We start from the raw sequence: 126,775 nt of genomic DNA, 5'->3' as shown, positions 1-126,775 counted from the left end.
GGATTCCAGCCGGGAATTCCCACTTGGAATCAGCTGTGCCAGTCGGGAATTCTACGTGGAATCAGCTGTGCCAGTCAGTAATTCCAGCCTGGAATCAGCTGTGCCAACCTGGAATTGCAACCTGGATTCGGGGCTGTGCCAGCCAAGAATTCTTTTCTGGATTTGGGGCTGTGCCCGCCGAGAATTCCAGCCCAGAATCAGCTGTGCCAACCGGGAATTGCGACCTGGAATCAGCTGTGCCAGCCAGGAATTCTGATCTGGAATCAGCTCTGCCAGCCGGGGATTCCTACCTGCAATTGGCTGTGCCAGCCAGGAATTCCAGCCGGGAATCAGGGCTGTGCCCACCTGGAATAGGGGTTGTGATGGATCCTAGGATTACCCTCCCAAAACGCTGGCATGGATCCTTGGATCTGCTCCCCAGAATTCTGGGGTGAGTCCTGGGATCTGCTCCCAAAACCCTAGGAAGAATTCTGGACATAGCTCCCCTAAAATGTTGGGATGGATATTGGGATTTCCCCCCCAAAATTTCCCTGGAGTGAATCCAGGGATCAGCCTCCCAGCTTCCCGTGGCCTCTCCTGGTGGATCCCACAGGGATGGGAAGGGTTTCAAGGCGCCCAGGTGTCACCTCCTCTGGGAAAAGAGGGGAGAAAAATGGGAAAAAAGGGGGTAAAAACCTGGGAAGAAAAGTGAGCGGAAGCCGGGAAGAAAATAATGGAAAAACTGAGAAGAAAGGGAGGAAAAAACCTGGGAGAGACAGGGGAGAATTCGGGAGAGAGTGGGGGGAAAACTGGGGGAAAATAAAAAAACTGGGAGAGGGGAGGAGAAAACAGGGAATGTTTCATCCCAGGGAGCGAGTGCAGCTGGATGCAGATCTGGGAATGACATCAGCCATTCCCAAAGGGAAGATCCCGTGTTTTTCCCAGATTAAAATCCTTGGATGACTCCTCAGAAACCCTGGAGGAGGAGGAGGCTGCTCCGGCCGTGTGCTCCCAGCTGACCCCTGGATTCTGGAAAAACCTCTGGATAGCAGGAATTCCTCATGGAATCATGGAGTGGGGAGGTCATCCAATTCCAATCCCTCTCCATGGGCGGGAATGGCACCCACAAATCCCTGGATCCAAATCCCAGCTCCTCCAAATCCCACAGGACTTTGTGCTTCCATCCTGACCTTCCTTCCCTGTTTTTTGGGATCATCCCAGGAGGTTTTCCAGATTTTTCCAGGCTCCAGCTGTTCCCGCAGCAGCTCCTTGATCCCGACCTGTGGGAGGCATCTGGCCTTGGATGCGGCTGCCTCGGGAGTTTGGGAAGAACCAGCCTGGAAACCAGGAATGTAAACACAGGCTGGGAATGACAACAAGTCCCCAAATTCCCAGATTTCAGCGCAGGAGGAGCTGGGGAGGGGGGGGGGGGGGGGGGGAATGCAGGGATTTTATCCCGTTCCAGAGGATTTTCCCACTACCCAGGGAAAGATGGATGCTCAGGAACAGCAAACCCCACTCCAGAGCTGGATTTGGGATTGGGATTTGTCCCTCTGGATACCTGGGAGCAGCTCCAAGCTGGAGCACGTGGATCCCTCATTCCTGATCCAGCAGCTCCGCTGAGCTCAGAGCTCCGGAGAATTGCTCCAAAAAAAAAAGTTGGAAGCAGAATTCCAGCCTCTCCCACAGCATCAGCTCTTCCCAGAGCCAGGAAAACAGGGAAGAAGAATTCCAGTCTCTTCCACACAGAAAAACAGGGATCAGCCCCACCCCAGATACTGGGATGGATCCTTGGATTATCCTCCGAAAATTCTGGGATGGATCCTTGGATCTGCTCCCCAAAATTCTGGGCTGAGTCCTGGGATCTGCTCCCCAAAATTCTGGGAAGGATTCTGGGTGTAGCTCCCCTAAAATGTTGGGATGGATCTCAGGATTCCACCCTCAAAATGCGGGGGTGAATCCAGGGATCAGCCTTCCAAATTCTGGGATGGATCCTGGGATCAGCTTCCTAAAACTTGTGGTGTGGATCCTGGATTCAGAGTTCCCAAAATTCTGGGATGGATCCTGGGATCTTCTCCCAAATTCTGGGATGGATCCTGGGATCTGCCCCAAAATGCTGTGGTGATCTCTGGGATCAGCCTCCAGAATTCCAGGATAGCTCCTGGAAAATTGGGCAGGACTGGATGATAGGGGCTGGAAATCTTGGGAATTCTGGTGGGAATGAGGAGCTCCCATCACGGCCCTTTCCAAGCCCTGCTCCCATTCCTGGGAACTGTGGGAATCCTTGGCTCAGTGGGGGGCACTGGGGGGTCCTGATCCCCTCCCTGTCATCCCAAGGAAATTTGGGAATGCTCCTGGAGCGAGGGGAAAACCAGGAGCCGAGCCAAAGGTGTCGGGTTTGCCTTTAAAATTCCCGGTGGAGCCAAGTGCCAAACTCATCCATCAAACATCGGATCCAGGCATGGAAAACGCTCCTTCAGTTCCCTGGGCTGGCTTCCAACAGGATTCCTGCCAGGAGCCTTTTCCATGCTCCCCTCCGGCTGTTTTCCGAGCTGCCACCAGATCCCAGAGTTTCCAAGTCCAGCTTTTCCTCGGCAGACGGGAATGGGGCAGCCGTGAATTCCCTTTTCGTGGAATTCCATATCCATGCAGGAGCCTGGGAAGCCCCAGGATGGGGAAGGGTGGGAAAGGAACCTCCAGTGGAATTCCAGAGGTTCAGGTTGGATTCCCACCAGGAGACTCTGTGCTCCCCTCATTCCCATTCCAGGGACACCGTTCCCTATAGATGAATTATGGAATTACTCTGGAAAACTCTGGGAATTTCCTGGAAGCTCCCACAGCTCAGGGAGTCTATGGGATCCAAGCACTGTTGTGTTGGGAATATCCCCCATAAACCTGAATGCTGGCGCAGGATTTATCCCAAATTTTTTTCCCACTTTCCCCCCTCTGATTCTTTGAGATTTATCCATTGGCATTGGAGAAAGAGAGGAATTGTGTCGGATAATTCCAGGGGGTCACCACAATTCTCAGTCCATGAAGGATGTTGGGAAAATGTTGGATTTGGGAATGGGGACGGAGCAGAGTCACCCACACAGGGAGATTCCCACCCGAGTCCACCTGGATTCCATAGAATTTTTGTAATCTCCTTGGATTTTCCCATTAATCCCTCATTTAACCCTCTCCTGCCGAGGTTTCCTGGGGTCCCACATCTTCCTCTTCCTCCATCCCACTGCTTTTTCCACTTACAAATAAATCCGGATGGGCAGAAAATAAGGAAGCTGGGATAGCCACTAAATATAGATACACAAAAATTATGGAATCCTGGAATGGTTTGGGTGGGAATGAACCTTAAACCCATCCCATTCCATGGCCAGGGACAATTCCCACTATCCCAGGTGGCTCCAAGCCTCATCCAACCTGTTCTTGGACACTCAGATTCCCCAAATTCCTCTCTTTTCTTCCAAAATCTCTTCCCTGGATCTCTTGCCTTTCTCCCTTTCCATCACCCTCTCCCAAACTTTTCCCATCCCAGGGAATCCACACTCCATCCCCAGGAATTCCCAATCCTGGTGGTCTCCAGAGGATTGGAAGCTGAGGGCACCACTTGGAATTGGGAATTTCAGCTCCCACTTCCCTCTCCTGTTCCTTTGGAAGTGATTTTCCATTGGGAAGAGCTTCTCCCCCAAATCCACACTTCCCAGTAATTCCCAGTCCTGGTGATCTCCAGAGGATTGGAAGCTGAGGGCACCACTTGGAATTGGGAATTTCATCTCCCACTGGGAGGAGCTGCCTCGTCTCCGATCCTTTCACCCCTTGGAATTTTCGTTTGTGCTCCACATTCACTTCATACTTGGAATGAGTCAAGGCGGCTCCAGATTCCCCTCCCAGTGAAAAATTGGGATCTTTTCCAGGGATAATGGGAACCAGCTGCCGGCGGCGGAGCAGACAGAGCTGTTTGTTCCCGCTCCCGGCGGAACAAATGGAATCATCTCCCTTTCAAATCCCGGGATCTGCGTTATCCCAGCGCCAGGTATTGTTATTCCAGAGGAGCTTCCATCCAAAGGGACGAGCGCCCGGCCCTGGACTTCTCCATAAATTATCCACTCTGGAATCCAAACATCGGCCTCCGGATAATTGGCGGCCGTGGATATTCCAGGGCTCTCCGGGTGCTGTGTCCGTGGTTTTCCCGTTCCTCTGTAATTGTGGGCAGAGCCAGGGACGTGCCGGGATTCGGCCACGCGGCTCCGGAATGTCCCGGGGCCGGAATCCATGGAAGGGCCACGGCGGCAGCTCCGGGGCTTTTCCCCTAAGGATCGGGTTTTGCCAAGGAGGATCGTCCATCCTTCATTTCACAGGGAACGGTGGCGCTGAGGAGGAGCTGGAAAAGCTGGAATTGTCCCACCTGTCCCTGGGGGGGGTCTGGATTGTGGGGGTAACAGAACTCCATGAAAAGTTGGGATCAGCAATCCTAGGGGAAGATGGGGATCATGACATCCTATGGAAAGATTGGGATCACCATGTCCCATGGAAAGATTGGGATCACCAATCCGATGGAAAAATTGGGATCAGCAATCCAATGGAAAGATTGGGATCGCCAGTCTGATGGAAAGATTGGGATCACCAATCCGACGGAAATATTGGGATCCCCAACCCCGCTTCTCTCTTCCCACATTCCCAGCCAGCCAGGTGGGAATTTTCCCCCGAGGATTTTTTTGAATTGCTTGCATCCAGCCCAGCAGCACCAGGAAATGGAATTCTGGGATAACCCCAGGGGTGGGATGAGGAAAGATGGAAAATTATCCATGGTGGGCTGTGGATGCTGCCAGGGGGAAAACGGGAAATTTTGGGAATGGTTTCATTCCTTATCCCAGCTCAGATCCCTGACCCTGAATTTCTGTGGAATTCCGCTCATCCCAAGGGTGGTCCCTTGTCCCTGCGGTGACCACACCCGTGCTCCCAAGATTTCCGAGATTCCCAAGATTTCCGCAGCGATTCCCTCACGGCAGCGCCAGGAGAGGGAGCCCGAGGCGCTCCCGCATCCAGGAATTCTCCGCTCCACGAGGCCGCATCCAGCGGGATCCGCTCTTCCCGTTCCCGCGGCTCGGGAATTCCAGCCGGGATTCTGCTCCAGAGCTCTGGGAACGGCGTGCCTGGATCCAGCCCCGCTGGGACAATTCCCCTTGGACTTCCCTTGGGAATGCTCCTGGACTGGGGGAGACACATTCCGGAGGGAACAGGCACCAACCTGGATCTCTGCTCCTGATGGGAATTCAGAAATCCTTGGTCCTGATGGGGATTCAGGAATTTCTGGTCCTGATGGGAATTCAGGGGTGATCGTGGATAATTCAGGGATCTCTAGTCCTGCTGGGAATTTAGGGATGCTGGTGGGAATTCAGGAATGCCGATGGAAAATCCGGAATCTCCGGTGCTGATGGAGAAACTGCTGCACCTGGAAGAGACCGGGACACAGCGCCCGGATCTTGCTCGGTGCCAGCAGGAGATTGGAATCCTTGGAATTCTTTCCAGGTGCTGAGCATCTCCCTTTCCCGGGATCCGCAGCAGGATGATGGATGTTCTCCGGGAAAACAAATCCGGCTGGGAGCTGGAATGGGATCCCACCAAACATTCCAAGCCAAACCTGAGGCACAAAATCCCTGGGATGTTTCCCTGCCCTCCCCAACATTCCCAAAGCTGGGATTTGGGATTGCAGGGCTGTCCTGGTGGAGCCTGAGCTGTTTTCCTGACCACGCCAGAGGAATTCCCTCTGGGAAGGGAACTGTCCCATCCTTGGCAGTGCTGCAAATTCCCAAATTCCCGCCCCATTCCCAGCATTCCCGCTACTCCCAGCTCGGATGAGGGGCTCCCCTGGCTTTCCCAGCTTTCCCAACTCCCAGCCCCCTGCCCAACATTTCTGGGCTCATCCCAAGCTGCATTTGGGATTTGGGAGATGCTGGGATTTCCCCAAATGTGGAAAATCGGGATCCATCCATCACCAGATTCCCAGAATCCTCCCAGCTCCAGGCACCTTCCCTTCCCATCCTACCTTTCCCAGCTATCCCAGCTCGGCTCCCAGTTTGTTTCCAAGTTTTCCGAGTTTTTCCAAGCAGTCCATTGGGATAATCAATTCTCCCTGTGGGATGAGGCAGCCGAGACACGGAGCTGCTCCAAGGCTTTGGGAAAATTGGGATTCTCCTCCTCCGGCTTTTCCAGGCCTGGATATTCCCTGTCCTGAGCTCTGCTTCATTCCAAGCATCCTCTCAGACCCTTCAGATCCTGGGAAAACGGAGGATTTTTGGGAAAAGGTCACGGCTGGGTGGGTCGGGATTTAGCGGTGGCTGATGTCATTAATTCCCTGTTAATTGCATTAACCTTTCCCACACTTTGCAGCCCAGCTCACGTGGTTCATCCTTAAAAATAGTTGATTTTCAAGGAAAATTTGGGATTTTTCCTCCTCCTGTTATCAGATCCATTGGTTTTTGACAGGGATGCTTGGAATAAAACTCATCTTCCATCGGATTCTTGGTGAAATAATCTCCTTATAAGAGGGAAATCCTTGCTTTTGGGGCTGTGCTTTTCTGCCAGGAGGATTGGGAATGCCTTTGGAATTGGCCTGGAGTTGTTTGAAAGAAATAAAATTAAGTGGAAGAAAAAAGAAATTAAAAATAAAATGTAAAAACCCTGAAAAATGAATCCTGGATAATTCCAGGACTTGGCTGTATCCTGGTTCCATTCCCTGGAAACAAGGAGATAATTCCCCCCCCCCCCCCCCCCCAATATATTTATCTCCAGTATTCATCTGTCATCCCAGAGATTTTGAAATATGGGAAAAAATTCCCAGATTTGGAGCCTGCAAGGTGGCACAGCCAGGGGTGGCAGGGATGCTCCTAAATTCCTTTATTCCATTTTAGAATTCCCCAAATTCCCCCAGATTTCTTTGGAATCGATGCCACAGGGAGTGGGATTTCCTTGGTGGAGAGTGCAGGAGCTGGGATAAAATTCTCCAGGCTTTTTTCCCTTTGGGGCCTGGATTTTGGGGTTATTTGGACACACTAATGTCCTAAATTATTCTGAGCGTCACTTCCAGCTGGGCCTGGAAAACGGAGCTGCCAGCCCTGCTGGTGTCACTGTCGACAATACAAACAGGGTAGAAAAATGTCCTTTTCCATGCGGATGGATCCTTCTGGATGCTGCAGCAGCCTGGAATAGCCAGGAATATCGAAATATCCACGGATTCTTTAATTTCCATGGAGCATCCATCCCCCTGGGTGGCTGGAAGCAGCCGAGGCCGGGCCTGGCATGGGATGGGCTCTCAGCTCATTCCCAGCTCAGCATTCCAGGATTTCCTGGCGCTGTCGGGATGGGAGGGAGCCCGGCCATGTCGCGATAGCGGGGAACCCTCGCCGACACCGACACCGCGCGTTTGTCGCGACCCCTCCCAGCACGGCCGCACCGGGCCGGCCGCGCATCCCGGCTCGCAAAGGGTTAAAACGGAACCGGGGCTGGACCGGGGCACGCAAAGGGTTAAATTTGAACCGGGGCAGGAGCGGGGGTTCCCAAAGGGTTAAAGCGGAGGTGGCACCGGGGCTGCCGAAGGGTTAAATCGGAACCGGGTCCGGACCCGAACCGGGGCTGCCACAGGGTTAAATCGGCACCGGGGCCCCGAAGGGTTAACGCGGCCCCGGGGCCCCGAAGGGTTCAATCCGAAGCGGGGCTCGGAAGGGTTAACGCGGCTCGGGCCCCCCCGGCCGGGCCGGCCGCTCCCCCCGGGGGGCGGTGCGGGGCTGACATCACGGCCCCGCCGCGCCGAGCACCGGCCGAGCTGAGCTGCGGGCAGCGCTCGGCAGCGGGCACACCCCACCCTCCTCCTCCTCCTCCTCCTCCTCTCCTCCTCCTCCTCTCCTCGCTTCTCCTCCTCCGGCCGCTCTCGGCGTCCCCGGCGCTCCCCCGCTCCGCATGCCCGTGCCGAGGTAAGCGCTGCCCGCGGTGCCCGCAAGGTGCCGGGCCCGGCCCCGCCGCCTCCCCCGCCCGGCCGAGCCTCCGCCGCCCGCCGGGCTCCGAGCGCGGCCGAGCCCCTCCCGCGGCCGCGGCCGCTCCGGCCCCGCAGCTCTGCTGCAGTTTTTAACCCTTGGAGGGGGCGGCGGTGCGGGGCGGGCACCCCCGGGGGACGGGACAGCCGCGGAGCCGCTCCGAGCGGGGCTGGCACCGCGAACCGCGCAGCGTCCGAACCGGGCGTCCTCCCCGACACCGAGCATCCCCCGCAAACCGCGCATCCGCCGGGCCGAGCGTCTCCCCTAAACCGCGCATCCCCCCTTAAACCGCGCATCCCCCCTTAAACCGCGCATCCCACAAATCGAGCATCCCCCAAATCGAGCATCCCCCGGACCGCGCATCTCCCGGACCGCGCATCTCCCGGACCGAGCATCATCCGAACCGAGCATTACCCCCAAACCGCGCATCCCCCCAAACCGCGTATCCCCCAAATCGCGCATCCCCCCCAAATCGCGCATCCCCCCGGCCCGCGGTCCAGCCCTCGCGGGGGTCGCGCATCCCCGGACCCCTCCCTAGGCCGCTGCTTCCCGGACCCCTACAGGTGGCTGGAAGGGCGTGGAAAACCTCGGGAATGGCTCCGGGAGCTCGGAGGAGAGGGTGGGAGGGGGGCCAAATCCATCCTGGAGCAGCTCCCGGATTCCTGTGGGGAAGGTTTTGCTTCCTGGGGGTTGGTCCCGTCTCTCCCCATCCCAAATCCCTGGGAACTGACCCTGCTCTCCCATCCCTGATCCCACTCTCCTATCCCGTGGCCTTGGCTCTGGCCCTGGAACGATCCCGAGCCCCTGGATCCTGCTGGATTTGGGATTAGGGAGCAAAGGGGCCAATTCCAGAGGAGCCGTGGGATTTGGGATCAGGGACCTCCAAGCCTGGGCCAATTCCAGACTGTGGGATCCTTGGGATTTGGGGTCAGGGAGCTCCAAGTCTGTCCCAGCCCGAGGCTGTGGCACAGCCGTGACTTTGGGAGGTCACCAGACAATCCTGGGAATCAGCCCTGGGAAAGGTCATGGGGTGGGAAGGGTCTGGAATGACCTCAGTGAGCTCTGGGAATGGGATTGATGATCCCATAAAAGCCCTGGGCTGTGACCCAGCCTGGGAAAGGCTGGAATATTGGGAATGGCACTGGGCTGGTGCAGTGGGAATGGGAGGCAGCAGGACTGGAGCTGATCCCTCTCCAAATCCTGGACTGGGATGTGGGAATGTCCAAATAACCCCAGAGAGAACAGGGACAATCCCTCCTTCCCTTTTCTTTTTCCTTAGGAAAAAACTTGTGGGATGTCACCAGCGCTGCCTTTGGGGTTGGCTATTCCCAGGTGCCATTCCCAACCCATGCCAGAATCCCTGGAAAAGTGTGTTCCCAGCAATTCCAGAGAGAGATCGATGAGCAGGCCGGAATTTGGGATATAAATCCACAACTGGGATTAAAGACCCCCAAATTCTCAGATATCCAGGGGTGCAGTTGGAAGCCAGGCTGGGAATTTGGAGCGCTCATTCCCAGGGATTTTTTTGGGATGGGAACGGATTTATCCCAGAAAAAGGCCCCAGAGACAGCACCTGCAGCAGGATGGGGAATTTTCTGTTGATTTTCAGGGAATGGATGAGCAAATGGAAAAGTTTTCTGTCTTCTGTCCCAAAAAATTCCTCTGTTCGAGCCAAGCTATCCCTATGGATTTTATCTCCTGCAATGTGGATTGATGAAATCCTAAGAAATTCCAGGAGCAGCTTCCTCACCGGGCTCAGCACCGATTCCAGGGCTTTTCCAGGCAAAACTGGGACACAGATCCGGGGAATGTCAGTCCCTGAATGTCAGTCCCTGTACATTCCCTGGATGTGCAGAGGGAAAAGGGAAGTGGGACAAGGAGCTGTGAGAGGATTTTCCAGGATGGATTTGGCTCTCTGGATTCAGCATGGATCCGGGAAAAGCTCCAGTGATCCAAAGCTGCGGGGAAGGGTGGGATGTGGGGATGGGAATTGTTCCCACAGAAAGGCAGGAAAAGGGGGAGCCCCAGGGAATGTCTGGATCTGCATCCTGCCCCAGCTGCCGGCCTTATCCGGGACAGGAATTTGGGATTCTCCTGCAGCAACTCCTCCCACGCCGGGGCCGCTTCCCAGAGGAGCTGCAAACCTTGGATAAGCTTTTCCAAAGTTTGTAAATATTCCAGAGCAATTTGGCCTGGGAGGAAAATCCAGCTGAAATTTGGGAGCAGGGCCCTAAAGCCAACACCAAGAACTTTTCCTGGGATTTGGAGGGCTGGGAAAAGGCTTGGAGGGGGCTGGAATATTTCCTGGATCCATCCCTGTCCCGAGCCACCCCCTCCCTTCCCACGGGAAGGAGCAGACGGAGCTGCAGCTCCTGGGGGAGTTTGGGACCCGGGTATTAAAAATAGGATGGAGCTGGATCCATGGGAATGCTGGGAGAGCCCACGCCTCGCTCCGGGAGCTGCCCAAATTCCCTGGAATCGTGGCATGGATACCATGGAATGGCCACTCCAGCTTTTTATTCCCAGCTTCCAGAAGATCTGTAGGAATCCGGGATAATTCCTCTGTGCCATGGAGTCCTGTTTGGTCTCCGTGCCTTGGCAAGGGAAAAGCATCCCAAATTTTGGGAATTGTTATCCCTCAGCCTGGATGACTCTTCCAGGAAGCTGAGGGAAGCGGGATTTGTGGGAGAAGGGATGGGAGTCAGGATGGGAACAGAAAGGGCAAGAAAGAGATTCCTTTGCCATGAAAATGGGAATCCTTGGGAACAGCCAGGTGGGAATTCTGGTCAGGGAGGGGCTGGAGAATTTAACCTTGGATCAGGAGCTCCCAATTCCCACCCATTCCAGAGGCTGCATTCCAAGTCCCAAATTAATGAATTACTGGGATCTGGGAGCGTGGTTTTTTTTGGGAAGAGGGATTTGAAACTGTTGGAATTTTTCCCCGAAAAACAATGTTGAAAGGAGGATGGTCCTGGGATGATCCCATGGCAAAATCATGGAGCTGGGATCTAAAGGAATGGGAGCATCCAAAGGAATGGGAACATGTAAAGGAATGGGAACATCCAAAGGAATGGGAACATCCAAAGGAAATGGAGCCAAACCCAGATTCCAGAGAGGAAATTCCAACTGCTCCCTGTCAGGATTAAATAAATGGTGCCCTACAGAAGTTCTCCATGGCCGGGAGGTTGGAACGCTGGGATATTCCCGGTGGGAATTCTCGGTGTCCTCTGCCGCCTTGGAAGGGCAGATGTGGTGGCTGGAACAAATGCTGATCCATGGAAAAGCTGATACCGGATCAATCCGGGGGGAGCTCGATGGAGGGGCTGGGCTGTGCTAGCAGGGAATTGGGATTTGGAGAGCACGGATTGGTTTCCTGGGAATACGGGATGAAGGCTTCTCCAGGGGGTTGCTAAAAATGGATTTGATGGAGAATCTGTCCTTGAGAATTCCAGATATTCCAAAGGGGCTCCAGGAGAGCTGGAGAGGGATTTGGGATAAGGCATGGAGGGACAGGATATAGGGAATGGATCCCACTGCCAGGGGTAGGGATGGATGGGATATTGGGAAGGAATTCCTGGCTGGAAGGGGCTGGGCTGGAAATCCCAGAAAAGCTGTGGCTGGATCCATGAAAGTGTCCAAGGCCAGGGCTTGGAGCACCCTGGGATAGTGACAGAGAATCCATGGAATGTGGAAGTGGGACATTCCCTGCCTCATTATTCAAAATCCCCTTTCCTTTCCTTTCCTTTCCTTTCCTTTCCTTTCCTTTCCTTTCCTTTCCTTTCCTTTCCTTTCCTTTCCTTTCCTTTCCTTTCCTTTCCTTTCCTTTCCTTTCCTTTCCTTTCCTTTCCTTCTTTCCTTTCCTTTCCCTTTCCTTTCCTTTCCTTTCCTTTCCTTTCCTTTCCTTTCCTTTCCTTTCCTTCCTTTCCTTTCCCTTTCCTTTCCTTTCCTTTCCTTTCCTTTCCTTCCTTTCCTTTCCTTTCCTTTCCTTTCCTTTCCTTCTTTCCTTTCCTTTCCTTTCCTTTCCTTTCCTTTCCTTTCCTTTCCCTCATTCCCTAATTCTCCATAAAACCAGGGAAAAGCCCAGGTGGGGTCACCAAACTTTGGGATTGCTCTAGGTTGGGAATAGGGATAAGGAGCCGTTGAAATCTGGGAAATGGAAAATCCCTGCTCCAGGACAAATTCCCCTCATCCAAGGCAACTCCAGCCCTTGGCTTTTTAATGAGTTTTAATTGGGATTCCGTGCAATTAATTGGGATTCCGTGCAATTAATTGGGATTCAAAGGAATTAATTGGGGTTGTTAGCGGGGCCTGGCGGCATCGCCGGGATCCGTAACTCAAACCCGGCCGGGCAGGCTCGTTCCCAACCCCCTTCCCGCTCTTTTCCATGGAATTTTATCAAACCATGAATGGCTCCATTCATCCCGGATTCCTATCTCCCGAGTCATTCCCTAAATCCGGCAGCTGGGGGGGGAAAACCATCTCCGGATGGAGGGAGGCAGCTGCTCCGGTGCCCCCCAAATCCAGGGATTCCGGCGCTCCCGGAGCCGTGCCAAGGCCGCTCCCAGAAATCCCGCGCTCCTTTGTTCACGGCAGAGCCGCTGGCACGGGCTCCAGCCACGGATCTCCGGCTGGAATGGGGCTGGGAAAAAGCTCCGGGAGCAGAAAGGCCATGCCGGGGAAAGGCTGGAGTGCTCAAGGTGTTGTTGGAGAGCAGAAAAATTGGGATAAAACAGGATAAATTGGATAAATGAACTAGGATATGAGCCCAGATTGGGGTCTGGCTGTGGGAGATGCGGTTTAATGAAATGTGGGAAATGTGGGAATGCTTGGAATGGTGGCAGCCACATCCCTGTATCCAAAGCTTTTCCAACCTCATCTTTTCCAAGCTCATCTAAAATACAAGGATGTGTGTCCATCCTCCCTATGGATCCAGAATTCTCATGGATGAGCCCCCAGCTCAGTCCTGCTCATTCCAATGGGAAAAGGGACTTTCCCCCCCTCTCTGACTTCCCTAAAACCCCCTCAAGTTAGGAAAAATCCTAGAATATTTTTTCCCCTCAAGGAACAGAATTCCACAGAGCTCAGCCCCATCCTGGTGGAATTCCAGCTGGGAATCTTCCCCTCTGGAAGTGGTGGTTTCTCCCAGCAACTCCTGCTGCGCAAATCCCAACAAAGTATGCAAAATAATGATGGAAAAATTATGGAAAACATCCTCCTGCGCCAAAAGCTTGGGAAGAGCCATGCTCCAGCAAAATTCCCTGTGGTGCATCCTGGGAAGCTGCAGGGATGTTTGGGATAGGGCGGTGCCAGGAGCAGGGATCGTTTGGATTTGGGAATGGGAATGACCTGAAAGGCTGAGCCGCATTCTGGGAATCTTTTCAAGGAAAGCTTGGATGGGGCTTGGAGCAATCTGGGATAGGGGAAGTGTCCCTGCCCATGGAATGGGATAGGGTTTGGGGTCATTCCCATCCATTCTAGAATTCCAGGATTCCATGATCTCCAGGGATGCTGCTTGGCAAAGCATGACCCATTTGTGATGCCAGATCCCTGTTGATCCCAACCCTTGGAATGCCACCAGGCACTGGAGTTAATCCCCAAATCCTCCAGATCATTATCTGTGTTCCCTAGTTTTGGCAGCCCTGCGGTTGGGGATTGATCCCAGATGGAAGTTGGGATCCAAAGGGTTTCCTTCTTTTCCAGGCTCCTGGAGCAGCCCTGATTCCCTGAGCTCCGCGTCCATCCCGGGCGATCCGGAGGCACCCGAGCAGCCCCGGGGCCGAGCAGGGCAGGTGAGGATCCCGAGGGACCCGGAGAGGGATGGGAACATTCCCGGGGTTCAGCGGGAATCTCCCATCCCATCCCATCCCATCCCATCCCATCCCATCCCATCCCATCCCATCCCATCCCAATTTCTCCACTGGAAGCTGGGAATGGGCTTCTATGGTTTTTTATCCATAGGATTGTAGCATCTCCCATGGAGTTCCTTCGAGCACTTGACCCCTTATCCAAAAAATCTCTGAGGATCAAATCCGTGGAATGTTTGGTCTTTGTGGGAATGAGGACGAAGGAAATTAATCAAGGAAATGATGCAAAATGGATGGAAAATTGGCCAGGGATGAGAATTCCATGCAAGCTCATCCAGAGGGATCCTGGTGGGATCATCCCAACCTCTGGAAAAGAGAGTCTCGGGTGAAGAGCAGGGAGCCCCGATTCCCAAAAAATCCAAGGAAAACCTGGGAAAAAGGGGGATTTGAGGCACATCCCGGGGCAGGGGAGGGACGTCGCGGCTGCTGCTCCCAGAATAACGAGGAGAACAAGGGAAACAAGGGAAAAAGGAAAACAAGGCTCCCTTGCCTTTCTCCGGAGGGTTCCGCTCATGCCGGGAGCCGGAGCACAAGGAAAGGCTTGTCCAGGATTCCCGAGGGCTGGCAAGGGGGGTCGGTGCCATCCCGTGACCTTCAGCCTCCTCCGGAGCTTCCCGGGAAACGGGAATGTGCAGCCTGGAATACTGACTGGATCCTGCTTGCTCTCCTTCCTCTTTCATTGGCGGATTCGGCCGTTCCTCGATTTCTGCTGGATTTCTGAATTCTGAAAAGTCTGGGAGGAACTTCCCAAAAAATCCTTTGGGGATTTTGGGTTTGGAGCCACCCCAGGGTGCTCATTCCTGGGAATATTTGGAATTTTTTACGTGGAAAGGGAGACCTGTCAGAGCTGCTTCCCAGAGCTTTGGAAAAATCCCAGGAAAAAGAAATTTCTCAGGATAAATAAATTTCCTTTTCCCATGCAGAGCTGGGGCTTGGAAAGGGATTTTTCCCGGGCTATCCCAATGTTTCTGCTCCCAGTGGATTTTTTCCAGCAGTTTTTTGATCCTCTCCCACCTGGCACCTCCCTAAGGACTTTTTTCCCTGTGGGGTCCCTTTTCCCTGACAATTCCATCCCTTTAATTCCCACTTTAAAGTGGCTTTCCCCGCTTTTTCCCATTAAAAAGCTGACTTTGGGAAAGGTTGGATTGATGGGATCTTCCCACTGGAGCCTTTTCTTGGGATAGATCCAAACTGCTGGATCCCGGCTGGAAATTCCTGTTGGATCCAAGGATTTATGATGGGATGTGAAATAATTCTGATGGATGAATCCCTGGCTCATGCTCATTCCAATGGGAAAAGCGACTTTTCCCCCTCTCCAACTTCCCAAAAAGTCGGGAAAAAACCCTGGGATATTTTTTCCCCTCAAGAAAATGGAATTCCAAGGAGCTGGAGGAGGGAAAATTCCCGGGGGTGGTGCCCCAGGGCAGCTCCGGGGGCTGGGAATGTTTTGTTCTCCATCCGGAGCTTCCTGAGGTGGGAAGGACTCGGAAAACAGAGTGGGAAGCAAACTGGGCTTGCTTCCGGAATTTTTGCCGGAGGAGGAATTTCAGGATTGTTCTCGGCACGTGGGGCCTGGGAAAGTTTGGTTTTCCTCCTCCGGAAGTTTTCCCAGATGGAAAGTGATCCAAACTCTGCTCCCTGAGGGTGCCAGGGGTGGGTTTTGCGCCTTTCCGAGAATTCCATGAGATCCATTGGAAACTTGGGAAGCAGCTCCAGGATCCAGGAGGGATGAGGATTCCTGGGAGTAGCTCAGCTCTGTCCAGCCTCACTTGGAGCTTTTTCCCAGCGTTTGGGAAGAGGAGAGGCCATTCCCAGGATTTCTAGGCAGTCGAAATCCTTGAAAAGTCGAACTCCATGGAAATCCCAGGCTGGAAAAACCTCAGCTGGGAGATTCCCAGCCGGAATTGTCCCACCTCCCTCATTCCATGGATTCTGTCGCTGCCCCAGGCTGCTCCAAGCCCCATCCAACCTCACCTTGAACATTCCAAGGATCCAGGGGCAGCCCTGGCTTCTCTGGGAATTCCAGCCCAGCCCCTCCCCACTTTCCTAGGGAAGAATTCCTTCCCAAATCCCATAATCCCACTTTTTTGAATCATAAATCCATGATTTTGATGGAATTCCTTTGTCCTCTAGAAGGACTTTGGCTGCCACGTGGAATTCTCCAGAAGTGGGAGGAGGAAACGGGATTGGAACCACCAAAAATTCCCTGCTGGGGGTCAGATCCCGGCCCTCCGGAGCAGCAGGAAGGGCTGGGGTGTTTTCCCTGGAATTCCCGGGAAATGAATGGAATTTTTTCCTTTCCCTCTCTGCACAGAGCTCCATGAGGGACCTGCACAAGTCTGAGGTGCTGGGGAGCAAGCGCGGCCTGGTGAGTGTCCCGAGCCGGGAATTCCCACCTGGCTGCGACAAAGTCCATGGAAAACTCATCCCGAGCCAGTCCAGAGCCCCCCAGGGGCTGGCTCTGCTCTGGAGATCCCTTGGAACAAAGGGAATTCATGGCATTCCCACCCAACAGCCCGAATTTCTTTGGGGTTTCTCTCTTGGGATGGAGCATCGATCCTGTGGTGAGGTGGGATGGGGAATTCCAAACCCAGGGCCGGGCTGGATTGGGAATTCCAAACCCATGGCAAAGTCAGGTCGGGAATTTCAACCCTGCAGTGAGGTTGGATCAGGAATCCCAGCCCCATGGCCGGGCTGGATTGGGAATTCCAGCCAGCTCCTGCTCCTGAGTTTTCCCCTCCCATCCCGGATTGGGATGGGGAGGTGGCTTTGGAGGGGCTCTCCCAGCATGTTTTGAGGTATTCCAGCCTGGATTTCAATCCCAAAAAATTCTAGGATAACAACCCCAAAATATCCCCTGGCTCCAGCCGGGCGGGATCTGGGATCACCCCAAATCCATTCCCAAACAGACCAAATCCTTTGGGATTTAATCCCTGAGGCTCCCACATCCCTTGGTCCCGATGCTCCCAGGTGCAGATTCTGTGTGGAATCCACCAGAAATTTGGGATTGCGAGTCTATCCCAGGAATCCCTCCAGGAATGGGGCACAGCAGCGAGTTCAGAGGGGATTTTTCCCTAAAAAAATCCAAATTTTAACTTTTTTCCCCCATTTTCTGCACATAGAAATTGAGAGATGTCCATGGGGTAGGATTGGGCAGCTCCAGCTCCTTCCTGGTGATTCCAGATCCTTGATTTTCCTCCAGAAAAGCGGCTTCTGTTTGTGCCCAGCCTTAATGAACCATTGATGCTGGAAATGTCAAACTCCAGCATTCCTGACCTTTCCCATGGAAAAAACTTCCAGGGATGTGCCGGATCTGGAAGGAGGGAGGGAAAACAACTCCACACCCGAGCCTGGGATCGGCTTGGATTTGGGATTTCTACAAAATCCCCAAATTCCTACAAAACTCAGCCTTGATTTTATCCAGAAAATCCCAGATAGGGAATTTTTGTCACAACCTCTGTGCCGGGAGAGAGGCAGGAAAACCAGGAATAACGGGATTTGGGAAAGGCTCTGTCTCCTTCCTGAAAACCCTGGGGTTTTTTGCACTGGATTTCCTTTTCCTGATGATTTTTCCAAGCAAATCATTCCCTTTTCCCCCCCCCCCCTGCTACTCAACCAAATCCGTTGGAAGAATGAGGGAAAATCTCTTTATTCCCATTAAAAATCCTCAGGGCATGGGAAGTGCCATGGTGACAACACAAAAGGGCAGGGGCACAATTCCAAGGGAAAAAAAAAGGCTGGCAGGGAGGAATTTTTCTTCCCAAAAATTCCAGGTGAAGGCAGGGATGAATTTCTCCGTGAGCTCGGACGCTCGGGGCAGATTACTGGGAGCTATTTTTAGGATATCCAGGTTTTTTCGGGATTAGGGCCGGGGCTCTGCCTGTTGTTGTGGCCACAGCTCCTTTCCCGATTTTTCCCTCGCTCCCGCTGTTTCCAAGACTCCCGAGGGATGAAAGGATCCTTTGAAAAGCCAAACACATGGAGACAAGAGCTGCTCCTGCTGCCGCTCCGGGAAAGGCCGGAGCTGCCAGAAAAGTGGGAAAACGTCCAAGCACGGCTGGGGGGCTGTTCCTGGGTTCTTTTCCCTGTTTTCCAGGCATTGCTATTCTCAGGGAATGAGGGCAGAATCAACAGAATTTTACTCCTGAGTCCTTTTCCTGGTTTCTAGGCATTGCTATTCCCAGGGAATGAGGCAAGAGCTGCTGGGGGGTTCTTTTCCCTGTTTTCCAGGCATTGCTATTCCCATGGAATAATGAGGGTAAAGCTGACACAATTTTACTCCTGGGATCTTTTCCCTGTTTTCCAGGCATTGCTATTCCCAAGGAATGAGGGCAGAGCTGGGGATTTACTCCTGGGTCCTTTTCCACCAGGATCAGCTTGTGGATCCTTGGGATCCCTGCTGGATCCTGGGCTGCTCCATGCAGGAAAACCTGCGGAAAACACAGAATATTCCCAAAGCTCCCTCCATCCCCCTCCCGCCCCAATTCCTGCTCTCCCGCCATCCATTTCCAACCCATCACATTCCAAGCTGGAATTCCTTTGTCACGTGCACCCAGGCATGTCCTGGATGAACATTCCCGCTCCAAAGGGGAGCAGCTGGAATTCTGTGGCTTTCTGAGCCTTTGGGAGCCTCTCCAGCAATGGTGCTGTAGGTTTTTCGGGAATGTTCGCGTTGGAATGGGTCCATCCCAATGCTTCCATGTCTGTGGTAAAAACAGGAGAGCAACCGGGAATGCTTTTATGGGAATGGGTTTTTTTGGGAATGCTGAGCTTTCTTTTTGAGTCTTTTGGGAGCCATTCCAACACCGGGAGAACGCTTTTGATTTTTTGGGAATTCTCATGTTGGCATGGGCCCATCCCAATACTTCCATGTCCATGGTAAAAGTAGGAGAGCAGCCAGGAATGGTGTTTTGGGAATGGTTGTTTTGGGAATGCTGAGCATTCTTTTTGAGCCTGTTAGGAACTATTCCTTCTCCGGGGGATGCTTTCAATTTTTTGGGAATGCTTATGTTGGAATGGGTCCATCCCGATGCTTCCACGTCCATGGCAAAACGCAAGAACAACCGGGAACATGGAATTTTTTTTGGGAATGCCGATCCCTGCGTTTCCCCGCAGGGGATGTCATGGCGGCCGCAGTACCGCAGCTCCAAGTTCCGGAATGTTTACGGGAAGGCGGCGAGCCGGGAGCACTGCTTCGACGGAATTCCCATCACCAAGAACGTCCACGACAACCATTTCTGCGCCGTCAACGCGCGATTCCTGGCCATTGTCACCGAGAGCGCTGGCGGCGGCTCCTTCCTCGTCATCCCGCTGGAGCAGGTGAGATTCCCAACGGGAATTCCCAAAAAAGTGTCCAGATCTCCTTTTCCTGGGGTTTCCTTGTGATCCCGCTTGAGCAGGTGAAATTCCCAGCAGGAATTCCCAAAAAAGTGTCCAAATCTCCTTTTCCTGGGGTTTCCTTGTCGTCCTGCTGGAGCAGGTGAGATTCCCGACGGGAATTTCCTAAAAAGGAATCAGCTCCTTGGAATCTCATTCCACTGCTCCTTCCCTTTCTTTGGGTTTTCCAAAGAGTGGCTGGAGGCACACCAGGGATTTAAGGTTGGACTTTTTGGGAAGAATTCCTCATCCAAAGGGTGGTTGGGCACTAGAACAGAGCCTTTCCATGTGAAAAGCAGGAATTTTGCGAGGGATTTATCCCTCTCATCCCTGATCCAGGCGGGATCTTTCCCCTCCTCCTTTTTCCATCTCCATCCCAGATTCCCCTCACTTTTCCCAGGAATTCCCCTGGGATCTGCCCATCTCAAGCTGAAATTCCCATTAATCCAGCGGCTCTTCCAGCCGATCCCGTGGGATCCGCAGCTCCCAGGAAAAGAGGCAGCAGCGACTTTGAGCCTGGAATTTACCTCAGATAGGGAAAGGGGAGTGTTTTGATGGGAAGAGAATCCGTTAAAATGAGATCAAAGGAATTTTTCCAGGGACGGAGGCCCTGGCACAATTCCCAGGAAAGTTGTTGCTTCCCTATCCCTGGGATATTGGAATGGGATAAAATCCTTTCCCATGCAACCCATTCCTGGATCCTGGGATTCTTGGATTGCTCCCAAAATTTGGGCACTCACTTGGGCTATTCCTGTATTCCGAGCAGGAATCCACATCCCATCCCTGGGCACCTGCAGCTCTGGGATGCTCCCAGCCTCAGTCCCCGGAGGAATTTTGCCATGGCTGAGCTGCATTCCCAAATTTCCAGATCCCAAATTCCAGCTGGGAAGGGAAGCTGGGAAAAGGAGGAGCTGTCCCTGGTTTTCTTTCCCTCCATCCCATCATTCCTTCACCCCTTTCCCTGTGCAGCATTCCCGCCTCTCCTGAATTCCTCGTTCATTCCGGAGGCAGCTCCAGATGGAAGGAATTCTAATCAGGATTTAATTGCAGAGCACAGCTTGAGCCTCATTAATATTCCCAGAAATAAAACCCGGGAGCTTTGTCTGAGCACCCGGAGCGCTCCAGCTCTGGCCTCATCCCGGCTCCTTCCTCACGGATCCCAGCTGGAATCACCATCCACACCCCCTCGATCCCGAATGCTGAGGAACAGCCCCACATTCCCAGCAAATCCCACTTTTTTCCTGGCAAAATCCTGGTGGGATAAAAGCAGGGATGGCGTTCCAAAGGGATCCTCAGAAATCCTGGGATATCCAGCTGGTCAATCCCGCCTGGAGCGGCCCTGGATGCTGGAGGAGTTAATAAATTCCTGATTTTTTATTTTTTTTTTATCTGGAGCCTGATTAGCTCATTAAGGAGAAACTAATTTTCCTTGGAAATCAGCAGCTCCCTAATTAATTGTGATCCATAATTAGAAGCTAATGAAGGTAACCCGGATACCGTGGAGCCGCTCCGTGGATTTGCTGCCGTATTTTTGGATCTTTTCCCTGGATTTTGCCCTCAGCAAAGCTCCCGGAATCTGGGCCGGGCCATCTGCTCATCCCAAATCCACACCCCGGGGTTTTCATGGAGCGATCCAAGGGATGTGTGGGTTGGGAAGAGGGAGCTTTGCTCCTCCCAGATTCCGGAGCCTCGGGATTGGGAATGAGCCTGTCCCCAGCACCAGGATAAAAATATCCCAAGGGAGTGGGCAAAGGATCAGGAGGAGCAGGATTGGCTCCCTAGGAATGGGAGAATCCCAGATTGGTTTGGGTTGGAAAGGACCTTAAAGCTCATCCCATTCCATGAACAGGACAGGGCTTTATTTGGGATGGGAAAAAGGCTGGATTTGGGATGGGACAGGGACAATTCCCACTATTCCAGAATGCTCCAAGGTGGCCTTGAGGATTTGGTCCTGGAGACCTCTTGGAAAATATTCCTTTCTTCTGAGTCAGGGAACAAAATCCTTGGACGCTGCAATTCCATCAGGAAGCAGCTGGGTGCCTTCGCATCCCATCCTTCTGGAGCTCATCCCGTTCTCCTGGAGCCAGGCTGGGAATGCTGGGAATGTTCCCCGGGAGAAGGGAAGGATCCAGGGAATCTTTAGAGCCCCTTGCAGGGCCTAAAGGAGCTCCGGGAAAGCTGGAGAGGGATTTGGGATAAGGATTTTGTTGGGATCCCCACGGATCCCTTTGCAGAGAACCACTTCCATGGAAACAGAGGGATTTTTGTTCCCGCCAGGAACGAGGAGTTGTTTTCCAGAGGCAGCCAATGTTCTCTCCAGACGGGAGTGGCAGCGGGAAGGGGCAGCCTCTGTTTATCCGGAGGAAGCTGAAATCCAAACTCCTGCTCCCGTCACTGCCGGGACTGTGGGAATGGCTGCGTTTGGGATGGGGGAAAGGCTGGAATTGGGATAGGATAGAGTATGGAATTCCCAAACCTCCCCGAGTTCCCTTCCGTGTTTCCTTGGGGTTTTCCATCCAGGAATGGGATCCAGAGGTGCTGCCGGATGGATGCTGCATCCATCCCTGAGGTTTTCCACGTGGGATTGAAGGATGGAGTGGAACGAAGGGATTTTTCCACGTTTGTGGAGCTTTTCATGGAATATGAGGGTTTGGAAGTGCTCCTGGTTTGCGTTTTCCAAGGGAAAAGCAGATTTGGAGAATTTCAGATATTGAAATAATTTATCTAAGATTTCCTGCTGGATGGATTTCTGGGAAAAGTGGAATTCAGCCATTGCCAGAATGGAGCTGTGCTGCTCCAAGGATGGGAATTGAGGATTTTTCCCACCCCTTGGATTTGGTGCTGATGGATCTGAAGGAAAATTCATCCCGGATTTCTATCAGGGAGCAAAATTCCATCCCTCCCATCCCAGGGATGGCTCTGAGTCCACTGGAATCCCCGGGATTCTCTACACAGATTCCTCAATCCCATTCCCTGATTCCAGAATCCAGAGGGTTTCCATCCCTCTCCCTGCTGCTATTCCAGCCATTCCCAGCGAAAAATTCCCTCTCCACCCCGCAATCCCCAAAATTCACAATTTTTCCAAATAATTTTCCCTTTATCCAACGTAAGCCAAAGGATTTTCACTTTTCCAAGCGCTTCAGCAAAGGGAGGGGTGGGAGCTGCTGGAAGATTTCCTCTTTACAGCCTTTTCCGTGGAAAACCTCGGAGCTGCCGGAGCCAGGAGAGCTCCAGGCTGTCCCTGCGGGGCTGGAATCTGGGTCACTGAGCTTCCCTCAGCCGGGGATCAGGGATCCAGGGATTAGGATTCACCTTGGATTAACTCAGGCTGTCGGCAAGGTCCCACTGAAAAACGGGATAAGCGCAGCCGGAATCCTGGATTTTTTTAGGGATTTTTTCCCTTTTATTGCCTTTATTTTTCCTTTGCCTTTTCCAGGTGCCCTGGAATGGCACATTCCTTGTCTTTTTCTCAGTGTGTGCAAACAGTATGAATCAAAATTCTGGATTTCTTGGGAAGAAATGAACCCTAATAATGAAACTCAGTGTTGTCCTCTTAACATCCTGATAAATTTTGGGAAAATCCATCAAATCTTATGGTAAAAAGGCGTTCACTCGGCTGATTCCTCAGAATAAAAAAGGTGGAATTTGAATTTGTGCTGTTAAAAATTCCATCCACCTGGAATTCCACAGTTTCTGTGGGAATTTCTGCTGTGGCCAGGGTGTGAATAAAGTCCTGTCAATGCAAATCAGACATTTGGGAAAAGCAAGATAAGCCGATCCTTTGGATAAGTGATGGGGGCTGGAATATTTCATATAACAAAGATAAAACCAGGAATTGCATCCTAGGAATTCACTGGGAGGCAGAACTAAGGAATCACTGACATCCCCCCGTTTCCTTTTCCTTCTCTGTCTCATCTTTGTGAATTTTTCCTTCCCAAATTCCTCCCTGCAGCTCGAGGGAGGAAATGAATCCCAAGAAACCTTGGGAGCGACAGCTCTGGAGCCCTTCCTGGCCCTGATCCGACTTCCTGGAGCTGCCGAGGGCAGAATTCCCAGCACGTTCCTTTGTTCCCAATAAACGGAGCCGGGAGCTCAGCACAGGAAAAGTCGGGAAGGAAAATCCATGAAATATTCAGCGGCTGTGCCGAGCTGACCCAGTTATTCCGCACGCTCCGAGCGCCGCTCCGGCACGGAGCCAGAACGGATCAGGGAAGGACACCGGGGTGGCATCCGGACACGGAGCTTCCTTGGGACTGGAAAAGGTTCCCATCCCGGTGGGAATCTTCCCGGGAGGCTCCGTAAAAGCTTTGGAAATTCCGCATGGAAAGATCCCAGCCTGTGGGATTGGGGATTAGCGGGAGTTGTGTCGTCACAGAATTTGGGGTTTGTTCCCATGGAGTAGAACCTTGGAAAATGGTGGTTCCGAAGTTTGGGAAGGAAATCCAAAATTTGGGAGGGAAATTCCAAATGCTCCAACTCCAGGCTGGGTTGGATGAGCTTGGAGCAACCTGGGACCAGGAAAGGGATCCTGGGCGATGGCAGAGATTGGCAATGGATCTCCTGGAAGATCTTCCCACACAAACTGTTCTGAAATTCTGGGATTCGCGCAGGATCCAATGGCTGAGGCGATTTGGAGCCTCTGGAATCTCTTCCAGTCCTTTTGCCCATGGATTTGGATCCTGGAAGGAGAGGTTTGGATATTGGGAAGACTTCCTCACGGAAAGGGTTTTCCAGCCCTGTCCCCACTCCCAGAGGGATTGAAAATCCCTGTGGATGTGGCCCTTAGGGACATGGATCAGTGCTGGGAATGGTTGAACTCCACAACCTTGGAGTGCTTTTCCAACCCCCATATTCCATGATTCCATGAGTTCCCACTGAGCTCTCAGCTGTCCTTTCCCTGCTCCATGGAGTCTGGAGAAACCCCTTCCCATCCATTGATCAGCTGGGAGTACTGGGAATATTGGATAAACCAAATCCCTGGCTTGGCCCATACCGGGCTGAGCTGGATCTCCCTTCTCCAACAATTTCCCATCCCTGGAAACACCAATTTCTCCCAAAATTTGATATTTTTCCTGATGTTTTCCTTGCTTTTCCACTCCAGACCGGCCGGATCGAGCCAAACTATCCCAAAGTTTGTGGTCACCAGGGAAATGTGCTGGACATCAAGTGGAACCCCTTCATTGAGAACATCATTGCCTCCTGCTCCGAGGACACGTCGGTGAGCCGGAATTCCGGGATGCAATTCCCAGATCCATCCATCCTCCCCATCCCATTGATTTCCTATTTTGATATTTGCATGGATTTGTTTTGGTAATGCTGAGGGATAGGAGATCAAAGTCAATCCCAAATTATGCCCAGCCTGGCTCCTGAGCCAGAATTCCCTCCCGTTTTTTATTTTCTGGACACAAATCCAGAGGATCCAGAGAGTAATTCCCATGAGGAGCAGCTGAGGGAGCCGTGAATGCTCAGCCTGGAGAAAAATGGAATCCAGAGGGAATTCCAGGCTCTCCACAAGTCCCTGACAGGAGGGGGCAGCTGGGAGAGGTCCCAGGGAAGGTTCAGGTTGGAAACCCCCATGGAGACAATGGCAAAGAGGAGCTAAATCCTGGGAAAATCCCTGGTGGTTTTTAGAGCAACTAACCTGGAAAATCTGGGAGCCTTTATCCCAAAGGATCCCAAAATGTGGAGTCTGTAGGGTCAGGTTTGGGGTCTCAGGACAAGGAAGGGCTGGGAATCTGGGAATTCAGGATGAGGATTCCAATGTCCTGCCTGGATAACGCCATCTGTCCTGGCTGGATTTTCCCTAAGGGATCCCAAGGATTCCTTATTTGTCCTTGAGGGACAATCAGAAGCAGGGCTGATCCTGGAATTCCCGAAAGCTTTGTTTTTGGGAATTCCAGGATTTTGGATGTTTTTGGGAAGGAGCTTTCAAGGCCAGGAGTTGGGATGGTCCAAACCCCATTCCGGGTGTGGATCCACCCTGGCTGTATTTTTCCCCAAGAGATCCCAAGGATTCCTTATTTATCCTTGAGGGACAATCAGCAGGATCAGCAGCAGGGCTGATCCTGGAATTCCTGGGCAAGGCAGGAATTCCAGGGCGGGAGTTGGGACGCTCCAAACCCCGTTCCAGGTGCGGATTTGGGAGATTCCAGAGGGAGGACTGAAGCGGAACATGACGGAGGCGGTGCTGGAGCTGTATGGACACAGCCGCCGCGTGGGGCTCGTGGAGTGGCACCCCACCACCAACAACATCCTCTTCAGTGCCGGCTACGACTACAAGGTCAGCCTTCCTGGGAATGCCATTCCAAAGGGCTTTCCCGGATCCTGGCACCGCTGGGAGTCGCCTGTGGATGGCCAGAGTGGGATCGTGGAACGCTGGAATGGTTCCAATGGGTTGGAGGGAGCTTAAAGCTCATCTCATTCCGTGGTTTCCATAGGGCAGGGAGAGCTTCCATAGGCCAGGGAGACATTCCATGGATCAGGGGGACATTCCATGGACCAGGAACACCTTCCACAGGTCAGGGAGAGCTTCCATAGGTCAGGGAGACATTCCATGGACTAGGGAGACATTCTGTAGATCAGGGAGACATTCCATGGATCAGGAACAGCTGCCATGACCAGAGAGATATTCCATGGACCAGGAACAGCTTCCAAAAGCCAGGAACAGCTTCCACAGATCAGGAACAGCTTCCATGACCAGGGAGACATTCCATGGATCAGGGAGACATTCTGTTGATCAAGGAGACATTCTATGGACCAGGAGCAGCTTCCACAGATCAGGGAGACATTCCATGGATCAGAGAGACATTCCATAGACAAGGAACAGCTTCCAAAACAACAGGAACAGCTTCCATAGACCAGGAACAGCTTCCACATACCAGGGAGAGCTTCCATAGACCAGGAACAACTTCCACAGACCAAGAACAGTTTCCATAGATCAGAAACATCTTCCATATACCAGGGAGCGCTTCCATAGATCAGGAACAGCTTCCATAGGCCAGGGAGACGTTCCGTGGACCAGGAGCAGCTTCAGCAGAGCAGGAAGAGTTCCCACCATCCCAGGTTGCTCCAGAGGCTGTTCCCGCAGGTGCTGATCTGGAACCTGGACATCGGCGAGCCGGTGAAGATGATCGACTGCCACACGGACGTGATCCTCTGCATGTCCTTCAACACCGACGGCAGCCTCCTGGCCACCACCTGCAAGGACAAGAAGCTGCGCGTGGTGGAGCCCCGCTCCGGGAGGGTCCTGCAGGTGGGATGGGCGCTTGGAGTGAGATTTTTAGGGAAGAGTCCTATGGAATGTCGTGAAAGTACCCGTCAAGTGCCATAGGTGCTCCCCGCGGGAGGTTTTCCGTGTGGTGGAATCCAATTGCCAGCCTGATTGTGGAGATGGTGGGAAGGGCTTGGCCTCATCCCAAGCGGAGGAGTTGGAAGCTTTGATTCCGTTGTTAATTAAGGATTTAATTTGTGGAAAACGGTGGGAGTAAAAGGGAAGGTGCAGGGGAAGGTCCAGAGTTGGAGGCTTTGATTCTGTTGTTAAGGATTTGGGGAAAACAGTGGGAGTAAAGGGGAAGGTGCTGGAGGTTTGGAGGAGGATGATGGGTTCTCCCTGATACCCGGGAAAATGGGAATTTTGGCTTGCCCTGGGGTAGGTGCCGAAGGACAGAGCTGGAATTTCCCCAGGATGAGGCTGGGGGAGCAGGGAAAGGGCTTTCCTGGGATGAGAGCTGGATCCAAGGGGAATTCCAGAGCTCATTCCTGTCTTGCAGGAGGCCAGCTGCAAGAACCACCGCGTCAACCGCGTGGTTTTCCTGGGAAGCACCAAACGGCTTCTGACCACGGGAGTGTCCCGCTGGAACACCCGGCAGATCGCCCTCTGGGACCAGGTGGGTGCTGGGATCCCCCTCTGTTCCTGCTGAAATTGCTGCTCCATCCCTGCCAGGATCCTGCTCCGTTCCTACTGGAGTTCCTGCTCCAACACCACCAGGATCCCTCTCCATTCCTGCCCAGATCCCTGCTCCATCCCTGCCGGAATTCTTTCTCCATGCCCCCGCCATCAGGACACGGCTAACACCAGGATTTTCCTGTTTTCCAGGAAGATTTATCCATGCCTTTGATTGAGGAGGAGATCGATGGGCTCTCGGGGCTCCTCTTCCCATTCTACGATGCCGACACCCACATGCTGTACCTGGCTGGGAAGGTAGGGATGTATGGAGCATCCAGATGTGCCATTCCCAGAAAAATCCCCCAGCATTGCCCAAGGGACTGGGGCTGGAATTTGGATCCTGGAATGGTTTGTATGGAAAGGGAGCTTCAAACTCATCCAGTCCCATGGATGTCCCTGCCATGGGACACATTCGATCATCCCAGGCTGCTCCAAGTTCTGTTCAACCCAGGATACTCCAGGGATCCAGAGGCAGCCACAGCTTCTCTGGGAATTCCAGCCCAGCCCCATCCCACCCTCCCAGGGAATGATTCCTCCGCAATGTCCCATCCATTTCTGCCTTCTAAGTGCGCCTAATCCTGTTTTTTTCCACCTTCTCATTTCCAAATCCATTCCCATCCCTCTTCCCTGCTGCTCCAGGGTGACGGCAACATCCGGTACTACGAGATAGGCTCGGAAAAGCCCTACCTGAGTTATCTCATGGAATTCCGCTCGCCAGCTCCGCAGAAAGGACTGGGTAAGTGTGGTGGTGCTGCTGCTCTGCTTCCCAGAGCACGGAAAAGGTGGATGGGAAAGGTGCTGGATTGAATGACACAAGGAAAAGGGTTTGGATTGGGTTTGGTTTGGATTGGATTGGTTTGGAATGGGTTTGGGTTGGGTTTGGGTTGGGTTTGGGTTGGGTTTGGAATGGGTTTGGGATTGGGATTTTCCATGCTGGAATTGTGTGGATGGGTGATCCCAGTGCTTCTCCGGTTTGGGATTTTCCATGCTGGGAATTTCATGGATGCCTGATCCCGGTGCTCTCCGCAGGGGTGATGCCGAAGCACGGCCTGGACGTCTCTGCCTGCGAAGTTTTCCGTTTCTACAAACTCATCACCCTCAAGGGGCTCATCGAGCCCATCTCCATGATCGTCCCGAGGCGGGTGAGTCCTGGAATGTGGGAATGAGCGGGATCCGGAATGTCTGGGCGGCTCCACAGCCATGGACATGCCCCACTTTGGCCAATCCCATGCATGGCTCTGTTCCCACCATCCCTGCTCCTCTCCATCCATACTCATGCCATGGAATTTCAACAACAAAACAGGAATGTTTTTAAGGAATGTTTCTCCTAGGGGTTGGTCTCACTTGAGTTTTGGGAATTTTGGGGAAAATATCTCGTGGCTTGGGGTTTTCTGGGAAGCAAATCCAGCTGCTGGCCAGGCTCTCTGCTCCAGCCAGCACTTCCCAAATTTCCTCCCTGTGCCTGGAGTTTCCCAACTATCCGGGTGTTTATTCCTTCTGTGTGGGAGGGAATTTTTCCTCAATTCCCAGGGAGCAGATTCCCAGATCCATTGCTCTTTTCTTCCCATTTTCCCAGTCGGAGACGTACCAGGAGGACATTTATCCCATGACTCCAGGGACGGAGCCAGCCCTGACCCCGGACGAGTGGCTCAGTGGGGTCAACAGAGGTAAACCCACCAGGGGGGTATCCCAAAAATATCTGGGATGTGGGAAAGGACCACCACATCCTGCTGATCCACCAGCTCTCCCACAGATCCCATCCTGGTGTCGCTGAAGGAGGGATACAAGAGGAATTCCAAGATTGTCTTCAAGGCGCCGGTGAGGGAGAAGAAAAGCGTGGTGGTCAACGGGATCGACCTCCTGGAGAATGTCCCGCCCCGCACGGAGAACGAGGTGGGGCAGCCCTGGAGTGGGAATGGGAATGGGATCTGGGGGTGAATCTGGAAAGGCACCGTGCTGCCAGTTTCCATCCCAACAGAGGCAGGAATGTGGGATCCCTCCAGGGATGGGAGCCCGGGATCTAGCCCATGACCCTTTCCCATGGTGGGAATGTGGGATCCGTTCCATAAGCCTTTCCCATGGTGGACACCTTTTCCAGGGACACCATCCACTATCCCAGGCTGCTCTAATTTGGCTTTGTGCACTTCCAGGCCAGCCACAGCTTCTCCGGGAATTCTTTCCCAAAATCCCATCAAAATTTCCCATCCTTCAGTTCAAATCCATCCCTTGTCCCCAAAACCAGCCAAGTTATGGCCCAGCATGGATCTGGCAAAATCCTGGGATGAGCTGATGTGATCCCATCAGCTCCATCCCTTCATCTCCGTCCTTGTTTTTCAGCTGCTCCGGATGTTCTTCCGGCAGCAGGACGAGATCCGGCGGCTGAAGGACGAGCTCTCGCAGAAGGACATTCGGATCCGGCAGCTGCAGCTGGAATTAAAGAACTTCCGGAACAGCCCCAAGAACAATTGACTCCAGGGATGTTTTCTAAAGAAATTCCTTTGTTTCTACTCCTGAATTCCTTGGATCCACTCACCCAGAACACAATTCCGGAGTCTGCGGCTTCCGAGAGCCTGGAATCATGTCCTGCGTGTCTTGTCCGGCACTAATCCCGCTCTAACCTGATTCCTGGGAAAGCCTGGAGGCTCCCAGTAAGTCGGAGCCATGTCCTGTCCGCTGGGATGAGCCAGCCCGGGGCAGATTCCCGGGAAAGCGCGACGCTTCCTTGCTATTAATTTTTTTTCCTATGCAAAAATGTGACAGTGGGAGCGGAACTGGAAAAGGGGCGGGAAGTGGGAAGGGCTTGATCGTCAAAGGGAGTTTCCATGTGGGAATCCGGGATCCTTCCCGTGCTGGGAAACTGGGATCATTCCCATGGGAGCAGGACGGGATCCTTGCTGTGGTGGGAAACTGGGATCATTTCCACAGTGGGAAATTTCCACATGGGATCCTTTTCATGATCCTTTCCCATGCTGGGTGCCCTGGACTCTTCCCACGGTGGGATCCCGGGATCTTTGCTGGGTTGGGAAACTGGGATCATTCCCATGGTGGGAGCCTAGGGTCCTTCCCATGGGAGCAGGATGGGATCCTGTAGTGGGAACTTGGGATTCTTCCCGCAGCTGGAGCCTGGGATCTGTCCCAGGATCCTTTCCCATGGTGGGGAACTGGGATCCTTCCCATGGTGAAAATTTGGGATCCTTCCTGTGGTGGGATCCTGGGATATTCCTGGGGGTGCTGCCCCATGGATGGAGCCCAAGGGACGGATCCTGAGGATGGATCCCGAGGGATGCACCTGGAGCTCGCCAGGCTCAGCACTTTGGACAATCCCAGGATTGACAGGATTTGCCTGGAGCGCAGGGAATGACACCAAATCCCGTTGGTTTTTCCTGGAGATCCCAATTCCCATTCAATCCGAGCTGCTGAAGTTCCCGGCGTTCCCAGCGCGGGTCTGTCCCGTCCGTGTCCTGCGTTCCCGGCGTTCCCTGCTGCGTTCCACGTGCTGTCGTTCCTGATTATTTATGCTCCCACGGGATAGTGATGGAATAAAATCTTTTCAGAATACCAGAACCGCGTTCCCGCCTTTCCTTCTCCATCCAGGGGCTGGGGGGGATCCCAAGGAAAATTCTTGGATGCATTTCCCCAGACCAGGGAGGGGGGAGAAGCCGAAGATGGATCTTGGAATCCAGCACGGATCCTCATTCCAGCATTCCCAGCTCATCCCAGCATTTCCAGGGAGGAAAACACAGAGTGCTGGCTCTTACCTGGGATCCAGGAGCTCCTTGTTCCCAGCAAAGCCAGGAGAGGATTTTCCAGGAGAAAGGCTCCAGTTTTCCTGGGATAACCCCCCCAGAACCCCCCATTCCCGAGGGAAAACATTCCAGGAGCTTCACTCAACGCCAGCCTCTCCCTGGGCTTCGTGCAAAGGATTTTCGGGAGACAAAGGTGCTAAAAACACCAGGAATTCCCATTTTTCTAGAGCTGCAATTCCTTCTTTCAAGGGTGCTAAAAAAGATCTGGGAATCCCCACTTTTCCAGGGCTGCCATTCCTTGTTCTCCCAGAAAGAATTCCAGAGGCGGGATTTGTATAAAAAGCTTTATTGAAATTCCTCAAAGCCAAACAGACAAAAACTCCAAAGGTGGCTCTGCCGGGCCCCCAAATTCCCAAAAAAACCTGGAGCCGCTGGATTTCTACACACAGAAGCTTTCCTAGGAAATCCAAGTCACTTCCAAAGGGATTTTTCCCGCAGGATCTGTACATTCCCCAAGGATTTTCCTTGTTTCTTGCCTCCCACAAGGTAAGAAAATACAATTTTCAGGAATTTCCATGGAATTTCAGGTATTTCTCTCCTGGAATTCCTGGCTTTCTGGGTGAAAAAATTGGGATTTTCCAAGTGTTTTTTCCTGGATTGGGGCAGAAATTCCAGAAGGAGCTGATTGGGAAATGGGGGAGGAGTTGGTTTATTCCAAGGTCGGGAAATTTGGGAATTTGGGATATTTTTTGTAGGGATTCCCATTTTTTTTTCATGCCTGCCATTTCCAGGGATTTGGCTGCACTGGAGCCACGAAAATCCCCTAAATTCCCCTAAAAACCCCCAAAATAAAAAAAAAACTTCCTTAAAAAACCTAAAATTCCCTCCCAAATTAAAGGAAAACTGGGAACACACAACACACAGGGATCGCAAAATCACCAGCTCTGAACCCATCCCAAAAAATCCAACATTCCCAAAAAAATCAATGCTTGATCACTATTTACAAAGAGGGAATTCCCACGGTTGGGAAAAGGGGCTGGAAATAGCAGCAATCCCAAAAAAACCCCCCATGGAGCAAGGCACCATTGCCACCCCAGGGAGGAGGCCTGGCTGCCATTCCCAAAAAAATGTGGATTTGGGAATGGCAGAGGTGGGAAAATCCTGGCTCATCCATGGATTTCAAGTCGGTTCTCTCCTTGCTTTGCTTCCGAGATGTCCAAGCTCCGCTCCGAGAATTCCCAACTCGGTTCCTACTCAACTCTTGCAGTTCCAGGGATTCAAGGAAAAGGATCCAAGGAAAAAATTCCCAAAGAAATCGGAGGAGGAGCGGCAGTAAAAATAGGATTTTATTCCCTTCCCACCCTCGCTGCTCCCGCTCGGTTCCCACAGCAACGTTACAATCCGGAAAAAAAAAAACCAAAAAAAAAAAAAAAAAAAACCAGGAAAAGAAAAGGAAATCCAAAGGGTCGGGAGTGGGAAAAGGGGGAATTCCGGGATAAAAACAGTCAAATCACAAGAGGGAATTTTTTCCAGGGAAAAGCTGCTCAGTCGTCCTCATCCCCATCATCCTCAGGCTCTCGTTTCCTCTTCTGGCCCCGCTCTTCCTCTGGAAAAAAGAAAGAATTCCCATTATTCCTGGAGCCACATTCCTGCTTTTCCGGGAATTCCATTTTCCACGGAACTGAGGTGGTTTTTCCTTAGGAAGAGCGGGATTGGTTCCGTACCAGGCTCCTCCTCATCCTCCTCATCGTCCACCTCGCCGTCGTTGTAGCCTTCCTCATCCTCCTGGAATTCCGGGAAAAAACGGGATGTAAAGCTTGGGATCAGCCCAGGTGCTTCCCCAGTATCCCATCTTCCAAGGGAAAGTCCTTGGAATGACCTCAGCAAGGAGCTGAGGTATTCCCATTTTTTTATGGAACAGCAGGAGCTGGCACCGAAATCCCAGGGAATCAATCCCTGAGCTGGAGCTGGGAAGGTGGGAATGTGCCATTCCCAAGTTTAGGAAAATTGCAGTGGTATTTATGGGAATGGGAAAAGCTGGATTGATCCAGAGGCTCCAAGCAGAATTGAGGAGGCTCAGGAACATTCCAGAGGGGCAGGAGAGGATTCAGGGCTGGAGGAGAGGGAAAACAAATTCCTGGAATTCTGTTTTCCCCTTTCCCATCCCACTTTCTCTGATCCAATCCCATTTTCCTTCCTCCCATCCCACTTTCCCCTTGCCCTTTTTTTTCCTCCCTCAATTCCATTTTCCCCCCCAAAATCCCATTTTCCTTCCTCCAACCACATTTCCCCCCCATAACCCCATTTTTCCTCCTATCCCATTTTCCCCTCCAATCCCACTTTTCTCCCCATCCCATCCTTCATCCGCCCCAGCACAAAGTGAATCCTGAAATTCCTCAAATCCCGGATTTCCTGCCCAGCCCCTCCCAGCCGGATCCCGCGGATTCCCGAGATGGAATTCCAGGGCTCACCTCCTCCTCTCCGCTCACATCCTCCTCCTCCCCTTCCTCCTCCTCCTCCTCGTCCTCTTCATCCTCCACTACCTGAGCGTCGTCGTCGTATTCCTCCTCTGGAAAAACAAAATCCACGGAAAAAGTCGAGGTTTTTGGAATAATTCCACCCAAAATCTGGGAATGCAAGCAGGGAATTCCTTAGGGGTAGCACAGAATTGTCAGGGAATGCAGGGTTGGAGTTGCTCCAGCTGCTCCACTTCCCACTATTCCCAAGGATTTGGGAGCTGGGGTATCCCAGCTTTTCCAGGAATGGATGGAGCAGAACTTTCCCATCATCCACGAGGAGCCTTCCCATGGACACAAAATTCCAGCCTTTTAGGTGATTCCCAAAATTCCCAGCAGAAAACCAGGAAGTGCCGAGCCCCTGGAGTGTTTTCCATGTGTTTGGGAGCTTTTGGGAACCTTCCCAGAGTTCCCACTCAGCATTCCCGGGAAAAGTGCACATCCAGCTTTTCTGCTGTGCTGCTGGGATGGGAGAATCCAGCAAATTCCCTGGGATCAGCCAGATCCTCATCCTGGGATGGCTCCAGGGGCAGCCAGGGAAAGGTGGTGCCTACAGCACTGGGATTCCCTGGAATCCCAGGCTGTTCCTTCCTCAGTTTCTGGCACAGATTCACTGGAGCTTCCTGGTGTTTTCCGTGCACTTCCCTCATGGAGCAACTCCCTAATTCCTGCTTTTTTCCATGCCCATGGAAACCCTTTTCCATGAGGAATTCCAGAGTTCCAGGACATTCCTTCTTATCCATGCTCACCCCTGTTCCTGTAATTCCTTCAGACCCTTCCCGATCCCACCCCTCCATTCCCAGATGGAGGAATGGGATTTTCCAGGCCCTGCCACCTCCTCCCCTCATTCCCTTGGGATGCAGGAATCCCATGGAGCACATCCCACGTACCATCCTCATCCTCCTCCTCGTCATCCAGCCCTTCCACGTATCCCTCGGCGTCGGAATCCGGCGCTTCCTTGTCGTCCCGGTCTTTCACTAGGGATAAAACTGAGGAAGTTGCTCCTTCAGGCCATGCCCAGCTCCTTCCCACCATTCCCTCAGGACACCCAGATCCTTCCCACCATTCCTTCAGGTCCTTTCCCTCATTTCCTCATTCCTTTAGGACACTGAGGTCCTTTCCCTCATCTCTTCCCTCATTTCCTCACTCCTTTCCTCAATTGCCTCACTCATTCCTTCCCCTCCTTCCTTCATTCCTTTGGGACATGCAGTTCCTTTCCCTGATTCCTCCCCCTCATTCCCTCAGGACACCCAGCTCCTTCTCCCACCATTTTTTTGGGACACCAAGGTCTTCCTCTCCTTCCCTCATTGCTTCAGGTGCTTCCCTCAAACCCTCAGGACACGGAGATCCTTCTCCCACCACTCCTTCAGGACAATAAGGTCCTTTCCCTCATTCCCTCAATTTCATTTCCCTCACTCCTTCCCCTAATTCCCTCATCCTCCCCCTCCATTCCCTCAGAACACGGAGGTCCTTTCCCTCATTCCTTTGGGACACAAAGATCCTTCCTCTCATTCCCTCAGGACACAGAGGTACTTTCCTTCATTCCCTCATCCCTTTCCCTGATTTCTTCCCTCATCACCTCATTCCTTCCCCTCAATTCCTTCCCTTCGTTCCCTCAGGACACTGAAGTCCTTTCCCTCATTCCTCCCCTCAATTTCCTCATCCCTTCCCCTCATTCATTTCCTCATTCCCTCCTCTCAATTTCCTCAACCCCTTTCCCCTCAATTCTCTGAACTCCTTCCCCTCAACTCCCTGATTCCCTCAACTCCTTTCCCTCAATTCCCTCAGGTCCCCTCCCTGATTCCCTCAGGACAGTGAGATCTTTTCCCTCATTCCTCCCCTCAATTCCCTCATCCCCTCCCTGATTCCCTCAGGACAGTGAGATCTTTTCCCTCATTCCTCCCCTCAATTCCCTCATCCCCTCCCCTCATTCCTTCCCTTCAACTCCCTCACTCCTTGTCATTCCCTATCCCTCTCCTCATCCCTTCCCCTCATTCCCTCAACTCCTTCCTCTCAATTCCCTCATTCCCTCAGGTCCCTTCCCTGATTCCCTCAGGACACCGAGGTCTTTTCCCTCATTCCTTCCCTCAATTCCCTCCTCTCAATTTCCCTAAATCCTTCCCCTCAATTCCCTGAACTCCTTCCCCTCACTCCTTCTCCTCATTCCCTATCCCTCCCCTTATACTTTCCCTTCATTCCCTTATCCCTCCCCTCATCCCTCCCGGTGCCAGTTCCTCTTCCCGTACCATCCTCATCCTCCTCCTCGTCATCCAGCCCCTCCACGTATCCCTCGGCGTCGGAGTCGGGCGCCTCCTTGTCGTCCTGGTCGTAGCCGTCCAGGTACGTCAGCTGCGGCAGCAGCTTGAACACGTTTTCTCTGTAGTCGTTCAAGTTGGTCACCTCACAGTTGAACAGGTCTAAGCTCTTCAGGTTTTCCAACTTTTTCTGGGAAAACAAAGCAATTTGGAAGGTTTGCTGGTGTGGGAATTCTCCCCAAAGGCAAGGATGCCATGGGGAATGTTCTCAAGGGATTCCCGGCGGTGTTTTGGGCTCCCTGGAGATGGCAGGCACGGAAAAAAATTGGGGATCTTTATAAAAAAATACCCCAAACTGCCTGACCTTGCAATAAACCAACTCCTCCCCCTTTCCCAATCAGCTCCCTCTAGAATTTCCACCCCTAATCCAGGAAAAACCACTTGGAAAATCCCAATTTCATTTGGCATTTGGGATGGGAAAGCCTCTCCCTGGAGTCCTGCAGCTCCCAAATCCAAAGGAATAACTGAATGCAGGGAATTATCCCAAATGAGCCAGATCCAGGAATAGCTGAGGTCCAGGGAATTATCCCAAATGAATTCTTGCAGATGGAAGCAGGAATGCAACACTTGGACACAAGAACTTTGATAAGAGAGGTTTGAAAAATGCAATTATTTTTCCTTAGACTATGGAAAATGAAAAAACACATAGAAATGGAACAGGAATTCAATTCCTGGGGGGTTTGTGCAATTCTTTTTTGGGAAGTCTGCACTGCTCACAGAACTTGGAAATCCTAAAAATAAAACCCAAAGGAATTGAGTATTTGTATCAAGGGTTATCCATGGATAAGAAATATCAACTCTAAGGGAATATCCCCTTTCCCTTTATGTGGAAAGCACTTGGGGAAAAGGCCTGGCCATGGGCAAACTGGGAGAGCTGGGAGCACTTCCAGGCTTCTCCATGAGTTTAGCACTCTGCCTTTTCCCTGTGGCGCAGGAAAGGAGCTGCAGGAAGGAGCTGCTCCTGGAAGGATTTCCATGGGAATTGTAGTGCCTGGAGATGGATGCAGAGCCTGCGGAATCCTGGGAAGCTGCGGCGGCTCCCGCCGGGAACGGGGGAGCCCGGCCCGGCAGCCACTAGAGGGAAGCAGCGGCTCACCGGGAACAGGGACTGGGGATGCGGCCTGGATCCCGGGATTCGCTGCGATTTTGGGAAGGAAACGTGGGGGAGGATCTGGCACAGATTCCCGGAGCGACATTCCCTGGAAGCGCCCAAGGCCGGGCTTGGAGCAGCCTGGGATTCATGAGGGTTTGGAACGGGATGAATCCCATTCCTTAGAGCAAAACCAACTCCCCAGGATTTGGGATGAAGGAATAACTGGGATTTTGGGAAGGAATGAGGGGGGAAAGGCCCTGGCACACGTTCCAGGAGTGACATTCCCTGGAAGCACCCAAGGCCGGGCCTGGGGCAACCTGGGATTCATGAAGGAATTCCAAGATGAATCCCATTCCCAGGAGCAATCCCGACTCACCAGAGGTTCTATTGTCCCGAGATCTTTAATTTTGTTGCCGCTTAGGTTTAGGTGCGTGAGGTTCGGACACTTCTCTGCCAACACTTCCAGGCCTCCTGAGATTCTGTTGTCGCTCAGCTCGAGCTGCAAAGGCCCAAAAACATCCTCAAAAATCCCATCTGATCCCATTTCCAGCCACTTTTCCAAACATGAAGAAGGGGAAAAGGAGGGATTTGGCTCAGGGAGGTGGGATTTACCTTCTTAAGTTTGTTTAACTTTGGTAAGTTTGCAACTGAGGTTAAGCCGACGTTGATTGTGCTGAGGAATTCCAGCTCCTCAAACTCATCCGTGAGGCCCTCGATTTTCCCTTCGAACGACCTGCAGTTGTCCAGAACGAGCTCTTTCACCTGCAAAGGGAAGAAATCAAGGAAAAATAGAAGGAATTCCAGGAAATTGGCAAGAATCAGGAGGCTTTCAGCAGAGAAATGCAAGAGTTTTGAGACTGTGTTGAGAAGAAAGCCAAGATCGAGGTAGCGCTCCTGATCCCACACACTGAGGGTAAAAACAATCCCAAAATTCCCAAAATAAACTCTCAAACCACTAATTGGGATGAAATTTAGATAGAAAACCCCCCAAAACAAGGAAAGTAAGTTGATCTTTTCCCTCAATGGTGTTTAATTATCAGGATTCTCCAGAGGATCCATTTGGGCATAAATGACCTTTTTCCCCTCATGTGAGGGAAAAAGGTCTCAAAATTCTCAAAATAAGTTCCCAAATTACTCATTGGGTTGAAATTTGGGTAGAAAATTCATGGATTTCATCCCTCAATGGTGTTTAATTATGAGGATTCTTCAGAAGATCCATTTGGGATAAACAGTTTTTTCCCATTCTTAATACACACCCAGAGTTCCCGCCAAAAAAAAAAAGGCGGGAAAAGTGCAATGGAGGTGAATCCTCCTTATCTGTGTCCCTGCTCCGTTATCTCATCCCAGCACCCCCAGACACGGAGCCAGAAGGGCTTGGGATCCTCACCAAGAAGCCCCAGACGGGTTTTGCCTCAGAGGAATTTGGGAATTCCTCACAGGAATTTCGGGAGCTGAGGGGCGCGGGAATGGAGGGAAGGGAATGAGCCCAGAGCTCACACTGAGGGACAAACAGCTCCAGCCCTGATCCAGGAGGTGGGATATCCATCCCTCCCTCCTCCCTCAGCATGGGAACCAGGGAATTGCACAGAAAACCAGGGAATTAGACAACAATTCCCTCAGGTGTAGAGTGGAGATTTAAGGAAGAGCTGGAAATAGTCTTGGATACAAAGGAAAATCCCTTAGCATGAAGGCCAATTGACCCAACAGCCTTTTTTTTTCCCTTTTAATTTGTATTTTTTTACAATCTTGGAATGTTTTGGGTTGGAAGGGACTTAAAGACCATCCCATTCCCACCTCTCAATGGAATCATTTACAGAAGGCTGTTTCCTCCCTGCTTTTCAGGAAGTTTGGTTCACAAATGCCACATTCCCCTCTTCCTGTTTCTAGCACTGGGCAAAGGCACAAATCCAACAAATCCATGGAGAATCCAAGAGGCCATGTTTGGAAAGCTTGGATCAATTCAGAGACGGTTTGGGAAGAGCAGAGCACATTCCCAACCTTTCCCAAGAGCAACATCGTGTCAGCATTAACTCCCTGAATCCCTGGAAACAACAGCATTCCAAACAAAATTCCAGGATGGCTCCATGCCCTAAGAATCCCCAAGGAAATCCAGGAGGATTCCCCAAGGAAAGGAGGAAGAACTGGATTTGTGGGATTTTTCCCAACACTCCACAGGCATCTCTGCCTCCCATGGCACATTCCCTCTCCATAAAATCTCAGAATTTCAAGGAGAAGAAGCCTTGGGAGAGGCCATCACTTCCCACAGCATCTCTAACAGGGAACTTGTCCAAGGATTTGTCTCCCACAAAATTCCAACCGGAGGCGAGAAATTCTCTAGATTTCCCATTCCAATCCCACCTGGAATGCAACCAGACCAACAAAAGCTTGGATGAGCTTCCTACTCAATCCCAGGATTACCGGAGCTGCTCCGAAGGCTCTGATGAGCCAATCCCTGCTCCAAGATCATTCCAAAACACCCAAACTCAAGAACTCAATTAAAATAATTAATTAATTAGATTCCAGGTGCAATTCCAAGCTCTCCGTGATCCAAGCCCACGGCAGCTCAGAGCGGTCCCATTCCCGGTGGGAAACAGGGAAGGATTCCACAGAATATCCCCCAGCAGCTGCTCTGTGTCCGCTTGGCCACCTCACCGGAGCTCTTCCAGGTTTTCCAGAGCCCTTGGAATTTTGCCCAGGGCAGGGAGGGCAGCAGGTGCCATGGCCCGTGGCCACTGGGGATTCCCATTCCATGGGATTCCCATCCCAGGGGGATCCTCAGCTGCTGCTCAGGAGTGAGGAGGAGCTGACCTGGAGCAGGATCCCGTTCCACAGGGAAGGGAGAATTCCCAAGGTTTTCCACCCTTTTCCTGCCCCGGGATAAACAGTGGATGGAATTCGTTCCCCAAACCCCATGGGATTTGGGATATGGATACAGCCCTCCAGGGCTTTTTTTGGGAATATCCCAGATGGGATAAACTGATTCCTGAGGAAAGTCAGGATCCTTGGGATTGCTCCTTTCGCACCAGCTCATCCCAATGGGAATTCCAACCTGGAATCAGAGAATCCTTGGAAAACACCACTAAGCCATGGAATCCAGCCACCAATCCAATCCCACCACTTCTCCAGATTAAACCTTTCCTGGGAATACCAAATTCCCATTGGGAATATCTGAGATGGGATAAATTGATTTCCAACCAGTTATCCATGAGCATCTCCTGGCTGGGAATGTGCTGGGAAGAGAATCCCAAAAATCTTGGGGCAGGGAGAGACGGTGCTGGAAAACAGCCATGGAACAGAACCCAATTCCTGGGAAATCCAGCATCCCAATTCCATGGGAATCCCGGGAATCATCCAGCCTGGAGAATCCCACAGCAGAGGCACGGATGGGACAGGAGGGGATTAACACGGATACTGGGATTGGGAGCAGAATCCCATCGGCACCTCTACGGATGGAAGCAGCACCATGGCTGCTGGGGCTTCCCAGGAATTTTCTGGGATTTCTCCAAGCTCCAGTTTATGGGAATTCCCCCTAGCCAAGAAACCCTGTTCCCTTCAGCAGTTCCCAGGTGGATCTGACGAATCCAGGATTCCTGAGGAAAGCCAGGATCCTTGGGAACACGCTCCATTCCTGCCCCATTCACACCAGCTCATCCAGCTGGAATTCCAACCCGGAATCAGAGAATCCTTGGAAAAGACTTGGAAGAATCAACAGAATGCAGCCATCAATCCAACCTTTCTGGACTAAACCTTTCCTGAGAACACCAAATTCCCATCCCAGCAAGTTCCAGCTGGACTCCAAACTCATCCTGGCTTTCCCAAAATTCCCACTGGAATTCCTGCTCTGCTGCAATTTCCTTGGAAAACCCCACCTGAGCCTCCCCTGGCATTCAGAAGGAATTTTAGGAAGATTCTTTGCTAATCTTCCCTTTTTTCCAGGAAAAACCAGGAAAAAAGCTGAAGTCTCTCCTTCCCTCCAATCCATGGGGATTCCATCAGGGATCAATTAGTAAGAGAAATAAAGCCACATTTTTGCTGTGATTCATAAATTTAACAGGACAAAAAGTGGGAATATCTGGGAAAAGAACTGCCTGAACATCTAAAAATTCCCAATTTTCCAGGAGTAAAATCCACTGTTTTCCTGACTCTGAATTAATATAGTTAAAAAAGGGAAAATTAAAAAAATTAAACAATAAAAATGAGACTGAGGAAGGAATTTCTCCACAGAATCCACCTGAGCATATTTTTAGGATGTTTTATTAATCAGGATGTAACTTTCTGGGATTATCCAATGGAGAAGCCCAGAATTCCATGGAAAAATATGAGATCCAGGTGGAAAATATCCCAAAGAAGTTCAGGAAAAAGCACAAAGCCCCATCCACGTCCAAAGATTTAATTCTGATTTTCAGGATTTAAATCAAAAAGTAGTACAGAATTCAAGGAGATTCCCAAAACTCAGGGAGATTTTCCCACGATTTCTTGCTATTCCACATGAAATTGGGAAATAATAAGGACAAACACTCAAAATTAAGGTAGACAAGTCCCAAACTCATCTTGCCCACCTAAAACTTCCTAAAATCCAGGAATAAATGACTTGGGCATCAATGTTCCTGCCAAATCCCAATTCCAGGGGGTGGAATTCGCAGGATTTCCCTTTAATATTTTAAAGGAACAAAATCCATCCCACAAACTTCATTCCCTAAAACACACGTGCACAGCTAAGAACACAACAACATTCCCAACAGGAATTTCCATCTCTCTGCCTAAAAAACTGGAAAACCGGGATTTAGAACACTTTGAGGGGAGCAAGGCACCAATTTATGAAATTTACAAGGAAATTTACTGAAATTTACAAGGAAAACCAAGCGGTGAAAGGTGAAATTATCCCGATTTTCCAGCTCCCTGCTGCCCATTCCCAGCCCTGAGGAGCAGGAACTTCCTCCAGCTCCGAGTTTTCCCAACTTTTTTTTTTGCGTTAGACAAAAGTGAGCGGAAAGAGCACAAAATGCAAGCATGGAAAAGAGGAGAAAATTGAGTTTATCCCTTTGGAGGCTCGTTTTAAACAGCGTTTAAAATGGGGAAGAAACCTCCAGCGATGAGGGTGGTGAGTCGAAATGGGAGGCAAAAATAGAAAACTCTTTAAAAATTAGGGGAAGACTCATGAAAAAACCAGAGAAAAATAAGAAAAAACAGGATGAAAAGGAGCAAAACACTTCCCAAGCCCAATGCCGCCTCCCCACAGGGCCCTGCCCAGGAAGGAGGCGGATTCCCCCGCTCCGCGCTCCTCACCCAGGGGAAACGCGGGGCTCCTCCCGGTGCTCCCCCGGCCCCGTTCGGACCTCCCGGTGCCCCAAATTGTCAAGAAAACCCAATTTTTTAAAAGCTGGGTTTTAAAAATTTTTTATTTTTACCCCCAACGCGGCCCTCATGAATCTCCTCCCGCCCCGCGGCCGGCGACAAAATGGCAGCGCTGCCCGTCATGTCGGGAGGGCCCCGCCGCAGCCTCCGCAGCGCCTCAGCCCCGGCGCCAGCGGGGCTCCCTCACGGCCCCGCGGGGCCGCCCGCGGCCGAGGCAGCGGCAGCGGCGGGAGGAGGAGGAGGAGGCGGCGGCCGTGAGGGGAAGGCGGGGGGGCAGCACAGAACATGGCGCCGCGTCCTACTTGCGCTGCGGTCGCCTCACGGAGCCCCCCGGCCATGGCGGCTGTACCGCGGGGTTTGCCGTTGAGTCGTCTCCCCCCCCCCCCTCCTCTCTCGCCGTCCTCCTCCTCTTCCTCCTCCTGCTCGCCCAGGAGTTTTTAAACTTTAAAGCGCAGCTTCCGCCGCCCCGCGCCCGCCTTTGTCCCCCCCCTCCCCGGAGCACACCGCGCTCGGTTCGGCCGCCGCGTCCCGCCGCACTGCCCCGGGCGCTGCCCGCTGAGGTACGTTCGCCCCCCGCTCTCCCCTTCCCGCAGCCCCCGGCGGCTCAGGGGACGCGGCGGGGCCCGGGCTCGGTGAAGCCTCCCCGGGCAGCGCCGAAGGCCCGGCGGGGCGGGGGGGAATGAGGGGAAGGGGCTTCCCCGCCGCGGGTTCGCGCCCCGCCTGCCCCCGGCCACCTCCCGCCCACTCTTTTTGGGGTGGTTTTCCTATTTTTCGCTTCTTTCCTCCCCCCTCCCCCCGTTATTTTCTTGCTTGTTTTGGGGGTTTGTTGGGTTTTTGTTTTTTGGTTGGCTTTTTTTTTTTTTTTTTTTTTTGTCCTGCCAAAGTTTTTCGCCGTCCCCCGTTTATTCCGCCAGACGCGGAACAACAACCTGAAGTCCGGCCCCGGGGGAAGGAAGGGGGGGAAAAGGGGGAAGAAGGAAAAACACGCACACACATCCAGCCTTTTTGTGCGTGTGTGGGGATGGAGGGGGTGGAGAGTGCGTTCATTTCTTCCAATATTATTTTTTATTATTCTTATGATTATTAGGATTATTATTCAACGCTCGCGCTACCGGCGGCAATGCCCCATCGCCCGCAAAATAAATAAAAAAACAACAACGGGAAAAAAAAAAAAGCCCAAACCAAACCCAACCAACGCTAAGCGTCGGTTTCAAAATTCTTTCCTTTTATCTTCTCAGCATCTGGAGAGAGGGAGAGAGAGAGAGAGAGAAAGGGCGCGTTCATGAGGACTACAAAGTTACAAATATGGCTCCCCAGTCTCTCTTGCCTGATCACTGCAAAGAAATGAAGACGCACTTTAAACTAAACCATTCGCAACTCACTCGCAGTCCCTGCCTGCCTCTCCCTAGCCCAGCACCCTGCACAAATATTTGCCAACTAAACACGCCGAGAGAGAGAGCAGCGAGCAACTTATTTTTTATTTAATGCACGGCCAGCCCCTCTCCGAGGCATCGCAGCCCGGCACGGGCAGGAGCAGCCCCGGGGAGCCCCCGAACGTCCCCGGAGCGCCCCGCGCCCCCCAAAGCGGGGGGCACAGCCCCCCACACACACAGGTAGGCACCTCAAGGGCAGCAGCGGCCCCGCCAACACCTGGCACGCTCCACCCCGCCAAAAAAAAAAAAAAAAAAAAAAAAAATAACCGTGGGATGCCTTTTTATTATTCTCATCATTAGCGTTATTAGCATTAATTTTTTTTTTTTTTTTTTTGGCATTGCATTGCTTACATCTGAGGGCGTCCTGTTCCGCAGCTCTAAGTGGATCCTTCTCTTCATGTCCATGTCCGTGGCTGGCGGGAGGCGCGGAGGGTGCGCGGCTCGGCTGGCGCAGTGACCCCGTGCAGAGCCCCCCGATCGCGGGGCGCGGAGGGACTCGGGCTCGCCCAGCGCCGCTCGGAAGCCCGAGCGCAGCACCGCGGCGCGCACTAACCTGATAACCGCGGGGGCGGGCGCTCCGGGGGCTCCGCCGGGATTGACGGCGCGATCGGCCAATGGGAGCGCGCCGCTGCCGCGTCTCAGCCAATCAGCAGCGCGAGGCGCGGCGGAAGCCAATGGGGGAGCGGCTGTGCCGGGCAGGGGGACAGCCCGGCGCCGAGCCCAGGCTCATTCCGCGCTGCCGCCTGATGGGGACGGAGCGGTCGCGGCTCCGCCGCGCCGGGCACGGTGCGCTCTGCGCCCTGCGCCCGCCCGAGCCTGGGGGAGGCGCCGGGGCGGGGAGCGGCGGCCAAACCGGAGCCGCCCGGCCAGGGGCGCGCAGCCAGGAGGGAGGGAAAGGTGCGGAGCGAGGCACGGCAATGGCGCGGGCAATGGCGCGGGCCCCGGCGGCGGGGGGCGGGCGGAGCGGAGCGGCGGGCGGAGCGAGCGGGCGAGGGAGGGGCGGCGGCGCTGCTGAGGGCAGGGGGAGCGGCCGGGCCGCCCTCACGGCTCCCCGCGGCCGGGGCCGCCTCGGCGGGCTGGGAGCGGCTCCGGACGGGAGCGGGGGGCGCTGCCCGTGCCCGGAGTACCGGGAGGGGCCCCCGGGAAGGGCCGGGGCGGGGCGGCGCTGAGGGGACGGGGAGCGGCCACGCCGCCCTCGGAGGGGTCCCCGCGGCCTCGGCGGGCTGGGAGCGGCTCCGGAGGGGAACGGGAGGGTTGGGGCCTCCGGGGAGGGCCGGGGCGGGAGGATCCCCCCGGGAAGAGGCAGCGGGGCCCGGCTGTGCCGGGGTGGAGCAGGGCCAAGGACGAGAATCCTTCAGTTCTCAGGAAAGATGGGACGGGATTTTTTTCCTTGGAGTGCCAGGATAAGGGGGATGGATTCAGGCTAGACGAGAGCACAGTGAGGTGGGATATTGGGAAGGAATTCCTGGCTGGGATGGAGTTCCCAGAGGAGCTGGGGCTGCTCCATCCCTGGAATGTCCCAAGCCCAGGCTGGAGCAGCCTGGTACAGGGGAAGGTGTTGTAGTTGGAACTGGGTGGGTTTTCCAAGCCACATCCCAGGAATTTTGAAGGAAAATAGGATTCTCCAGGAACAGTGGAATGGGGATGTGAATGCTGGGGAAGGGAAGGATCCAGGAATCCTCAGAGCCTTTTCCACGCCCTAAAGGAGCTCCAGGAGCGCTGGAGAAGGACTGGGACAAGGGACAGGACACAGGGAATGGCTCCAGACTGGGAAAGGGGAGAGTGGGGTGGGATATTGGGAAGGAATTCCTGGCTGGGCTGGAATTCTCAGGGCTCCATCCCTGGCATGTCCAGGGTGGGCTTGGAGCAGCCTGGGATGGTGGGAATGATCCCAGCCCATGGAATGAGATGAGCTTGCAGCTCCTTCCCATCCCAAACCATTCCCCGCTCCTGGATCCTTTTCCAGGTGCTGCAGGATGAGGATCCAAGCCCAGTGCTGCTCTTTTCCAAGGATTTCGGATTTCCAAACTGTTCCCCTCAGCTGGAGCAAAACTCAGGTAAAAGGTGCTTTGATTCCTTCTAAAATCCCTGTTTGTCCCTTCCCGCTTTTCCTGGAAAACACAGGGCTGGAAAATCCCAAAGAGTTGTTGGAAAGCATCAAGGGAATGCTGAAAATCCCTGCAAAACTTGATTTTATCAATGTATTTTATAGGACAGGATGGAGACAAAGCCTCAGCTGTGAGCATGGAAGAATTCCAGGAATATGGATAAAACCAGCAGGAATTGTGTTGGCAATGGGACAGGAAAAGCTGGATCCAGCTCTAGGTAAAAATTCCAATTTCAGCAAAAGAAAACTGCAAAATGTTCCTTTTTTGGGGATGTTTGAGGGGTTTGGGATGGAAGTTTGGGGTTGGCTGAGAAATCCTTGATTTGAATTAATATTCCAAAGTTTTTGAAATGTTTGAGATTTGGGAATGAGGCAGAATTTGATTTGAGCTCTCTTTAAATTTCTCTTTTCCAGGTGTATCCAGAGGTGTTTCCTGGGATGAATCTTCAGGAACTTTTCATGGAATTTCTGCTCCTGGTGCTGCTGAAAACCTCTGGAAAAGGACTTTTCTCCTGGAAAAAAAAATTGTTGGGACAAGCTGGTATTTCAAAGGAATTTCTGGGAATCCAGAGCTGCATTTTCCTTTGTTTGTTCCAAAGAAAAATGTGGATTTTGATTGTTTGAAGGTGCAGAAAATCCCTTTCTCTTTCATTATTGAGGGAATTTATTCCCAGTTCCAAGCCAAAATTCCACGTTTAAAGCTGCTCCTGTCATTCTTTGTATTCCAAGAGCTTGGGAATTAAAGAAAGATTGGGAATTGTAATATTGGGAATAAACCTGAAGGGCTATTTTTCCATGGTACAACTTTCCTTCTGTGCTTTTTCATTCCTGAGTTTTTATCCTGCTTTGTTTTTATAGGAATTGTGAATTTATGAGGTTGGTTTTTAATGGGAATTGTTGGGATTTTTTCCTTGTTTGTTTTTATCAGGAATTTGGAATTTATGGGATTGGTTTTTAGCAGGAATTTGAGTTTTTTTTCCTTGCCTTTAACAGGAATTTGTGGGATTTTTCCTGTTTATTTTTAAGAGAAATTTTGAATTTGTGGGATTTGTTTTTACCAGGAATTTTTAATGGAATTCCTGGGATTTTTCCTTGTTTATTTTACCACACATTTTGAAATTATTTGGATGTGGTTTTAAGGGGAATTTTCAATGGAATTCGTCCTGTTCATTTTTACCAGGAATTCTGAATTTATGGAATTTTTCATAGTTAATTTTTAACAGGAATTTGTGGAGTTTTTCCCTTGTTAATTTTTACCAGGAATTTTCAATTTGTGGGATTTTTCCTTGTTTGTTTTTAAGAGGAATTTTGAATTTGTGGAATTGGGGTTTTTTTGCAGGAATTTGAGTTTTTTTCCTTGGCTGTTTTAACAGGAATTTTGAATTGATGGGATTTATTTTTACCAGGAATTTCTAGGATTTTTCCTTCTTTATTTTTCTGGGAATTTTGAATTTTTGGGATTGGTTTTTAGCAGGAATTTTTAATGGAAATTTTGGGGTTTTTCCCCGCAGGAAATTGCAGTTTTTCCCTTTCTTTTCCCAGGATTCCCTCCCAAATTCCATAGGAATCCTCCCATTCCTGCTCCACATTGCTGGGGTGAATTCCCATGGAAAATCCCTGGGAATTGTTTGTTCATCCCTTGAATGTCCCTTTGTTTTCCCACACAAAGAATTCCTTCTTTTCCTTAGGAACAACTTCCAGCTCTGCACAGATGAAAAATTCCCAGAATTCCCCAAATTTCCACCCTCCACATTCCCAGCTGGGGAACTTTGGGATGAAAAAAATCCCTGGGATCCAGGAATTCCATGGAAAACACCCTTGGGATTCCACAAGAATTTCCAATTTGTGGTTTAACCCCTTAAAATCGGAATTTTCACAGCATTCCAGGGAAAAAAGTGGGAAAATCTGATGAAAATAGGAGGAAAAGCTGATTTGAAGGTAAAAAATGAGGAAAAAACTCTGGGATGGCTCAAAAATTCCCTAAAAATAGTTGGAAAACATTATTCCCATTTTTAAAATATTATTGTTAAATTTTCTTCTTCATGGAAAAATTTGTGGGATAATTGCCATGTTCCTGATTTTTCTGATGGAATATTCCAAGATTTTTCTGCTTTATTGGCCTGGATTAGTGGGAGAATTTGGTAAAATGCCCCAAAAATTCAGGGTGAGTTAAAAGTCCAAGGAATTCTGGGATAATACCTCAGAATTTAGGGAGAATGGGTGGAAAACATGGAAAACTGAATGAATTTGAAGTAGAATCCAAGGAAAAGTTGGGAATTGGGGGAGGTTTCCTGTGGAAAACAGGGATTGAATTCCTCAGGATGAGCAAATCCTTTGGAAAACTTGGGAACGGAGGGTGGTTCCTGTAAAAAGCAGGAATGAAAGGGATTAAATTCCTCAGGGAAAATGTGGGGAAAACAGGGATTGAATACTTCAGAATGAGCAAATCCCATGGAATCCAAGGGAAAATTGGGAATGGAGCTCCCATTGCTGCCGGCCCCCATTCCCAACGTTCCCACCTGGAATTCCCATTCCTTGGAGCTGGGAAAAGCCCCTTTGGAGCCCCACATCCCACGTGGAGCAGGAGAATTCCCGGGTTTCTCCCTATGGATGCACCTGGATATGGCACAAAGAGCTGGAAAAGCAGTGGGAAAATGAGGGAACGGCTCCATCCCAGGAAAAACCTTTGGGGATCCCAGAAATACCGGGACAAAGGCACAGAGATCCTGGGAAAAAAGGCTGGATTTGGGATGGGGAAAAAGGCTGGATTTGGGATGGGGAAAAAGGCTGGATTTGGGATAGGACAGGGCTGGATTTGGGATGGGGAAAAAAGCCTGGATTTGGGATAGGACAGGGTTAGATTTGGGATGGGAAAAAAGGCTGGATTTGGGATAGGACAGGGCTGGATTTGGGATAGGACAGGGCTGGATTTGGGATGGGGAAAAGGCTGGATTTGGGATGGGAAAAAAGGCTGGATTTGGGATAGGGCAGGGTTGGATTTGGGATAGGACAGGGCTGGATTTGGGATAGGACAGGGCTGGATTTGGGATGGGGAAAAGGCTGGATTTGGGATGGGAAAAAAGGCTGGATTTGGGATAGGGCAGGGTTGGATTTGGGATAGGACAGGGCTGGATTTGGTGATGGGAAAAAAGGCTGGGTTTGGGATGGGGAAAAAGCCTGCATTTGGGATAGGGCAGGGCTGGATTTGGGATAGGGCAGGGCTGGATTTGGGATAGGGAAAAGGCTGGATTTGGGATGGGGAAAAGGCTGGATTTGGGATAGGACGGGGCTGGATTTGGGATGGGGAAAAAAGGCTGGATTTGGGATAGGACAGGGCTGGATTTAATCCAGTTTATCCCAAGATCCTGGGGGTGTTTGGAATTTTTTGGGATCAGTCCTGCGCTCCAGCAGCTCCTGGCGGTTTTTCCAAGCGGGACCCGGGGGCTCGGATGCCTCTGGAATGCGGGAATTGTACCTGGATCTGCTCCTGACATTCCCATGGCAACCTGGTCCCAGGGGGATTCATTGTGGAGAGAATCAAAGGATGGAGGCTGGAGAAGACATCCCCAGTGCGTTCCTGACGGGCCGGAATTCCGGAGTGCATCCCGTGAAAGGCGGCTCCAGATGGGTTTGGCAGGAACACAATTCCCGAGGGATGGATGGGACAGGGAATGTCCAGTGCAGGGGTTGGCAGAGGGATAAACAACAGCTGGGAAAAGCGGGATTGGGATGGGCCACGGAGCTGGGCGGGATTTGGGAAGGGAGGGATAATGGGGATGAGGCGGGAGCAGGGATTTGGGATTTATCCCAGCCAGACCCGTCCCTCTCCTCCGGAACACTGCGGGCTTTTCCAGGATTTCCCTTTGGAGTCTCCCTGTTGGAGGTGAACAGGAGACGCTGAAGATGGGAAAAGGCTCCTGGAACATGGATTTTCCTTTGGATCCTGGGGAAATCTGGGGATGCTGGGAAGTGCTGATGGATTTCATGGAGCGTGGGGGATTGGAGGAATTTTGGAGGGCTGGGGAAGGAGGGAATGGGAATGGGAGATGATCCCTGCTTGGGTTTCCTGGGTAAAAGGAATCCCCAGTGATGCTCCCATGGACCCCGTGATTATCCCAGGAACTGGGCTCAGCAGCTCCATGGAAATTTGGGATTCCATGGAATGCAGCTGATCCCTGCAGGATCCAACTTTGGGATGCTCCATGGAACGAGGCTGGGAGATCCCAAAAAGGGATCGTTGGGATTTAGGAATCGCTCCGGAACCATGGGAACGGCGGCGGACGCGGAGTGGCTGCGCTGGGTGAGCAAGAAATTTGGGAATGCCGCTGGGAAGGAGAAGGAAATCAGCCTGGAAGAGTTCAAATCTGCCCTGCAGCTCAAGGAGGTCAGGGATCCGTGGGAAGAGGGGAGGGATCCATGAGAAAGAGGGGAGAGATCAGTGGGAATTCCCTGATCCATGGAGAATATTCCTCAATTCCCTGATCCATGGAGAACATTCCCTGCTCCATGGGAGCATTCCCAGTTCCCTGCTCCATGGGAACATTCCCAGTTCCACGGGAACATTCCCGCTTTTCCCGCAGTCCTTCTTTGCCGAGAGGTTTTTTGCGCTCTTCGATTCCGACGGGAGCGGCTCCCTGAGCCGGGAGGAGCTGCTGGGATCCCTGCGCCGGCTGCTCTGCGGGAATTCCACCGAAAAGCTCAGGTTCCTCTTCCAGGTGTACGATGTGGATGGTGAGAGGAGAAAAATGGGATTCATTGGGTTTTTGGGGATAGATTTGGGATTTGGTCTGCTCTGAGCATCCGGCTTTGGCTGGGATGAGGCTGCTGCCCTCGTTCCATGTGGGAATGGGAAAATTCCTGTGGGAAGCCAAGGATTCCATCAACTGAGGATTTCCCAGGATTTCCCATCAGCCAGGGAGAGCAGGATCTGCTCTGCTCCAATCCCAACTCCCCATCCTGCTTTCCTGAAATTCTGGGATCGTTTGGGTTGGAAAAGCCCTCGGAGATTGAATCCAACTGTTCCCACCCCCAAGTCCCCTTCCAATGCCACCCTTTCCATGAAGGAATATTCCCAAATATCCAACCTGAACCTCCCCTGGATGCCATTCCCGTTTTCCCATCACTTGTTACTGGGAGCACATCCTGACGCATCCAGGATTTTCCACTGGAAAATCTGTAGGACCGTGGAAAATCAGAATGGAGGTGACTCTGTAGGAATGTGGAATATTGGGATCAATCTAATTCTCCAGGGAGCAGATCCTGACCCAACCAGGAATTTTCCTCCCTGCGAGGAAAATTCCTGGATTAGGACTGGAAAATTGGGATGGAAGTGACTCCATGGGGCTGTGGGATATTGGGATGGAGGTGGCTGTAGGACTGGAATATCAGGATGTAAGTCACTCCACGGGGCTGTGGGATATCGGGATGGAGGTGACTCCACGGGGCTGTGGGATATCAGGATGGAGGTGGCTGTAGGACTGGAATATCAGGATGTAAGTCACTCCACGGGGCTGTGGGATATCGGGATGGAGGTGACTCCATGGGGCTGTGGGATATCGGGATGGAGGTGACTCCATGGGGCTGTGGGATATTGGGACTCTCCCGGTTTCCAGGGAGCGGCTCCATCGATGCCGAGGAGCTGCGGGTGGTGCTCCGGGGGTGTCTCCGGGAGAGCTCCCTGGCCCTTCCCGAGGAGCGGCTCGGGGCGCTGAGCCAGGCCCTGCTCCAGGCCCTGGACCGGGACCACAGCGGCTCCATCACCTTCCCGGAGCTCCGGGAGCAGCTGGAAGCGTTCCCGGAACTCCTGGAGAACCTCAGCATCAGGTGGGGAGGGGACTCCTAGGAAAGGATTCCACGGGGAGCCCACAGTGGGGCTGGGAGCAGCTGGAGAGGTTTGGGATTGGATCACGGATGGTTTGGGGTGGGGCAGGGTTTGGATTTTGGGATGGATGCTGCCACTCTGGCTGTAGGGCTGGGTACCACCCCGAGCTGGGTACTGCTCCAGCTCCCCACTCCCCATCCAAACACCCCCAAATTCCCATCCAAACCCCAAATCCCATTTTCCCAGTGCTGCCAGCTGGCTGAAGCCCCCCAGTCCCAGCCCTGCTGAGCCCTGGCTGTGCTGCCGTTCCCGGGAGTCCCGCGGGGATCGGTGGCCCGGGATGTCCTGCCGTTCCCGGGAGTCCCGCGGGGATCGGCGGCCCGGGATGTGCCGCTTTTCCCGGGAATCCCGCGGGGATCAGCGGGCCCGGCTGTGCTGCCTGGGGACCTGGGTCGCCGCCACGGCGCTCCTGCTCGCCCTGGGGGCTCTGTGGCACCGGGAGCGCGGCCCGGCCCTGGCGCTGGCCCGGGGCTGCGGGCAGAGCCTCAACCTCAACTGCGCCCTGCTGGCCGTGAGTGCCCCGCGGCACCGGGGACGCCGAGGGGACACGGCGGGGAGGGAGCAGAAAAGGCCGGGAGGGTCCCGGGATAGCCAGGAGGGGATGCTGGCCCAAAGTTTCCTGTTGTCCCCGGCGTTTTCCATGGTCCCCCAACATTTCCCGTTCCCTCTGGAATTTCCCATTATCCCCCAACATTTCCCATTGTCTCCCCGCATTTCCCATTGCCCCAGTGCATCCCGTTTCCATTTGCTCCCTGGTATCTCCGGGTGCCCTGGCCCCTCTCCTCGCCCGCTGCTCGTCCGTGTCCCCAGCGCTGTCCCCGTCCCCTCCCTCACTCCCGTCCCTGTTCCCCTCCCCTCTTGTTGTCCCCTCCCTCGCCCCCTGTCCCCGTCCCTCTCTCCCGACCCTGCCCTCACCTCCGTCCCTGTCCCCTGCCCCGTCCCCGCTGTCCCTGCCCTGTCCCCTGTCGCTGTCGCCAGGCGCTGATGCTGCGGCGCTCTCTGACCTGGCTGCGCTCCACGCCGCTGGCGGAGCTGTTCCCGCTGGAGCTGCACGTGCGGGGCCACGAGCGCGTGGGACACCTGGTGCTGGCCCTGGGGACCGCGCACGCGGGGGCACACCTGGCACAGGCTGGTCAGTGACACGGGGACACACCTGGCACAGGCCGGTCAGTGACAGAGGGACACACCTGACACAGGCCGGTCAGTGACACAGGGACACACCTGGCACAGGCCGGTCAGTGACACGGGGACACACCTGGCACAGGAGGGTCAGTGACAGAGGGACACACCTGGCACAGGAGGGTCATTGACAGAGGGACACACCTGGCACAGGCCGGTCAGTGACACGGGGACACACCTGGCACAGGCCGGTCAGTGACACGGGGACACACCTGGCACAGGCCGGTCAGTGACAGAGGGACACACCTGGCACAGGCCGGTCAGTGACACAGGGACACACCTGGCACAGGAGGGTCAGTGACACGGGGACACACCTGGCACAGGAGGGTCAGTGACAGAGGGACACACCTGGCACAGGCCGGTCAGTGACACAGGGACACACCTGGCACAGGAGGGTCAGTGACAGAGGGACACACCTGGCACAGGAGGGTCAGTGACACGGGGACACACCTGGCACAGGAGGGTCAGTGACAGAGGGACACACCTGGCACAGGAGGGTCAGTGACAGAGGGACACACCTGACACAGGCCGGTCAGTGACAGAGGGACACACCTGACACAGGCTGGTCAGTGACAGAGGGACACACCTGGCACAGGAGGGTCAGTGACATGGGGACACACCTGGCACGGGCCGGTCAGTGAGAGAGGGACACATCTGGCACAGGAGGGTCAGTGACAGAGGGACACACCTGGCACAGGCCGGTCAGTGACAGAGGGACACACCTGGCACAGGAGGGTCAGTGACACGGGGACACACCTGGCACAGGAGGGTCAGTGACAGAGGGACACATCTGGCACAGGCCGGTCAGTGAGAGAGGGACACACCTGGCACAGGCTGGTCAGTGACAGAGGGACACACCTGGCACAGGAGGGTCAGTGACAGAGGGACACACCTGGCACAGTCCGGTCAGTGACAGAGGGACACACCTGGCACAGGAGGGTCAGTGACAGAGGGACACACCTGGCACAGTCCGGTCAGTGACAGAGGGACACACCTGGCACAGGAGGGTCAGTGACAGAGGGACACACCTGGCACAGGCCGGTCAGTGACACGGGGACAGGAAGCCCATGGAAGGGGTGTCCGTGTCCCAGGATCCCATGGAAAGGGTGCCCAAGGACGGGAGGGGGAAGTCCTGCAGAAGGGGTGCCCGTGCCGGGGGCACTGCGAGGGCACGGGTGGGGACAGGGACATGGGCCGGGCACGGGCAGGGCACGGGCAGCAGCCGCGGGCTGTGATCCCCCTCTAGCGGCTCCCGCCGGACAGCCGAGGTCCCGAGCGGGATCCCAGTCCCGCATCCCCGAATCCCGGTACCCCGCATCCCCAAATCCCGCACCCCACATTCCCAAATCCCGGCACCCCGCATCCCCAAATCCCGGCACCCCACATCCCCAAATCCCGCACCCCGCATCCCCAAATGCCGGCACCCCACATCCCCAAATGCCGGCACCCCACATCCCCAAATCCCGGCACCCCACATCCCCAAATCCCGGCACCCCGCATCCCCAAATCCCGCACCCCACATTCCCAAATCCCGCACCCCACATTCCCAAATCTCGCACCCCACATTCCCAAATCCCGGCATGCCGCATCCCCAAATCCCGCACCCCACACCCTGGTACCCCCAGTCCCCATCCCAGAGCGGTGCCGGGGCTCTCCCCGCTCCGCTCCCGCGTCCCTCCCGTGCCAGCACCCCCGGGACAGGCCCGGGGCATTCCCGGCGGGGGTGGCACGGCCGCGCTGAGCCGTGCCCGTGTCCCCAGGGCTGGCACGGCGGGACTGGCTCGTGGCCCTGGGCGAGTACGTGCGGCGGGCGCGGCCGGGCGCCGGTGGCGTTGGTGGCACTGCCCCGCAGAGCGGGCTGGCGCTGCTGGCGCTGCTCCTGGCCATGCTCGCCTGCTCCAGCCCCTGCGTGCGCCGCGGCGGCCACTTCGAGGTGATCCCACGGGAATTCCCGGCTGGAATGCCGGGGTGCCCCGGTGGGAAGGGGGTGCCCGTCCTGGTGCTGCCCCGTGGGAGCCCTGGGCACGCCACGCTCGCAGTTCGGGGTTCCTGGGATTTGCTTCCCCGCGGGACCCAGGGAATGGTTTCCCAGCGCCACGGGGATGTTGGGATGGGATTCCCAGAGAAGCTATGGGTGCCCCCTGATCCCTGGGAGTGGCCATGGAGCAATGTGGGATAGAGGGAGGCGTTGGGATTGGAACCGGGTGGGTTTAAGGTCCTTTCCAAGCCAAATCCCAGAGATTCCAGGATTCCCTTGGGCTGCCTTTTCCCACTGGGATACCCAGACAGCCCCAACAGGAAGCACCATTTGGGTCCAGCACTTCCCATTCCTGTTCCCATTCCCATCCACACTCCCATTCCCAGGTGTTTTACTGGAGCCACCTCTCCTACATCCCCGTGTGGCTCCTGCTGCTCCTGCATGGTCCCCACTTCTGGAAGTGGTTCCTGATTCCCGGCTCCCTCTTTGTGCTGGAGAAGGTTCTGGGCTGGGCGTGGCGCCGGGCAGGGGATCTGCACATCCTGGAGGCCAAACTGCTGCCCTCCAAGGTGGGAGTAAATCCCAAATATCCCAAACATCCCAAATATCCCAAATCCAATCTATCCAAAATCCCAAACATCCTTCATCCCAAACATCCCACATCCCAAATCCCATCCATTCCACATCCCATTATCCCAAATCCCACCCACTTGCTGCCCTTTGGAGGGGCATCCATCCCATCCCATCCCATCCCAAATCCCACTATGCCACCTCCTCCTGGCACTCTGGGAACGAAGGAACAAACAAACATGGAAAAGCTGGAGGTGGCAGAGGGAGGCCAAAGCAATTCCTTTATTTCCAAGCCTTTTTCCCCAATTTTTTAAAATGAAAACTCATGGAAAAGCCAAAGCAGAACAAAAACTCCTGGAACTCGGAATTTTTTCCCCAAATCCCATAATTTGAGCCCAGTCTGAACTGGGATCTAGTGCAACCCAAACTGGGCAGGGAATGGGGAACAAACCCAACAGGAGGGGCAGAACCCGGAATTTCTGCTGCACAGAATCCAGCAGGGGATATCCTTTGGGCATTCCCAGTTCTCCTGCTCCCGTTCTCCTGCAGGTGACCCACCTGGTGATCCAGAGGCCGAAATCCTTCCGCTTCCAGCCGGGGGATTACGTGTACCTGAACGTGCCGGCCATCGCCGCCTACGAGTGGCACCCCTTCTCCATCAGCAGCGCCCCGGAGCAGCCAGGTTCCTCCTGCGCCCTGCAAATCCCGCTGGAATTTTCCCTTAACGTTTCTGGGATCTGTTTCCCACCCCTGGGATCTGTTTGTCATCCCCAGGATCTGTGAGCCACCCCTGGGATCTGTTTTCCATCCTCAGGATCCGTTTTCCCACCCAGGATCCATTTCCCACGCTTGGGACCTATTTCCCATCCCCAGGATCTGTTTCCCACCCTTGGGATCTGTTTCCCATCCCTGGAATATCTCCCATCCCCAGGATCTCTTTTCCCATCCCCAGGATCCATTTTCCATCCCCAGGATCTCTTTTCCCACCCCTGGGATCTGTCTTCCATCCCGGGATCTGTTTTTCATCCCCAGGATCTTTTTTTCATCCCTGCGATCTGTTTCCCGCCCTTGGGATCTGTTTCCCATCCCTGGAATGTTTCCCACCCTCAGGATCCATTTCCCACCCCCAGGATCTGTTTTCCATGCCCATGGTGAAGTTTTTCCAGCTTGGATGGGGCTTGGAGCGAGCCGGGCTATGGAAGGCGTTTCCATGGGATGAGTTGGGTTTGAAGTTCTTCCCAATCCAGAGAATTCCAGGATTTTGGGATTGATCCCCACAGAAACCCTCTGGCTGCACATCCGAGCGCGGGGCCAATGGACCACCAAGCTCTACGAGTACTTCCAGCAGCTGGAATTGCACGGCCTGGAGCCAAATCCACCCGGGAAGAGCTGCAGGGAGCGGAGGAGCCGGCACTGGGAACAGGTGGGATTGTGGGGTTGGGATCGGAGCAAAGGGATGGATCCCATGGGATCATCCCAGCTGGGGAATCCCTCGGGATGAACATTCCCTGCTTGTCCAGCCTTGAAGGATTTGTGTCCCATGGAACGGGAATTTGTGCCCTGTGGAATAGGAATTTGTGATCCGTGGAATGGGATGGATGGATGGATGGATGGATGGATGGGATGGTGGGATTTGGGACTGATGGGATTTTGTTCCCCATGAAATGGGATTTGGGATGGATGGATGGATGGATGGATGGATGGATGGATGGATGGATGGAATGGTGGGATTTGGGACTGATGGGATTTTGTGCCCCATGAAATGGGATTTGGGATGGATGGATGGATGGATGGATGGATGGATGGATGGATGGATGGATGGATGGATGGATGGAGGGATGGAAGGAATGGTGGGATTTGGGATTAATGGGATTTTGTGCCCCATGGAATGGGAGTTCCTGTGACTCTGCTGGAGGCCCAGCAGATCCCTGGAGCAGTGATCCCAGTGCTGATTCCAGCCTTTGTTCCCAGGAAGGCTCTGTGGCCTCTGGCAGGGATGGAGCCGTGGAGCTGACGGCGTTCCGAGCCTCCGGAGCTGCTTTCCCAGGAAAGGACCCGGAGCAGGGGGTGAGCACTGCCCCCATCCCAGGGACAGGGACTGGATCCCAAATGGGACAAAACTCCTTAAAATCTCCTCTTTGGGAAGAAATTCCTTGGATATTATTGCAGCATTGACAGCTGGAATTGTGTGTGTGCAGCCCAGTGGGAAAACGCCCAAATCCAGGGAATTTTGGGAGTGCTTGGGAAGGGGGGATGATCACTGCTCCCCTCTCCTGCAGGACGCCGGGCCTGGGGAGAGCCAGCGGAGCTGCAGCGTCAAGGTGAGGATGTTCCCAACTTTCCTGGTGCTGCCTTCTGGTGCAAGGCAAGGCGGCCTGGTTCTGAGGATCAGCACGGCGACCCAAAACTCCCCAGGGTCGCTCGGGCCGATGAAACACGCGGACACCAATGTGGTGGACGGTCAAAGGCGTTTATTACTTCTTCTCGTGGGGTTTTATAGTCTAAGGGGTTCTCTACGTCAAAAGGGGGTCTGTCCTTATTATTTATGGTTAGTAAGGAATGGAAAATTACTGGGTAAGGAATGGAAAGTTACTAGCAGTACTGTTAGTGGGGCCACACTCCTAGGGTAATCTCTTATCTTAGGGGAACAGGGGGTCCTGCCTTTCCGTGACATCGCGTAATCTTCCGGAGCGCCTGTCCCTATCTACCACATCCTGGATCCAGGGAAATGGGCTGGGATCAGCATTCCCACCATCCCATCCATGTTCCCACCATCCCATCCCCATTCCTCGTTGCTCCATCCCTGTATCCCTGTGCATGGATGATCCCACCTGAGGCTGATCCAAACCCTGCCCTGCCAGAAAACTCCAGTCCTTCCCACCCATTCCTTGCTCCCACAAAACCCCAGGAAGATCCCAAATTCCTGGACCCTCTTTGTGCCCTTTTCCTCCACCCGGGAGCTGCTCCAGCCCTTGGAAGTGCTGGATCTGCCCCTGGAACTGCTGGATCTGTCCCAGTGCTTCCTGGACGGTCCCTACGGAACGCCGAGCCGGCGGATCTTCACCTCGGAGCACGCCGTTCTCATCGGGGCCGGCATCGGGATCACCCCCTTCGCCTCCATCCTGCAGAGCATCATGATCCGGTGGGTCCCCTGGGATCTGGGAACTCCCCAGGGATTTGGGATGCAGGCCCTGGTGGAGCTGTCGTCCAACCCTTGATCCTTGGGATTCTGTCCTTGGGATTCATTTCCACGGGCACAGGTGGGGCCTCTCCTGGTGCCAGGGTTTTCCTTGGGGATTTCGGCTGCGGGAAAGGCGCAGGAGGGAGATTGGCCATGGGCAGGCAGGGAGGGAAGGGGCAGGAATAGGAAGGAATGAGCAGGAAGGAGCAGGAATAGGAAGGAAGGAGCAGGAAAAGGCAGGAAAGAGCAGAAATGGGAAGGAAGGAAGGAAGGAAGGAAGGAAGGAAGGAAGGAAGGAAGGAAGGAAGGAAGGAAGGAAGGAAGGAAGGAAGGAAGGAAGGAAGGAAGGAAGGAAGGAAGGAGCGAGCAGGAAAAGGTAGAAAGGGACAGGAATGAGCAGGAATAGGAAGGAATGAGCAGGAATAGGAAGGAATGAGCAGGAAATGCTGCTCCCTGCACAGGTACCGGCGGCGGAAGCAGAGCTGCCCCAGCTGCCGTTTCTCCTGGAGTGAGGAACGGTGGGATGAGGAGATGACACTCCGGAAGGTGGGAATGGGAGCAAGAGGGGATGTGGGATCCAGGCTTGGCCTGGCATGGGGCTGCAGGGTCTGGGGTGGAGAGCCTGGGAGCATCCCTGAAATCTGGGAGCTTTGGGAACGGGGGTTGGATCTGGTGATGGGATCCAGCGCAGGGATTTGGTGATGGGATCTGGTATCAGGATCTGGTATTGGGACCTGGCAGGATCCAGTGAGGTCCCAAGGCGAGGCTTTCCCACCCTACCAGGTGGATTTCATCTGGATCACGCGGGACCAGCAGCACCTGCAGTGGTTCCTGGGCCTCCTGGCCAAGCTGGAGGCGGAGCAGGCGGAGCTGGAGCCGGGAGGTGAGCGGGAGAACCCGGCATCACTCCCGGGAACACCCCCGGCCCAATCCAAGCCCTGGAGCGGGGCAGATCCTGGTGGGAACGGCTGGGATTGGCAGGGAGGTTCCTGGAGCTGCACCTGTACATGACGTCGGCGCTGGGCAGGGGCGATGTGAAGGCGCTGGGGCTGCAGCTGGCCCTGGACCTGCTGGCGGCGCGGGAGCAGCGCGATTCCATCTCCGGGCTGCGCTGCCGCACCCAGCCCGGCCGCCCCGACTGGGACCAGGTCAGGGAACGGGATACACGGGATACACGGGATACAGGGAATGGTGGGCAGGGGGAGAGGGTGAGTGGGGCCAAGGGAGGGAGCAGGGAATCGGGGAATGGGATCATGGATCGGGGAATGGGAGCAGGGAATTAGGGAATGGGATCGGGCAATGGGAGCAGGGAATTAGGGAATGGGATCGTGGATCGGGGAATGGGAGCAGGGAATTAGGGAATGGGATCGTGGATGGGGGAATGGGATCAGAGAACTGGGGCATAGGATCATGGAATGGGATCACGGAATTAGGGAATGGGATCATGGAATAGGATGGGAGAACTGGGGACTGGGATCATGGAATCAAGGAATGGGATCATGGAATAGGATCATGGAATCAGCAAATGGGATCATGGAATCAAGGAATGGGATCATGGAATGGGATCAGAGAACTGGGGAATGGGATCTCAGAATGGGATCAGGGAATCAGGGACTGGGATCATGGAAATGGGGAATGGGATCATGGAATGGGATCATGGAATCAGGGAATGGGATCAGAAAACTGGGGAATGGCATCATGGAATACGATCAGACAACTGAGGAATGAGATCAGAGAATCAGGGAATGGGATCATGGTATGAGATCATGGAACTGGGGAATGGGATCATAGAATCAAGGAATGAGATCATGGAATAGCATCGGAGAACTGGGGAATGGGATCATGGAATCCTGGAATGGGATCAGAGAACTTGGGGAATGGGATCATGGAATCGGGGAATGGGATCATGGAATAAGATCCAAGAATTGCGAATGGGATCAGGGAATGGGATCAGAGAATCATGGAATGGGTTGGGAGGGAATGGGAAGATGATCTCATTCCAAGCCTCTTATCTGGGTCAGATTGTGGAATTGCGGAATGGGATCATGGGATTCTGCAATGGGATCAGAGGATCGGGGAACGGGATCAGAAAATCATGGAATGGGTTGGGTTGGAAGAGACCCCAACGGTGACCTCATTCCAACAGCCCCGTCTGGGCCAGGGATGATGGGATGGGCTCGGGGGATGCGGGAAGGGAAGGGAAGGAAGGAAGGGCGGATGGCGGCGCGCTCCGTTGCAGGTGTTTGCGCGGGTGGCGGCCGAGCGGCGCGGGGCGGTCGCGGTGTTCCTGTGCGGCTCCGCGGGGCTGGCCCGGGCCATCCGCGGGCACTGCCGCCGCTTCGGCTTCCGCTTCCACCGGGAGAACTTCTGAGAGAGCCCGAATTCCAACCGGGATCCGCGGCCGGCAGCTGGGGGGGGGGGGGATGTGGGAATGCTCCCTTCGGAAAAGCACGGGAATAAATCGGGAAAATATGGGAATGCTTCCCTTGGGTCTCAGGAATAATTGAGGGAAAGATGGGAACGTTTCCTTTGGATCTGAGGAATCATTGAGGGAAAGATGGGAATGTTGGGGTTCATGGAAGCAATTCCAGCCCCTTGGCAAAACCAAGGAAAAACTGGGATGGGAATCAGTGTGTGAGAGATGCTACTCCCTCCGACCTGGAATCTGTGCTGGATTTGGATTGTGTTTCCTGGTGAATCAAGGGACTCCAGGAATCAGGAGCTGGTGAGGCCATGGATAACAATTCCACACTTGTAATTCCCGATTTTCCAGCCTTTTCCAGGCCTGGGATCCGCTCCAAAGCAGCAGCTCCTGGTGGGCAAGGCACAGAATTCCTGGGTTCGGGCTGGATTGGGATTGAACCGCATTCATCCAGGCTCTGTTTGGTCTATCCCGAGCCAGGTGGTTTTTAGGGATGGAGGATCAGGCATTTGTATGGAATCATGGAATTGTTTCTGTTGGAAAAGCCCTTGGAGATCCCGGGCTCCAACCACACCGCTGCCCCCAGGTGCCACATCCAAAGGGTTCCGATCCCCCCGGGATGTGACTCCAGCCCTGCCGGGCAGCTCCTCCGTGCCTGGAGCTTTTCCAGGTGGGAATTTTCCAGGTGGGAATTTTCCAGGTGGGAATTTTCCCAACATTCCCAAACCTCCCCTGGCGCAGCCGCTCCCCAACCCCCGCCGCTCTCCCTGAGCCTCCCTGCCCAGCCCGCCGCTCTCCCGGTCCCTTTCATCAGTTACTCATTAATTATTCATTAATCCCCGTTAATTATCGCGATCAAAGCCGCCGCCTCACGCGGCCCCGCCACGTGACCACGCTGTGGGCGGGGCACCGCTCAGCCAATCCGCGGCGCGCTCCGCCCGGAAGCCCCGCCCCTCAAACGCGCCCTTCTGATTGGTCGCCGCCGCTCTCGCGGGAAGCCGGGGCGGGGCCGCTCCCGCCGCTCCCCCCCGGCCGCGCCGGTGCCAGCGGGGGCTGCGGCGGTGCCGGGGCCCCGCGCGGGTGCGAGCGGCCCCCGCAGCGCTCCCGGTGCCACCGGAGCCGCCGTGGCGGCGGCGCCTCATCCCCGCCCCTCCCCACCCCGCCCTACCCTACCCGGCGCCGTTGTGGCGGCGGCACCGCCGCGCCGCGCTTTCCTATTGGCTGGCGCCCGGCGCTCGCGCCGCCCCCCGAGCGCTCCCATTGGCCGCGACGCGCGAGGGCGGGGCCCCGGCGCGGCCCCTCCGTGCTCCCCCCGCTGCCCCGCGCGGGGGTTCCGCCGCCCGCCAGGCCCTGGGCGCAGGTGAGGAGCGGGCCGGGATTCCCGGGAATTCCCGGGATAACGGGAATGATGGGAGTGACGGGAATGGTGGGAATCATGGCAGCGGGAGAGAGGGAGGGCAGCGCGGTTACCCGGGCTGGGCGTGCTCGGGCCGCCTCGGGGTTGCTGCCGGCGCCTGGAATGAGGGAATGGGAGCGGTGGGAATTTGGGAATTCGGGAATTCGGGCTGGGAATGCGGGAATGCGGGCTGGGAATGTGCGGGAATACGGGATATGGGCTGGGGGAATGCGGAGTGCAGGAACCGCGGCTCGGGGATTCGGGAATATGGGATCCGGAATTCCTGGGATTCCCTGAGGATTTTCCTGGAATTCTGAAGCGTTTCCTGGGAATCAGAGGAGATTCCCGGGAATACCAGGATTTCCCTGGGAACGTCAGGGTCTTCCTGGAATTCGGAGGAGTTTCCTGGGAGTACCAGGATTTCCCAGGAAAAGCTCCATCTGGGGCTGCTCCAGCTCCATTTTTCCCGGTTTTCCCTGCAGGAATCCCAAGAGGAATCCATAAATCCCGGGATTTTTTCCTCTGGAAGCTCGAGATGCATTAGAATTCCAAGAATTCCCAGAACTCCCTTTCCCTAAGGTAAGAGCAGAGCTGCTTTTCCCCATTCCCGTTTATTCCCGGCTCTGCTGGGATCCCTGGAATTCCTACCCCGCCTTGGATCCCAGATTTCCCTGATTCCTGGGAATGTTGGCACTGACCCTGGACAGGGACACCATTCCCATCCAGGAAAGCTCAAATCCATGTCCTGATCCCGTTTTTCCATGGTTTTACTGGGAATGTTCCACCATGAGTGCCATTCCCATCTGGAACATCCCAGATTTCCCTCCTGATCCCATTTTTCCATGTTTTCCCAGGACTGCGGGACTGTGTGCTGATCATTCCCATCTGGAACATCCCAAATCTCTGCCCTGATCATGTTCTTCCCTGTTCTTCCGTGTTCTTCTGTGTTTTTCCACATTTTCCCCATGTTTTTTCCACGTTCTTTCCATGTTTTCCCATGTTTTCCCAGGAATCCAGCCCTATGCGCTGCCTGGCCCTGTCACTGTGACCATTCCCATCCAGAACCCCCCAAATCCCTGTCCTGATCCCGTTTTTCCTGTTGCTTTTCCCAGGAATGAGGCACCATGAGTGCCATTCCCATCTGGAACATCCCAGATTTCCTTCTGATCCCATTCTTCTGTGTTCTCCCAGGACTGCAGCACCATGCACTGCCTGGGCACCATTCCCATCAGAACCACCCCAAATCCCTCTCCTGATCCCATTTTTCCCCGTTTTTCCCTGTTTTCCCAGGACTGCAGGACTGTGTGCTGACCATTCCCATGAGAACCATCCCAAATCCCTCTCCTGATCCCATTTTTTTCCATGTTTCCCCAGGAACGCAGCACCGTGCACTGCCTGACCCCATCACCATGAGTGCCATTCCCATCAGGAACCCCCCAAATCCCTCTCCTGATCCCATTTTCCCCTGTTTTTCCCTGTTTTCCTAGGACTGCAGGACTGTGTGCTGACCATTCCCATCAGGAACCTCCCAAATCCCTCTCCTGATCCCGTTTTTCCCCGTTTTTCCCTGTTTTCCCAGGACTGCAGGAGTGTGTGCTGACCATTGCCATCCAGAACCCCCCAAATCCCTTTCCTGATCCCGTTTTTCCCCGTTGTTTTTCCCAGGAATGCAGCACCATGCGCTGCCTGGCCCTCTCACCATGACCACACCCCGAATCCCTCTCCTGATCCCGTTTTTCCCCATTTTTCCCCGTTGTTTTTCCCAGGAATGCAGCACCATGCGCTGCCTGGCCCTGTTACCATGACCATTCCCATCAGGAACCCCCCAAATCCCTCTCTTGATCCCATTTTCCCCTGTTTTTCCCTGTTTTCCTAGGACTGCAGGACTGTGTGCTGACCATTCCCATCAGGAACCTCCCAAATCCCTCTCCTGATCCCGTTTTTCCCCGTTGTTTTTCCCAGGAATGCAGCACCATGCGCTGCCTGGCCCTCTCACCATGACCACACCCCGAATCCCTCTCCTGATCCCGTTTTTCCCCATTTTTCCCCGTTGTTTTTCCCAGGAATGCAGCACCATGCGCTGCCTGGCCCTGTTACCATGACCATTCCCATCAGGAACCCCCCAAATCCCTCTCTTGATCCCATTTTCCCCTGTTTTTCCCTGTTTTCCTAGGACTGCAGGACTGTGTGCTGACCATCCCCATCAGGAACACCCCAAATCCCTCTCCTGATCCCATTTTTCCCCATTTTTCCCCGTTGTTTTTCCCAGGAATGCAGCACCATGCGCTGCCTGGCCCGCCTCAGCTCCAAGGCGCTCCTGGTGCTCTGCTCCCTCCTGGCTCTGCTCTCGCTGCTGCTCTGGACCCGCTGCTCCCATCGCCCCCCGCCCGCCCCGGGCCCCCCGGAGCACCCCGGCGTTGCCGACAGCGAGGAGGCCTCGCCCCAGGACGCCCCCCGAGCCCCGGGAATGCCGGGAAGCGCCGGGAGAGCGGCGGCGGGACCGCGCTACGAGGAGATCGACTGCGTCATCAACGAGGAGCAGACGGTGAAGGGGCGGCGCGAGGGCGGCGAGGTGTTCCTGCCCTTCAGCTGGGTGGAGAAATACTTCCAGGTGTACGGGCGCATCGCCCAGGCTGACGGCGGCGAGAGGTTCGAGTTCTCGCACAGCTACTCCAAGGTGTACGCGCAGCGCGCGCCGTACCGGCCCGACGGCGTCTTCATGTCCTTCGAGGGCTACAACGTGGAGCTGCGCGACAGGGTCAAGTGCATCAGTGGCGTGGAGGGTGAGGGACGTCTCCGGGGTTGGGATGAGCCCTAAAATGTGCTGGAAGTGCTCTGTAAAATGTGCTGGAAGTGCGAAATGACCCGGATGTTCTGGTGGGAATGTAGGAATGGTGATAGGGACAAGTGCGTCAGTGGCATGGAGGATGAGGGACTGAGTGTTCCCCGTGGGGAATCTTTGGGGTTGGGATGAGCCTTGAAATCTCCTGGAAGTGCTTTGTAAAATGTGCTGGAAGTGCTTCGTAAAATGTGCTGGAAGTGCGAAGTGACCTGGATGTTCTGGTGGGAATGGGGGTGGTGACACAGTCAAGTGCATCAGTGGCGTAGTGGGTGAGGGCCTGGGCATTCCTGGGAATTTTTGGGGTTGGGATGATCCTTAAAATCTCCTGGAAGTGCTCTGTGAAATATGCTAGAAGTGCTTCGTAAAATGTGCTGGAAGTGCAAAGGGACCTGGATGTTCTGGTGGAAATGGGGGAGTGGTGGTAGGGTCAAGGGCATCAGTGGTGTGGAAGGTGGGATGCAGAGGATTCCCAGGAATTTTTGAGATTGGGATGAGCCTGAAGGTATCCTGAAAGTGCTCCTTAAAATGTGCTGGATGTGCTCCTTAAAATGTGCTGGAAGTGTGAAGTGACCTGGATTTGGTGATGGGAATGGGGGTGGCACCATCAAGGTCTGTGACAGGGTCATGTGCATCAGTGGTGTGGAATGTGGGTTTTGCTGGGAAAGCAGAGGATTCCCAGCAATTTTTGGGATTGGGGTGATCCTTAAAATGTGCTGGAAGTACAGAGTGACCTGGATGTTCTGGTAGGAATGGGGGAATGGGGGTGGCGCTGGCAAGGTCTGTGACAGGGTCAAGGGCATCAGCAGAGTAGCAGGTTTTTTGGGATTGGGAGGATCCTGAAAATCTGCTGGAAGTCCTCCTTAAAATGTGATGGAAGTGTGAAGTGACCTGGATTTGATGCTGGGAATGTGGGAATGGGGTTTAGTGGTGGCACCTCCGGCCTTGGGATCCTCAAGGATGAGGTGGGTGGGACAGGACCCAGGGAATGACTCCCACTGCCAGAGGGCAGGGATGGATGGGATTTTGGGAAGGAATTCCTGGCTGGGCTGGAATTCCCAGAGAAGCTGTGGCTGCCCCCGGATCCCGGGAATGTCCAATGCCAGCTTGGAGCACCCTGGCATTGTGGAAGTGGGCCTACCCTTGGTAGGGGTGGAATGGGGTGGGATTGAGGTTCCCTTGGACCCAGCCCATTCCACAATTCCATAAAAGTTGGGAAGTCCACATCAGGGATTCCTCTGCCAGCTAAAACCACGGAATTCTGGATTTTATTGGAAAGGGCCCAACCTCCTCCTTCCCTCTAACCTCCAACCGCATTGATGGAGCTCCCAGAATTTCAGGGTGCAGAGGAGGACTTCTCCCCTCATTCCAACGCTTTTTCCATGTTTTTTCCGGGCAGGAGTTCCTCTCTCCACGCAGTGGGGCCCTCAGGGCTACTTCTACCCCATCCAGATCGCCCAGTACGGGCTGAGCCACTACAGCAAGAACCTGACGGAGAAGCCGCCACACGTGGAGGTGTACGAGACGGCCGGGGACGGGGACGGGAACGGGGAATGGACGGTGCCCAAGGGCTGCTCCCTCACCACCGTCTGGGACAAGACCCGGCTCTCCGGCGTCAAGCAGTTCTCCTGCCCAGGTGGGTGGTGCAGCCGGGAGCGGGAATTGTTGGGTGCTGGGGTTTTGTTTGGCCTTTGTTCCCGGTCCTTGATTCCAGTCCTTTGTTCCCAGTCCTTCATTCCCAATCCTTTTCATTCCCAGTCCTTCATTGCCAATCACTTGTTCCCCACCCTTTTAATTTCTAGTCCTTCATTCCCAATCCTTGAATCCAGTCCTTCATTCTCAGTCCTTCATTCCCAATCCTTTTCATTCTTTATGCTTAATTTCCTGTCCTCTTCACTCTTCATCCTTTTCATTCTCCATCCTTTTTATTCCCCATCCTTTTTCTTCCCAATCCTTTGTTCCCAATTCTTCATTCCCAGTCCTTTCATTCCTTATCCTTCATTCCCAATCCTCCATTCTCCATCCTTTTCATTCTTTATCCTTCATTCCCAGGCCTCCATTCCTCATCTTTTTCTTTCCCAATCCTCCATTCTCCATCCTTTTTGTTCCCAGTCCTCCATTCCCCATCCTTTTCACTCCTCATCCTTCATTCCCAATTCCAATCAGGTGAAACAGCCCAGAAACGTTGAATTATTGAAGGGCTGCTCTAAAAGCTTTGGAATCCCTCCCGGGAGCGGGGATGGCCTCTGGAATCCGCTCCAGCCCTTTGGAAGCGGGAATCCTTCTGTGCTGAGCGAGGCTTTTCCGGGGTTGCTTTTGCAGAAAGCTCCGAGGGCGTCTCCCTGGAGCTCAACAACGGCCGGGATTTCATCATCTCCTTCGACCTGAAGCTGCTGAGCAACGGCAGCGTGTCCGTGGTGCTGGAGACCACGGAGAGGAACCAGCTCTTCACCGTGCACTACGTGTCCAGCACGCAGCTCATCGCCCTCAGGGACAGGGACATCTTCTACGGCATCGGAGCGCGCAGCAGCTGGAGCACGCTCACGCGGGACCTGCTGACGGACCTGCGCAAGGGCGTGGGGCTCTCCAACACCAAGGCGGTGAAGCAGACCAAGATCATGCCCAAGAGGGTGCTGCGCTTGGTGGCCAAGGGCCGCGGCTTCCTGGACAACGTCACCATCTCGGCCACGGCCCACATGGCCGCCTTCTTCGCCGCCAGCCGCTGGCTGCTGCGCAACCAGGACGAGCGCGGCGGCTGGCCCATCATGGTCACCAGGAAGCTGGGGGAAGGCTTCAAATCCCTGGATCCGGGCTGGTACTCGGCCATGGCGCAGGGCCAGGCCATGTCCACGCTGGTCAGGGCCTACCAGCTGACCAAGGAGCCGGCGTTCCTGGGCGCGGCGCTGCGGGCCACGGCGCCCTTCAAGCTGCCGGCGGAGCAGCGCGGGGTCAAGGCGGTGTTCATGAACCGGCACGACTGGTACGAGGAGTACCCCACCACGCCCAGCTCCTTCGTGCTCAACGGCTTCATGTACTCCCTGATCGGCCTCTACGACCTGAAGGAGACGGCCGGGGAGAAGCTGGGCAAGGAGGCGCGGCTGCTCTACGAGCGCGGCATGGAGTCGCTCAAGGCCATGCTGCCGCTCTTCGACACCGGCTCGGGCACCATCTACGACCTGCGGCACTTCATGCTGGGCACGGCGCCCAACCTGGCGCGCTGGGACTACCACACCACGCACATCAACCAGCTGCAGCTGCTGGGCTCCATCGACGACACGCCCGTCTTCAAGGAGTTCGTCAAGAGGTGGAAGAGTTACCTGCGGGGAGGGCGGGCCAAGCACAACTGAGCTCCTCCCCGTCCTTGCCGCGGTTCCGACGGGTCCTTCCCAAAATTGTGGGCCTTAAAACTGCTCCGGGGAGGGTTTGGGATGGGGACGCTCTCTCCCGCGTTGAGGTTGGGTTTTGTTGGGATTGGTTTTTCCTTTTCTAGGAAAAACGTTTGCAGAAGCCATAGAAGTCTTGGAAGCGCGGTCGCTGCCTGGAGAGCTCGTGCAGGGCCTCTTGAACCGGGATTTGTGTCCACGTTGGAGCAGCTCCCGTGGGATGAGCGCCATCCACGGGAATCACTTGGAGCCTGGGAGTGCGAAGCGTGGCTTTAAAGTGGGGGGGGGGGGTTTCCTAGGGATTCACTTTTTCGGGATGGAAAATCTGCAGTTGGAATATTTTGCCAGTTCTCTGCCTGGAGGTCCTGGAGCTGGAGGGTTTCTTCATGGAAAACACGTGCCCGGCATCATGGAAGCACAACTGGGAGCCTGGAGCACACAGCCCCGGGCCACCAGTACCCGTGTCCCCTCGGAGCTGGGATCCCTTATCCTGGTGTCCCTTTGGAGCTGGGATCCTTATCCCAGTCACTGGAATTCCCATGGAGCTGGGATCCTTATCCCTGTCACCAATGTCCCCTTGGAGCTGGGATCCCTTATCCCTGTCACCGGTGTCCCCTCAGAGCTGGGATCCTTTTTCCTGGAGCTCTGCGTTTTCTGTGGGATATTGGATATCCCTGTGTCTTCTATGGGATTTTGGAATTCCATCTGGGAGGTTCCTCAGAGCTTTGGGGGTGTTTTTGGGAATTGCTGAGCGGGACACGGAGGTCATCCGGAGTTCCTCAGGAAATACAAGAATTTGGGAATTTTCATTTTTCTCCTGCTCCAGCCCATCCAGCATTCTAACAGTTCCATCCCAGAGGTTTTTCCAGCTCTCCCTGGGCTGGAATTCCCAGGGGAGCTGTGGCTTCCTCTGGATCCCTGGAATGTCCAAGGCCAGCTTGGAGCAGCCTGGGACAGTGGAAGGTCCCTATGGAATGGGATGAGCTTTAAGGTCCTTCCCACCAAACCATTCCATGATCCCACGATCCCACCAGCTGCCTGATCCCGAACTCCTGGTTGGACTTTGGGAATTCCCACTGCTCCCATTCCATGGTGGAGCTGATCCCAATCCCAAAATCCCGGGCACAAGGACAACACCCATCTCCATCTTATTATTGCTTTCATTTTTTGAGGCTTTTCCTTAATTTCTCATCGATCTCAGAGCGACCTTTTCCCGGCTTTAATCCACGCTCCGGTCAATTCCACCCATCCAAAGGATGGCAGAGGAGAAATTCCAATACCAAAGGTAGCAGAGGGGAATTTTTCCATGCCCATGGAAACCCAGCAGACACAAACCCACCCCAAACCTGGGATTCCTTCCCAAAAATCTGCTCCATCCTCCCCTGACGTGTTCCTTCCATCTTTTTCCCAGTTGGAAACCCCAGAGAGCCTCCTTGGGTGCTGCTCCAGGATGGTGTTGGTGCCTTACAGAGGCCAGAATTCCTCTTGGTTGAGTTTTTTGGGAATTGATGCTGATGGTGGGGTTGGAATGTGGCCGATTTCTCCACTCTGGAAGTGCAGGATGGGCATTCCAAGGTTGTTCCTCCTGTTCCACCTCTTGTCCTTCCATCTGGTGGCCTTAGACAGGTGGAGCTTCCAGGAATCCCCAGAGGCTGTAAATCCATGGAGAATCCATGGGGATATTCCTGGTATTCCTTAAATTCCGTTGTGCATTGGAAGAGGATCCTTGACCATGCTGGCAGTGCCCAAAACTTCATGAAATTCATTCCAGTTTGGGATCTTTTTGTTCATTTTCCATCTTCAAGCTCCCAAAGATCTTTGGGACCAAGATCAGCTTTGATCCCAGATTTTCCTATGGGGATCCATTGGCTCTTCCCATGGGATTTTTTCTCCATGGATGCCGCTGGAAGTTTGGGATGGAGCATTCCAAGGTTGTGCCTCCTGTCCTTCCATCACCTTCTGCTGGCCTTAGCACAGGTGGAGCTTCCAGGAATCCCCACTAGAGGCTGCAATTCCATGGAGAATCCACGGGGAATTCCTGATACTCCTTAAATTCCATTGTGCATTGGAAGAGGACCCTTGGCCATGGAGCCGGTCCCCAAAACTTCTTGGAATTCATTCCAATTTAGGATTTCTTTGTTCATTTCCACCTTCAAACTCCCAGAGATCTTTGGGACCCGGATCAGCTCCGATCCCAGATTTTCACCCAGAGATCCATTGGCTCTTCCCATGGGATCCCTTCTCCGTGGCTCCCCCACCCCAACAGCACAAGCACAACCCCCCCTGGGATCCAGGAATTCCCTGGGATCCAGGCATTCCCTGGGATCCAGGAATTCCATGGGATCTGGCATTCCCTGGGATCCCGCATTCCCTGGAAGCCGCTCATTCCCGTTCTCCTCCTCCCCGGGTATGGCTTGGCTGGGATTTTGTTGGATTTCCCGGGATTTTCCCGAGGATCCCGATGGAAAATATGCAATAATTTGTTTACAGGATGCTCCGGGCTGGGCGCTCCTTTAAGCACAATGTGCACAGGATAGTTTTGTATTCCGCCCCTCCGGAATTTTTGATGGGAAGAGGTTCTCCTACGTTTCTATGGGACATTGGGAATGCTTGGAAAGCTTTCTAAGACTGGGAAATAAATTTTTTTATCTTAAGAAAAAAAAAAAACCCAAACCTTGGGATGTTTTCCTTATTTGGGGATTTTCCAAGTATTTTATTCTCCAGATGTATTCCAAGTTTTTTTTCCTGTGATGGTGGCTTTGAGGTGTCGTGGTTTTAAGGAGGTTTTCTTCTGGAAAAGTGGGAAAATGTGGATTTTTTCCTGTTAATTAAGGGTTTGGTGATTGAGGGAAGGAGCACAAGTGGTGGATTCCTGCTGGGAATTATTCCAGCTCGTTTGGAATTTTTTGGGAATTGTTACATGAGGATTTTAACAGAGCGGTCACTAAAAATATCCCAATGTTGGGAATAGGGAAATGCAGCTCCAGGGAATCCCAGAGCCCCTTCCAGGAATCCAGGGAGAGCTGGAGAGGGATTGGGATCAGGGAGGGAGGGGCAGGACACAGGGAATGGCTGGAAAAGTGGAGATTTAGATGGATCTTGGGAAGGAATTCCCAGCTGGGATGGAATTCCCAGAGCAGCTGTGGCTGCCCCTGGATCCTGGGGCAGTCAGAGGTGTCCCTGCCCATCCCACCCAAAATATTCCGGGATTCTCCCAAGTAATTCCCATTCCTTGGCATGCTGGGACTGAAAAGAGCCTTGGAGCATCCCTGAAAGTGAGAATGGAATTCCAGAGCCCTGGGAATGTCCAGGGAAAAGCTGTGTCCCGGTGCTGGCAGGAAGGGGTTAATTCCCAGGAGTTCCCAGGACTTTCCTGTGGGATTGAAGTTCGGGATAGAGCTGGGAATCCACCAGCCCTGCCCGGCTCTGCTTCTCCCAATTCCTGAATAACTAAGGGACAATAATTAATAATTAATTAATAATTAACTGAGCCCGCTCATCCCTCTCCATCCCGCTGGAATCTCCCACTCTCCGAACTTTGGCAAAGCCGTTCCCAGTGGAGCACTGCGGGAAAAGCAGCGGATTTTTGGGAAGCAGAACGGGAAACTCGCCGTTTGGCTGGGATTCATTCCCATCCAGCCGGGAATAATCCGGGAATGAGGAGCCGCGGCAGGGCTGGAATTGCCGGGCTGCTCTGGGAGCGCTCCGGGAGTTTTCCCGAGGCGCTGGGAGCGGGAGATGCTCGGCGGGGCTGGGAATTTTTATTTTTTCCTGCTTTTTTTCCACTTCCTCGTGGCTGGCTCCGATCCCGGCCGCGTTTGGCCGCGCTGATTTCCGGGTTTATCTGGGAACCTTTTTTATCCTTGGACGAGCCAGGGTTCGTTCTCTCCCAAAATCATCGCTGGCGGCGCTTCCCGGCGGGACCGTGCCCCTGGAGCAGCCGCGCCCGCCCGGCCGGCCGGGAATTCCGTGTGGGCAGTGTTTGTTCCCAGTGAGTGATCCCGGCATTTGGAGGCAGCGCTGGAAAACGCCGCATCCAGCGGCGGCTCCGAGCAGCGCCGTAAGTCCCGGCTTCTCCCCGGCTCCGGCATTCCCAGCTTTTCCCGAGGGTCGGCTCCCGGGAAATTCGGGAATGCGGGAAGGGGAATGGGGATTGGAGTGGGAATGGGAATGGGAATGGGAAAAGCGCCGGGGCAGCGGGAGCATTCCCGGCCCTGCCGGTGCCGGGATCGCGGGATTCCCGGGAAGTTTCACCCGGGAGCGGGATGGGGTCGGGATCCCGCGGGAAGGACGGGTGGGAGCGGCGGGTTCCTGGCATGGAAAAGCTGCTCCCGGCGGCTCCCGGCGAATTCCAGCGGCAACGACAACAACAACAACTCCCACAAAGCCGCCCTTGTCCCGCCGGGAGCGCTCCTGGCACGGCCCGCGCCGCTCCCGGAGTTTTCCAGCGCTGCTCCCGCTTGGAACGCGAACGGGGCCGCTCGGGAATTCCCGAATATTCATTCCCGGCCCGTGGAAAAGCGCCGCACGGAGCGAGGGATGTGCCAGGGAGAGCCGTGCCAGGGATTGGGATCTGCCATGGGGAGGGATGGGGATGTTCCGTAGGGAGGGATGATGGAAAGGAAAGGAAAGGAAAGGAAAGGAAAGGAAAGGAAAGGAAAGGAAAGGAAAGGAAAGGAAAGGAAAGGAAAGGAAAGGAAAGGAAAGGAAAGGAAAGGAAAGGAAAGGAAAGGAAAGGAAAGGAAAGGAAAGGAAAGGAAAGGAAAGGAAAGGATGTGCCATGGGAGCTGTGCCATGGGCAGAGGACGGTGACAAGGTGACAGGGCCGGGCTCCTGGCGGCGGTGCCGGGTGGGGACATCGGTGCCAGGTGGGGACATCGCTGGGCTGAGCCGGGAGCTCCCGGGCCGGAGCTGCTGCGGCTGCAGGGCCGGGACAGCCCCGAGAGGGTCGGGTGGGACTGCGGGGAACCGGGGCAGGGAGAGGAGGAGGAGGAAATTAAGGAGGAGGAGGAAGAGGAGCTGTTGCAGCCACCTGAGCGAAGCCGCAGCGCTGGCAGAGGTGACTCACAGGGGTCACAGCCCCGCCATGCCCCCATCCCATCCCATCCCATCCCATCCCATCCCATCCCATCCCATCCCATTCCCATTCCCGGCTGGGAAGAGCCCGAACAGGAGGAGGAGGAGGAGGAGCGGGAGGAAGCAGGCCCGGCTCGGCCCGGCCCGGCCCGCAGGGTGTGCCCGGCCCCAGTGAGTCACTGTGCTCGCTGCCCTCGTTGTGCTCCCAAACCACAAATTCCTGCCTGAGGCCGGGCCTGGAGCCTCCTCCTGCTTCCCACAGGGAACGGGGAATGGAACAGGGAATAGGGAATAGGGACAGGGAATGGGGACAGGGAATGGGGAACTGGGAGCAGGGAATAGGGACAGGGAATAGGGAACAGGGAATAGGGAACAAGGAACAGGGAATAGGAACAAGGAACAGGGAAGGGATCCCTGCCACAGGAATATCTGGGTCGGGATGGATCCAGGTGCTCCCAGCTCAGGGATCCCATCCAGGGGCTCTGGGCACCAGGGGATCCTGCACCTGGGAAGAGCCTCTGGAAGGGCTCATTCCTTTGTCCTCTGAGAATCCCAGAATTCCAGGTCGGAAGGGCCCTTAAAACTCATTCCAGCCCCGGCCATTGCAGGGACCCTTCCATGAACAGATTCCAGCCCGGCCTTGGGCACTGCCAGGGATCCAGGGGCAGCCACAGCTGCTCTGGGAATGCCATCCCACCCCCTCTCCACCCTCACAGGGAACAATTCCTATTTTCCAATATCCCATCCATCCCTGCCCTCTGGCAGTGGGAGCCATTCCCTGTGTCCTGTCCCTCCATCCCCTGTCCCTCTCCAGCTCTCCTGGAGCCCCTTCAGGCCCTGAGCTCTCCCTGGATTCAGGTCCCGTTTCCACCATGGAAAACCACAGGAATTCTGTGGGATCCATGAGGCAGCACCTCAGTACTTCCAGAGCCCCGGGTAGCATTTGATTCCCCATTCCCAATTCCCCATTCCCGTCTAATCTTTAACCAGAGGCGTTTCCCGCAGGGTTTTGTTGGTTCATTGCTCTCCTGCCTCATTAATTTTTCCCTCCCTCTCCAGCCGTTCCCGGTGTCCCGGGGCTTTTCCTGGAGCTGCCTCACCCCGGAGCTGGCAGAGGTATGGCTGGGATGGGAGGGAATCCCAGAATTCCAGGGGCTGGCAAAGGGGTTCTTTGGGAATGGCTCTGTGGCACATCCAAGGGCTGGATCCCGCTGGGAAGTTGGGATGGCTGGAGCAGCTGGAATGGCAGCCCAGGGTGCTGCAGAGGCGCCAGGAGCTCTCGGGATCCCAGGAATCCAGAACTTGGATCCCTCTGGATCCTGGTGGGATGGAGCTGAGGCAGTGCCTGGAGCAGGAGCTCCCTTCCCGCTTTTCCTGCTCCGGGCAGGACGGAAAGAGGGATCACGGATTTTTCCCTTGATTTCCCAGAGTGCCGGCGCCAGGATCGGGTAAGAGCCGGAGCTGGGATATTCCATGGTAGCAGGAAAGAGGATCCAGCTGGGATCCCGTGTCCCTCCCTCTTCCTGAGGGACTTTCCTGCATCCAGGGATCCCGAGGTGATCCCATGTCCCTCTGGATCTGTCAGAATTCCCGTCCCTCTGGGAAGTGGGATCAGCCTTGTCCCACTGCTCCCTTGTGATCCCAGCACTCCTCAGGGGATGGAGGGGATGGGTGCTCCCCATCCTGCTGGGATACAATTCCCATTGGGATTTGGGATTTGGGATTTCGAATTGGACCCCATGGTGCATCCCAGGAATTCTCATCCCCTCCAGGCTGTCCTGATCCCGGGATCCTCGTGGGAGCAGCACCATTCCCACGGGATGTGGCTGGGAGGGATTTGAGGCGCCGTCCTCTTGGAAGCTGAGCTGGAAAATCCCAGGAATTCCATCCAGAGCCGGCCATGCCCAGCCCCACGGCCCGGCTGCTCCGCGCCCACCAGGTGCCCGAGGTCAGCAGGAATTCCCTCCCTGATCCTGGGATCAGCGGGATTTGGGGTTTGGGATGTGGCACCCGGGAACAGCAGCAGGGTCACCCTAAGGGGGCACAGCTGTGTCTTGACTCCGGAATTTTGGGGATGCTCCCCATTCCCATTCCCATTCCCGTTCCTGTTTCCCATTTCTCCTTTCCCATTTATTTTCCATTTCCCATTCCCATCTTGTTTCCATTTCCATTATTCCCATTCCCATCCCTGTCCCTGTTCCCATTCCTTATTCCCACTCCCATTCCCATCATTCCCATTATTCCCATTCCCATTCCCATTATCCCCATTATTCCCATTATTCCCATTATTCCCATTATTCCCATTATTCTCGTTATTTCCCATCATTCCCATCTCCATTCCCATTATCCCCATTATTGCCATTATTGCCATTATTGCCATTATTCCCATCCCTCAGTCCCATTCCCATTATTCCCATTATTCTCGTTATTTCCCATTATTCCCATTCCCATTCCCATTATCCCCATTATCCCCATTATTCCCATTATTCCCATTATTCTCGTTATTTCCCATTATTCCCATTCCCATTATCCCCATTATTCCCATTATTGCCATCATCCCCAGAGTTACCGGGAGCCGGGAATCCTCTCCGGGTACCGCCCTCCCCAGAGCTCGGCCTGTGAGTGCCTGCTCAGCCTCTTCGGGATGAACAACGAGACCCTCAACATCTGGACACACCTGGTGCCTGCCGGGTGAGTGCCCGCAGCCCTGGCACAGCTGGGCACACCTGGGGATACCCCCTAACACCTGGGCATGCCTGGGGATACCCCCTAACACCTGGGCATGCCTGGTGGGTGTTCCTCAACGTCTGGGCACATCTGGTGGGTAACCCTTAACACCCGAACACACCTGGGGGTGCCCCTTAACTCCTGGGCACATCTGGGCACACGTGTGGGTCCCCTCAACACCTGTACACACCTGGGCACACCTGGTGGGCTCCCCTTAACACCTGGGCACACCTGGACACACCTGGGCACAACTGGGCATCCCTGGGGGTGCCCTCAGCCCCATGGCACACCTAGGCACCCCTGGGCATGCTTGGGCACATCTAGTGGGTAACCCTTAACACCTGGACACACCTGGGCACCCCTGGGCACACCTGGTGGGTGCCCTCAGCCCCTGGGCACCCCTGGGCACCCCTGGGCATGCTTGGGCACATCTAGTGGGTAACCCTTAACATCTGGACACACCTAGGCGCCCCTGGGGACACCTGGGCACCCCTGGACACACCTGGGCACAATTTGGCCTCCCTGGGGGTGTCTTCAGCCCCTGGGCACATCTAGTGGGTAACTCTTCACTCCTGAATACACCTGGGCACCCCTGGGCACACCTGAGCACCCCTGGGCACACCTGGGCACATCTAGTGGGTAACCCTTAACACCTGGACACACTTGGCACACCTGGCACACCCCTGGGCACACCTGGGCACATCTAGTGGGTAACCCTTAACATCTGGACACACTTGGCACACCTGGCACACCCCTGGGCACCCCTGGGCACATCTAGTGGGTAACCCTTAACACCCGGGCACCCCTGGGCACCCCTGGCACACACCTGTTGCCCACCTGCCGATTGCCCGGCACCGACACCCCTCTCTCCCCGGCCCGTTCCCAGGTATTTCCTGTGGCTGCTGCTGTCCCGGCTGGGCAGCCCGGGCTCGGAGGCCGGGGCGGGGCCGTTCCTGGCCTACCTGGGCACGTGCGCCCTGTACCCGCTGGCCTCGAGCGCCGCGCACGCCCTGGGCGCGCTGGGCGGGCACGGGCGGCACCGCGCCTACTGCTGCGACTACGCCGCGCTCAGCCTCTACGGACTGGGTCAGCCCGCTGGGGATGGGGATCGGGGGCTTTGTGACGTCTGGGGATTATGGGGGGACGGATGGGATGCGGGAAATGCCAGGGGGATTTATGGGATTTGGCGATTCCAGGGGTTTGTGGGGATCTGGGGAGTTACGGCGGGATTTATGGGATCTGGGGAACGCCGGGGGGATTGACGGGATTTCGGAGTTCCGAGGGGATTTATGGAATGTGGGGATTATGAGGGGATTGACGGGATTTGGGAAATGATGGGGGATTGATGGGATTTCGGAGTTCCGAGGGGATTTGTGGAATGTGGGGATTATGAGGGGATTGACGGGATTTGGGAAATGCCGGGGGGATTGATGGGATTTCGGAGTTCCGAGGGGATTTGTGGAATGTGGGGATTATGAGGGGATTGACGGGATTTGGGAAATGCCGGGGGGATTGACGGGATTTCGGAGTTCCGAGGGGATTTGTGGAATGTGGGGATTATGAGGGGATTGACGGGATTTGGGAAATGCCGGGGGGATTGATGGGATTTCGGAGTTCCGAGGGGATTTATGGAATGTGGGGATTATGAGGGGATTGACGGGATTTGGGAAATGCCGGGGGGATTGACGGGATTTCGGAGCTCCGAGGGGATTTATGGAATGTGGGGATTATGAGGGGATTGACGGGATTTGGGAAATGCCGGGGGGATTGACGGGATTTCGGAGTTCCGAGGGGATTTGTGGAATGTGGGGATTATGAGGGGATTGACGGGATTTGGGAAATGACGGGGGATTGACGGGATTTTGGAGCTCCGAGGGGATTTATGGAATGTGGGGATTATGAGGGGGATTTGGGAAATGCCGGGGGATTGATGGGATTTGAGGAATTCCGGGGAGTTTATGGGATTTGGGGAGTGCTGGGGGGGTTTGTGGGATGCAGGAGCTCCAGGGAGATGGATGGGATGCGGGGATCCTGGGGGGGATTTGTGGGATTTGTGAAATCTGGGGATTTATGGGATTTGGGGATTATGAGGGGATAGATGGGGCTTGGGAATTCCAGGGGGGGGTGGATGGGATTTGGGAGTTCCGGGGGGATTTGTGGGATTCGGGAATTCCAGGGGAGATTTATGAGATTTCGGGAATTTGGGAGGTCAGGAGGAGCTGGGAAAGGCCAGATTTACAGGATTTTGGGAATTTAGCCCGGATTTATGGGACGCCACATCCAGAGGGGAGGTTTGAGGTTTGGGGGAAATTCCTGCTCTTCTTTTTCCTCATCCACTCCAGAGCTCAGGAATGGCCTGGAGCAGCTCCGGCCACAAATAATTTGGGACAGACGTGGGATTTGGAATAACAGGAATGAGAAAAAAATCCCAGATTTTACCCAGCTGGAGGAGCCTCACTGGGAGAGCACGAGGCCAATTCCAGGATATTCCCACAGCCCTCCAGCCCCTCTGGAATGCTGCCTGTTCTGGAGATTCCCGACCCTTCCCAATGTTCCATCCCGGAGCTCAGAGCTGAGCCCAGGAGGAGGAGGAGGAAGGGAATTCCAGGGGAATTCCAGGGAATTCCAGGATTTGGAGCTGACGGCCCCGCTGTGCTTCCAGGCTCGGCGCTGGCGTACTCCGCCTACGTCTTCCCTCTGGAATGGGTCGGGAGCACATTCCATGATTTCTACGTTCCCGTGGCCGTGCTCAACTCCGTGCTCAGCACTGGCCTGTCCTGCTATTCCAGGTGGGATCCAGTGGGAATTCGGGATGAGGGGTTTGCTCACGGGCTGGGCCGGATGGGAGGCGGGGAAGGGGAGAGAGGGAATTTTTCCATTGGGAAATGAGGGGAATTCGATGATGAAAATGTGGAGTAACGGGAGGAGTTTGAATTTTTGGGATGTTCCAAAGGGGATTTGTGGAATCCTGGAATGGTTTGGGTTGGGAGGGGACTTGGAGATGATCCAGGTCTGCTATCCCAGGGAAGATATCCCAGAGTCCGCTATCCTGGAGAAGCTGTGGAATTCCCTGAGTATCCCATGTAGAATTCCTGGTGTTCCCTGGTATATCCCGTGTGGAATTCACTGTATATTCCATTTGGAATTCCTAGTGTATCCCATGTGGAATCCCCTGTGTATCCCATGTGGAATTCCCTGTGTTTCCTCATGTATTCCATGTGGAATTCCCTGTGTTTCCAGGTGTATCCCATGTGGAATTCCCTGTGTTTCCAGGTGTATCCCATGTGGAATTCCCAGTGTTTCCTCATGTATTCCATGTGGAATTCCCTGTGTTTCCAGGTGTATTCCATGTGGAATTCCCAGTGTTTCCTCATGTATTCCATGTGGAATTCCCTGTGTTTCCAGGTGTATCCCATGTGGAATTCCCAGTGTTTCCTCATGTATTCCATGTGGAATTCCCTGTGTTTCCCATGCGGAATTCCCTGTGTATCCCAGTGTATCCCAAGCAGAATTCCTGGTGTTTCCCAGGTTTCTGGAGGCGGAGCGGCCCCGCCTGAGCAAAGCTTTCCGAACTTTGGCCTTCGTGTATCCCTACATTTTCGACAGCATCCCAGTTTTCTACAGAGTGCGTATCCCACAAAATCCTGGGAAATTTCAGCTGCCTCAGGCTGGAATTCTTTGGGAAAACAGGCCCAGCTCGGGGTTTGAAAGGCAAACAAACTCCGGCAGGAAAAGGCCCTGGGATATTTTTTCCTGCTCTCATTGCCGGCGAATTCCTCCCACTTCAAAGGGCTGGAAAATTCCTGCCTTGGGAAGCTGGGAGGGGCCTTTTCCAGGGATTAAACTGGAGCAGGGTGGGAATTTGGGCCGGCAGGAATGGAGGTGATGGGAGTGGGGAACTGGGAATGGCTCCTTGGGATTGGTGGATCAATCCTTCTTTTTTCTGGGAAGCAGGGTTGGAGTGGGGCTGAGGGGAGTGGGGAACTGGGAATGGCTGTGGCCCCTTTGGGATGGATGGATGGATGGATGGATGGATGGATGGATGGATGGATGGATGGATGGATGGATGGATTCATGGGTGGATGAATTCATGGATGGATTGACGGAAAGATTAATGGATGAATTGAGGGATTAATGGACGGATGGATGGATGGATTGAAGGATGATGGATGGATGGATTGAAGGATTCACAGATGGATGGATGTATGGACTGAAGGATTCATGGATGGAGGGATGGATGAATTGAAGGGTTCATGGATGCATGTATGGATGTATGGATGAATTGAAGGATTTATGCAGGGATTGAAGGATGGATGGATTGAAGGATTCATGGATGGATGGATGGATGGATAGACGGATGGATAGACGGATGGATGGATTCATGGATGGATTCATGGATGGATCGCTCCCATTTTTGCCGGCAGCTGTCCCGGAGCTGCTCTGAGGCCTCGCTCCCGCTGCATTCCCGGCACAGCCTCTGCGCCCTCCTCACCTTCCTGAGCTTCACCTCCCACCTGCCCGAGCGCCTGGCGCCAGGGAGCTTCGACTTCATCGGTAAGCAATGCCAGGAATGCCAGGAATAAACCCTGGGGATGCCGGGAATGAACCCCGGGAATGCCGGGAATAACCCCATGGGGTACCAGGAATAAATTCCCTGGAGCCACAGACATTGGGAATAGGAATTACAGGGAGGATAGAACCCCAGGAATTGGGAATAGGAGTTTGTAGGATGACAAAACTCCAGCGATCAGGAGGAGGAATTTGTGGGATAAATGTTCCACGGATGCCAGGTGAAGCGGGCTGAGCATGATTCAATCCTGGAATCCTGGAATTCTGGGGTGTTTTGGGTGGGCAGGGACACCTCCCACTGTCCCAGAGCGCTCCAAGCCCCCGGAGCATTCTGGGCACGTGGAACCCACCTGGCCCAGCCCGACGCCCCTGGAATTTCCGTGGGAACTTCCATGGAATCCTCAAGGGTTTTCTGTCGCAGGGCACAGCCACCAGGTCTTCCACGTCTGCGGGATCCTGGGGACGCTCTTCCAGCTGGAAGCCGTCTCCGTGGACATGGCGGAGCGGCGGGGCCGCCTCCCGCTGCCCTCTGCCCTGGAAACCTTCGGATCCCTGGGAACGGGGGCGGCCGCCAGCCTGGCCATCCTCGGGCTCTGCTTCCGCAGCCTCCGCCCGCAGCCTCCTCCCCGGGAAAAGTCCCACTGAAGCAGGGATTGCCTCGGGTTTCTGGGAGCAGTCCCATCCCAGAGGTGTCCACTGGGGAATTGGATAGCCTGGGAATATTTCTTTGGGAGTTTCCCAAGGGAAAACTGCACTGGTTTTTCTCCGTGGATGGGCTGGGAAATGCTTCCCATCCCGTTGTTATCCACAGGGAAAGCGTCAAATAATCGGGATTTGATCCCTGGAAAGGGAGGGAAGCGTTCCTGCTTCCCAAAGAATCCGGGATCCCTCAGGCCTGAAATCCAGGGAATGTTGGCATCACCAGCTGGGAGATTCCTGGTGAAGCCAAGGGTGAAGCCAAGCACTTCTTTATCCCCATTTTCCCCTTGGAAGTGGAAATCCTTTGGAATTCCAAGCCTTGCACTCAGCCCAAGTGCCTGGAAAGGTGGGATGGAGGGACTGGAGTTTCCCTCCCAGTTTAATTCCCACTGTTTTTACTCTTTATCTGGGACAAGGGATTCCAGGAGAGCCCCAGTAGGATGTTCCTGCAGGAAAGCTCTGCCAGGGTCTCATTCCAGGAAATCCTGGGAAGTTCGTTGCTGTGGGAATTCCGAGTTTCCTCGGGGGGAGGATGGAATTAGGGAATTAGGAATAAAAGAATTCCATCCTGGATCCTGGGATTTGTGGTGGGAGATGGGAGGGCTCCACACCCCAACCTCCCGGGATTTGGGATCCTTTAGGGAAAGGTTTGAATGTTTTGGGACTGGGATCCACATGGAGATGCCAGGAGAAAAAGCAGGATTTGGGACAGCTCAAAGGTTAAAAGCAGCCTGGAATTTTAAAGAATTCCCAGGATTTTCCCTCTGCTGTTCCTTGCTTTCCTTCCCTGCTGCTCCTGGATTTTGCAGGAGGAGCCTGGAGCTCGAGACTTTCCCAGGATCCAGGTTTTCCTCTTGGATTTTCCTGCGGGAACACTGCACACACTTTATTCTTTGGGAATATTTTCCTGGATAATCCCACAGGTCTTCCATTAATTTCCTTTAATTGCCTTTGCCAAGGTCTGACTGCTGCACTTTGGGAGCTGCTGGAATTTGGGATATCACAGTAAAATCTGGGATGGACAGGTTAAATATGGGATAAATCAATCCTTGGGAACACTGAGCGGGATTTTCGGGATATTTATAAGCACTGGAATTGTTTTTCCAAAGGTTTTATTAAATTAATATAAATCACTGATTTTATTCTGCTTGATAATAAAAATATTCCTGAGGAAACGAATTCCTTTGGAGATTATTGCTGATAATTCCAGAGTTTATTTACTTTGGGAGCTGCTGTGACCGGGGAGGAATCCAGCTGGGATTGGAGAGCCCGGAAAAACATCGGGAATCTTCCCAGGGTTATTCCAGGTCATTCAACTTTTGAACTGAAATCCTCCCGTCCTCTCCAATGCTGGGAAATTTGGGAAAACTGCATTCCAATGGGGATGGAATGCCAGAATTCCCTGGGATCCTCTGGCTGAACCCTTGGAATGGGTGATGCTGGATGTTGGAGTGGCACAGGGAAAGGAGTTTTCTTGCTTTTTACCAAAAACTTCTGGATTTTCCTCGATTCCCTTCCCAGGAGAAATGAAAACTCTGTGTCCAGTTGTTCCAAGGAAATAAACAGGGATATTTATGTGTGGAATGTTGATCCACACCAAATGCCAAAGGAATTTGGGATGAAATTCCAGCAAACCTCCCTCATCCCCCCTAAGCTACGTGGAGGGATTTGGAAAAGCTGGAAAAAGGCAGGAATTTCAGGCTCCTCCAGGTGATTTTATCCTTTTTTTTTTTTTTTAATATCCTTGAAACCTTGTGGAAACATTCAAGAATTTGGACTAAAAATGGGAATTCCCCAGAATTTAAAAGGACTTGAATCCCTCTCCCCAGTTCTCCATTGAAATGCATTCCCTGGGAAGGGAGTTTGCTTTTCCCTGGACTTGTTCTGCTGGATTTTTCCCACATGTCCCAACACCACATTTCCACGGTTATTTTCCACCACGGATCATTTCCCACAGGTTGGGAATTAACTAATTTCCATCAGGTTGGGAATTAACTACTTCCCTACAGGTTGGGAATTATTTCCAAAAGGTTGGGAATTAACTCATTTCCAACAGATTGGGAATTCACTCATTTCCATTGGGTTGGGAATTAACTAATTTTCCACACGTTGGGAATTAACCCGTTTCCACAGTTTGGGAATTATTTCCAACAGGCTGGAAATTCACTAATTTTCCACAGGTTGGGAATTCAGTAATTTCCATCGGGTTGGGAATTAACTGAGTGACCGATTCGCCTCAAGACAGGCACACAGGGAAGCTCTGGCCCTACAAACGGTCTGCATTCCACCTGTTTTCCTGAAATATTGAAATTAAGTGGATAAAAAGGAGGGAAAATCCGGGATCTGCCGGGGCCGGGATTCGAACCCGCGGCCTCCCCTCCACCACCGCCAGCAGCAGGGGGCGCCCGCGCCTCTGGCCGCGCCCCTTTTCGCGTCACCATGGTGACGTACCGTGCGTGACGACGTCACGGCGCCGTGCTCGCTGATTGGACAGATTTGAATCTCTCGGGCGCGCGGCCGCCGCCCGGTGCCAGCCCCGCAGCGCGAGCCCCGGGCCCTGTCGCGACAGCGGCGCCACCCGCGACATGAAGGCGGCGTGAGTGGCTCCGCAGCCCCGGGCGGGGAGGGGGGGACGGCCTGAGGGGTCCCGGGGGGCAGCGGGGTCGCCCTCAGCGCCATCCTGGCGCTCCCCCGTCCCGGTGCTCCCCTGTCGCGCTTCTCTCGGTTCTCCCCTCCCCTGCCCGCTCCTCCCGTCCTCTCGGCTGTCTCCCCTCTCCCCCTCCCCTCTACCGGTGTCCCGGTGCCGTCGTTCCCGGTTCCCCGTTCCGGCCGTTCCCGTTTCCCCGTCCGGCTGTTCCCGGTGTCCCGGTCTGGCCCTTCCCGGTCCGGCCGTTCCCGGTTTCTCTGTTCCTGCCGTTCCCGGTGTCCCGGTGCGGCCGTTCCCTGTTTCCCTGTTCCTGCCGTTCCCGGTGTCCCGGTCTGGCCCTTCCCGGTCCGGCCGTTCCCGGTTTCTCTGTTCCTGCCGTTCCCGGTGTCCCGGTGCGGCCGTTCCCTGTTTCCCTGTTCCTGCCGTTCCCGGTGTCCCGGTCTGGCCCTTCCCGGTCCGGCCGTTCCCGGTTCCCCGTTCCGGCCGTTCCCGGTGTCCCGGTGCGGCCGTTCCCAGTTTCCCCGTCTGGCTGTTCCCGGTATCCCGGTCTGACCCTTCCCGGTGCGGCCGTTCCCGGTTTCTCTGTTCCTGCCGTTCCCGGTTCCCCGGTGCCGCCGTTCCCGGTTCCCTGACGCTCTCTCCCTCAGTAGGGCCCGGACGCCGCGGAGGCCGAGGAAAGGCACGAACCCCACGCAGAAGGACCCGGTGGGGGTGAGTGCCGGGCTCATCCCGAGCTCCCCCTTCCCGCCCCGCCGGATTCGCGGCTTTATCCCGGGATCATTCCCGGCTTTATCCCGGTTCCCGCTCATTCCCACCTCTCATTCCAGCTGTACTGCCGCGTTTATCCCTGTTTTCCAATCCCGACTTCATTCCCAGGTTTATTCCCGGTTTATCCCTGTTTCCCAACCCCAGGGTCATTCCCAGGTTTATCCTGGTTTATCCCTGTTTCCCTCACTCCGTGATAAACCTCATTCCCCGGTTTATCCCTGTTTCCCAATCCTAGGCGTACTGCTGGGTTCATTCCCAGATTTATTCCCGGTTTATCGCTGTTTCTCTCATTGTCAGATTCATTCCCGGTTTATTCCTGGTTTTTTTCCCTATCCCAGGTGCACTGCCCGGTTCATTCCTGATTCATTCCCCATTTTTCCTCCTTCCAAGGTGTACTTCCCAGTTTATTCCCGTTCCATTCCCGATTTTTCTCCCCATCCCAGGTGTACTGCCCGGTCCGTTCCCGGTCCATTCCTGGTTCATTCCCGTTTTTCCCCCCATTCCCAGGTCTACTGCCCGGTCCATTCCCGGTCCATTCCTGTTTTTCCCCCCATTCCCAGGTGCACTGCCCGGTTCATTCCCGGTTTTTTCCCCCCCCCCCCCATTCCCAGGTGTACTGCCCGGTTCATTCCCGATTCATTCCCGTTTTCCCCCCCATTCCCAGGTCTACTGCCCAGTCCATTCCTGGTCCGTTCCCGGTTCATTCCCGGTTTTTCCCCCCCATCCCAGGTGCACTGCCCGGTCCATTCCCGGTTCATTCCCGATTCATTCCTGGTCCATTCCCGGTTTCCCCCCATTCCCAGGTGTACTGCCCTGTCTATTCCCGGTTCATTCCCGGTTTTCCCCCATCCCAGGTGCACTGCCCGGTCCATTCCCGGTTCATTCCCGGTTTTTCCCCCCCCATTCCCAGGTGTACTGCCCTGTTCATTCCCCGTCTATTCCCGGTTCATTCCCATTTTTCCCCCAATTCCCGGGTGTACTGCCCTGTTCATTCCCGGTTCATTCCCGTTTTTTCCCCCCATTCCCAGGTGTACTGCCCTGTTCATTCCCCATCTATTCCCGGTTCATTCCCGTTTTTCCCCCCATTCCCAGGTGTACTGCCCTGTTCATTCCCGGTCTATTCCCGGTTCATTCCCGTTTTTCCCCCCATTCCCAGGTGTACTGCCCTGTTCATTCCCCGTCTATTCCCGGTTCATTCCCGTTTTTCCCCCCATTCCCAGGTGTACTGCCCTGTTCATTCCCCGTCTATTCCCGGTTCATTCCCGTTTTTCCCCCCATTCCCAGGTGTACTGCCCTGTTCATTCCCGGTCTATTCCCGGTTCATTCCCGTTTTTCCCCCCATTCCCAGGTGTACTGCCGCGTGCGGCCGCTCAGCCGTGCGGAGCAGGAGTGCTGCATCGAGGTGATCAACGGCACCACGGTGCAGATCCACCCTCCCGAGGGCTACCGCGTGTTCCGCAATGGCGAGTACCGCGAGGTAACGGGATTCCCGCTGCAATTCCTGCCTGGAATTCCTGCCCCCGTCCCTGGGGCTGTCCTGGAGCACCCTGGCTTAGCAGGAGGTGTCCCTGCCCTTGGCAGTGGGGTTGGCTTTAAGGTCCCTTCCCACCCATCAAATTCCGTGAATTCCATCCAGCTCCCGCTCTCCAAGCTTTCCCGTGGTTTGTGGCACTTGCAGAGTGCGAAATCCAAAAGTTTTCCACCCAAAAGCCCATCTAGGACAAAAAAGCCCATCACTTCCTGATCTGTCAAATAGAGCCTTAAAGCTCATCCCATTCCGTGGGAATCCAGCATCCCAGATTGATCCAGCCTGGCCTTGGACACTCCAGGGAAAAGGAATCCGCAGCTTTTCCAGGTGGGAATCTCAGCTGGGATGTGGAATATTTTGTTTCCAAGTTCAGCTGGAAAATTCCTATGGGAAGGGCATTAAGGGATCTTCAAAGGTTTAAATAAAACAGGCAAAGCTTAATTAATGAAATGTTAATTTAATTAAATGGGATTTTGTCCAGAAATTTGGAATTCAGCTATTTCCCTAAGGAAGAGTTTTGGTGGGAAAATGACCATCAAAAATTAAAATTAGTTTAAAATTTTATTAAAAATAATTCATTATAAATAATAGCAGTTTGAAATTTAGGACAATTAAAATTAATTTTAAAATTAAAATAACTTATTAATTTAAATAATAAATTTAAAATTAAAATAGTTAAATTAAAATTAATTTAAAATTAAAATTATTCATTAAAAAAATAAAACCAGCTTGAAATTCAAGACTGAAAACTGAGGCTGGACTGGAAAAAGATGCAAAATAAACAAAATTCCACGAGGGAACAGCTCCACTTTGGCCATGGTGGATGTTCCTTTGCTTGGATTCTGGGAATTTCTGAAAGGAAAATCCAGTTTTTAGCTGTCCTTTGGGAATTCTCTGCTCCGTGGGATCCCTCTGGCCACTCCAGGCTGTGGGGCTGGAATTCCAGGGTGGTTTTCCCTCTCTTGGCAGACCCAGTATTCCTTCAAGGAGGTGTTTGGCACGCTGGTGGCACAGAAGGAGCTCTTTGACGTGGTGGCCAAGCCTCTGGTGGAGGATCTGATCCGGGGCAAGAACGGTGAGCAGAGCTCCTCTCCTGTGTCCCCATTCCCAGGATTTCAGGGCTCCTGAGGTTTGGTTGGAACTGTGGCTCAGCTCCTCACTCCACACCTCTGGAAGCTCTTTCTGGAATGGGAATGCTGGGATGGTTTGGGTGGGAATGGATGATCCAGGGTTCCTGAGGTTTGGTTGGAGTTGTAGCTCAGCTCCTCACACAGAGATTGCACTTGTCTTCTTCCCTTGAAAAAAACGAAGGAAAAATTGGAAAAAAAGGGCAAATATTTAATTAATTAGGTACTTGTATCCAGTTGAAATTCCCAATCTGTTCCTGCTGTTCTAACAAGAGATTTCAGCTTGGAATTCCCTTGGAAGCTCTTTCTGGATAGGAATCCTGGGATGGTTTAGGTGGGAATGGGTGATCCCATGCCATGGAAGTGTTTTGGGAGCAGCCTGGCTTAGCAGGAGGTGTCCCTGCCTTTGGCAATGGGCTTGGCTTTAGGGTCCCTTCCCACCCAAAGCGTTCTGGAATTGCATGAATGATGCATCCAGATCCCTCTCCTTGCTCTCCCAAGTTTTCCCATGGTTTGTGGGAGTTGGAAGTTGTGAAGTCAGCATTTTGGGCTTTTAGCAAAGCGTGTTTTCAACTCCCAAAAAAGCAACAAATGGCAAAAAAGCACCATCCAATCTATGGGAAGGGCATTAAATCTCATCCCATTCCATGGGCAGGGAAACCTTCCAGTATCCCAGGGTGCTCCAAGCCCCATCCAGTCTGGAATATTCCACGGATGGCACAACTTGGAGAGGATGATTCCAGGATATTCCCAGCTGTGACCACTTTGGATGGCGTGCAATATTTGAGGTGGATTGTTTTTTTTTTTCCCAATCCCGTTGATTTCTCCCTTTTCCCTGCATTCCCAGGTCTGCTGTTCACCTATGGAGTGACGGGCAGTGGGAAGACCCACACCATGACAGGATCTCCTGGGGATGGGGGGCTCCTGCCCCGCTGCCTGGCCATGATCTTCAACAGCATCGGCCCCTTCCAGGCCAAGAGATTCGTGAGTGCCTCCCCACATCCTCTCCACAGCCCCAAATCCATGGATCCCTGCTCCAAACCTGCCACTGGAGGGCTTGGAAGAGGGAAAAACCCCCACGCCAGGGTCCTCGTTCCAAAAGGGTTTGGATTTCTGGGAATGCTTTTAAAGCATTCGGTGGTTTGGTGGTTATTGCCCGAGCCCATCCTTGGAAAAATCTGTTAAAAACACATGGGAAGGAATCCAGCCAGGAAGGTGTCAGTACTGATGGCCAAGGTGTTGCCTTCCTCATTAGGATGGGTGATTAATAAGCATACATTGAATTAATTAGGTGGTGGTATCCCACTGAAATTCCCAATTTATTCCTGCTGTTCTTACAGGCGATTTCAACATGGAGGAAGCCATTCCATGGCTTTTTTCCCCTGGAAACAGTGGAAAACGCTGGTTTGGTGCTCCATATTTCCATGTTATTCCACTTCATTTCAGTATTTCCCATAAAACCAAAAATGAATTGTCTCCTCATGAAATCAGGGATATTTTTCCAAAGTCGCGCACTAGTGGTGCCTAAAATACACTGAAATAGTCCTGGAATTCTCATCCTTGGGAGCTTTTCTAAAACGTTGTTTTGCAAATTTTTTCTGTCAGATCTTGCTGGGTTGAGTGCCAATGAGGGGCGTGGTATTAATAAATTAATACCAGCCTAATCAGACTAATTAATGAATCAAATAATGCTTTGTTGGGCAGCACCTGGTTGCTGGAATTGACTGAAATTCCTGGTTTTTCCCTCAGGTTTTCAAGCTGGATGACAAGAACGGGGTGGATGTGCAGAGCGAGGTGGAGGCTCTGCTGGAACGCCAGAGGAGAGAGGCCCTGCCCACCCCAAAAACTCCAGCTGGGAAGTGAGTGACTCTGGGAATAGCAGAGGGAATTTATTCCCTAGAAATGGGTTTTAACTTCTCTTGGGCTCTTCCCTTGAGGAAATGAAGGAAAAATTGGGAAAAAAAAAAGCAAATATTTAATTAATGAGGTGATTGTATCCCACTGAAATTCCCAATCTATTCCTGCGGTTCTAACAAAAGATTTCAGCTTGGAGGAAGTCATTTCATAACTTTTTTCCCTGAGATTTTGTCCCTTTTCCCCTCAGAATTTTGGACCTTTTCCCCTCAGAATTTCAAAGGGATCTTCAAGTTGATATTGCCCCATGGGCAGGGTTATTAATAATAATAATAGTTAGTAAAATATTAATGGGAAATGAGTGTGTTCCGTGTGGTTTGACCAGCTCTTTAGTTGAGGAAATTTAGGCTCAGCCTATTTCTTGTACCTGTTAAGCCAGGATTAAAACCCCGTGGTGTTCAGTAAGAATCCAGCTCTGTGAAGCCGGACCAAACTGGACTTTGGATTTCCCAACCAAATCCAGCGAAGTTCAATTTGGAGATATTTCCATAGAAACATGGAATTCCCCCAGCTGGATCATGGAATTCCAACCATGGAACTCCCCCAGTTGGATCATGGAATTCTAGCCATGGAATTCCCTCAGTTGGATCATGGAATTTCCACCATGGAATTTCCTTAGTTGGATCATGGATTTCCTCCAGCTGAATCATGGAATTCCAATCATGGAACTCCCTCAGCTGGATCATGGAATTCCAACAATGGGCATTTCTATGTTGTATCATGGAATTCTAGCCATGGAATTCCCCCCGTTGGATCATGGAATTTCCACCGTAATATTTCCTTAGTTGGATCATGGAGTTTCCTAAGTTGGATCATGGAATTCCGTCAGTTAGATAATGGATTTCCACCATGGAATTCCCTCAGTTGGATCATGGAATTCCCCCAGCTGGGTCATCGAATTCACCCAGTTGGATCATGGAATTCCAGCCATGGAACTCCCCCAGCTGGATCATGGAATTCCAACTCCAGGCCCTGCCCAGGGCCCCTCAGGAACGGGAATTTTGCCGAATATTGCGTGTTTCCCCAGCCAGCCCCGCAGCTCCGCTCTGAGCCGCCCCGGCGCGTCCCGGCTGCCGGGAACGCCATCCCAAATCCCCATTTCCCGCAGGAGACAGCTGGATCCCGAGTTTGCCGACATGATCGACGTGCAGGATCACTGCCGGGCGGAGGAGGTGGATGAGGACAACGTCTACGGCGTCTTCGTCTCCTACATCGAGATCTACAACAACTACATCTACGACCTGCTGGAGGAGGCTCCCTGCGACTCCATCAAACCCAAGTGAGTTGGCAAAGCCGGGGTTGGCCCAGGCTGGGCTTGGGAATCGGCGCCCAGCCGCTGGGAAGAGGTTTGGGATGAGAGCAGGGTCTCTGTGTCCTATTCCGGCATCCACCGTCTGCTTGGAGCCCACCAAACCCAAGGGAATTTGGGAATTCCCGTATTCCCAGTCCTGGGAGGACTTTGTAGGAACTCCACCCTGATTTTTCCGTTCTAACCTTTGGGAGTTTGGCTCAGAATTCCTGGGAATTAGTGTTAAACACACGTGGAAAGGGTTCCAGCCAGGAATGTTTCAGTACTGGTGGCCAAGGTGCTCCCTTCTTCATCTGGCTGCATGATTGGCAAGCAAATATTTAATTAATTAGGCAATTCTATCCCTCTTAAATTCCCAGTCTATTCTAACAGGTGATTTCAACTTGTAACAAGCCATTCCATAGATTATTGCCCTGGAAACAGTGGAAAACACTGGTTTGGTGCTCCATATTTCCCTATTGTTCCACTTGATATCTGTAATTCCCATAAAACCAGAAATTAGGGATATTTTTTAGGGATATTTTTTTCCAAAGGTGTGCATTTATGATGTGTAAAATCAATAGGAGAAGTCTGCAAATTCCACTTGGAATCGATGGATTGAAATTCCAACTCCATTAAAGGAGCTTCTCAGTCCTGTGTTAATTAAGGAGTGGTTGATTAACAAAGACTTAACAAGGGCAAAGCAAACTGGGAGCTGTCTCCAGGGTCTTCATTCTAGAAGGTTTTGAATCTCTGGGAATGCTTTTAAACCATTCAGTGTTTAAACACTGAATGGTTTTAAACCATTTTAAAATAAAATTTTTAAACATTAAAATTTTAAACATTAAAATGAAATGTAAAAAAAAAATTAAAAGGTATTTTTTCCCAAAGCCCATCCTAAAAAAAAAATATCTGGGATTATTTCTCCCTCTGGAAGCTGCAGCATGGAAAGATTTGAGGCAGAAATCAAGTATTTAATATTTTTCCCCATTTTTTTGGTAGGTGGAACAATTGCAACACTCCTGTGAGAAATGGAGACTTTGTGTATGTGTCCAATGTCTTATTCCCATTATTCCAGTGCTGTTTTCCTTGAGTAGAAGCAGAAAATTCCCTGCCTATCCTTGCTTTCCTAGGAAACCTAGGATGCTCTCCTTGCTTCTGTGTGCTTGTAGAAAAGCAATAGCTGCCACCAAAGCAATTAATTGCAATTAAATAGCTGCTAATTAGAGCAGTAGCTGGAGTGTCACTAATCCTGGCTGTGTGTCCATGTCCTGTATTCCCTCTTCCATCTTTTAGATGGATAATTGACCTTTTCCCTCCGAATGTTTGTTGTTTTCCCCTCAGAGTTTTGACCTTTTCCCCTCAGACTTGGGACATTTTCCCTTTGAATTCTGAATTTTTTCCCTTGGAATTTTGTCCCTTTTCCCTCAGAATTTTTGACCTTTTCCCCTGACTTTTGACCATTTTCCCCTCAGAATTTTTGGACTTCTTCCTCCCAGCATTTTTGACCTTTTTCCCCTCAGAATTTTTGACCTTTTCCCCTCAGACTTGCAACATTTTCCCTCCAAATTCTGAATTTTTTCCCTCCAATTTTTGACCTTTTCCTGCTGAATTTTGCCCTCCGAGAGAATCTGCATGGCAAGAAGCTGCACAGAGAACTCCCCTCCATTGGGATTTATTTGGATTTTTTCCCTCTTTCCCACTACCCGAAGACCTCTCCAGTCCAAAATCCTTCGGGAAGACCAGAACCACAACATGTACGTGACCGGCTGCACTGAAGTGGAGGTCAAATCCACTGAGGAAGCTTTTGAAGTCTTTTGGAGAGGTAAAAATCTTGGAATTCAGGGCTGATCCCACATTCCCAGCACCTTAAACATCATCCACGAGCAGGGAAATTCTGCTGGATCAGCCCCATCCTTGGGATGGAGCATCCACAGCTTCTCTGGGCATTTAGGGCCTCCCCATTCCCAGCCCTTCCCAATATCCCACAGCTGGGAAACCCCTCACACCCTGATGCTGGAGGGAGCTGTGGGAAAGCAGCAGGAATTTTGGGAATTTGGGGTGTCTGAGCAGGGCAGAAGAAGCGACGCATCGCCAACACGCAGCTGAACCGGGAATCCAGCCGCTCCCACTCTGTGTTCATCATCAAACTGGCACAGGCTCCTCTGGATGCTGATGGGGACAACGTCCTCCAGGTCAGTTCTGGGTCATTCCAGGAGAATTTTATGGAATTTACCTTGGAAGCAGCTCCTGTGCCTCAAGTTTGGAGGTGACAGAGTTATTCATAAAAAAGCTGTGCTGCTGTCTGGGCTGTACCAACCCCTGTGAGCTCGTATCCAACACATCCTTTGGAAGTGGGTTTTGGGATGAGGTGTCCCCCAGCCCTTTAGGGGAATCTGGAGGGATGCAGGATTTCTTCTGTGTCCCAGGAAAAGGAGCAGATCACCCTGAGCCAGCTGTCCCTGGTGGATCTGGCGGGAAGTGAGCGAACCAACAGGACCAAAGCTGAGGGGAACAGACTGCGGGAAGCAGGTAGGAACACCCTGGAGCACCCTGCTAATTAACCCTGCTAATTAAACTCCTGCTAATCCTCTCTCCTAGGGAGGAATCCCAGGAATTCTTGAAGTGCTCTGTTAGGATCAGTTAGGATTTGATGACCTCAAATCTTCCCACAAGTTTGCAGCAGCACTTCTGCCACTTCAGTTAATTAGAGCAATTATTAACAAATATTGTTAATTAGGCAATTTATTCTTCTGACTAATCTGGGAATATGATCCAAGGGCTGCTCATGGAGTTATTTTGCCTTGTGTTTGCTTTTTTTAGGGAATATCAACCAGTCTTTGATGACATTGAGGACGTGCATCGAGATTCTGCGGGAAAACCAATTGTACGGGACAAACAAGGTGGGCAGCCCTTCCCTGCTTATCCTTGGATTTCATCACCTGGATAAGGAAAACTTATGGAGTTTTCCCTGGTCTTTATTCCCAGATGGTTCCATACAGAGATTCCAAGCTGACTCATCTCTTCAAGAACTATTTCGATGGAGAAGGGAAAGTTCGGATGATCGTGTGTGTGAATCCCAAGGCAGAGGACTATGAGGAAAGCCTGGTAAATTCCCTTTTTCCATTTCCTCATGCTCTTCTTTTCCTGTTTTTTCCCTGGATTCTTGTGCTCCAAGAGATAGAAGGAATTATAATTTTTGTTTGAGCCCTTCAATTATAATTCTGTGGGATAAATCTGCTCCCCAAGTCTTGTTTTTGCTGTTCATATTACACCTGCTCCTTGCTTAAAAAGTGGGAAAGGTTTTCCTTCCTCACAGAATTCCATGGAGCCATATTTGGGTGTTTAATCCCTCCTATTCCAAGAATTCCAGCTGTCTGTACCCACGCTTTTGTGGCTCCCTGGGGGGAGGTTTCTGGAAGATCCCAATCCGTAGCTGGGAACTCCTTGCGATTTCAGCCGGATAATTCCTCCTTTCCCACTTCAGTGACCCAACCCCGCTCCCAGTCCCATCTCCGGGTGCTCCTGGTGATTTTTTTTCCTGTTTTCTTGCAGCAAGTGATGCGTTTTGCAGAGATGACCCAGGAGGTGGAGGTGGCCAGGCCCCTGGACCGGCCCCTGTGCGGGCTGACGCCGGGGCGGCGCCTCCGCAACCAGGCGTTCCGCGAGGAGCTGTCCCGCAAGCTGGAGCTCAGGGGCGGCCCCGTGGGGGCAGGTGAGGGCTGCGGTGGGGAATTCTGCTCTGGGAATGTCCACCTGGGAAAGGGAAGGATTCAGGGGAAGTTTGGAGAGCCTTGCAGGATCTTAAGGGGCTGCAGGAGGGTTGGAGAGGGATTGGGATAAGGGATGAAGAGACAACAGGGAATGGCTTCAAATTGGAAAATGGGAAATTTGGGTGGGATGTTGGGAAGGAATTCCAGGCTGTGAGGGTGGGGAGGGGCTGGGCTGGAATTCCCGGAGTATCTGTGGCTGCCCCTGGATCCCTGGAAGTGTCCAAGGCCAGGTTGGAATGTGGGACAGCAGGAGGTGTCCCTGGCCATGGAACAGGATCACTTTAAGTTCCTTTCCAACCCAAACCATTCCATGATTCCAGCAGAGTTTTCTGTTAGGAATTCAAGGCTGGGAATTAAAATTTAAACCAATTCTACTGAGCCTTAACTGTGTCAGACTGAACTTCAGTGCCCTGGGAGCTGCTGCTCTTCCCTCTGCAGTGTCCCTGTGAAGGTTTCCTTTCCAAGGAATTCCACAGGATTTGGATGAATCCATGGTCCCATTATTGTAGCTCCTGACAGGAAATTGTGCCAAGGAAATTGAGGGATGTTCCCCAATGTTCAGGACCTGCTTTTAGTAAAACAAGGAATCAAAGATGTCACATTTAATCCTTTCCCATCCCTCACCTATTTGGAAACCTGTAGCTCCCATTAATCGCTCCCAGTTTTCCACGATCCTGCCCCATGTCCATTGGAATTTTCCCATCCTGCTGACGGATTTTCCATCCTGCAGGACCAGAGGAGCCATCTGCTGCTGAGCTCTTCTTCCAGAGCTTCCCTCCTCTGCCTTCCTGCGAGCTCTTGGACATCAACGACGACCAAACGCTCCCAAAACTGATCGAGGCCCTGGAGCAGCGCCACAAAATGAGGCAGATGCTGACAGAGGAATTTGCCAAAAGTGGTAGGAATTTGCCCCAAGTTGGAACATCAGGGCAAAACTCAGATTTGGTGCCCTTATTATTCCTCCAAGGATCCTCCTTGCCTCAATTTTCTTGTTTAGATTGATTGTTTCAACCTTTTTTTGAGGAATTTTAGGCTTTAAAATTTGTTGGGAAAAACAGAGGTTTGGATGTTCTGGGGATAAGAGAGAAGATTAAAGATAAAATAGAAAATATCTGAATTCTCTTCCAGTTCTCGCCTTTAAAACAATGCTGCAAGAATTTGACTCCAGTGTTGCATCCAAGGAAAATTATATCCAAGGAAAACTGGCTGAGAAGGAGAAAACCATAACAGGGCAGAAGACGGAGCTGGAACGGCTGGAGAAGAAGATTAAAACCTTGGAGTACAAGGTCAGTTGGGTTGTTTTGGAGCACAAATCCATTTTTTTTTTTAATGGATTATTGGCAAATTCCTTGTCATCAGGAATAAATATTTTGGGGGGGAACTTCTGCTGAAAATTTGTTGACTTTTTTATGAGATGAGGCTTTTAAAGCAGCAAAATCAGCGATTTAGAATTGAAAATTGAGATTTCCCAGGAAATACAAGCAGGAATTCCTGGATTAGAAGGTTGTGTTCCTGCCCAAATCCTTCCTCTCTTGCTGCAGATTGAGATTTTGGAGAAGACAGCCACGATTTATGAGGAGGACAAGAGGAACCTGCAGCAGGAGCTGGAGAGCAAGAGCCAGAAGCTGCAGCGGCAGGCGTCGGACAAGAAGAGGCTGGAGGCCAGGCTGCAGGGAATGGTGGCTGAGACCTCCCTCAAGTGGGAGAAGGAATGTGTGAGTGCAGGAATGGGGGAAAAGCCGGATCGAGGCACTGGGGATTTGGGGTGCGGGATCTTAAGGAGCGGGTTTGTTGGTGTTTGTGGGAATTCTGGGTTGGAAATGGGATGGAGAGGAAGAGGGGAGGGAGAGGAGAGGAATTGAGGGAAATGGAAAGGAATTGAGGGGAATGGAATGGAAAGGAAAGGAACTGAAGGGAATGGAAAGAAGGAAAGAAAAGCGGAGGGCAGTGGTGTCAGGCTCTGCTCCCAGGGAACAAGGACAGGAGGAGACAGAAAGCAGGCTCAGGTTGGATACTGGGAAAATCCCTCATGGAATGGGTTATAAAAGTTGGAACTACCTGGGGAGGTTTGGAATCCCCATCCCTGCAGGTATCCAAGGAACTCCTGCATGTGGCACTCAGAGCTCCAGGCTGGGTTCAGTCCCAGCTTGGCCTTGCTGATCCTGGTGGGTTTTCCAACCTCAGCACTTCCATGTTTCCCTCTGCTGTCCCTGTCCCTGAAGGAGCGGCGCGTGGCAGCCAAGCAGCTGGAGATGCAGAACAAGCTGTGGGTGAAGGACGAGAAGCTGAAGCAGCTCAAGGCCATCGTCACCGAGCCCAGAGCCGAGAGGCCAGAGAGGCCATCCCGGGAAAGGGAGCGGGAAAAGCCTCTCCCGAGATCCGTGTCTCCCTCCCCTGCTCCCGTGAGTCACTCCCAAACCTGCTGCATTTGGGAAACAGCGTTTTTGGGGTTAAGTGCAGGGATTTTAGTCATTAGTAGCCCCCAAGGACAGAGTTGGAGCAGCTTGTTTTGAGTTCCTTGTCTGCTGTTCTTCATCCATTCCCCACCTCCTGATATCCTTAGGAACAGGAAATCCCTGGATTTTTCTGTCCTTGTTTGCTTGGAGTCTCCTTTGTCTCACTGACTCTCCCTTCTCCCCAGAGCTAAGGTTTGAGCCCAGAGTTGGAGCAGCTTGAATTCCTTTTCTTCTGTTTTTTCTTCATCCATTCTCCCACCTCCTGATATCCGTAGGAATGGGAAATCCCTGGGTCTGTCCCTCCCTGTGTCTCACTGGTGTTTCCCTGCTTCCAGAGCTGTGGTGTCCCTGCTGAAGTTTGATCCCTGAGCTGGAGCACCTTTTAAGTTCCTCGTCTTGTCTCTGTTCATTGTTTATCCATTCTCCTACCTGCTGATATCCACAGGAACAGGAAATCCCTGGACCTGTCTGTCCCTGCATGGTGTCCCTGTTTGACTGCACGACGCCTCCTGTGTGTCACTGATGTTTCCCTTCTCTCCAGAGCTGTGATGTCCCTGCTGAAGTTTGAGCCCTGACTTGGAGCAGCTCGAATTCCCTGTGTCCTGTGTGCTCTTCATTCTCCCACCTCCTGATCTCCACAGGAAGGGGAAATGCCTGGATTTGTCTGCCTGTCCCTGTTTGCTTGGAGCCTGCTGTGTCTCACTGCTCTCTCCCTTCTCCCCAGAGCTGTGGTGACCCCGCTGAGCTCGGGGACAGCCGGGGGGCCCTGCGGGGGCCCAGGCGCTCCAACTCTTGCAGCAGCATCTCTGTGGCCTCCTGTGTGCTGGAGTGGGAGCAGAGGGGCCCTTCCTGCGAGCCAGCCAGCATTCCCAAGCCCAGGAATAAAGCTGGAGCAGAGCCAGGCTCGGCCTGGCCCAGCCCTGCCAGGAGGAGAGGGATGTGCTGGAGCCGAGCGCTGGAGGTGCCCAGGGATAGAGAGGAGCTAGAGCAGGAAGAGGATCCGTGCTGCAGGGTTAGTCCTGGCCTAGTGGGGCTCAGCCTGGCTTAAAGGTTCTCTGAGCCTGAGCCTGGCTCTGTCCTCGAGCCTAACGTAGAGTAGAGCTGTGCCTAACGTGTCCTGCTGGTCCCAGACTGAGCCTGGCTGCTCTCGCTGCCCTCTTGGTGTTTGGAGCTTCCTTGGAAGTTAAGAATTCCCACTTTTAGGGAGCTCTGAGGTGGCCACACTCTGCTCTAGCCATGGGTGTCCTCATGTTTTTCCCTGGTGTTTCCCTTTTCCCTGGTGTTTCCCTTTTCCTGGCATTTCCCTTTTCCTTTCCGTCTCCCTCGTGTCTCCTCCAATCCCTCCTGCAATTTCCCAGCTTCCAAGGTGCTTCTGGGAGCTTTTCCTGCCTGGAAACATGCCTTGGATAAACCTTTTGTGTGCCTCAGCTTTAATTCCCTAATTCCCTTTAAACTGGGAGCTCTAATTTCATGAATTATTTGGTTCCTTGAGGATTCAGTCCAAGAGCACTTTAGGAAAACGGGGACAATCTCTTCCTTTGTCCCCTCCTTCCTAGGTGTGGAATGCAACATATTGGACAAAAATTCCCAAGAGATAGGACTTGACATGGAGTATTCCATTCATAATTTGATCCCAAAAAAACAGGAGATGGCCTGGAATATTCCATGGATAATTTGATGCCAAGCTCATGGTGGTGCTGTCAGGATTCAATCCAAGAGCACTTTAGGAAAGCAGAGGAGGACAATCCCTTGGGCTGGTGCTGTGAATTTGGAAATTTGGGAGGAGCTTTCCCAAACTTGAGGAGACTTAAAGGAATGTGACAGATTGGACAAAGCTGGGATAAAATTTCCATTAAATAGGAATTGGCCTGGAATATTCCATGGATGACTTGATGCCCAAAAAATAGGAATTGGCCGGGAATGTTCCAGTGATAATTCGATGCCAAGCTCTTGGTGGTGCCCTCAGGATCCAACCCAAGGACCAAACCTTTGCCTTTCCCACACCCATCCTATCCAATCTCATCCATTCCCTGTGCCCATTCATTCCCAGTTCCCATTCCCTGTTCCCATTCCCACTCTCCATCATTCCCAAAGTGCTCCCTCAGTGCCGGGGAGCGCTGGGTGGATCACCAGCCCCCATCCCTGCCATTCCCAGTGCCCATTTCCCATTCTCATTCCCACTCTCCATCGTCCCCAGAGCGCTCCGGTGGCGCCGCTGCGTGCGCGGCGTTCCCGCAGTGCCGGGGAGCGCTGGGTGGATCACCGGCCGCCGTCCCACGTGCCCACGGAGACGCTGCTGCAGCCGCGCGTGCCCAGGGCCATCACCGTGGACGCGCCCAGCGAGCGCGCCCTGGCCCGCTGCGACCGCTACCTGCTGACCCACCAGGAGCTCGCCTCCGACGGGGAGATCCAGACCAAGCTCATCAAGGTGACCTCGGGAGTCTTGGGAATGTTGCGTTGGAATTGTCAAAATTTCGTTAAAATTACCCAGAGAATTCCTGGATGTGGCACTCGGTGCTCCAGGAGTTCCTTGGGCTCTGGACAACGCTGAGATCCAGACCGAGTTCACCCAAGTGACCTTGGGAATGTTGCATTGGAATCACTGAGATTTAATTAAAATGACCCAAAGAATTCCTGGATGTGGCACTCGGTGCTCCAGGAGTTCCTTGGGCTCTGGACAACGCTGAGATCCAGACCGAGTTCATCCAAGTGACCTTGGGAATGTTGCATTGGAATCACTGAGATTTCATTAAAATGACCCAAGGAATTCCTGGATGTGGCACTCGGTGCTCCAGGCTTGGGACAGGGTTGAGATCCAGACTGAGCTCATTAAAGTGACCTTGGGAATTGTGGGAATCTTGGGAATGTTGCTTTGGAATCATTCAAATTTAGTTTGGTGTTTTCATGGTTGAGTTCCATTATTTGTGGGATTCCATGATTTGTGAATCCTATGACTTAAGGGAGTTCATTATTTGTGTAGATCCCATGATTCTGGAATCCCTTATCTGTGGATCCCATGATTTCTGCATTTTCCTGTGGAAAAAGGCAACAATCCATTGGCAGTGAAATGAGAGGAGCTTATTTGTATCTGTATCTCTTTGGGCTGGAATTCTGGGATGAATCTCAGTGTTGTTCCTGTCCTAATCCTGCCTTTCCTTGTCCTTTTCCCATTCCAGGGGGACGTGTTCAAGACCAGGGGTGGTGGCCAGGCCGTGCAGTTCACGGACATCGAGACCCTCAAGCAGGAATCTCCCACTGGGTGAGTCCAGCCTCTGGAATCCTGGAATTCCCAAAATTCCAGTTGTGGAACCTTTCATTTGAGCTTCTGGAGTCCTGGAATTCCCAAGGTTCCAATGATGAGACCTTTCATTTGAGCTTCTGGAATTGTGGAATTCCGGGTGCATGCATGGAACCTCTACCAGGCCAGATGATCCAATGGGAAAATCCAACTTGAAATCCCATAAACTTGGAGAAATTTATGGTTGCTGGAGCTGCTGGATCCAAGATTTATTAAGGAACAATAAAGATGTTTTCCAGTGTTGGAATGTGGCAAATTCCGTGAGGTTTGTGCTGTAATTCGACAAATTCCCGTTCCAGGCGGAAGCGCCGCTCGTCTCCTCCCGATCCCGACCCTGCTGGGGACGCCGCAGACTCGGAATGGACGGATGTGGAAACCAGGGTGAGCTGGGAATGTCACCCTGGGTCCTGGAGTTGTGGCCTGGGTTGGGTTGGGAGGGAACTTCAGCTCATCCCAATCCAGCCATTCCATGGGCGCTTCCCACTATCCCGGGCTGCTCCGTCCAGCCTGGCCTTGGAGGTTCCAAGGCTGGGGATCCAAACCCCTCTGGATGAGGATTTGGGAATGCTGGGAATGGTGGGAAGCAGCGGATCCTGACTTTGGTGTGTTCCCAGTGTTCCGTGGCCGTGGAGATGAGGGCGGGATCAGCGCTGGGACCGGGATTCCAGCACCATGCCCAGCCCAAGTGAGTGCTCCTGGAATTCTTTCCCGACAACTTCCAAACTTCGGGAGTGCTTTCCCCCTGGCTTTGCTGCCCTTCCCATGTCAGGTTTGCATTCCCACGTGGAATATCAGGAATGGCAGTTGGAATGCCCTGGATTCTCTCTCCTGCCCCTTTAACCTCTTGCTCACAGTTATGCATTGAAAAATTCCAATTTCTCAGGATTGGGAAATTCCAGTTTCTCAGGACTCCAATTCCCTGTGGGAGGAGGCAGTTGCAGTGGATTTCCTGCTAAAATTCCAACTCCAAAATACCACTAAGGAAGCCTGGAGAATTCCCTCTTTCCCAAATTATTCATAAGGCATCCCTGGGAATTCGAGCTCTATACTCAGCCCAAGGAAGTGCTCCTGGAATTCTTTCCTGACAACTTCCAAAATTCGGGAATGTTTTCCCCCCAACCTTGCTGCCCTTTTCACTTTGGGTTTTCATTCCTGGCTGGAATAGGGTTGGGAATGGCAGCAGGAATGTCCTGGATTCCCTCTCCTGCCCCTCTAACCTCTTGCTCATGTTATCCATTGGGAAATTCCAATTCCCTGTAGAAAGAGGGAATTAAGGAATTGGAATCCAACTTTGTTTGCTGCTTCTGCTGCCTAAAAACCCAAGGAAAAGAGATTTTGGAATTTCCTTGGATTAAATGTTGGATTTTTTTAGGAGGTGGGTGGTAGTGCAAAAACCTGGGAATGAGGAGTTGGCTGCTCCCAAAATTCCTCTGGATGAATCCTGAAAGTTCTCTGTGGCTCTTTCCCATTGCAGGCGCAGGAAGCCCTGAACTTTTCCTGCTGGAATCCTGGATTTGCCCAGCCTGAGGAATGCTCTGCTGCCACTGCTCCTCAGGAACTGCTTTGTGCTCATTCCCAGAGGTTTTTAGGGAAGCTGGGAAATGGCTCCATTGGTGATCCCAAAGAACTTCTGGATGGATCTGTCCTTTTCCATAGATTTAGGGAAATCCTCAAGGTCCCTCTGGAATTTCGAACGGAGCTGGATCGTTACAGACAGTGCCAGCAGGCTTTTCCCTGGGAGATTTTTCCAGTGTTGTCCCAGTTTTTTAATCCCAAATCCATCTTTTCTGGTCATTCCCTCTCTTTTGGGAGACCCAACCGCTGCTATTCCAAGCTGCAGTCCAGCACTTTAAGGGTGTTTTTGGCCATTCCCGATTTTACTGGAAGCAGGAAAACCTTGGGAATTCAGATTTCTTCTGGCAAGAATTAATTTGGAGTATTTAAGTGTGTCACTGAGCTGTCAGAACATTCCAGAGTCACCCAAAATCCTGGGAGCAGTGGGAATTCACATCCCAGCTGCTTTGGGGTGTGAGGGAATTCTGGAATGTTTTCCATGTGGGAATGGGGGGAAGAGGGGATTTTTTCACAGATAGGGTGAGAATTAGCTCTCTTTATGTTCCCTGCAAAATGTTTAATAAATCCTTTTATTCCCAACCCTCTTCCTGGTTTTTAGGGAATTCCAAGGGGAGCAGCTTCCCTGGCTTTGCAGAAAGCTGGGATCAGAGGCTGCGGGATCTCTGGAATTTCTCCAGCAGGTCCAGGTCCTTCCCCTGCTGGGACTCCAGAGCTCAGTGGGGGGACAAAGGGAGAGCTTTTTCCAGCCCTTCAGGAATTCCATGAGCTGCAGAGGCAGCTCCCGGCTGGATCCGTGGGAAGCAGCTCTCCCGGAGCGCCGCTAGATGGGGCAGGAAAACCACGGGGATGGCGGCGCTTCCCGAGCCTGGGCCTGCCCTGGGACAGGGAATGGCTCCTGGGAAAATCCCAGCCTGGGCAGCTTCCCTGATCCCAAACCTCTTCCTGCCCCCTGGAAGGATTGGGATTGGGATTGGGATTGGGATTGGGATTGGGATAACCACTGAAGAATGATGGAAAACTCTGGGAAGGGCTCTTGTTTGTGGGATTTAATGAGTTCATTAATCGTTAATGAGGAGCCGTCTCTTGGATTTGGATTCCGTTATCTCGGGTGACAAGTTAAATCCCATTGGGAATATTCCTGTGGAAAACTGGGATACACCAGCAACTGGTGCTCATGGAGACGGTTTGGATACTGGAAAGAGTTGAAAACACTGAGAATTCCGAATCCACTCCCTTGGATTTGCGAATTTTATTTTTTAATCATATTTTACTCTAATTTTTTGCTTTTATTTTTATTTTGAATTCAACTTAATTTTCTTTCATTTTTAAATTTTTCTTCTTATTTTAATTATTTTAATTTTGATTTTGATTTTATTTCTCTTTTGATGTTTTATTTTATTTTAATTTTTCTTCCTATTTTTTATTAATTGTAATTTAATTTATATTTTTATTTTTAAATTTTTCTTCTTATTTTAAATATTTTAATTTTAATTCTGATTTCATTTCTGTTTTTACTTTTATTTATTTTATTTTCCTTCAAAGCCCTTGCAGACGGGGTAAGTTGGAGGGGAAATATTGGATTTGCAGCTCCAAGATCTCCAGGTTTTCCCAGGCAGATCCTGTCCCAATCTCTTTAATTCCAGGGGAAATATCCCTTTATCCCAGCCACCTTTATCAGGACAAAATGCGCAGCAAAATCCAAGCGTTTATCCCAAAAATCCATCTCCGGAGCACTGGAATTGCAACGAGCGCTTTTTCCATGAGGTGTCAGTGTGGGATTGGGATTCCCATCCCTGTTTTCCAGCAAACCATGGAAAAACCTCCTTGGATCTGCAGCAAATCCCAGCTCATTCCCAGCTCTCGGCATTCCATGGATGGAGCGAGGGTTTGATCCCATTCCATGGGAAAGGGATCATTCCAGAGTCAATCATGCTCTGTCTGTTCCCACCTTGTCCCAAAATTCCATCCAGCCACATCCCAACATTCCAGCTGGGAATGCTCTTTCTCTCATTCTGGAAAAAACAAGCAGGAAAAAGGAGTTCCCTGGAAAGGGGCCTGGGACAAGGGATGGAGAAACAGGACACAGGGAAAGGAAAAGGGGATTTAAATGGGATACTGGGAAGAGATTGTCTCCTGGGAGGGGCTGGGGTGGAATTCCCAGAGAAGCTGTGGCTGCCTCTGGATCCCTGGAATGTTCCAGGCCAGGTTGGATGGGGATTGGAGCACTCTGGGATAGTGGCAGGTTCCCTGCCCATGGAATGGGATGGGATTTTATCCCTTCCCACCCACAGCATTCCATGACATTCCATGGATTTGTCCCCAATGTCCTTAAATGCCTTTGAGTGTCCCAGAGCCACTGGGAATGATTTTCACATTCCAGCCAAGTGGCCCTTGCCTGGAATTCTGCTCTTTTCCTAAAATCCCATCCCGAGCCTTCATTCCCAGTAGGATTTCTTTACATGAATCCCGAATTCCCGAATTGGGAATCCCGAGCCTTCATTCCCAGTAGGATTTCTTTACATGAATCCCGAATTCCCGAATTGGGAATCCCGAGCCTTCATTCCCGGTAGGATTTCTTTGCATGAATCCCGAATTCCCGAATTGGGAATCCCGAGCCTTCATTCCCAGTAGGATTTCTTTACATGAATCCCGAATTCCCGAATTGGGAATCCCGAGCCTTCATTCCCAGTAGGATTTCTTCACATGAATCCCGAATTCCCGAATTGGGAATCCCAAGCCTTCATTCCCAGTAGGATTTCTTTACATGAATCCCAAATTCCCGAATTGGGAATCCCGAGCCTTCATTCCCAGTAGGATTTCTCCTTGGTGCCAATAAATGTCCCCATCCTGGCTTTTCCCACATTCCCTGAGCTCTGGGTAAGCAGCAGATTGTTCCTGGAGTCAGGAGCTGGGAGCGCCAGCCGGAGCCATCCCGGTGTGAATTCCCAGAAATAATCCTAATGGGAAGCGACGCTGTCGGCTCCCATCCGTCAGCCCTGGCAGAGCCAATTGGCTCCGTCCCTTGGAATTATGGCAAGGACGGAGAAAATGGGAATATCCTCAGCTGTTGGGAGCTGCCAAGAGGCTGCTCCATGGGAATGGAGCACCGGGATGAGACCGGAGCTGGGAAACTCCTGGTGCCACTGGCAGCTCCGAGGGCTAGCTGGAATTCCAAATTTTCCACCTGGGATTCCTCCCTGCTCCTTGTTTTCCCAGCCACTTCCATTGGGTTTTCCAGGCTTTTGCACTCTGGAATATTTTAACACTCAACTCCTGAGTTTTGCTCCTAAGTTTTGTTCCTGAATCTTGGGCTTGGAATTTTTCCTCCCAAATCTGGGCTCCAAATTTTTCCTCACAAAGCTTGGGCTCCTAATTTTTATTCCTAAACTTTTGGCTTCTATATTTTGTACCTAGACCTGGAATCCTGATCTTCTGGGCTCCTAGTTTTTCTTCCTAATCCTTGAATTTTCTCATTTTCCTTCCTAAATCTGAGATCCTGATTTTTGTTCTCAAATCCTGGACTCCTGATTTTTGCTCCTAAACCTTCGATCCCATCCAATTGCATCCCTGCCATGGGCAGGGACATCTTCCCCTATCCCAGGTTGTTCCAATTCCCATCCAGCCTGATTTTGGACACTTCCAAGGATTCATCCACAACTTCTCTGGGAGCCCTGTCCTGATTTTTCCAAGCTTTCCCTCCAATGGATATTCTGGATGAGGATCCTCCTGCTTGGCCATGACCCTTGAGCATCCCCATCCCTCTCCAGCTCTGCTTCCCTGGGATTGATTAATCCATGGGATATTTCATGGATTGCTCATCCCTGCCCTAGCAGTGTTTTCCTAACCCTTCCCATTAATCCAGCTGTGTTTTTTCCATGCTGGAAAAAACCTCCCCTTCCTCTGTGCTCCAACAGACAGAGCAGTTTATCTGGAAAAGCAGGAAAATTTTCCCTAATCCCTCTTGAATCCTGGGATATCAGCAGGTAACAGGTTCAATATGGCACAAGGGGGTCACGGGGCGAGCAATAAACAAAGCCTGGCTTGAATTACTCCTGGGAAATTCCTTGATCCACACCTGATTAAAGCCTCATCCTGTGGAACCAGACGGTTCCCTTGGATCTGGATCCAGATTAGATGGAGCTGGAGCCCTGCCCACCCCACACAGCTCATAAATTCCTTGGGATGTGCTGCAGCTTCGGAGATTTTCCCCTCCTCTGCTCCCTCTCCTCCCTCTGCTCATCCCATTTGGATCCCAAGACTTACCTGGGATGCACCTGGGAATGTTTTCGGGTGGAATTTGGGGGGAAAACCTCCTCTGATCATTCCTGGATGGAAACAAAGTGATTCTGAGATCTTGGTTTTCCAACCGGCTCCTTTGGCAGCGTGTCCAAGAGGGAAAAATATCCCTGCTTTTCAAGTGGAGCCAGGGCCAATGTAAATATTTATGGAATATTTTATTGCAATCCCAATTTACTCCTTGATTGGAAACATTTCCTAATAACCCTCTGGAAAATCCAATTAAAGTGCAATTTAAGGGTTTTGCTTTGGGGGTTTTTTGGAATTGCTGTTTTGCCAGGAATGCTGATCCATAGGTTGGGTGGAGAGGTTGGAATGTCAGCGGGGTTGGATGTCCATGGAAGAGCCTGGATTTAAAAACATGGGAAAAATAGCTGCTTCCTTGGGAAATTCTGGTTTTCCTTGGGAATGCGGCAGCTCAGCCTTTCCAGGTACAAATTCCTGCTGCTTTTTGTCCCTCTTTTTCTTGGTTTGGGGCACATCTGAAGAATCCCATTGACTCTGGTGGGATCAGGGGCATGGAAGGACTTGGAAACCCCCTCGGTGTGAGTGTGGGAGGCTTTGGGATCGTTGTCCTGATGGGAATCCCAAAGGATAAGGATTCCAAAATGATCCTTGGGGTTTGGGATGCCCAGCCTAGGCACGGAGCTGCTGCTCCAGGAACTGTGGGATTTATCCTTGGAATTGTCCAGTCCCTGGCCAAATTCCCAACTTTATTTAGCCAGCCCAGAACTTGTTCTCTGATATCTCCCATGGCAGCAGCTTCTATCAAACCTTCCTCTGCTTTCCCCCCTTTCCCTCTGAATCCCACATTCCGGATTTTCCCATCCCAACAAAAGGATGTTCCATCCAGTGAGGATGCCAGGAATGTTTAGGAAGTTTTATTTTTATTATATAGGACAAAAATTCCTCCTCAGGAATTCCTTGGAAACCCAAGACTTCAAGCAGGAGGCACAGGCTCCTTTTAAATCGAAAATCAGGGAATGCTGGAATTCTAACGAGCTGGGAAAGGCAATTATCTCCCTGGAAAACATTGGATTCATGAGGATGAACATAAAGGCAAACTTTGGGAAGATAATTGGATCTTTTAAATCTCCATGTTCTTGATCCCTGCTCGTCTCATAAATATGGATTTTTATATAATCCCTAAAAAGAACAGGCTCCCATTAAGGAGCACAAAAAGTGCGATAAATGCTGAAATTTTTGACATGGAATCAAACGAAAAAGGAACAAAAGGGAAGAGATTTGAATCCAAAGTCTCCTCCTGGCTCCTCCTGGCTCCTCTTGGTGCTGGAGGGGATGGATCCATCCGGGAGCTGGGTGAGCATTGGGAATCATCTGAGTGCTGACGTCAGGGATTCCCATCCCATCCCATCCCCATCCCATCTGAGTCCTGTGCCCTCTGGGAATGCTGAACCTGCTGATCTCCACTGGTGACGGGAAAAGGCTTTTCCCAAAAACCCTGGGCTGATGTCCTCCTTCCCCTGCTGGTGTGGCACTGAGAACTGCTTTCCATGGAAAAATTATCCATGGCTGCACAATGCTGGGAATGCCTTTTAATCCTTGTCCTGCTGTAGGGAACATTTCCATGTTTTTGTGCTTCTGTTCCCAGAATCCCAAACCGGTTTGGGCTGGGAGGGATCTATGGGCAGGGACACCTCCCACTGTCCCAGGGTGCTCCAACCTGGCTTTGGACACTTCCAGGGATCCAGGGGCAGCCACAGCTGCTCTGGGAATTCCATCCCAGCCCCTCCCCACCCTCCCAGAGAACAATTCCTAATTCCCAATACCCCATCCATCCCTGCCCTCTGGCACTGGGAGCCATTCCCTGTGTCCTGTCCCTCCATCCTTGCGCCAGTCCCTCTCCAGCTCTCCTGGAGTCCCTTCAGGCCCTGAGCTCTTCCCTTCTCCAGGTGAACATTCCCAGCTCTGCCAGTTTGGCTCCAGAGGGGCTCCAGCCCTGCAGCAGCTCCGTGGCCTCCTCTGGAATTGCTGTAGGAGCTCCAGATCCTGCTGGTGCTGGGATCCAGGGCTGGAGCAGCTCTGCAGGTGGGGCCTCACCTGAGGGGACAGATGCCATGGATTTTCCGACGCCAAGGATTCCTCTGGGATCACTGGAATTCCCCTGGTGCTTCCATGGAGCTGGATGTGACCCACAGGAGTGAGGAGCAGAGAGGGGATGGAGCTCTGGACATGGAAACCCCCTGGAAAGGTGAGGCCACGAACTCCTCCAGCCCTTCCCAGGTTTTGTGCCATTGGAAATGGAGGCAAGTCAGGCTTAATAATTAATCCAGGCTTATTTAAACCCACGGCTCCTCTCAGTGCAGCAATGATCCATCAGACATATTCTCCTCGTGTATCCAGGGCCATTTTTAGTGGATACTTCAGGAGCAAAAGCCGGTTATTCCCTGTTTAATTAAACCTGTCATTAGTCTCCGGATCCTGGGTCAATCCTTGGGAAAATCCAACGCCTTTCCCTCCCTCCCAATGATTAAACCATCGATCAAGAGCGGCTGTTTAATCTCTCTGCCCATAAACAGCCGTTCTTGGCAGGCCCAGCCAGATGGGCAGATAATTTCCAGCATAACTTGGAATCTATTGGAGTTTCTGGAAGCCTGGCTCGGAAAAGGCCTGGAATATCCCAGGGATGCCCGTGCAATCACACGGCCAATTTGCGGGAGTAATTACCTTGATTCCGTGCGTGCTCCCGGTAATTGGCGCCCCAGATGGCGTCGGGATGCATGGATGGCCTCTTGTGCACGGAGAGCCACGCCACGGGAATTGCACGTGCAGATCCAGCGTGGATCCCCAATATTCCGTGCATCCTGAATATTCCATGTATGCCATGTATCTCCCTGGAGCAGGAAGTGCTGTGGTCAAGGTGGGTGCTTGAGGGATTTCCATGGAACGTCTTTGGTTGGAAGGGACCCATGAGGATCATCCAAGTACAGCTCTGAGAATTTTGGGAAGCGCCCTGGAGAGAGGCAGGAGCCTGGAGAGCGTCTGTAAGTAACCAGGATCTGGCTGTGATTGGGGAATGCCATGGGCAGCTGGAAGCAGGAGGGGGTTGGATCAGTGCTGCCAGTTGTGATTCCCATGGGATAAATCTGCCTTCAAACACCTTTTCCAAGGCTGGCCTGTAGCGAATCCATGTGCCATTCCAGAGGTGTATCCATGTTCCATCCCATCAATTCGTCCAGGTTCTATCCCATCAATCCATCCCTGTGCCATTCCATCCATGCATCCGTGTTCTATCCCCTCAATGACCCCTGTACCATCCCATGCTTTTATCCATGTGACACCCTATTATTTTATCCCTGTACCATCCCGTTATTTTATCCCTGTTCCATCCCATCCATGCAACCATGTTCCATCCCATTATTTTATCCCTTTATCCCATCCATGCATCATCCCATCCTTTCATCCATGTGCCATCCCATTATTTTACCCCGTTCCTTCTCATCCATGTGCCATCCCATCATTTTATCCCTGTTCTATCCCATTCTTTTATCCCCGTGCCATCCCATCCATGCATCCATGTTCCATCCCACCATTTTATCCCCGTTCCATCCCATTATTTTATCCCTTTATCCCACCCACGCCTCCCCGTGCGGCCCCACCCGTGGCTCAGCATTCCCAAGCCTCCATCCATCCATCCATCCATCCATCCATCATCCATCCATCCATCATCCATCCATCCATCCATCCATCCCTCCATCCATCCATCCATCCATCCATCCATCCATCATCCATCCATCCATCATCCATCATCCATCCATCCATCCATCCATCCATCCATCCATCCATCATCCATCCATCCATCCATCCATCCATCCATCCATCCATCCATCCCTCTCCCGCTCTCCGCCAATCCCCGCCGCGGCCGCGGGAGGCCGAGCCCTTTCCCGGGAGGAGCCTGCGGTGGGAGCGGCTCCATCCCGAGCCGTTATCCCTTTTTATTGCGGTGCCGCGGCCCCGGAGCTCCGGCAGAAGATAAATTCCAAGGAGCGCGGGGCGGGGGAGCGGCCGGCGGGGCTCAGCGCTAACATTTACCCTGCGCCGGGGTCGATATCCCGCTGATCCCACTCAATCTGCTCCCTGTGCAAACTGCGGGCCGCCTCCCCCCGGATCAATCCCTCCTCCAAAGGTTACGTGAAGGTGGCCGGATTCTTCTAAGCTGTTTGCAGAGCCTCCGTTTGCTCTGCTAACACAGCCTGGAACTGCTTCCAAGGATTCTGTTTGCCTTGGATTAGGGCTGTTTGCCCAAACACCTTCCCGAATCCAATCGAGGCCAGGCTTTCCAAACATTTGGGCACATCTGTCAATCAATAGCAGCAATCGGGTTCCTGATCCAAACAGCAAACTCGGCCAAATCCAATATTTATCCAAACTTTTACTGACTCGGGCTGGTTTTAAACAATCCAAAGCCACGGAGCAGCCATTGGTGCCGAAAGGTCCTGGATAATGTGTAACTCTGAGCAAACAGAGCCCGATTCCAGCAAGGAGCAGAGCGAAACTAAACACAGGAATTATTGTCCCACTTTTATTGCGGATAATTTGCTTAAATGTCCAGCGATTATCTGCTAATAAGGCCGGGGTTAATTAGGCGGGGCCTAAGAGGGCTTTGGCTGAGCCTCGCTCAAGGGCAGGGTGCAATTCCCGGACTTTGGCCCTCGGGATGGGAGCGTGTTTGGGCAGGTGACTTGGGGGTGATATCGGCGTGGAAAACACCTGAGTCCAGACAGAAAAATAGGGGAAAAAGATCCTGGGAGGACTCCAGGCAGAACCGAACTGGGGCTTGAAACAAAGAGGAACAGGAGATGCCAAGTGTTTTTCAGGAGACGCTGCCAGGCGGGAATGGCCGGCCGGGAATGGGCCCAAGGAGCCGTTGTAAAACTGGGAGATGTTTTTCATCTGCAGCCCAAAGGAGCAGGAGATGCCAGAAATGACACCCAAAGACGGGCACGGCCTGGATGCAGCCTGTGGGTGGGAGCCGAGGAGGAAAAGGGATGGGAATGTCTTCCCAAAGTCATGGAATCACAGGATGGTCGGGGTTGGAAGGGCAGGGACAACTTTCCTTACCCCAGGCTGCTCCAAGTCCTGTCCAGCCTGGCCTTGGACACTTCCAGGGATCCATGGGCAGCTACAGCTGCTCTGGGAATTCCATCCCAGCCCCTCCTCACCCTCCCAGCCAGGAATTCCTTCTCAAATCCCATCTAAATCTCTCCTTTTTCCATTTCAAACCCCCTTTTCCTATCACCATCCATGTTGGAATTCACTCTCCCTCTTTTTTGGAATTCCCTTTTAGGCACTGGGAGATTAAAAAAGGAGGAAGAGCGTTCATCTTTAATTCCTGGTGTATGGAAGGAGAAAAGTGGGGCAGAGAATGATCCACACAATTTTCCCTTTGGATACCCAAACATATCCTTGTGACAAGTGACAATCCTCATTCCAGAAGCCGTTTTCCAGGTGAGATGCTCCAGCTCCGCTGTTTTCCCAGGAAAAGGAGCTTAATTGGGCTCTGATCAAGAGCAAAGAGCGCCTAAAAGATGCAGGGAGCGATGTTTTCCCTGAATAACAGCATTTGGAATTCAGGAGGAACAATGGATGAGGCGCGTTATCCGTCTCCAACGCTTTGTTCCTGGCAGAGGGGATAAATATTGGATAAAGGCACTTAGGGAACAATTTGGGAGAGAAAACAGAGGGGGGATAAAGGAGAAACAGAGGGAGAATAAAGGAGAGGCTCCTGCAGGCAGCAACTTTTGGTGGAATCTGGTTATTTATGGAATGGCAGAGAGCAAATGGGAAAATTCCAGCTTCCTTCTAAGCTGGAGAAGGCTGGAGAGGGACTGGGATAAGGGCTGGAGGGATGGGACACAGGGAATGGCTCCCACTGCCAGAGGGCAGGGATGGATGGGATATTGGGAAGGAATTCCTGGCTGGGAGTGTGGTAAGAGGCTGGGATGGAATTCCCAGAGCAGCTGTGGCTGCCCCTGGATCCCTGGAAGTGTCCAAGGCCAGGATAGTGGGAGGTGTCCGTCCATCCATCCATCCATCCATCCATCCAACCATCCATCCATCCACGACAATGCTGGGAAGCACCAGGAGCCTTGGAATGGGGCCCATCCCACACAAAACCCTTGGAATGCCACCCAAGGTGACCGGCAGCAGCGGCGCCGTTCCGAAGTATTTACGGAGCACACAATTCCATAACCTTGGGATGCCTGGAGGAGCCCGGAGCGGCACTGCCAGCATCAGCACTGCATCCCTCCCTCCCGGGGGATTTTCCCACCGGCATTCCCGCGTTATCCCATGGCAGGAGCGGTGGGATGGGAGCTGTTATCACGCGCCGCTATCTCCGCGCTGTCCCGATGCTCCTCAGATCCCGCTGGGAACGCCCGGCTCCATGGGAGCCGTGTTGGGAGCAGAGTCAATATTGGCTGAGCAAACAGCACCGGGAAAGAGCCGCTGTTTGCAGAGCCGCGGGGCTCGGAGGCTCGGCTGCCTCTTGGAAATCAGAATAATCCGAGGAATCCGGGGCTTTTCCAAGGTACGGAGCGGTTCTTATGGAGGGGACAGCGGGCGGCTCCCAGGGAAGCTCCGCTCGGGGTTGGAATGGGGGGTGGCTGCATTGTGGGGTTCCTGACCTTGAATCCATAAAAAAAAGTGGGAATCCACCAGTGCCAAGTGCTGAAGCAGGAGTGGCATGGTTATCCATGGAAAACAGCTTCGGGAGGAGCCGGAGTCTCCCGGTATTGCTGGAGTTGCTCTGGAGCCTTGTTCTTCCTGTGATGGATCCCTGGAAAGTCCAACTTGGATGGGGCTTGGAGCAGAGGGGATAGTGGGAGGTGTTGCTGCCCATGGAATGGGATGAGATTTAAGGTCCCTTCCCACCCAGGCCATTCCAGGATTCTCCATGTCCGAGGAAGCTCTTCTGCCATGCACCCGTTCCCATTGGATTCCATTTGCATCCCCTCTGGATAACGGGAATGCTGTGAGCAGCCACCAAACTGGGGCAGGATTCCCAAATTAAAATCCACTTTTAACCATAAGCTTCCATAAGTATTCCAAGATGGAGCTTTCCTTCTTTTGTCCTGAGGTTTCCCTTCAGTTTAAAACGCGGGAATAGGAAAAAAGAAATCCAGGAAAATAAAAAAAAACCAAAAAAACAGGAAAATATAAAAAGGAATACAAGGAGGCCTTGAGGAGAAGGGATTTGCCTGTTTGTTTTCCGATTTTTTCAGGGAGGAAAGGGAAGGAAAAGAGTTCAAATGACAGGAAAAAAGGGGTCAAATTAAAGGAAAAAATGGATGAAATAAAAGGAAATGATGGAATTTCCTTGAAAGATGTCTGGGAAGTGCTGTGGGAGCAGCAGGATTGTGATCCCAATCCCTTCCTGTTCCAATCCTCCAGTCTGGGAGCATTCCATGTTCCTGGGATGCTGATTCCCAGATTCCCAACCCTGGATTTTTAACCCTGCAGAGGCCAGAGCTCTGCCCTTTTCCAGCCGTACTCCTACAAATTCCCGCTTCCCACCCATCCCGTTGTGCAACGTTCCCTCTGAACCCATCAGCTCCTGGCATCTCCTGCGTGTTTAATTCTCCTTGGATGAAGGAAATGGAAAAATTGACCAACAATTCCATGCATCCAAGGCTGGCCTTTGGAGCGGTGTTTATGGAAAGCTCCCGTGCCAACCTCCTCATTTTTCCTGCTGCTCTGGCACCAGGAAGGACAAATATTTATATTCCAGGCTTTTCCGATTGTTTCCATGTTGAGTCGCTTTCCAAGGAACTCTTCATGTGGTTCCAAGGATTTGCCATTAATTTTCGCTTCCAATTGGATCCAGCTTTCCTCCAAGATTTTAAAGTAGGGAAGGATTTGTTTTGGGAATGTGGTGCTAGATTGGCACCACTCAGGGGGTGGAAATGTCACATTCCTGTTTTATTTAAAGGATAATTAAGCTTGGAATATTATATTCCCAACCCCTGGAAGTGGTCTAGGCCAGGTTGGACCAACCTGGATTAATGGAAGGTGTCCCTCAGAGGGTGGAACTGGATGAGCTTTAAGGTCCTTTCCCAAAAGAATACTGGTCCTCCTTTGGAGAAATAAATTCAGTGGGAAAATCCAGCTGAGTGTCCCTACCGCACCTCCAAATCCTGGATAATGTTCCATGGGATGCTCAGGCTCATCCATCCCATCCCATCCCATCCCATCCCATCCCAGGATTTGCCTTTCCCTCCTCTCCACCTCTTCTGGGAAAGCAGGAAGAAGGGAAGCAGCTCCCTGATCCCTGACTTCCACATTTAATAAAGGGAATAAAAGATCAGAAACCTGGGAAAAATCCTTAATAATTCACCAGCCTGGAGCTGTTTCATTACTTTGAATTTGTGAATGTTCTGGCAGCTCCTGACACCTTCCCTTGCTCATGATCCAGTCCCAAAAACCTGGGAATGCTGGCTGGATCCACCTGCCCTCGTTACATTAATCAGGGATGTGCCTGGGAGTGGCCATGTGCCAGGAAAACGCAGTGGATTTGACCGGGAGCCGTTGGTAGGAAGAGAAAATCAATCCAGGGCTTTTCCCACCGCCTGCTGGAATCCAGGGATGATTGGGCATCCATTCCTTTTGGGTGAAGGGGAGCTCTGATCCAGGATTTGATCCCGTCCCACCTCTCCAGGAGCTTTTCCTCAATGAATTTGTGTCAGGATTGGGGCAGCACCAGAGCTCGGCTCCTTTTCCTTGGGCTGTTTCCATTCCTGGTTTCAGGAGCTGGGGGTGGATCCCAGCTCCCAAGGTTGTGTTCCCCAGCTAATTCCAATGCCTGGCAGGGGCCGGAGCACTGGGCTCGGGTAATTATCCTTGGATTTTAAGCCGATTATGGCGCCTCTGGAGCGGCGTTTGTTGGATTTCCCCACGCTCGGTGTTTGCTCAGCGGCTCCCAAAGTCAACACGGGCCTGATCAAACATCCCCGGTTCCTCCCGTGGCCCTTTTCCCAAAGATCCGCTCCCAGGAGCGGCCACGGGAGCTGGGAATGCGCTGCCCAGGTGGCACAAAGGAATTTGGGACGATCCCGAGCCAGGGAGGCCGGGATGGAGATGTGGCAATGCTCAGGGATGTCACCATGGAGGGGACATGGAGGGGACACGGGGCTGGCGCTCTGAGCGAGACACAGACCCTTCAGTGGCTCCTGGAAAACCAAAGGATTCCCAGGAAGGGAGCAGGGATGCTGGACAAGGCGGTGGGATGTCCGTGAAGATCCATGTGGCTCCAGAAGGAAGCTCAAGATCCCAAAGGGCCAGCTGCTGCGGTTTGCCAAGGTGGGAATGGGCTGGCAGGAGCCCAGAATTCCTGTGGGATCCCAAGACTGGAAAAGCTCCTGGTTCCCATGGGTGGCTCCCCCTGCTCCTCCCAGGATCCTGGGATGCGGATCCAGCCCTGTCCTGCGTCCCGTGGATTGGCTCCTTGATTCCAAAGGAAAAGCTGCTCCTCCTACCACCATCCCAGGCTGCTCCAACCCGGCCTTGGACATTCCAGGGATCCAGGGGCAGCCACAGATTCTCTGTGAATTCCATCCCTTCCCATAGAACAATTCCTTCCCAATATCCATCCATCCCTGCCCTCTGGCAGTGGGAAGCCATTCTCTGTGTCCTATCCCTCCACCCCTCTTATCCCAAGCCCCTTTCCAGCTCTCCTGGAAGGTTCTGGAAGTGGCTCTGCTCCCCCTGGAAGCTTCTCTCAGCAGGAACTCACCTTCCAATGGTCAACCACAAACCCCGAAAAAATCCATTAAAAAAAAAAAAAAAAAAACAGGAAGAAACCAACCAACCCCTCCAGCGCTGGGGGAACATCATCTCCCCGGGACTGGCAGGGCATGAAAGCATTCCCTGCTCCCTGCCAGCTCCGGAGTGCAATCCCAGCCCCGCTCCTGCCATGCATGGCTGATGAGCCAAGAGCCCCGAGGAGCAGCCGCAGCTTTCCCTGGTTCCCGCTCTGGAGCCGCATTCCCGCTTTTCCCAGCTCCCTGGCACATCCATGAATATATATTGACCTTATTAGAGCAGGGCTGCCAGCAGCGCCCGGGCCTCGTTTGCACAAATTAAAGCTGTCAGCGGGTAATTTATGGAGCAGCGGGAAAGCTCGCGGGGGAACGGCCTGGATTGGGGAGCAGGTAGGGAAAGGGGATGGATTGTGGGGTAAAACATCCTGCTCAGGATGGGAATGGCCTGGACTGGGGAGCAGGTAGGGAAAGGGGATGGATTGTGGGGTAAAACATCCCTCTCAGAAGAGGATGGTTGTGCTCAGGTGGAACTGGGCATTTTTTAGTGGTTTCTTGCTCGGGATGGTCTTCTCCCTTTCCCTTCCTTCCTTTCCCTACCTCACTTTCCCCCTTTCTTTCTCTCCTTTTTTCTTTCCCCCTTTTCCTTTTCCTTTCCCTTTTCCTTTTCCTTTCCCTTTCCCTTTCCCCTTGCGACACTTCCAGGGATGGCACATCCATGATTTCCTTGGAAAGCTGTACCAAGGCCTCCCCACCCTCACTGGAAGGAAGTTGCTCCTCCCTGCAGTGTAAAAAGCGACACAAAATCCAAACCTCCATCTCCCAAATCCACCCAATCCCAGTGGATCCCAATCCCTCCCTGCTGGAGCCGCACTGATCCCACGGCCCGAGCAGCAGCTCCAGGGTTGGATCTGTGCCCTGGGATTTGAGCCGGGGCTAAATTTGTCCTGTTGACACTCGGGAGCAGTGACAGGCACGAGGAGAGGGAAGAGCCTTCCTTTTCCAGTGCCAGAAAGATCGGCTGGAAAAACCTTTCCCTCTGGATTAGCACCCTGAGGCGCCTGGAGCGTCACTTCCAACGTCTGGGATCTACAGATCGACCTCTGCCGGTGGCTGGACTGGGGAAAAAAGGGCAAAAAGCCATTTTTTAGGGATGGCAGCATGTGACAATCCACCAATCCAGCCTGGAATTCCCTTTATAAACACCCAACCCCGTGGCAGTCCCAAAAGCTGGAATTCCAAGTTTCCCAGCAGCCTGGGGGTTATTTATAGCAGGAATAAGAGTCGGTGTTTTCCTTCTCCAGGAAACTTGGGAAGGAGTCAAATGACCTCAGTGTGAAGCAATGGGATTTTGTGGATTTCTGTGGGAATCTGGAGCGGGATTAGCACCTCTCCTCCATTCCCGGACGGGCTGGCAGCTGCTGGAGCAGGGAAGGAACCATGGGGAGCAAAGAGCTCCAAAATTCCAAAATTCCCCGCCAGCCCCGGATCCGGAGCCAGCTGCCAAACTCCTCTCATTGCAGGCACGAGGAGCAGGATAACGGGAACAGGAGGGTGGGAATGGGATGGGGACACTCCGTGGGTGCCTTTGGAAAGGGATTTGATATTTGTGGATCAGCTCATCCTGCTCAGTGGCAGAGATCCCTGCTTTTCCCAGAGATATTAACACAGGAATGGGTTTGGATCCAGCCCTTGCTGTGGATTTACAGGTGAGACCCTCTGGGAAAATTGAATCCTTTAGGAAAAACCTGGATGTGGCATGGAAATAAATGCAGGAATTGCTGCTAAGGGAATTATTTGAGCCAATGACCATAAAGGGCTTTTCCAACCTAAACCACGCCAAGATTCCAGGATTTTTCCTCCTCCTATCCCGGGGATATTAGGACAGGAATAAGTTCAGATCTACCTCCAATCCATCCCGCATCCTCCAGCATTCCATCCTCTCCAGGTGTTCCCAAACTCTCCTCCAGCATCCCAGTCACGGAGCTGTGAATCATTCCCATTGGAATTGGTGCAAGGCTGGAGGGGTTTTCCCTCTGGAATTTTTTCTCAGGATTTCTTCATTGGGATTTTTTCCTTGGGATTTCTTCCTCAGGATTTCTTCCTCGAGATTTCTTCCTCAGTATTTTTCCTCTGGATTTTTCCTCTGGATTTTTTCCTCAGGTTTTTTTCCTTATGATTTTTCCTTGGGATTTCTTTGTTGGGCTTTCTTCTTCAGGATTTCTTCCTCGGGATTTCTTCCTCTGGATTTTTCCTCTGTTTTTTTTTTGGTTTTTTTTTGTTTTTTTTTGTTTTTTTTTTCTCAGGTTTTATTCCCTTGTGATTTTTCCTCAGGATTTCTTCCTTGGGATTTTCCCTCAGGATTTCTTCCTTGGGCTTTCTTCTTCAGGATTTCTTCCTCGGGATTTTTACTCTGGATTTTTTCCTTGGGATTTCTTCCTCAGGTTTTTTTCCCCTCATGATTTTTTCCTTGGGATTTCTTTGTTGGGATTTCTTCCTCAGGATTTCTTCATCGGGATTTTTTCCTTGATATTTCCTCCTCTGGATTTTTCCTCTGTGTTTTTTCCTCATTTTTTCCCTCGTGATTTTTCCTCAGGATTTCTTCCTTGGGATTTCTTCCTCTGGATTTTTCCTCTGGATTTTTTCCTCAGGTTGTTTTCCCCCTCATGATTTTTTCCTTGGGATTTCTTCCTCTGGATTTTTCCTGGGGGTTTCAATCAGGCTCTCTGCAGCAGCAGGATGCTCTGGCCAAGGCTGATTCCCTGAGCTCTCCTGCTCCCTCCCTTTCCCATGCAAGGAGGAATTCCAGGAGCTCTCATCTCCGGGATTTTCAGCCCAGCAGGGCGCTTTGCTCCCGTTTTTCCAGCTGCTGCCATTTGGAGTGCCCGTGCTGGTTGCAGTTCCGTGGATAATGCCTCTGGACCAGAGCTCCTTCAGAAAATCCAGCAGAGCCATCTGTGATTTTCCGCTCTTGGGTGGATAATTGGATTCGAGTGCAGGGTGGGCTCGGGGCTGGAATTTTTCCGAGGCGCTCACAGGCAGGCTCCAGGAGGATTCCAGGCAGGATTGGAGCCATTCCCACCTGGGAAGGCAGCGCTTTGTCCCTCTGGAATTCCCAGGGCCACTCTCATATTGTCACTTCTGGGAAGGAACGTCATTTTTCCTCCTCTGCTTGATCCTGCATTTTAAAATATCCCTTCAGGAGCTGCGGAATATCCCGGATTTCCTTTGGATCTGTGAGGATCCCTCAGGATAGCCCAGAATCCCTAGGATTCATTAAACATGGGGTAATTGTGGCATTTCTGATGAAAAATGGGATTTTCCATCCTGGAGAAGGGAAGGATCCAGGGAGACCTTGGAGCAGCTTCCGAGGGGCTCCAGGAGAGCTGGAGGAGGAATTTGGGCTGAGGGATGGAGGGACAGGACACTGGGAATGGTTCAGATAGGAAAAAGGGGGGGTTTGGGTGGGATTTTGGGAAGGAATTCCTGGCTGGGAGTGTGGGGAAGGTCTGGGATGGCATTCCCAGAGAATCTGGAATGTTCCAGGATGGACGGGGCTGGTGCCCCTCACATTCCCCTCCTGGGGCACCTGGCAGAGCCTGAGGTTGAGATTCCCACAGCTGCACCTTCCCAAGAACATTCCCTTAACATTATCCTGGGGTAAGCCAACAAACGCAGGAAAATCCGCGCATTTCCACACTTTTCCTGCCCCTTTGGAGAGGGCCGTGCCGTGGGGCTGGTGGGATTCCCGGGTGGGCTGAGAGTGGGGCTGGATCCTCGGGATGCTGCCAGCTCAGCTCCTCATCAATCTCCCCAGGATCCCCAAGGCCTCCCGTGCCAGCTGCTTCCCTGTATCCAGCCCCTTTTCCGTGCAGTAGCCTAGGAAAATATTGAACCTGTGCCCAGAGCAACACCAGGATACGAAGGGGAAAACTTTAAGATGTTTTGTAATTCCTTTTTTTTTTTTTTTCTTTTTTTTTTTTCTTTTTTTTTTTTTTTTTTTTTTTTTTTTTTTTTTTTTTTTCCCCAGGACCTGCCAACTCTTAATTTTTCCAGTTTGGAATAAGAGCCTCGGATCCATCTGTTTGCTGTCAACTGATGTTTGTTTGGAAAGGGATTTTATGGATTTTTTCCAGCTCGCACTCCTGTTCTTCCACCCAGTTTACTGAACTCCATAAATGTCAGCTCTGGCAGTTTTTTCGGGTGAGTTTTGATTTAGGATTTAATCAAAATGGAGCCGTCAGTGTCTTTAATCAATGGGAATGGAGATCAAAACCAAAGGAATGGGAGCGAGGAATGAAATATTTAATGGATCCCTTTGAAAGTGCCTGATTCTCGACCTAATGGCTACCAGGGATCATTAGGACAAACTTCCCAAAAAAAAATAACCTCAAAAACTGCTCGCCGTGGTTTTTTAAAGATAAAAAGGAGAAAGCAATTTAAGCTTAAAAGCAATTCCAGCCTTTTATCCCATTAAATATTAAAAATAAAGCAGTGCCAGTGGCTCCGGGGCTGCTGGAGCTCTCAGGGACGGGAATTCGTGTCCAAAGATCCCTATATTTATCCCAGTTTGGGCTGTGGGGATGGGAAGGTGTGTGTGCTTGGGTTGGGCCATGCTCTTCGTGGCATGGTGGCACCGGCATTCCCTGCCCGATGCGATGCAGGGATTCAGTGTGGAAGTGAATCAGTGCAAGGTGGGAGGTGCAGCCATGGCTCCCCTGGCACTGCTTCATTCTTCATCCCTCCAATTCTTCATCCCTTCATCCTCTGTCCCTTCAACCCTCTATGCTTCCAACCTCCCATTCTTCCATTCCTCCATTTCTCCATCCCTCCAAACTTCCATTTCTCCAAACTTCCATCCTTCCAGCTCTTCATCCCTTCTTCCCCCAGTTCTCCATCCATCCATCCATCCATCCATCCATCCATCCATCCATCCATCCATCCATCCATCCATCCATCCATCCATCCATCCATCCATCCATCCATCCATCCATCCATCCATCCATCCATCCATCCATCCATCCATCCATCCATCCATCCATCCGAGTTCGTCTGAGCTCGGCTCCTCTCGGCCGGGTTCGGCTCCTCTCGGCCGCGTTCGGCTCGACGCTCTCGGGCGCCGCCTGCTGGCGCGTTCCTGGTGCGCGCCCACGATCATGGACGCAGAAAATCCTGGAATGGTTTGAGTGGGAAAGGACCTGAAATCCCATCCCATCCCATCCCATCCCATCCCGTCCCGTCCCGTCCCGTCCCGTCCCATCCCATCCCATCCCATCCCATCCCATCCCATCCCATCTCCTTGCCACCCTCCCAGGGAACAATTCCTAATTCCCAATATCCCATTAATCCCTGCCCTCTGGCAGTGGAAGCCATTCCCTGTGTCCTGTCCCTTGTCCCCTCAGATGCCACCAAACCACCAGAGGTGCTGTCTCAGAGCCCTGTCCTGGGCACAACCACTCCAGGAGTCCCTCCAGCTTCATCTCCTGCAGCATCCCAGAGATCTGGCAGGGAAGCTGCTCCCCAGGATCCCTCCTCTGTGTTCCCATGGATAAAACCAGGATAGTGGGACACCTGTGGCTTCAAGGAGCAGCTCCCCGGGCCTCCTTCCGGCACAGCTGAGTTTTTAATCAGCTTTTTTTAATTTAATTGTCAACCTCCTTCTTCTCCTCTTTCTTCTCCTGGCGTTTTTATCTCCGCTTTGGATGCACAAATCCCGACTATTTTGTTCCCGGAGTCAGCGGGATGATCAAGGGGTTTGCAGCCTCCTGAATTATTCAGGATATTGGAGTTCCTCACTAAATATTTTTGCTTCCAGCCTGTCAGGGAGAAGATCACAGGAATATTTTGTTCATTCCAAGATCTCTCTCTGAGCATCGGTGACGGGCAAAGCGCTCCCATCATTTCCAAGGGTGCTCGTTAAGGGAGGGGCTCATCGTTAATTAGAGCAGGAGCAATGCCATTGTCACCCCTGAGGTGGCTTTGGGGACACAGGGCTGGCTGGGAATTTTCTCCAGGGCTTGGAGAGGGAGCAGGGTTGTGCTGGTGCTGTTGGATTGGGATGGGGTGGTGGGAAGTCACCCCACGTGTCCCTGGCTGAAGGTGGCAGTGCCAACCCCCCCAGAGCAGGGGACACCAGTGACTCTCAGCTCAGTGGTCCCTCATTCCTGGGAGGGATGGGATCCCAAAATCCTGGAATAGGTGGGATTGGAAGCGACCTCTGCCCAGGCAGGGTCACCCAGGGCAGCTGACACAGGGACACATCCAGGGGGGTTTGGAATGGCTCTGGAGAGGGGGGACAATGGCATGGCCTTGGTGGGACAACGACATGGCCTTGGTGGGACAATGGCATGGCCTTGGTGGGACAATGATGCGTCCCCAGTGGGATAATTTTATGTCCCTTGTGGGATGGTGGCATCTCCTTGGAGGGACAATGACATGTCCCTGGTGGGATTTGGTGGGGCAGTGGCACATTCCTGGTGGGACATTGGAATGTCCCTGGTGGGACATTGGAATGTCCTTGGTGGGACAATGGAATGTCCCTGGTGGGACAATGGAATGTCCCTGGTGGGACATTGGAATGTCCTTGGTGGGACATTGGAATGTCGTTGGTGGGACAATGGAATGCCCTTGGTTGGACATTGGAATGTCCCTGGTGGGACATTGGAATGTCTTTGGTGGTACAATGACATCCCCGGAGCTGCCGCCACACCCCACCAGTGCCTGGCACTCCCCCACCGATATTTTTTGGGGATTTGTGGTGGTTTTTCCCAAACCCAGACCGCTCTGAGATCTCCAAAGTCCAACCTGCTCCCCGTTCCTCTGGAGCAGCGTTCCAGGGCTCCGCTTCCCGGCTCTCCGTTTCCGCGCGTGGCGTTCCGGGGGCTCCGCATTGCCGCCATTATCCGACCCCTTCTTGCGGTTACATCATAAAAATTCCTCGGGCCCTGGAAGCAGCCCGGGAATATTTGCATATGTATATCCTTCGTTTTCACAGCACAGCCTGGCTGCCAGATGGGGAAACCGACGGAGCATCCAACGTTTATCCGCAACTCCGCCGCTTTTCCTGCGCCGGGAACCGCGGCGGAAGCGAGGTGGTTTTCCAAACCCTGGGACACTTCCACGGGGATCGGGGAAAAGGGGAGGGGAATCCACATGGAATCAATTAAAGGCCGTTTCCCAGAGTTTAACGGAAAAGATTCCTTTGTGGGCCCTTGCAAAAACGGGATCTTGGCTCCAGAAATTCCTTTTCCCTTGAATTTCACCCCATGTCCTGCACACGGATTGGGTGCCCTGGAACCCACGCCCCACACAAGGATTTATCCCAAAGAACCAGAGAGGTTTTGAGGGGAAACACTTTTCCTTGGGAGCACAGGACAGGAATTCTGATTTTTTTAAAATTTCTTTCCAAGCCCAGATTTGTGTTTAGGGTATGATGGTGGTTTTGGGGATATAAGGATTTTTTGGGGGGGATTTAATGGCGATTTTTAAGTGTATGAAGCTGGGGTGTTAAGATATAATGATGTTTTTAAGTGTATAATGGTGTTTTTTGGGATATAATGATTTTTTGGGGATATAATGATATTTTTTGGGACGTAATGGTGGTTTCTGGGGGTATAATGATGATTTTTAGGGTGTAATAATGGGATTTAGGGTACAGTGATGTTCTTTAGGGTGCAGTGGTTTTTTTGGGGTATAAGGATGAGTTTAGGGTGTGATGATGATTTTTTAGAGCAAAATTATGGGGTATAATGATGTTCTTTAGGGTACAACGATACTTTTTAGGGTGCAATGCCAATATTTTGGAGTGTAGCAATGATTTTTTTTGAGGGTCTAATAATTTTTTTTGAGTGTAATGATGCATTTTAGGACTTTCAGAGCATAAAGTTCCTTTGGGAGGCAGTGATTTTTTGGCGTGCCACGATGTCATTTTGGGGACACGCTGAGGGGCAGAATGGATTTTTTGGAATATAATGATAATTTTTTGGGATCTAAAAGTGTTGCCCCGCGTCCCTAAGACGGTCTGGGATCTCTTCCATGTCAGAGAGCTTGTAAGGGATTAATCACCCACCCTAATTATTTTGGAACATCCCAAATTATCCGGGCGGAACAGCAGTAAAACAACGCGGCCTCGTCTTCCAAGCAGCGCCTCATTCCAGGAATCCGTCATCTGCTCACTCCTTAAAGCTCTGACAGCAAAACCTGGGATCCAAACGTCCCTAAATGGTTCCCGATGACACGCAACGGGAATTTTCCGGCATTATTCCGGAAATGTAACGACAAGGGCGCTTCCGCTGGGATTAATTGGCTCCTAAGTGGTTGCATGTGTTGTGTTTGGAGCGCTGGATCCCAGGCTCGGAATGCTGCTGGAGGCAGGAATTCCGGGCTTGGGGAAGGGATTGATCTGGCTCCAAAGGGCGGAGCGCACTTTTCCAGGACTGGGATTGGAGCATCCAACGAATAGGCTGAAAAAGAAATTAAAATATTATTTTAAGGAAAAAAAAGTTGTTTGGTATTTTTTCCTAAAAGTTCAGGTTGGATTTTTAAAGCAAATTCCAGATTTTACTTCGTTTTTTTGGGTTTTTTTTTTTTTTTGTTGTTGTTGTTTTTTTTTACTTTTTTAGGATTTTTCCAGGATTGTGGAGCTATCCAGGATCTGTAAATCCAGGAGCACCAGGATTTCTGCTGGACGGTGAGGAGCTGGAAAACTTCATGGAGCCAAGAACAGCAACAGGGCCTTGAAAGAAATTCTGGGAGGATGAGGAATCCATGATGATCCATGAAAATCCTGGAGGACCAATAAAAAAAGGGGAAAGCAGGGATGGGAGTCCCTTTGGGAGCATCCCAAAGCTGCTGGAAACGTGGCAGTGAATCAACTTTGACGCCCCATCCCTGGAAATATTCCAGATTGGATGGGGCTTGGAGCAGCCTGGAATAGTGGGAGGTGTCCCTGTCGTGCAGGGGTGGGACGGGATCAGCTTTAAAATCCCAACCCAAACCACTCCAGGATTCTCTGCAATCCCATCCCACACAAAAATGGGATGTTGGCTGTGCCTTGTGCTGTCCACGGGTTGTCCCTGTGGAATTCCCAATTTGGAGGGATGGGTGAGGAGATTTTGGGAAGAAGCAGATTCCAGGCTGGAAAGGGACGCACGGAGGTGCCATGCACGGCCCTTCCCAAGGGATGGGAGTGCTCCTGGGGACAGGGCCATTCCTGGTGTCCTTGGGGGGACAGGATCCTCCTGGAGCTGTCCCAGGGGAATTCCAGGAGAGGAGATTTTGGGAAGAAGCACATTCCAGGCTGGAAAGGGACACGCGGAGGTGGCTGATCCGTGCCATGCACGGCCCTTCCCAAGGGATGGGAGTGCTCCTGGGGACAGGGCCATTCCTGGTGTCCTTGGGGGGACACGATCCTCCTGGAGCTGTCCCAGTGCCATGGCCAGAGCCATCCATGCCTGCCACATTCCCAAACGGATCCTCGGGAGCCGCCGCCAATATTTTCCACCCAATCCCAATGACATTCCCGGGGCTGGGAACAGGGACACTTTGCACCCGCTTTGTTTATATCCCGTGGTTTTTTTCCTGGCTGAGGGAGAGGATAACTCTTCCCTGCTGAATTCCGTGGCTTTGTGCTCTGCTGGATTTTAAATAGCACGGGGGAATAATGGGAGTCTTTGGTTGGATGGGCCGGGGCTGGATCCGACCTTGAGCCCGCGCTCTCCTGACTTTGGAACTCCGGAGGGACACGGAGCGTTGCCTTTCCCTTCTTATTTTTTTCCCTTTTTAAACAAGAGATAAATCCCTGGAGCCCTGGAGCAGGAATTGCAGCCGTGGCTCCCGTGATCCGTGAGGAGTTTTCACAGCTTTCCTTTCAGCTGGAAAATTGCTCCAGTCGGCTGTGACCGGCTCGGGAAGAGGCTGAGGCTGCCTCATCCTGTCCTTGCCAGGGCACCTGGATGAGCAGGGACATCCTGCTGGCACCATCCCTTCAGGAATTCAGGATGTGTCCGGAGGGGAGTGCTGAGGGTGGATTTGGGATAATTTGGGATGAGCAGGTTTGGCTCAGCAGAGCTCTGGGAATATCAATGGAAGCGTCACAGAGTTACTTGAATTTTTTTTGCCATGCAGTCATTCCCAGCTGGAATTTTGGAAGCAGGAAAGGCCCAGCAGAGGAGCACACGCATCACTTTTGGGAACTTTTGGAGACTTTGGAAATCCTTTTAGTGCTGAGGGGGGTAAGAAAAAGGCCCTGGCATGGGACAAGCACCTTCCAAACCCTGATGGAAAACAGAGCAAATCCCACTCCCTGCATGGTTTTACTCTTCAAATCCAGATCTTTGGTTTTCTGGGTGGGCAAATGGAAAAGTGGGATAGGATAAAAACCAGGAGCAATGGCAAACTGTGCTGGGAGATGGAAAAGAGCAGCTCAGGGAAAATGGGATGGATTTTCCCTGCAGCCCCAGGAATGTTGCAGCCCTTTTCTAATGTCTTTTTTGAAGTCGATTTTATATTTGAATCCCAAACTTCCTGAGGCTGGAAAAGATTTCCAGGATTGTTGAGTCCAACCTGTGATGGATCAACATCGTTTCACCCAGCCCAGAGCCCTGAGTGCCAGATCCAGGAATTCCTTGGAAACTCCAAACCTCCCTGGGCAATTCCAATGTTTAACAACCCTT

At 52.8% G+C, this 126,775-nt stretch overlaps 6 protein-coding genes and 1 long non-coding RNA gene across 9 annotated transcripts; 6 read left to right on the top strand and 1 right to left on the bottom strand.

Moving 5' to 3' along the window:
- The first annotated feature begins 13,731 nt into the window (after positions 1-13,731).
- On the top strand, positions 13,732-30,735 carry CORO2B (coronin 2B). Of its 2 annotated transcripts, none has more exons than XM_059482490.1 (12): positions 13,732-13,795; positions 18,986-19,189; positions 24,348-24,464; positions 25,377-25,526; positions 26,334-26,498; positions 27,016-27,132; positions 27,342-27,446; positions 27,831-27,927; positions 28,221-28,333; positions 28,768-28,858; positions 28,945-29,084; positions 29,529-30,735. In XM_059482490.1, the coding sequence occupies exons 2-12, from the start codon at positions 18,989-18,991 to the stop codon at positions 29,658-29,660; spliced, it is 1,428 nt and encodes a 475-aa protein (XP_059338473.1). In that variant the 5' UTR covers positions 13,732-13,795; positions 18,986-18,988; the 3' UTR covers positions 29,661-30,735. The 2 variants fall into 2 exon arrangements, with proteins under 2 accessions (XP_059338473.1, XP_059338472.1); XM_059482489.1 differs by lacking the exon at positions 13,732-13,795 and adding an exon at positions 16,188-16,238.
- A 532-nt stretch (positions 30,736-31,267) lies between these two features.
- On the bottom strand, positions 31,268-44,222 carry ANP32A (acidic nuclear phosphoprotein 32 family member A). 2 transcript variants are annotated; one of them, XM_059482358.1, is made up of 8 exons: positions 44,001-44,222; positions 37,474-37,623; positions 37,238-37,360; positions 35,700-35,898; positions 34,344-34,442; positions 33,409-33,506; positions 32,662-32,722; positions 31,268-32,543 (listed from the first exon to the last, which is right to left on the bottom strand). In XM_059482358.1, the coding sequence occupies exons 1-8, from the start codon at positions 44,052-44,054 to the stop codon at positions 32,482-32,484; spliced, it is 846 nt and encodes a 281-aa protein (XP_059338341.1). In that variant the 5' UTR covers positions 44,055-44,222; the 3' UTR covers positions 31,268-32,481. The 2 variants fall into 2 exon arrangements, with proteins under 2 accessions (XP_059338341.1, XP_059338342.1); XM_059482359.1 differs by having other exon boundaries at positions 34,344-34,430.
- Positions 44,223-44,343: 121 nt separating this feature from the next.
- On the top strand, positions 44,344-46,560 carry LOC132079623 (uncharacterized). The gene is made up of 4 exons (XR_009419435.1): positions 44,344-44,546; positions 45,616-45,706; positions 45,862-45,974; positions 46,171-46,560. It is a non-coding gene; the product is annotated as an uncharacterized LOC132079623 (long non-coding RNA).
- Positions 46,561-50,020: 3,460 nt separating this feature from the next.
- NOX5 (NADPH oxidase 5) lies at positions 50,021-60,916 on the top strand. The gene is made up of 17 exons (XM_059482395.1): positions 50,021-50,140; positions 50,337-50,487; positions 51,369-51,579; positions 51,824-51,855; positions 51,940-52,148; positions 52,616-52,769; positions 54,577-54,749; positions 55,181-55,363; positions 55,914-56,046; positions 56,645-56,787; positions 57,336-57,431; positions 57,644-57,685; positions 58,382-58,506; positions 59,007-59,091; positions 59,329-59,428; positions 59,527-59,693; positions 60,785-60,916. Exons 1-17 carry the CDS (start codon positions 50,021-50,023, stop codon positions 60,914-60,916), a joined length of 2,256 nt encoding a protein of 751 aa, XP_059338378.1.
- A 1,346-nt stretch (positions 60,917-62,262) lies between these two features.
- GLCE (glucuronic acid epimerase) lies at positions 62,263-70,144 on the top strand. Its single transcript, XM_059482530.1, has 5 exons — positions 62,263-62,327; positions 62,846-62,942; positions 64,633-65,146; positions 66,602-66,838; positions 67,525-70,144. The coding sequence occupies exons 3-5, from the start codon at positions 64,645-64,647 to the stop codon at positions 68,547-68,549; spliced, it is 1,764 nt and encodes a 587-aa protein (XP_059338513.1). The 5' UTR covers positions 62,263-62,327; positions 62,846-62,942; positions 64,633-64,644; the 3' UTR covers positions 68,550-70,144.
- Positions 70,145-72,512: 2,368 nt separating this feature from the next.
- Positions 72,513-82,835, top strand: PAQR5 (progestin and adipoQ receptor family member 5). The gene is made up of 9 exons (XM_059482178.1): positions 72,513-72,645; positions 74,721-74,777; positions 75,434-75,609; positions 76,225-76,352; positions 77,275-77,474; positions 79,051-79,177; positions 79,917-80,013; positions 80,813-80,942; positions 81,379-82,835. Exons 3-9 carry the CDS (start codon positions 75,562-75,564, stop codon positions 81,600-81,602), a joined length of 954 nt encoding a protein of 317 aa, XP_059338161.1. The 5' UTR covers positions 72,513-72,645; positions 74,721-74,777; positions 75,434-75,561; the 3' UTR covers positions 81,603-82,835.
- Positions 82,836-84,216: 1,381 nt separating this feature from the next.
- On the top strand, positions 84,217-102,517 carry KIF23 (kinesin family member 23). The gene is made up of 24 exons (XM_059482168.1): positions 84,217-84,252; positions 84,954-85,014; positions 86,420-86,548; positions 87,569-87,674; positions 88,574-88,710; positions 89,476-89,585; positions 90,749-90,919; positions 91,931-91,972; positions 92,641-92,753; positions 93,002-93,123; positions 93,358-93,460; positions 93,752-93,831; positions 93,917-94,036; positions 94,484-94,643; positions 95,432-95,599; positions 95,830-95,987; positions 96,243-96,416; positions 96,924-97,103; positions 97,882-98,169; positions 99,355-99,585; positions 100,334-100,416; positions 100,755-100,836; positions 101,070-101,140; positions 101,930-102,517. The coding sequence occupies exons 1-24, from the start codon at positions 84,242-84,244 to the stop codon at positions 101,943-101,945; spliced, it is 2,916 nt and encodes a 971-aa protein (XP_059338151.1). The 5' UTR covers positions 84,217-84,241; the 3' UTR covers positions 101,946-102,517.
- Positions 102,518-126,775: the final 24,258 nt, after the last annotated feature.

The sequence above is a fragment of the Ammospiza nelsoni genome, chromosome 14, assembly GCF_027579445.1.
Source record: "Ammospiza nelsoni isolate bAmmNel1 chromosome 14, bAmmNel1.pri, whole genome shotgun sequence".
NCBI lineage: Eukaryota > Metazoa > Chordata > Aves > Passeriformes > Passerellidae > Ammospiza > Ammospiza nelsoni.
Note: the sequence above shows the minus strand (reverse complement) of the source record. Positions and strands in the feature narration are given on the sequence as shown.

What these genes read in the sequence shown, in the direction of transcription:
- PAQR5 (XM_059482178.1), top strand. Translation starts at nt 75,562, where the DNA reads ATGCCCAGCCCCACGGCCCGGCTGCTCCGCGCCCACCAGGTGCCCGAG. An exon ending in GCGCCCACCAGGTGCCCGAG is followed by an intron (nt 75,610 to 76,224) that starts GTCAGCAGGAAT and finishes CATCATCCCCAG; the next exon opens with AGTTACCGGGAGCCGGGAAT. An exon ending in AGGGAGCTTCGACTTCATCG is followed by an intron (nt 80,943 to 81,378) that starts GTAAGCAATGCC and finishes TTTCTGTCGCAG; the next exon opens with GGCACAGCCACCAGGTCTTC.
- NOX5 (XM_059482395.1), top strand. Translation starts at nt 50,021, where the DNA reads ATGGGAACGGCGGCGGACGCGGAGTGGCTGCGCTGGGTGAGCAAGAAA. An exon ending in GGAGCCGGCACTGGGAACAG is followed by an intron (nt 56,788 to 57,335) that starts GTGGGATTGTGG and finishes CTTTGTTCCCAG; the next exon opens with GAAGGCTCTGTGGCCTCTGG. An exon ending in GGCGGAGCTGGAGCCGGGAG is followed by an intron (nt 59,429 to 59,526) that starts GTGAGCGGGAGA and finishes TGGGATTGGCAG; the next exon opens with GGAGGTTCCTGGAGCTGCAC.
- KIF23 (XM_059482168.1), top strand. An exon ending in TGCGACTCCATCAAACCCAA is followed by an intron (nt 90,920 to 91,930) that starts GTGAGTTGGCAA and finishes TTTTTTTGGTAG; the next exon opens with GTGGAACAATTGCAACACTC. An exon ending in GTGAGAAATGGAGACTTTGT is followed by an intron (nt 91,973 to 92,640) that starts GTATGTGTCCAA and finishes CACTACCCGAAG; the next exon opens with ACCTCTCCAGTCCAAAATCC.
- GLCE (XM_059482530.1), top strand. Translation starts at nt 64,645, where the DNA reads ATGCGCTGCCTGGCCCGCCTCAGCTCCAAGGCGCTCCTGGTGCTCTGC. An exon ending in GTGCATCAGTGGCGTGGAGG is followed by an intron (nt 65,147 to 66,601) that starts GTGAGGGACGTC and finishes TTTTCCGGGCAG; the next exon opens with GAGTTCCTCTCTCCACGCAG. An exon ending in CAAGCAGTTCTCCTGCCCAG is followed by an intron (nt 66,839 to 67,524) that starts GTGGGTGGTGCA and finishes TTGCTTTTGCAG; the next exon opens with AAAGCTCCGAGGGCGTCTCC.
- ANP32A (XM_059482358.1), bottom strand. Translation starts at nt 44,054, where the DNA reads ATGGACATGAAGAGAAGGATCCACTTAGAGCTGCGGAACAGGACGCCC. An exon ending in AGTTAAACAAACTTAAGAAG is followed by an intron (nt 37,361 to 37,473) that starts GTAAATCCCACC and finishes GGGCCTTTGCAG; the next exon opens with CTCGAGCTGAGCGACAACAG. An exon ending in CGAGGAGGAGGATGAGGATG is followed by an intron (nt 34,443 to 35,699) that starts GTACGGGAAGAG and finishes CAACTTCCTCAG; the next exon opens with TTTTATCCCTAGTGAAAGAC.
- CORO2B (XM_059482489.1), top strand. Translation starts at nt 16,191, where the DNA reads ATGAGGGACCTGCACAAGTCTGAGGTGCTGGGGAGCAAGCGCGGCCTG. An exon ending in GCTCCGGGAGGGTCCTGCAG is followed by an intron (nt 26,499 to 27,015) that starts GTGGGATGGGCG and finishes CCTGTCTTGCAG; the next exon opens with GAGGCCAGCTGCAAGAACCA. An exon ending in CGCCCCGCACGGAGAACGAG is followed by an intron (nt 29,085 to 29,528) that starts GTGGGGCAGCCC and finishes CTTGTTTTTCAG; the next exon opens with CTGCTCCGGATGTTCTTCCG.